This window comes from Vicugna pacos, chromosome 25 (assembly GCF_048564905.1).
Source record: "Vicugna pacos chromosome 25, VicPac4, whole genome shotgun sequence".
Lineage (NCBI taxonomy): Eukaryota > Metazoa > Chordata > Mammalia > Artiodactyla > Camelidae > Vicugna > Vicugna pacos.
Window position 1 is genome coordinate 7,772,362 of NC_133011.1, and position 120,296 is coordinate 7,892,657.

At 38.8% G+C, this 120,296-nt stretch overlaps 1 protein-coding gene across 4 annotated transcripts; it reads left to right on the forward strand.

Annotated features, from left to right (window-relative positions):
- Window positions 1-57,261: 57,261 nt before the first annotated feature.
- Window positions 57,262-107,701, forward strand: MTDH (metadherin). Of its 4 annotated transcripts, XM_031691181.2 has the most exons (13): window positions 57,350-57,963; window positions 69,219-69,320; window positions 81,786-81,870; window positions 82,618-82,794; window positions 84,177-84,242; window positions 85,566-85,802; window positions 88,309-88,398; window positions 90,606-90,704; window positions 96,583-96,707; window positions 102,165-102,272; window positions 103,059-103,199; window positions 105,178-105,334; window positions 105,967-106,195. In XM_031691181.2, the coding sequence occupies exons 1-13, from the start codon at window positions 57,583-57,585 to the stop codon at window positions 106,035-106,037; spliced, it is 1,839 nt and encodes a 612-aa protein (XP_031547041.1). In that variant the 5' UTR covers window positions 57,350-57,582; the 3' UTR covers window positions 106,038-106,195. The 4 variants fall into 4 exon arrangements, with proteins under 4 accessions (XP_006198101.1, XP_031547041.1, XP_031547043.1 ...); XM_006198039.3 differs by lacking the exon at window positions 88,309-88,398 and having other exon boundaries at window positions 57,262-57,963; window positions 105,967-107,701; XM_031691183.2 differs by lacking the exon at window positions 88,309-88,398 and having other exon boundaries at window positions 85,566-85,652.
- Window positions 107,702-120,296: the final 12,595 nt, after the last annotated feature.

Sequence of the window (120,296 nt, forward strand, 5' to 3'; positions counted from 1 at the left end):
TTACTGACTCAAGCCCCTGAGAAGAACAGCAAAATGGCTGTGTATAAATTAGCACTTGGTTCAGCTGCATATAACAGAAGACCCCATCTTAAGCTTAAACAAAATAAAGGTTTCATTTCTCCTACAGGAAAGAAAAGTCGAGAGGTTGGCAGTCCAAGGTTGGTTTGGCGGCTCCATGATCACCAGGGACTTAGTTTCCTCTATCTTTCTACATCCCATCATCCTTAGCATCCTTTTCTTCCTCCAGGTTGTCTCATGGCCCAGCATGGCTGCTGGAGCTCCAGTAATTATATATGTGTTCCAGACAAACAAAGAAAGGGTAGGGCAAAAGCATCTAAGTTCCACCTGAGTCAACTCCCTGTAAGAAAATGACCTGGAATCCCCACTCTACACTTCCATTTCCAACTCACTGGGCACTCCAAGCTATAAGGAAGATGGCACTGTGATCTGCCACAGCATCTGGCTCATGAACCTCAATTTTTTTCCACTGAATCATAAAAGAGTGTATAGATATTAACATGTGCATAGCTAGGATACTCACATAAGAAATAGGTAAATCCCCTCCCCTATCTTGCTATTAATGTATTTGTTCATTTCTCAAATATTTATTGAGCCAGACACTCTTTTTGCCACTAAAACATTCAGTTTTTCTTCCGTTCTTTCTTCCTTCCTTTCTTTTTCTTTCATATGTCATCGTTCTTTTTTGTTGTTGTTGTTATTTCAGAAAATGACAGGATAGAAGAAAATTTTAAGGTACCATCTAAACCAATGAGTTGTTCCATGATTGATAGATGTGAGTTTCTTTTCCTTTATATGGTATATATGTGTAATTGTTACCAAGTGGTATGTGTCTTTAGACAATATGTCCTAACTGCATGGGTTAAGCTGGTTTGTATTATGGTTAATGTAAAAGGACTTGTCTTACAAAAGCACTCATCCACTGTGACTATTTCCAGAAGTTTCTCTCTCCCCACTAGACTGTCTACTCTTTAAGAACTTCTTTGTGTTTGCTAACTGCAGGTGCTTAATTAATAAATGTTTGAAGAGGGAATGAAAGAAAGATCTTCCAACCTTCTGGCTGAGGATTCTCTGCCTTTATAACAGAGCTCAATGACCATTTCCTGTTCTCTCAAGACAGATGACAGAGATGCAGATAAGACTTATATACGTGGAGAACTTTACAATTTTCCAAGTATTCTCCCGTACCTTAAAATATAATTTTAAAATTAATCCAAAAAATACACCTTGCCCACAGGAGCACTAGGAAGTTCACCTTTTACACTGACTGAGGTTAGGAGAAGCTGTCTCCTTCCTTCCAATTGGTCCACCAAATTGGGTCTTTAAATGCAGAATTTGAAAGTGTGCATTTCGGGTGCAAGGAGAAGCATCACTAACTGAAATATCAAGTAAAGAACTTAAACAGTGAAGAGGAATGTGTGTAGGTACATGTATGACTGATACATTATGCTGTGCAACAGAAATGGATGCAACATTGTAAACTGAGTATACTTCATAGAATTTAAGCAGCATCAAAGGTAATCCAGGTTGAGACGTAGTAAAATTTTGTTGAACATAAAATGTGTGAAGCAGTAGAATGCTTTCCTAAAAGAGGTACAGAAACGCCAGAAAAATGGTGGTTCCTAAATTACTCCACCCATACTGGGTTTTGTTTTGTTTTGTTTTCCTGTGGGAAAACCTGCAGGAAAATATTTGGCCACCAGAGGGTGGTCTACCAAAATCCAAAGGACCTCCCTCAGTGAGGTCCCTATAAAACGCTCAGATATTGAAGACCTACCAGGGGGCAGTCTCAAGGCTTTCATGGCTGTTTTGTCCAACCAATTCTCCATAAACTGCGCTCCATGGAAAAGCACTGTGTCTTCAGCTCTGGATTTTCAGATCAGGACACCATTTCTTAGAGGCAGAGGGTCACACGGGCTCAGCACTGCCCTAGGCTGGAGGGAGTTCTGTGTCAGTGACCCTTTTCCACTCGTGGGACCTGTCCTATTCTTGCATCTGCTCATGAATATAGAAACTTACATGTGGTTAGTTTATGTTTTCCACTTCTCTTCTGTACAGTGATGATGAGTAAATCAGAACAATATGAGAACATATGAGGTTGGCACATTTAATTTAGCAATTAATAATTAAGAGAACTGTTTGTCATTTAGAAACACCAGGATTAATCCTTTTAATTACCATCTGGATTTCTTGTAAATTATTTGATTTGTTTAATTCTTGTTTACCTTCACTTAGAAGCCTTCAAATTTCACTAATTTGGCACACCAGATAGTCAGCTAATTGCTTTAGAAAACAAAACAAAAGATAAAGGAACTTATACTGGGACCACTTTGACGGTGGGAAAACCTGAGGGGTGGGAGAGACCCACCTTCCAGTCCCCATTAGCCATCAGTTACCTGTGGGATCCTGGGCAAGTCACTTCCTGTCCCTGAACCTCATCCTCTTCCCTCGTAAAATGAGAAAGGGCTGGGCTGGAGCAGAGGATTTTACTTTTAAGGGAACCCGTTCTTCTATAATAGAAGGGGAATATTCTATCAATGTCCTGGCTCTAGGGAGATAGCAGATACGTTCCACTTGGATTCACCCCAGTACAGGAGGTTTTCCCTTCCACACTGCACCCTCTCTCCAGGTCTCCAGAACCACATCCTCCTTCAGTCATGGGGGTGAGGCTTATGCATGTGGGACAGGTGTTCCCACTGGAGTTGTCCGCATGAAGAGTCATGGGGCGCAAGAGTGCTCAGTTACGTGTTTCAGAAGCTAAGTAGCAGATTAAGGGAAGGGTTTATTTCTCTCACATAACAAGGAAACCAAGTGGCAGGGAGCCAGCCCTCATGTGGTCACTCCAGGACCAGGCTCCTACGTCTCTGCTCAGCCATCCTCAGCAAGTGGTCACAAGGTGTGGGCAGCATCTCTGGACATCCTGTCTCCATTTCAGGCAGGAACAGAAGGGCCAGAAGGAACAGAATAGGGCCAGGAGCCCACACGAGCTGAGTCTGTCCATTCTTCTTAGGAAAGCAGTAACTTTCCTAGAATCCTCATCCAGTGGAAGATGGGAGACTTTCATTCACATCTCATTGGCCACAACCATCTGCATGACCTTGAGGGAAGCCTAGGAATTTCTTGATGGGCATGTTGCCCTCTGAACCAAACTGGAGAGATAGAGGCAAGAGGTGAGTGGAGCGTGACAGGGCTGCTAGCTGCATATGCCACAGGAATGAGAAGGTAATGGGACACAGATGGAGGCCCTCACGCTAGTCATCGGATGACATGCAGATGTCTGTCTAAAAGGGAGTTCTTGCCAAACACCAAGAAATCCATTACCAGAGCTCCTCCTTGTAGTGGACGCAGTGCTCACTCCAACAAGGAGACTTGGTTCCTTTGACACTCAACACAGGTGAGCCATTTCTCAATGGCTTATGCGCCAGGGAGGCCTGGCGGTCGCTAGGTGCTAACTCTGCCCCTATCAGAGTCTGGTCCCTCCCCTCGGCCCCACAGACCTCCCCACTATGCACGTGCCCCGTCTTCCCCTCCCTCCCAGTAAAGTCCTTCCTAAGGCAGGAGTCTTTGCCCTTCCTCAGTTCCCAAGTCTCCGTTCCACACACAGGAATCTGCCCTTTCGGAAGTCCGGCTTTTGAAATTTACAACCCAAGAATGCTTTCCTTCCTTCGTCCCTCTGTTTCCTCTGAGTTACCTTCTCCTAAGACAGTGAGCACAGAGAGCCATGCTCATGGAATGGGTCAGAGACCCTGGGGGGGTGAGGAAACACCGGGAACAAACAAACAAAAAATTTGGACTTTAAAATATCATCCCTCTGGGTGAAATCTTACCCACAAACCCAAAATGGAAGACATGAAGACCAAGCAATACAGGGCCCTCCCCATGAGGTCTGAGAGAAGTCAGCCAAGGAAAGTCGGAGAATTCACCAAACTGGACAGTCTGTACAGTGTCTTCCCGCCTGAAAGCTCTATGGTTCAACATGAAAGAGCCGACTTTTAGTCTATTTTCTCTAAACTTGGAAATAGCCCCACATGACCGATGAAAGTAAGGATGACTGATGTGGGCATGTTCCCAGCCTTTCCTTAATCCTGACCCTACTCTTTGGCCCGTTTCAGGTTTTTCCGCTCCCCCACACTCGGCGTAGGCTTTTGTACTGAGGGATCAGCGTGGAAAATGAGAAAACAAGAAGAAACACCAGGTCAAAAAGTTAAACATATAAATAATACATGACACAGCAACGCCACTCCCAGGTCCGTACCCAAAAGATGTGCAAACAGACACTCAGAGGAACCTTGTCCATCGGTCTTCATAGCAGCACTAACCCCAATAGCCCAAGGTTAAAAACAGCCTGAATGTCCATCAGCAGCTGAATGGATTGAATACACTGGGGTACCAACTTGCAAGGGAGTGTTATTCAGCCATCAGAAAGATCCGGTACTGGAGGTGCTGGGTGAACCTCAGAAGCAGCACGCTAGCTGAAAGAAATCAGACACAAACGGTCACCTTATAAGATTCCGTGTGTGTGGAACACCTAGAACAGGTGAGTCTAAGGAGACAGAAAGCAGGCTGGTGAGGGCCAGGCTGGAGGAGGCGTGATCGGGGAGTGGCTGCCTCCCGGGGACCGGGTTTTTGGAGGAGAAACGTTTCAGAACTAGACAGAAGTAGTGGTGACACCGTATTACGAATTTATTAAATGCCACTGAATCCACTTTAAAATTAATTTTATGTTTTGTGAAATTCATCTCAATTTAAAATAAAAAAACAGTTGAAGAGTAAGAAAAGAAGAGGCACCATCAGGGGACGTTTGCAGGGAGAGTGTCTGAGGGCAGCAGCCGAGGAGGGAACATCCGTGGGTCTGAGGGAAGAGGACAGCAGAGGGCGCTGCTGGCGGTTCTATGTCCCTTCCCCATCCCCCAAGTCCAGGTAAAGGACTCCAGCACTGTCACAGTTACGAGCACGCGCTTTGGACCCAGGCTGCTGGGTTCTGTATCCCAGTCTTGTTACTTAACCTCTCTGCACCTCAGTTTCCTCATCTGTAACACAGAGACAATGACGATACCTAACTCAGAGGAGTTGTTAACAGGGTAGATGAATTAATCCACATAAAGCACTTAGAGGAGTGTGGGCCATCACAAGCCTTCCGTGATGTCACCTTGTGTTCCTTATCATTTTATCTCACAGATCTTCTCTTTGACCAACCCTTTCTAGAAATGAGCTGTCAGTTGTGCTTCATAAATCTTGTATCAGTGTTTACCTATTCTGATTTTTTAATGCAAACTTTGAGACAATTACAAATAACATCACCTCCAATAAAAAAAAAAAGCTGTTCAGCTTCCTAGGGCTAATGTAACAAGGTACCGCCATGTGGGTGGCTCAGAACAACAGAAACGTATCCTCTCACAATTCTGGAGGCTAGACATCTGAAATCAAAGTGTCAGCAGGACCACATTCCCTCCAAATCCTCCAGGGAAGGAGCCTTTCCGGCTTCCTGCACAATGTGGTAGCCCGAGACATTCCCTGGCCATGGCTGCATCACTCCAATCTCTGCCTTCATCTTCACATGGCGTCTTCCCAAGTGTCTTCATGTCACCTTCCCTCTCTGCATGTCTATATCTAAATTTTCCTCTTCTTATGAGGACACCAGTCATGTTGGATTAGGGGCCAGCCTCCTGTGGATGACCTCATCTCAATGTAAGTAATTACACCTGCAGTGACCTTATTTCCAAATGTCATTCCGAAGTTCTAGAGTGTTAGAGCTTCAACATACATTAAAAATTCATTATGTTCCTGTGTTACTTTTCTGGGATTTGTTATGGGCATTTGTGGTTTCTATTTGTGGAAGGATATTACCGGTCACCACGGCGAAGGGAGATTCGAAGCAGTATTAAGGGATGATCCTATAAAATGTCGGTAGGCTTCCTGAAACATGTCGCTAGTTAAGCAACACACTTACTGATTCATTCAAGGTGCTCTTCCAAGCAGTAGGGATAGAGTAATAAACAAAATTCATTAAATGTCTTGTCATCTTGGAGTTTGTATGCTAGTGGGGAGAAAGAATGAAGAAGAAATTCACATAATAAGATGGATGGTGATGAGCGCTGGGGAGAAAAGTACACGGGGATAGAAAGAGGAATTTCTAGATGGGGGCGGGGGAGGGACCTGTAATTTAAAATAGGACGGTCAAGATGGTCTCAGTAAAGACCTTAAGGACGCGAGAAAGCAAAGAATATGGACATTTGGGAACGGGCACTCTGGGAAGAGGAAATATCAGGGGCAACGTCCCGGGGCCAGGCGTGCCTGGCGCATTGGAGGACCGGTAAGAAAGTCCATGGGGGAGGTGGGAGGAGGGAGGCAATACAGTGGGGAGTGGAGGGAGTGGGAGGACAGATCAGGTAGGGATCTGGGTAAAGGGCTGGTATGATCCACCGATGTCTTACCAGGATCACCCTGGCTGCTAGACTGAGATCAGCCTGGAGGAGCGTCAGGGCCAGAGTAGGAGGAGGAGTTAAGAGCTGTTGCCCCACTGAACGGAAACCACCCTTCCCAACAGCCTGCCCCCCCCCCCGCCCCGCAAAGGTCCGGCCACTGGAAAGTGTGCCCAGCAGTCATCCTGCCATCGTCAGATGTTGTCCCTGCTCTGTAAGCAAATCAGAAAAGATAAAAGAGAAAATGGGGCTGGACATGAGGCTTACAGTTTCCCAGGAAATAAGAAACAAGAGAAAAAATTGCAACTCGCTTTTTTGACAGTCAGGGAAATTGAGTGGACTCAAGTCTCCTTAGGAAGAAAAAAAAAGCTAATGTTAGTACGTTAAAAATAACAACGCAATACAGAGTGTGCAGAACAATTAGCCTGGAAAAGGGGTTGCCCCAGTGATCTCATTGCCTTTCCTCAGATGACTTTCCCAAACAGTGGCAGGTGAGTAATGGGAGACCACTGGACGGCTAGGCACAATGGTCTAGTTTTAAAAACCTGTAATTTAATGTTGAAATAAATGGCGGTGCCCCAAACAATCAAGATCAATTAGATGATAGTTAAAGAAAATGACATGCTCTGGTGTCCTATAAATAGCTCTCTTGGGGTGTACTATGACCTGTCCTCCACGACAAGTCAAGACCGTGAGCTGCTGGTACCCTTGGACCCCTGCCAACTGCATGTCGGCAGAGGCTCCTGCACATTTAAATTGTGCAGCACGCATCCAGCTTAGATGCCGGAGGTTTGTAGAGCTGTTTCCTGCACTGCACTCGGGAAAACCAAGACCCACTGCTTGGAAGGCTAATGGTCTGCTGCAGGTCAGCCCTTTTTTTCACCCTGCCTGCTGACTTGTGTGAACTGAAACAAAAACCAATTACTCTCCAAGATCAAAATCTTCAGACGCCTCAAGAGCAGTTTTAATTTCATTTTAGAATCATGGGCTAGCTTTCTCCCTCACCTCTTGGTGTCGGATATAGCCAAATTAAAAACATTGCCAAGTAATGGAAAGTTACTTAAATCTTTCTCGTATGACTGTTTACAACATTACGATCATTTTCTGGCTGGCCACAGACACATTTCGTTTAAAATGGAATGCCCTTTGGCTTATTTTGAGCTATTTTTCTCACCCCCTCTTTTGACCTCTATCCCTTTATCTCATTCCCTTGGAAGCCTGAACCTCAATTCTATAAATACATTAAAAATAAAAACTGATCCCATTTGGAATGACGTCATATGGTTGAATTTATTCTCAGATCACATCATGATTAAAGACAATTCTTGTTTGCTGTATAATATGCTTAGAATCCAAGTGTGACCAGGTTCAACCTCTCGACATCCATGGTGGTCAAAGGGGAGCACTCAAGTCCTGCTATTCCTTCCCCACCCCAACTGATCCCCGCTTTGGCCCTGGCTGTGCCCCAGGACTGACTGTCTTGCCATCTCTGGGACACCCAGTGGGTGCTGAGTTCCACCCACTTAGTGGCTACAAGCAGTCACCAAATAGGACACTAATGTCCCCTGCCTGTAGCTTTAACTCAGCATCTCAGAAACCAATCCCTGCAGAGTGGTGGTCTCCAACCTCAACCAACACCTCAATATAATCACCTTGTAAGAGGGAGGCAGGAGGATCAGAGAGAGAGAATGGAAGATGCTACACTGCTCGCTTTGAAGGAGGAAGTTGGAATCAAGCCAAAGACTAGAGATGGCCCCTGGAAGTTAGAAAAGGCAAAGAAATGGAGTCTCACCTGGAGCCTCCAGAAAGAACGCAGCTCTACCAACATCTTGATTTGGGGACATCCTGACCTCCAGAGAATAGATATGTGTTGTTTAGGCTGCTGAAGTTGGTGGTCATTTGTTAACAGCAGCAGCAGGAAACTAACACGAGCAGTGTAAACAAGAAGAGCGTGAGAGACGAGGTCCCAGAGTTTGTTAACGGCTAGACTATGCTGGCCCTTGAGGCCACGATAGACGTCAGGTTTATTCTGGCGGCCGTGTGAAGCCATGGGGTGTATTAAATGGAGGAGTGGTATTTTCTAACTTACATTTCAAAAAAATTACTCTGGCTGCTGTGTAGAGAGAATGGAGACCAGAAAAGGAGTTGGAAGTCTGCTGCAATAGTCTAGGTGACTTGAACTAGGGTTACAACATTGGAAAGAGTGAAAAGTGGGCAGATTTAGGACCTATTTTAGAGGCAAAGATCAGAGTACTGAAGGATGGTTAGAAAACAGAATTAAGGACTCCAGAGTTTTTAGCCAGAGCTACCAGACTAAAAATGGTGGCTGGTAGTTTTAACTCAAATGAGGAAGGCTCTGTGGAGGGAGAGCACGGGTAGGCAGCAAGGCAGAGATCAGTAGTTCTATAGTTGTCATGCTTCTAGGTAGCCTAGTGGAGAAATTAATTCAAAATGTGGATATAGAAGTTTGGAGATGAAGGGAGAGGGTTAGGCTGGCTATCACAACTTGAATGCCATGAACAGAGAGATGGTACATAAAGCCATGAGCTGGAGGACCCCAGCCAGCAGGAGGTGCAGATGGACCAGAGGAATGAGGATTGACCCCAGGAAGCTCTCACCTTTAAACGTCAGCTGGAGGAGGAGGCGTCAGCAAAAGAAACGAAGACCTACTGACCAGTGAAGAAGGAAGGACATCAGGACAGTGGGTGTGTCGGACACCTAGAGAATAAAGTATTCCCGGGTGGAAATAGTCTATCAAGGAATTCTATATAACAAAGAACTCCTTTTCAGCCCCTGTCTCAGATTCATCATGTCTGTTGCGTGAAAGAGGTCTGAGAGCTACCCAGTCTCACAAACTTAAAAAAAGGGAAAGGTACACAATTCTCCGTAACCGATCTTGGCCACTTTGAGGATTTAGTTCCGACAGTGTTGAGTATGAATAAACGGTTTAGCTTTTTTACGGTCACTTGATTATGCAGCAAATTACATTAATACATGTCATGAAATGTACATTTACATTTATTGGGGAAATGCTGGCTCCCTCCTGTCAGGACTCGTTTTGATTTCTTACAAGTGAAAGCAATACTTTCGTCATTTGTCTCACTTTTGAAGAAAATAAATATCTGAACAGTTCTTTCATGAATGAGTTTTGGACTCAGCAAGTTTTCTAAAACAACAGTCTTCACAGGTAGTTATAATGGATATTTGGAACCTGATCCTTTCAAACCTTCTATAAGATTAGGTTCTAGAGTTGGAATGCTTTAATACATCAAAAGAATTCAGTGACAAAAACAAATTTCCCAAGGTGCGTATGAGATAGAAATAGAGAAAGATCGAGAGAGAGAGAGAATGTCAGTGTCTCGGATGCTTTCTGGTGATGAAATCTGGGTTTGACACCGTTTGGCAGGAATGTCACAGACGTGATGCCGAGTTGTTGTCACTGCAGCCCATCAGGACCTATCGCTGGTGATAACCGCCTTTCATCACTACGTTAAGGTGGTGTCTGCCAGGCTCGTCCACTGCAAGGCTACGCCCTTCCCCTTTGTAATGACTGCCTGTTTTGTAACACCTTGAGACTACGTAGAGATCTTGTTCCTCATTAATATTTCAATTTATTCACTTATTTATATGATATTGATTCATGGTTTTATTTTATTCAGTGGACCTTAATCCATTATTATCAGGCTGGCGTTGAATTCTTTGGCACAAGAAGGTATTTGGGGCTCATCTTGTATTTTTCCTGCCTCTGCTCTGGAATCAGCCTTTTCTCCAAGTTGTCTTGGATCCTTTTAGTGGAGATTACACTAAATATAATCAGTGTACTACACTCAGGCCCTCTCAGGTGACAGGGCCAGGGGATTATGTATGTACAAACACACACACACATGCACACACACATGCACATATACATACACGTACACACACACATACACACACATATACATACACACACATGCACACGCATATATACATACACATACACTTACACATGCACATAGACATACACACACGTACACACACGCACACACATACACACATGTACACACACAAATACACACATACACTCACACCTATATTTATTTCTATCCATCTATGTTTTTTTCCTTTTGTCAATGAAGTGTAGTCAGTTTAAAATGTTGTGCCGATGTCTGGTGTACATACAGCACAATATGTCAGCCATACGGGAACACACATATATTCATTTTCCTATTCTTTTCCACCATAGGTTACTACAAGATGTTGAATATAGTTCCCTGTGCTAGACAGTATGAACTTGTTGTTTATCGGATTTTGTGAGAATCGTCCTGTATTTTGAAACGAGAGACACTTTGCCAGCGTTCAGTATGTGTTCTGTGTGGTTCAGTGGGTTTGTAGACGTAATTCTTGGTGTATTTGTGGGAGAGGGTGAGCTGTGGGTCTCTCTACTCCGCCATCTTGGCTCTGCCCCCCAGAAATGCTCTATCCATCTGTGTGTAATGAACACTATGAACTCACAGTGATATCTCTAATTCCAAACTAACAACAGAAGCTCAGCCGTTTTCTCCCTTTCCGTATTTGTAACCCCCTTCTCTGACAATGAGAAATTTTGCTCTCATGATCCTCAATGTATTTACTTTTTAGAATACTCCCTATGTGTAATACCCCATCACCAACATCCCCTGCCTGCACAGACAGCCTTCTCCCCCTCTCAGGCCCTGGCTCCCCCACCAGGTCACCTCCCATGTGAATATCCCTCTTACCCAACTGGGAACCAGCACGCAGTGCCAGGGTGGGCCCTCCTCACACAGAGGCCCAGCTCATCTCACGCGGACTCTGATAGCAAGTACTGGGCTCCATGGCCCCATTACACAGGATGTGTCCCACTTAGCTTGGGATCTTACACCCCGTGTGGCCCCGCCCCCCATGTATGCCCGCCTCCTTCTGCTTGGGCTCCGACACCTCAGACTGGCCTGCCTCCCTGCATGCACATCCACCTGGACTTGCTCAGGTACTGAGGTCCTTCCAATGATTCTCCGCCCAGGACTCAGGGTCCCCTCGCCTTTTGCTGTGGCAGGCCCCAGGGCAACTCTCCTGGCTCTCGATTCAGCAGAAATGGGAAGATGGGGCCACCAGGGAAACAGGGGTGGCTTGTACTAGACCCTCAGCTTAAGGGATATGGCTCTTAGCCAGCAGTTCTTTCAAACTTGGCTGGTAGTTTTGTGATGGTAATTTACTACTTAATAAAGCCCAATGTTCCCTTTTAGCCCAAAATGTGTTCATCTCCTTTTCTGAGTGGCGTGGAGTTAGATATCCCCAGGTTTACTTACCAGGTCAGAGATATAATATTCATGAAATTTTTGGCTTATTAGACCTGAAGAGATTTATATGGTTCAAAGTGATACTTTAGCCCTGACTTCTATCTGAGGAGTGTCCCAGGTGCTATTTACACACAGAATACAGACACAGAAGTGAGGATCACCGTGGGACCTCTGGGGACAAAGCCTTGAAGGGGTGGCAACAGTAAAAACAACCAGATAAGCCCTCTGAGCCCACTTGGACTGTCCTCCCCAGCACTGGTTTTATGAGTCGTGGGTTGTGGCACCCACTTCACCTCCTTCTCCACTTTCTCTGGCCTAGATCACATTCTTCCAGGCTTTTCAGCCCTCGAGGCATCCTTCATCCCCCACCTGGCCATTTTATGATTATTCTGAGCACCCTGTCCTGGGGTGCTTACGGCAGATTTGTAGTCTATAAAGTCTACATTCCTGTCGGCATTCACTCCCGAGCTAGCCTCAAAACAGCACATGTCCACAGCCACGGTTCCCAGGGATGTCAAGTGCTCGGTCACGTGACCGGGGATCTGCAGGACAAACTTCTGTCTGACCTCAGTCCTTTTCCTGATGCCCTGGGAGACTGTGGTTATACCACGGGGAGAGGGACCCCAGCAGAGGACCAAGCTAACAATGGAGCAAAGGGCTGCCCCAACTTATGTCTTTCACCAGCAAATCCAACCTTTGGGCTACAGGGAGTGAAGATCGATTCAGGGTTTGAATTATATGGGTGAGTGTGAGGGAAGGCTCAGGGTGCAAAGGAATTGGTAGAGAATCATCATAAAATGGCCAGATGGGGGATGAAGGACGACTCAAGGACCGAAAAGACAGAAGAACGTGATCCAGGCCAGAGAAAGTGGAGAAGGTGGTGAAGTGTGAATGAGGCCATGGGAATGATGGCTGGGGTGACAGATGGTTGGGTGAAAGAACAGGAAAGAAGGTGAAACTTTAGTGGTTGTTCCCAATGATAGCACAATTGAAGATGCGGTCCAGGAAGCACGGGGTTGTAAAGAATTACAAGTGAAATGTCAGAGGACGTTCAAGAGCAGCAAGGCCAAGTTCTGGGCTGGGAGCTTCACAAGATACCAAAACACCTAGAGTGTGGCAGGCTTCTTCAGTGGGAAGAGGACCTCGATCTCAGGGTCTTCAGTGAACGAGGGGCATGAGCCTCAGTGGCCAGTGGGGACTCGGAGAAGGAGTGGGAGGTCCACCTAGACACCTGATCCTCAAAGGAAGATGTTCTTTTACATGAAACTAGAGAATCACAACCAAGTCGTGGCTGCGGGGAGCCAGGAGGAAGCGGACGTCTCTACCTTCCCCTCCTCCACCGACAGTCCGTGGGTGGGAGACGAATTGCAGAAGAAGTGTCTTTGAGGATTTAGCGAGACTTTCAGTTTGGGTCAGGAGGGGAAGAAACGAGTCTGAAAATACGGATGTCGTCCTGGTGTTTGCTGACAAGGGAAGCAATGCTGCAACGTGTGCACTGTGCAGAGGACAAAAGTAGGAGGACCCAGGATGAGAAAATACAGAACAGGAAGACAGGAGAGGTGCAGAGAGCTCAGGAGAGTAGAGACGAGGGGCGAGGGGAGAAGGTGGCCTTCGCTTTTTGGTGATAAAGGACCGCAGAGAGGAGAGACCCAGGTGGAACTGACTGACAGGGCTGGGATGAGGATGAAGCAAGTGAAGCTCTTGCCCGAGGCACAAAGTTAAAGGCGATGCCCCCCAAAGCTCATTATAAATCAAAATAAATAACATTTTAATGCAAAATTTTAAAGACCAAAATTAATGCCCAAAACGCCATGGTGAGCAAAATAGCAAAAATGTTAGTAAAGACAGGCTGTTTGCTTTATGACTCTGTATCACTGTGCAATGCGAACAGTCATTCCCCATCTTCCCAGGTCCCTCCTGTAGTGGCCCCTACCAGGTGGGTTTATGGCAGTTGACAACGGCACACCCACAGATGGAGCAACTTGTATGTGTATGTATCTCGTCATGTCTGGGGACTATTCCAAATATGGGAGGACACTTTGATAAGTGTATGTAGGAACCCACATTTCTCCTTTGCCTCGGGCCCCAGTACAGCTCAGCAGGGCACTGGTGACTGACCTCAGATGCAATGGCTCTAGCCCAAGTTGCTCTGTGCCGGAGTGATGGAGGGTACAGTCAGGTGGGGAGGATTTCCAAGACTGTAGGAGTCACAAAGTCCAGAGCCATGGCAGAGCCATGGTTGGTGCCCGGGGTCCTTCATACCTGGGGGGCAGATGTGAGGTGTCCACAGGTCCTGGAGAAGGGATCCTGAGCAGCTACATTCAAGACAAGGTATGAGAAACACAGGAAACATCAAAACCCAGCAGATCAATGTGTCAGGAGCAGAGACAGCCATGAAGGAGGTGGGTAGTTGACAAAAAATGGACCCAACTGCTAAAACTCAGGGTCCCAAGACTGGGTTACCTAGGACCAAAACCTGCCCTCAAATACAGGGCTACCAGAGTCAGGGCAGGGCCACCAGGGTCAGGGCAGAGCCACCAGCAGATGACTTGATGCCGAGGCCAAGAACTCAGGGCTCAAGAGTGCCCGTCCTGCTCCCCATAGTGAGAACTGGACTCACGCTTGGCAGAGAGGCCGAGACTCTGGGCACCAAGTGAGAACAGGTAAGAACCTACAGCAGGAGGAGAAGATGTGTGGGTCACACCTAATCTCAGGACGGTAGACCACCAAGTGCTTTGTAAGCCTTGTTTCAAGCGGGGTTGGAATTTCAGAATCCAAGTGTTGGTGTCCCGTTTGCATAAAGCAGCTTCATGGTGGTGGCAGGGCCTCACATTAGGATTCGGGAGACTCGCTACTTTCTCAGAGGACGACCTGGAGCGAGTGATCGGGTTTCAACTGCCCCTGCTGTAAAATGGGGTTCATGATGTCCGCTGGGCCGCTCACTAAACAGGTGTCAGGATCACGGGCGTAAGTCAGTGAAAGCACTTGGTAAAAAAGCAACTTGTTCTTAAAATGTACAGTGTAGTCAGGGAACTATATTCAATATCTTATGATAACCTATAATGGAAAAGAATCTGAAAAAGAATATATATATGTATGTGTGTAACTGAATCACTTTGCTGTATGCCAGAAACTAAAATAACACTGTAAATTAACTATACTTCTATTTTTTTTTAATTTTTAAGACTTAAAATAATGTCATTATTTTTCTCTAACACAGATTTGTGTCTGTTCCTGCCTAAGTCAGCCCTTAGCCCTCCTCCACCCCGTTCATTCATCCAGGAAGTAACTAAGAGCTGACCATAGGCAGAAAGGACTACGCCAGGTGCTTTGATATTTGTCGGCTGATCTTTTGGCTTGCAGAAGTAGGAAATGAGAACCCTTACAGCCCTGGGCCTCTGGTAACCTCAGTAGCTCTGTGAACAGAGCTCTGCTGTGATCACATTCGGCTGGACACAACTATGTCTTTCAAAGATGGTGATCAGTCAATCATCATACACTCTACTTAAACAAACATTTATAAAATCCAGCTCCTCTTTGCCAAAGAAATCAATAGATAACTCCCTACACTCTCAAATCCAGACGTCTGAACCCTTGGAAATAATACAGGTAAGGAGTTCTAAGCAGAACAGATAAAAGGGAGAACCTTACGGCATGAATTCTCTTTTAACTGAAAATATAAATTGCATGTGCTGCTTATGGTTTTGTTTTAAATCTCATGAAAGTAGAACATGTCCCTATGATATTTTCCAGCGTCCTTCCACACCTCCCGTCTACTTGAACCGCAATAAAAATGTCAGTTCTCCTTTCAGAAGCTCCTCCTACTTTAGCTTATTGACTCCAGCAACTGACAAGAGGCAAGAAATTACTGTTCAGCTGATAAAATTCCAACCAAGTGATTATAATTCGGAAATACAGTTGCCCTTTAGGCATCAAATAAAATTTATGCCCAGAGATTGCTAAGGTGCAATGATGCTGCTCAGTGGCCAGCGTTTACTGAGCACTCACTATGTCCCAGGCACTGTGCTAAGTGCTCTGCGTGCTTTACTGCCTTTATTCAGCACAGCACCCCATTATAGGCACTGTAACCGACATTTTACAGATGAGGATAAGAGACGTGGGAACATCCAGTAACTTGTCACGGTCGTCCAAGGAGTCAGCCCCAAGCTTATGAGGGTGATGAGAGCTTCGGGTTTCTCTGCCTTCCCCCACTGGGCTGCAAGCTGCTCAGAGGCAGGAACTGGGCTCCTTTCACTGTGGCCTCCCTGAGCTTTAACCCTTGCCTGACGTAACGCAGACTCCCATCAAGTAACTCTCTCCATCCTTTCTTCCTCTTTCACATCCCATATCGCAGCCATTAGCAAATCCCATTAGCTCTACCTTTAAATAGATGCAGAATCTGACCACCTCTTGTCCCTTCCTCCATCACGATCCTCATCTGAGCCACCATCACCTCTCCTGAATTATTGCAACAGCCTTCTCCTGGTCTCTGCACTTACAGGCCTTGTCCCTCTACTGACCCTGCAAACACTTAAAGCAGATATCGTCATTTGCGGCACCAGGAGGCCCTCCAGGAATGTGCCATCTTACTCAAAGTAAAGCCCAATGCCCTAAAAGCCCTTCAGGAACTGACCCCTGTAACCAGTCTGTTATCCCTGACCTATCTCTACCTCACTCCTCTGTTCCAGCCACTGGCCTCCTTGGTGTTGCCTACATGCCAGGTCTGCTCCTGCCTCAGGGCTTTTGCACTGCTCCCTTTGCCTGGAATATCTGGCCTCAGATGTCTGCCCTGCTCACTCTCTCAACTTCACTCTAGTCTTTAATCAAACGTCACCTTCTCCATGAGGCCCTCCCTGGCCACCCTAGCCATTATTACAACCCACTCCCAACAGCTCTCCATGTACCCCTTTCCTACTTCATTTGTTCCCCAAATTCACCATCACCATATGTTACATAATGTACTCTTTTATTTTGGTTGCTGTCTATTCTTTCCCTCCTCTCTACTAGAACGTAAGCTTCATGAGAGCAAAACCTTCTGTCTTTTTTTTTTCCCTAAAGCATCCTGGCACATACATAAGCACTCAGGAAATATTTACTAAATGACTGAACAAATGATTGAACAAAGGACTGAACCGAATAGCTTCCCAGCTCTACCAAATGTCTGATACCACTGGGTGAATGATTCACACTCACCCGCTAACAGGGTCCACCCTGGGAGCGGCCCAGGGAAGAGACGGCTACTGGAGTCTGGCTCCCTGGCCTGATTCTGGCACAGAGGTGAAGCGGTGGGCCCTTCCTGACAGCGGCATTCACAGGAGGCTTTCAGGGAGGGCTCCTGCCTGTACCAGGTGACCCTGAGCCTCCAAGGTCTTCCCGTTAATGATGTGCTGAAGGCAGTGCCAGTCCCTGCTGCGTATCCTACAGTACCGACAAAAGCTCTTTAAGTGGTGATCCGCAAAGGTAGGGGGAGCAGAGAAACGCCATAACCCCCATTCATTAACTGAACGTTTGACTGGTTTAGAATCATATACTCATAGGCTGTTAAGAGTGGAAAGACCCTACAGACCAGGAATTTTTAACCCTTTTTGTGCCCCAGAGCCCTTTAGAAGCCTGGTGAAGCTAATACACTTAATATACCCCTTCTGAGATGAATGCCTGTCAGTGTATAAACAAATGGAATCACAAGGAAACCTATTACATTAAATGATAGCTATCAAAATATTTTTAAAACCTGGTGATAGTTGTACAACAATGTGGATGCAATCAATGCTGTTGAAGTGTACATTTTTAAATGGCAGATTATATGTGTTTTATGACAGTAACAAAATATTTAAAATGTGTGCTATAAAAATATATATTAAAAACAGGATCCAGCCACGAGTCTTGTCACGACTGTAAATCTAAAGCAGGGAGAGAATAAATTTTAGAGATTCATACAACAATCAGAGCATGAGATGAAAAATACCTGTGATCTGTAGTGATGAGCAAGTCTCAGATACTGCTAATAAACTGTGGTTTGTTGCCTGGATTTGTGACTGAAGGAAATGCTAGATTTCAGCTAGAAGAGATGTGGTCATGCTATCCCATTACAGACCATCTTGTTGCACCAGTTCCTTTTACAGATGGGACGTCTTGGATGGCGCAGTCTGAGAAGTCTAAGACGAGAGGTCTAGGAAGCGTGGCCCCCAGGCCCCTGACTCCCAGGCAGGGGTCATAAGGGCAGAGGAAACCCAACGGCCAGGATAGGACTTCGAAGGCTCAAATAAGTCATTTTGTTTATGGCTAGGAATGAATCAGGTAAATGGAATTCAGCTGTTTCTGTGTTCCCTTTAAGGGCCGCTTTCAAAAAACTCTCTGCATATTGATTCTACCATTGAGAAATAATACATAGCTTTAATCTCTGTATTTGAGTTTCCTCATCTGTAAAAGGAGACCAGGAACTACGTACCACCCTGAGTGTAAGGATTATATGAAATAATACATTTACAGCTCTTATCACAGCACCTGGCATGTTGTTTAAGATAAACAAATAATACTTATTAAGTTACCTCGTGGAACCTTACCCCTCAGTTCTTCCTCATGCCCACAGATAATGTGAGAGCTGAATGTCTGGGATTCCGTTAAAGATGACTGACTACATTTAGAGATCATGTTTTATGTCTTTCCAGGCCTCCTTTCACTTCCAGATTGCTGCCCCCAGCCACCACGGCCTCACTCCCTCTGCAGAGCCAGTTGCCACTAACTCTTGGAAGGATGCCTTTGGATACTCTCCAGCTTTCCTGTGTCTGGAAGACAAAAGAACACCTGAGCAGGTAGGAGAGGCCACGCGGCCCCCAGCCGAGGCCCACACACTTGATTTTTTTTGACTTCCCGATTCTTCAGGCCTGCTCATCAGTGTCGGGCAAGGTAGACATAAGCCTATAAGTCAAAATATTTAGTGTATTAAGGTGAAAGTTTGCTGAATTCACAAGGGAAAAAAACCTGCCTACTCTCAATGAAGGCTCCCTGACAATAATTTTCTGTGAAGGGGAGAACGGCGTTACTGGGAGGTATGGGCAATCGGGGGCCCTGGGGGACATGAAGGAGGCCAGTAGGGACCCCAGGATTCAGGTGATGGGTGGAGCATTTGGAGGGAGACGTCAGGGACTCAACACCTGGGTGGCAGCCACTAGGTAGGAGGTACCACGCCCCTTCCTTCTCGCATTCTGCCCTTCCTCCCTTCAATGCCATGTCCGTCTTGTCTTCTGTCTCCCCACCTCCATCCTGTTCCCTGCCCCAGTCCACCTATATAATTTGTGGAACCCATGGCAAAATGAAAATGTGAAGTCCCTTGCTCAACAATTATTAAAAATTTTCAAGATGACCAAAGCAGAACTTAAGTTAAACCAATGATGGCGGGGGCCTGTGCCACAGCGGGGGTCACACCCATGCCGCCAGCCCTGCCCCTCCCTTGCCCTGCTGGTGCCTCATTCCTCACCCATCTGTCTCTGTGTTCAAGACAACACTCATCCCCTGCTCCCCCACACAGACATTAGGATCAGAGACTCCCACACTCTTCAGGCTGCAAAGGATCCCAGAGGCCACCGTTTTCCTTTCACACCCCAGGAAGCCAAGGGGTTGGTTAAAGGACAACCACGAGGACATACTGGTTGAACCCCCAGCCCCGGGCTCTCCCCACTGAGTCACCTTGCTGCCCTCTTCTCTCTCACAGCACGTTTTCTAATTACACTCATCTGGGAGTTCCTTTTGGTCTCTCACGCCACCTGACTACAGAAAGCAGTAAGGGAAAAGGAGGAGGAGGGAGAGCAGAGAAAAGGATAGCCTAAAATAATCAGCAAACGAAAATATTCAAACTATTTCCCCTTAAGGTGGGATCAAGAGTTGCATAACCTGGAAGACATAACCTCATAAAAATGGGGAGGGAAAAAGCGGAAAGAAAAAGACACACACTAATTACAGCTCTTGCAAAACTTTCTTGGTCAACCAGTATGTTCCGAGCACTGCTGTAGGTGTTAATAACACAATAAATAAGGCAAAGTTCTTGCTCTTAAGGGCCCCAAGAGGAAGACAGATCAGTAAGATATAACCCCCCCCCAAAAAATAACCTTAAAAAAAAGGCAGGCTATTAAAGTGTATATACCTATAATACTAATTTTGTTTTTAAAAATATTAAAATAAAATTTACCTGAATGCTCCCTAAAAAGTGGTTTTGCTAGCTGATGAAATGACAGCTTGTTTTATTTTTTTCTTATAATTTAATGTAATTTTCATTATTTATTATATTTATAATACATGTTATTTATAAGACCAAAAATTAATGTTTATACCTTTTGACAATGTGTAGAATTTCTATGACTCTATTCCCTAAGGAAGTGATTTTAAACATGAGTAAATTTAGTCATTACCGTATTCTTTAAACTAGTGAAAAACTGAGGACATTTTTCCCAACGGCCTTCCCTGAAGCTTTCTTGAATGATCTCAGGCTGATGCCGCTGCAACTTAGAGATACTGCCACTGGGTGGCAACAGGGAGTCTCTGACATGCGAGTCCAGCTTCAGGGTTCCCATGCAAAGCCTTCAGAACTCAAAGCTGGTGGAATGTTCATTGAAATTCTTTCTCAAAATGAATTCACAATGTTACCAAAACAAAATTAACCTAGAATACCACTTTTAGGACTAAATTACTAAAATAATAGAATAAATGAACAAAGATGTATCTATACAGTAGCAAAAAATGTAAAACCACCAAAACTGTCCATCAGTGAAGGATTGAGTACATACATTATAGTACCTTACTAGTGATGAAGTTCTGTATTGACATGGAAGGATATCCAGTTTATGTTATTTTTCAGTGAAAACAAAGCAGATTACCCAATACTGTTATGGAAGATAATTTATTATAATTAAAAGCCTCTGGAGTCAGATAGATGGTCAGTGGTCAAATACCAACGATTAACTGTGTGACTTTAAGCAAGTTTCTTAACCTCTCTGGGCATCATTTACAAAATAGGAATGATATTACTAACCTCATCAGGATTGGGGAAGGTAATAAGGATTAAATGCAGTATTACCGGGGAAAGCACTGCCAACAGTGCTTAGCATATACTAAGTTCTCAGCAGGTATTAGCTACCATTATTACATACAATGTGATACCATTTTTTTTAATATCCAATATATCTGTATGTGGACATATGCATTTTTCAGAACAAAGCATATCAAAATGTATCAATGAGTCTAATGTTGGGGTGATGATATTGCAGACAATATTTTAATTAAAGCTCTTAGTAATTTCAGGAAAAAATTCTGACAATGGCTCTACATGCTCAAATACATGGAGATCTGTAACTCTAACCTTCCAAACCACATTTCTAGGAAAAAAATAATAATTTTTTCAATTTTTATTTCATAACAAAAATATTGCTTTTTTAAAATACAGTCTATAATGTATCTCTCTAATAACTTTCCTTTTTTTAAAGGAACTTGAGTCCATCTCTCACCTCACCAGTTCTTGTTTTGAACACTTCTTCATATCCACCCTTCCTTTTTTTTTTTTTTCCCAAAGAGAGGTACCTAGGACCTCATGCATGCTAAGCAGGCACTCCACCACTGAGCTATAACCACCTTCTGAACCTGCCCTTAATTCTTGATTATTGCCAGGCTCCCCCCAAGCACAGGCTGGTCCAGAGCGGCAGCCAGCACTGCTTCCTGCTCTGGCCGGGCTGCGCTGCTTGCCCCAAGCCGGCCTCCACCACCTCCACCCCCACCCACCGCCCCCACCAGCCCTCCAGGACTAAGAAGGCTTCCTCCAGTTCTGTGCCTGCTTCCTCTTCCTGCAAAGCCCAAGCACTCCTTCTTCACAAAACTAAGGTTCCCTCCAGTCACAGTGTGACTGGCATAATGTGAGCGTTAAGCCACTCTCTGTGTTTTGTTGGTTGGTTGGTTGGTTGGTTCGTTTTAGGGTTTTGGGTTTTTTTAATACCACCCTTTCCCTTTTCGTTCCTTTTAGAGAAAAGAGCTCCTCTCCTGTTCCACCCACCCACCTAACCCTAAGACCCCACTCCTTTTTCTTTGCTCTGTACCCCGCGTCCCAGCAATGAAACATTCCTCAGGCACCTCCCCTCGGATTTTTTCTTTACGGCTCTGCCAGCTCCTTCAGAAACCAAGATTAAAGTGTCAAAAATCCTGACATTCACCAGAACGTTTTGTAGAGAGAATTAACAGCAAATTAAACTGCTTTCATTACTGTTACTCACGGCATTAGCTTTAACTGCACCTCAATTACAACATAAACTCACTACTGCTTATGACGTTATCTCAGTTAGCTTTTTCACTTCTGTCCTCATCCTTGATGCTAAGAACAAATAAATGGCCTTCCGATGGTAGCCTGTACATTTGTAGCTTTGGAAGGAGAAGGCAGCCAATTGTCCGCAGAGAGAAATCAAAACTGAAGTTGGCTCCCTCTGCTGATTCAAAAAGGTCCAAGCATTGCTGACGCTGAGAGGATGACAGGCAGACTCTGATTTCCACATGAGGCAATTTTTTGCATTGGCTCAGTGATTAAAGTGATTGGAAGCAGCTGTTACTACAATGTCTTTCGTGAAGCAAGCAGCAGCTACCAAATTTAACTAACATAAATGTATATTGCAGGTAAGATAATGGTACAACCATGTAAGGAGAAGACACTGTAAATGAAAATAATGTCTGCTCACACAAAGAACTCACAACCTGACCCAACTTTTATAAATATGTTAAATAATTGTTCGTAAGTTCATTGGCAACAATCTCAGAATGTAGATCATTAAAAATAAATAACAGTAATAATAATAATTTCTGATTTTATTCTAAATCAACTTTAGAAATTTAGGTTGGCTTAAAAATACTTTTTAAGTTGGTTTTATAGTACTTTTATGTTTAAGTCAAAAGATTTCTCTCTTTAATCGAAAACACAGCTCACTTTGAGGATTTATTCATTCACCAAACATTAGCTCAGAAGTGATGACCAGCACAGGGGGAAGAAGGGAGGGGAGAGGTGAGCTCCAAACAGAAGACACAGTTTTCACCTTCAAGGATTCTGTAATCTACTTAGAGATAAAAACATACACATAAAATAACTCAAGGAAAATTCTGAAAGCAAGCAAATTTTGAAAGCAATAATCAAGTGTAACAATGTTTGGAGATTATTTTTCAAGACCTTTACACTTGAGTTGCCAGATAAAATTGCAAGACCCCCTCCCTGAGTTACAATTTTAATTTTATAAATAACAAATCATTTTTCATATAAGCATGTCCCATGCTAAAAAGAGGAGGGAAAAGTATTCATTATTTATCTGAAATTCAAGTTAACTGGGCATCCTGTGTTATTATTTTCTAAATCTAGCAATCTTAAATATAAGGCATGTGGGGTATAGAAAGGATGCTAATAGTTGGTCAGATAAGCTCCCTGGAGAACGTGAGCACTAAGCCAGCTGCTGACGACAGCAGTGGATGGAAACAGAAGACATTCCAAATGCGGGAAGCGAGTGTCCGCAGCCCTGAAACTGAGACGAGCAAGTAATTCCTAGTGAGGCTGGCAAGCGGGCTGGCTCAGCCCGAGGGAGTTCCCAAGAGGGCTCAGCGCTGAGACCTGCTGATGTGGGTGGTCGCTCTCAACTGGCTTTCTTTCTATGGAGTTTGTTTAAAGGACCGTATTCTTACTTCCCAATCAACTAGACTTTTTCACAAATAATTTTCTCTCTGTATAAGCCAAGGCCGCAGATGTCAATGGGCTGAACACAGAAGATTTAAACGGGAGAGGGGTTTATCTCTCTCCACCTGGTATTTACATGAGTCTTACAATTTGAGTTTTGCTGTTGTACATCTTAAAGATCAAAAATGTGTTTGAAATATATGATATATCCTGTTGAAATATATATTTTTTGTTTGTTTACTTATTGATTGATTGATTTTCCCAGTGGCTTCCAACGGTAGTGTCCTGATACCCTAGTCTTTGCTGAGTTGGGGGGTTGAGGGGGTCAGGAGTGTTAGAGAGAGGAGGCGGTGACCCCTAGAGAGCTCTGTATGATAAAAAGAGCACGTGTAGAGGGGGGAGCCTGGAGCCTGTTGGTGTAGAGAAAGGTACCGGAGAGAAGAGAAATAATGAAGGGGATAATGAAATGAAACCTCTTGTCTTCTGGGCTTATCAATCTATATTTCCTATATCTAGCAGCCCTATTTCTAGAAATCTGTCATAAGCTCTGGGATATATATATTTAGGCTTACATGAGAATCCAGTATAAAAATATATTTGCTTACATTTTTAAAATACATGTGATTATAGTTTAAAACAACAAAAGGATAACCATAAAATAAAAATAATAATACCTACCTATGAGAGAGGGAGAAGATGAGGTAGAGAAGAAATGAACACAAACTAGGCTTCTTTAGATGTGCCTGGTTTGGTAGATTTCACTTTGGGGTCCTATAAGTATTTAAATAATTTATACTTAAATTAAGAAAAAGCAATCCTTAAAAAAATGAAAGGAAACAGATGAACCTAAATGTATGTCCAGATGGTGGCATAACCACCAGAGAGGAACAATTCTAACTGACTTGAAACACAGTAGTTTGACTGACATCCCATGTGGGACACAGCCTAGGGGTAGAAGGAACTGTTAAAAATGAAAACTAATAAGAAAATCTCTGAAGTCTCGGGGTATGAACTCTCAGTATCTGAGGTCGTTGTGTGTATAACTTGGGGTTAAGCAAATGGGTTAATATGTGATGTTCAAATTCTCTTATATCCAGCCTTGTTCAGAACTGGAATTCTTGGCATGGACAGAAAGAAGGAAATAAATAAATTAGATAGACGAGATTAAATAAAAATCCTATAGTCATGAAGTTGAATATAAAGTATCAATATGAACAAAGAATTAGTCCTTAGAAAGGATCTTAGAAAGGACTAATTCTAGGGCCAGAGAAATAAAAGAGGAGCTTGGAACATCTTGTCATATCAGACAACAGAGAAGTCGTCAAAGACTAGAGTCATGTCAGTGGGGCTCAGGCCTCAACTTGACCAAAGTTGGAACCACTGAGCATCAATACGAATCATAATGGCAAAGGATTTAAATACATCAGATATGTTACTTTATGAGTCTGTAAAGATAGTAAAGCAAAATAAAATGTGTTGGTCGCTGTTGGAAGGTACTGGTGAACTGGCTCATTATTTTGAATCCTGATAAAGAGAGAGAATCGACATTTGTCCTGACCTTCCTGTGTAAGCTGTACCACTGTGTGACCAAATAGTATTCCAACTAAGAAATGAAGAATGAATGACAGAAATAGAACATCACCATTCTGCACCTCCAAGTGAACTAAGGGACCTAGGGACTCACCGTCAGTATCACCCCAAAGAGAGGCAACAAGACATCTGTACTTCCGGATGGAGGGGCCGTAAGACCTGTGAAGTGGTCCTGCTGAAAACTCTAACCTAAACCTGACAAAGCCTCAAAATCTAACTACCACTGTGGCCCCCAAGGCTGCACAGATAGCCACACAGGGACCTGGGCCTGCCTTCCAGCAGGTCGGCACCAGCCCCAAGCCCTCCCAGGGCCGCACAGACAGCTGCCCAGGACCCTGTCCTGCCCACCAACAGGCCGGCAGCAGCCCCATGCCCCACCCCAGAGCCAGGGCTGTGCTGCCAAACATGCAGGAAGACTACCCTGCTCTCCAGTGGGCCCGCAGCCACCCGACAGGGCACAGCCTCACAGCCGGCTGGGCTGGGGCTGGCCCTGCCTGCCAGTGCGCCCACAGTAGTTGGTCCCACCACAACAGAAGGGTGCATGTAGCTCACACAGAGGGCACCCCGCGGGCATACAGCTCTGGTGATGGGAGGGGAACCTGCTGCTGGGCCCCACAGGACTTCTCGTACATAAGGCCGCTTCTCCAAGATTGGGAAATGTGGCCAAATGTAACACGCACAAATAAACACAGATAATTGGGCAAAATGAGGAGACAATGAGGGCAAAATGGAATTTGTTCCAAACAAAAAAAACAAGACAATACTCCAGAAGGATTAAGTGAAGTGGAGATAAGCAATACCCAATAAAGAGTTCAAGGGATGGCCATAAAGATGCTTACTGAACTCGGGAGAACAGATGGACATGGTGAGAATTTCAACAAGTTAGAAAATAAACAAAAAGAAGCAGATAGAGCTGAAGAATACAATAAACTGAAATTAAAGATACCCTAGAAGGAATCAACAGTAGATCCTGTGATACAGAGGAAAGGAGCAGCAATCGAAGAAGTAATAGCTAAAACTTCCCCAGCCTGGGGAAGGAAGCAGACAGCAGGCCCAGGAAGCACAGAGGGTCCCAAACAAGATGAACCCAAAGAGAGCCATACTAAGATACACTGTAATTTAAATGTCAAAAATTAAAGATAAAGAGAGAATCTTAATAGCAGAAACAGAAAAGCAACTAGTTCTGTACAAGGGAACCCCCAATAGACTCTCAGCTGACTTTTGTCTGACTTTTTAGCTGAAAATTTGCAGGCCAGAAGGGCGTGGCATAATATATCTAAAATGATGAAAGGTAAAAACCTACGACCAAGGATACTCTACCTAGCAAGTTCATCATTCAGATTTGAAGAAGAGATAGAGAGTTTTACAGACAAGCAAAAGCTAAGAGTTCGGCACCACTAAACTGGCTTTACAAGAAATGTTAAAGAGGCTTCTCTAAGCAGCAGAGAAAAGGCCACAACTAGAAATACGAAAATTATGAAAGGAAAAGTCTCACCAGTAAAAGCAAACATACAGTGAAGGCAGATCAACCACTTATAAAGCTGGAAGGAGGCTTAAAAGACAAAAGTAGTAAAATTATCAACATCCACAACAAGCAGTTAAGGGATACACAAAACAGAAAGATGTGAAATATGATGTTAGAACGAGTAAACATGGGGTGGGGGTAGTAAAAATGCAGGACAGCTAGAATGCATTTACATTTAAGAGATCAACTTAAAATAATCATATATATGTATATATACACATATGTAGTTTTATATAACTCTCATAGTAGCCACCAACCAAAACCATATAAACACACAAAAAAGAGAAAGCAATCCAATTATAACACTTAAGATAGTCATCAAATCATAAGAGGAGAGAGGAAAAGAAGAAGAAAAGAAAAAAAAGAACTATAAAAACAATTAATAAAATGACAATTAGTACTTACCTATAAATAATCACTTTAACTGTAACTGGACTAAATGCTTCAATCAAAAGACACTGAGTGGCCGAATGGATTTTAAAAAATTAAAGGTGCATCTGTATGCTGCCTACAGTAGATTCACTTCAGATCTAAAGACACACACAGAACTGACAGTGAGGAGATGGGGAAAGATAGTCCATATGAATGGAAGCAAAAAGAAAGCTGAGGTAGAAACGTTTATATAAAAGTAGACTTTAAAACAAAGACTATCATAAGAGGCCAAAAAAGTCACTACTTAATCATAAAGGGATTAAATCAAAAAGGTAAAAACAATTGTTAATACATGTGCACCCAACATAGGAGCACCTAAATACACGAAGTAAATATTAACAAACAGAAAGGAAGAAGCTGATAATAATACAATAATTCTAGGAGGGAGTTAAAACCCCACTTACATCAATGGACAGACCATCCAGACAGAAAATCAATAAGAAAATACTGGCCTTTAACAACACATTAGAACAGGTGGACTTAATATATAAAAAAATCCCATTCCAGAACAGCAGAATACAGGTTCTTTTCAAGTGCACATGGAACATTCTCCAGGACAGATTACATGCTGACAAAACAAGTCTCAATAAATTTAAGAAGACTGAAGTCAGATCAAGCCTATTTTCCAACCACAATGGTTAGAAAAAGTATGACATGAAACTAGAAGTGTATGGTATGAAACTACACATCAACTACAAGGAAAAAAATGTAAAAAACACAAACGTGGAGTCTAAACAATATCTTATCAAAAACCACTGGGTGACTGAAGAAATCAAGAGAAAATCAAAAAGTACCTGCAGACAATCTGTGCGATGCAGCAAAAGCACTTCTAAGAGGGAAGTTGACAGCAACACAAGTCTACCTCAAGAAAGAAGGAAAATCCCAAACAATCTAAACTTACACCTGAAGAAACTAGAAAAAGAAGAACAAACAAAATGCAGGTAGTAGAAAGAAAGAAGTCATAAAGATAAGAATAGAAATACATGAAATAAAGATTTTTTAAATCCCTGAAAAGATCAATGAAACTAAGCTGGTTCTTTGAAAAGATAAACAAAGTTGATAAACCTTTAGCCATACTCATCAAGTAGAAAAGAAAGAGGGCACATATAAATCAAATCAGAAATGAAAGAGAAGTTACAACCAACACCACAGAAATATAAAGTGTCCTAAGAGATTATTATGAAATAGCAAATGCCAATAAGATGGACAACTCAGAAGAAATGGGTAAATTTCTAGAAGCATACAATCTTCCAAGACTGAATCAGAAAGAAATAGAAAACATGAATAGGCCAATTATCAGTAATGAAACTGAATCAGTAATTTTAAAAAAAAAATCCAAAAAACAAAATCAATGACCAGACAGCTTCACAGGTGAATTCTACAAAACATTTAAGAGGAGTTAACATTTATTCTTCTCAATCTATTCTAAAAAATTAAAGAGGAAGGAACCCTTCTAAATGTATTATCCAAAGCCAGCATCTCCCTGATACCGAAACCAAAGACACCATACACACACACACACACACACACACACACACACACAATACACGTTATACACTATGGGTGAGCAGTTAGCAAAACTTGGAAGACCAGTTTCTTCAACAATTAAATTGCAAGGGGAAAAACAAAGAGAGGGTGAGGAAAACCAGGGACTAAAAGGACTGAGGAGACACACCAACAATAACAATGTGTAGACTTTAATTGGATCCAGATTCAAACAAGTAAACAGATTTTTTCAAAAATTATGACTTCAAATTAGAAATATGAACAGTGGATTAATCGATGGTGACATTAAAATTTTTATAAATTTAATGAAATTTTAAAATTTATAAATTTTGACCAATATTAATAATGGTATTGTGGTTTTTATTTTAAACAGAAAATAGATTTTCTATTTCATCCATTTTTTTTCTGCTGAAGAGAACATGTCAATATTTTGCATGCAGAGAAAAAATAGGTGTTGAACTGCTAAAAGAAAAGAATGACAGCTGGCAATCAAGCTCCCCATCACCTTATGAGAGCACCGATAATATTTTAAAACTTGAGGCTTTTCTTTATCTTTTAGAAACATATACTAAAATATTTAGAGGTAAAAAGGAATGATATCTGAGATCTGCTTCAGATGAATACTGGGGAAAGGAATGGGAAATAAGATGAAATCAGATTGGCCACAAGGTAAACATCACCAAACCTAGGAAATAAGTATAAGAGGGTACATTGTACTTTTCTCTCTACTTTTATACGTTTCAAATTTTCTTTAATAAAAAATTTCTAAACTTTATACTGCCCACTAATAGACACCCACAATTTATTAAACACTTGACATGAATTTTTTAATTTGATGTTGACAACAACACTGTGAGCTAGGTACTATTGCCATCACCTCCACTTTTGCGGTAAGGAGACTGGGAGGGTAATTAACATACTAAAGGTCCCACAACCAGAACAAAGATTGAGTTCACTTTATTAACCACCATTCCATCGTGGATTTTCTAAAGACTGTATAATGGTGCTGAGTCCTGTGTCTAGGTTTGCATGAAGTGAGAACAGAAGCAGTCCCTGGGGACAGTTGGCATCTGGGTTTCAGTCATTTAAAAACCTTGAAATCTCCAAAATACATAACAAAAAACAACCGGGAAAACAATAGCATGTCCAAGCCATGCCAAGGGAAATGTATCACTACTTCTCTTCACAGTAAAAAGCCTATTTAAGCCAACACACTATCCCCTCAAAAGTATTGCCCAGCCTTTCAGGGAATGAAAAAGCAGGCATAATGCTTGTAGACAGGCAAAAGGACATATGGTCCTTAAGGGAATATGAATTTGAATAGAAAAACTTGAACAATGGAGAACAGTCTGCTTCTTAGATCTCCTGATGTATGATGAAGTTTGGTCCACTTCCAACAGCAATCAGGGGATGCTGGCAGTGGTCCAGCTGGCCCGCCTGTGAGACCATCTGGAAGAAAGAGAAGTGTCGGCCACACACTGGTCAGGCTGACACCAGCACTGGATTGTTTGTCCATCTTTATAGTACCTGGGGAACAACTAGTGAGGTTAACATGGGGCGACATCAACTCCAAATCACCCACAGCTTCAAAGGAATTAAAGTGTCTTGTTGGATAGTAAAGAGGGTTTTCAGAAACAGAATGAATCAAGCTTAGAATGACTTATTACCAAGTTTTTAAAAATTGGTCTGGAATTTATCCTTGGTCTAATTTAAAGTCAATATTATCTTTTCCCCTGAATGTAACTCAGGAAAGTTATCTTTATGATTCTCCTTGTATCTAACAACCCAGACATTAAGTCTCTGACTTGAACATACAGCTTTGAGGATGAAAACTGTTATCTCTCCTAAACATTCTGTTCTGGGTGGAAATCGCTTTTTATACAGCAAGAAACCAGCCTAATTCTCTACTCATTTCAAAGAAACAAAGATACAGTATTCACAAGGATTCCTCGGACACCAGAGATAAAATACTTGATTATTTAAAAAGGTAATTTTTAAATCTTGTTAGATTCATGGAGAAATCCTTTGCAGTATAGATTTTCAATAGCCCTTTCTCCATCATGAAAGACAACAACCGCAATCCCTATCCAATTACCCAGGACATATTTCACAGAACTAGAACAAATCATAATAAAATTTATATGGAACCATCAAAGACCTAGAATTGCTAAAGCATTACTGAAGAGAAAGAAAGAGGCTGGAGGAATAACTCTCCCAGACTTCAGACAATACTATAGAGCTACAGTCATCAAGACAGCATGGTATTGGTACCAAAACAGACAGATAGACCAATGGAACAGAATAGAGAGCCCAGAAATGAACCCACAAACTTTTGGTCAACTCATCTTCGACAAGGGAGGCAAGAATATACAATGGAATAAAGACAGTCTCTTCAGCAAATGGTGTTGGGAAAACTGGACAGCAGCATGTAAAGCAATGAAGCTAGAACACACCCTTACACCATATACAAAATCAACTCAAAATGGATTAAAGACTTAAACATAAGACAAGATACAATAAACCTCCTAGAGGAAAACATAGGCAAAACATTATCTGACATACATTTCAAAAATTTTCTCCTAGAAGAAATAAAAGCAAGAATAAACAAATGGGACCTAATGAAACTTACAAGCTTCTGCAGAGCAAAGGAAACCAGAAATAAAACAAGAAGAAAACCTACGGAATGTGAGAAAATTTTTGCAAGTGAAACCGACAAAGGCTTGATCTCCAAAGTATATAAGCAGCTCATACAACTCAATAAGAAAAAAATAAACAACCCAATCCAAAATTGGGCAGAAGACCTAAACAAGCAATTCGCCAAGGAAGACATACAAATGATCAAAAAGCACATGAAAAAAAATGCTCAATATCACTAATTATCAGAGAAATGCAAATCAAAACTACAATGAGGTATCACCTCACACCAGTCAGAATGGCCATCATTCAAAAATCCACAAATGACAAATGCTGGAGAGGCTGTGGAGAAAGGGGAACCCTCCTACACTGCTGGTGGGAATGCAGTTTGGTGCAGCCACTATGGAAAACAGTGTGGAGATTCCTCAAAAGACTAGGAATAGACTTACCATATGACCCAGGAATCCCACTCCTGGGCTTGTACCCAGAAGGAAATCTACTTCAGGATGACACCTGCACCCCAATGTTCATAGCAGCACTATTTACAATAGCCAAAACATGGAAACAGCCTAAATGTCCATCAACAGGTGACTGGATAAAGAAGAGGTGGTATATTTATACAATGGAATACTACTCAGCCATAAAAACTGACAACATAATGCCATTTGCAGCAACATGGATGCTCCTAGAGAATGTCATTCTAAGTGAAGTAAGCCAGAAAGAGAAAGAAAAATACCATATGAGATCGCTCATATGTGGAATCTAAAAAACAAAAACAAACAAACAAACAAAAACAAAGCATAAATACAGGACAGAAATAGATTCATGGACAGAGAATACAGACTTGTGGTTACCGGGGGGGGGGGGTGGGTAGAGGGTGGGAAGGGATAGACTGGGATTTCAAATTGTAGAATAGATAAACAAGATTACACTGTATAGCATAGGGAAATATACACAAAATGTTATGATAAATCACAGAGAAAAAAATGTGACAATGAGTGTGTATATGTCCATGAATGACTGAAAAATTGTGCTGAACACTGGAATTTGACACAACACTGTAAAATGATAGTGAATCAATAAAAAAATGTAAAAAAAAAAAAAAAGAAAGACAACAACCAAAGTTGTTTTATCACAGTTTTACTGAATTCCAAACCTATTACATGGTAATAAAGGTAAAAAAAATTAAAAGAGTAGAGAAAATTCAGAATCAATCACTGTTTAATTCAAATACTCTTTGTAAAAAATAAAAATCTTGAGACGAAAAAACCCCACATAGATTCTCTAATAATACCCAAAGGGGTTAAAAAAAATAAAAGAAAGAATAATGAAAACTGAGAAAATATATATAGTAACATAAATGTAGGTAAATTAGGACATCTAAAATTGTTATTGTAGATTTTCTGTTTTATCAATGTTTTCCACCAAGGAGAATATGTCACTGTTTTGTATGCAGTCAGAGGAATATTAAACATCAAATTGTTAACAGAAAAGCAAACAACAAATCAAGCAAATCAAGTCCACCATCACTCCATGGGATTACTGATAATGTGGATGCTGTCATACTTATTTGCAATTTTTAAAAGCACGTACTCATCACTCTCTTACATAACTCTCTTCCCTACTATAGGAAATGTAGATTATGTATATTTCCTTTAGTAAGGTAGATTATGTATTTACTCATTCATGTAACAAATACAGCAGTAAATTTGACAAACTACCATATTATATGCCATGCACTGTGTTAGGCACAGGGAATACAACCATGAATAAAGCAGGTGGTACCTGCCGACATGAAGACAAGTAACTAAACATACAATTTGACCATAATAAGAAAGTAGGAACTAATGTAACTACAATTCTGAAGACTCCTAGAAAGGAAACTATAGGGTGCTATGAGAGAATATAAAAGCGGAACCTAAATTTGAATATTTATTTTACCAGGAAACTCCCTGAGATATCTAGTATTGATAGAATATCCATGTTGTCTCCCAGATTTTCCAACCTACCTTACAATTACACAGGGTCATGTGATTGGTTCTGGCCAATGGGCTGGGAAGAGAAAAGTGTCACTTCCAGGAGGAAGCATGTAAGAGACAGTGCCACCATCCACCTCTTTCCTTCCCTGCCTTGAAGGTCACGGAAGTCACGTGTTGAGAAGATGGTTCACAAGGTAGGGGCAGCCTGGAGTGGTAGGTCATGACAAGGAGGACAGGTACCCTGGAAAGTCACCCAACTTTCATCAAACTGCCTGTGAGCAAGAGGTTGACCTCATTGTGCTAAGCCACTGAGATTCAGAGGTTCATTCAACACTTCAGCAAGCCTAGTCTTCCTCTGCCACCTCCTCACAGAAATTATGCTTAATCTCATGACCTCTTTCCACTTCATCAATGGAGAAATGAAGATATGGAACAGTTAGTGAGTTGTCTAAAATTAGTCATGAAACAGGACATCCTGCCTTCTGGGTGAGAGCTATCTTCAAAGACAGGTGTTTTTTCAAAAACAGGCTGAGACCCACTAATTCCAAAATCAATCTGTTGGGGCACAACTAGAAATTTTCAAAAAATAAAATAGAACAGACTACTCCAGAGTAGAAAATATCAGAGTGCATTCCATGTATTAAGTATTAGGAAACGTTTATTTAAATACACATACATAAAATAGATTAAAAAAACAAATACTTCAATTGTTTCAAAGTTTACAAAATAAATACACATACACAAATATATTGCATTATGCATACAAATACAAATGTGTACATATGCATTAGAGAGTTGCCATCTAAATTCATTTCTTACCGTGTCTTACAGACAAAATGTTTGCATTATGCTGCCTTACACTGCACAATGAGTTATTTACAGAGTCATTTAGATAAAACAATATGAAAATACTAATGAAGTGGATGCATTAAATAATTGATTTTTTACCATTTATTTTTAATTTGTACTTTCTTTTTTTTTTTCAATTTTTTTAATAGAAGTACTGGGGATTGAACCTAGGACCCCATGTATGCTAAGAACATGTTCTACCACTGAGCTATACCTACCTCCCTCCTAAATGATACCATTTAATCAGACTTCGTTATCAGAAAAAAAAACAGTATTAGCAGCATCATGGATTAATTTTTAGATGCCAAAAGAGTTGCAAAAACTGCCATGAAAATAATGCTAAATGTAAGAAAATATATAATGGACTCTCGGGCAGCAGGAAAATGAAAGTTAGGATTTGGATTCACTGATTCATCCATCCATTCATTCAGGAAATATTTGTTGAGTATCTACCACACGCCAGACACTGGGCTAGGCTCTGAGAAAACAGCTATGGATAAGCTAGAGGTGTTCTTGCCTTTATGTAGTTTTATAGTTTGATCAGGGAAGATGGACATTAGATTTTAAAAGTACATCTTTCGTTCTTGAGCTATGACTGCAAAGCTATTTGTGTATATATGGGCACAAACATTTGTTATAAATTACTGACATGAGGATGTGTAACACAATTTACAAATAATAATAAATACACAATATTCTCTACTGAAAATTCAATAAATTTGAATTTATTCAAATAAATTACAATAAATAAATTACAATATTACTTATTAAAAACTCCATGTGGGCAACTGATTCCTACAGAATGTTTTTGCTGGCATTTTGGTGAACTCGTATCTGGGACCCAGGTACGGTTGCAACGGAGGAAAGACTGTACTTCCAGTATGAATGTTGGCGGATATTTTCATTTATGAAGCATGAAAGTGAAACAACGAAGACATGTCAGGATTTGATCCACTCATCAATGACGTCAATCAGTCCTTTGCTAAATAAGATCATAGTTTTTGAATACTAGAAAAACAGTTCCTCCATTTTTTGTGCTAGTCACAATGTAACCATCACAGTCCCAACAATTTTAAGTTTGATCTGCGTTATTAATCATTTCTCCATCCCTGGAAGTCAAAACAATCAACAAAACAATCAGTCAGGCCCTAATTGGTAGCATTTGCAGATTTTGCAGTCTAAATTTCCATGGGAGCACCATGGCCAGTTTCAAGCTACCAGTGTGACCTCCTGGTACACGGAGAATAGAGCTGAGTTGGAAAGAGACACGCAGTAGTAGTGCCATTTCTTTATCCGTAAACTGAAGATCATAACAGCAGCTACCGTATAGTTCTTGGGTGTTCAAAATGAGACAATGCACATGAAGTGCTCACCACAGTGACTAGCACGCAATAGGTGCCCAAGATATATTAGCTACTGTCATCATCTTGATTGATCTTCCCTTCCAGGGTCACCCTTCAGGGTTTCCATAGATCAGCAGGACACCACCTTTGCCGTCTGCACAGCCCCACAGTTGTTACAGGCAACCCCACCCTACCTCACTTACTGTACAAATATTTGCCTAAGCATTAGCAGACCCAAACCCTGTTATGTTTTTGTTACTCCAGAACCAAGAGATATTAAATCTTAGTCTCATTTCAGTGGATGAGAAGACTTAGACTCCAGGGGGTTAAATAACTTGCCTGAGGCCACACAGCCAGGATTCTTCCAGCTGACGCTGAAGCCGCTCTGCCCTGTACCATGTTATTAACATCCATCCCAGTGGCCAAACGACAGGCTAAAGCCCCAGCAGAATGCACTAGCTGCCACAACGTGTGAGCAGAAAATGTGTTAGACAATTAACGGTACATTTAGCCTGCATGTAACAGGAACGCAAATACAGCATCTTAAAGAAGGATTCTTTTTCTCGTGTAACAAGTCCAAAAGGAGGTAGACCAGGCCTCATGCATTTATTCGCAGATGCCATCAAGGCCTCAGCGTCCTTTAGCCTCCTGCTCAGTCTTCAGCATGTGGTTCTCTTCTTTCTTCGTGGTCATAGAGGGTTACCCCATCTCCAGGTATTACATCTACATTCCAGATAGGGAGAAGTCAAAACACACATATTTTCCAAGTGTGCTCTTCTTATACATATATATAAAATATTTTTATATATTTATATCTTATATAATGTATATTATATAATATACTTTTATATTATAATATGTATTATATATTATATTATATTTATATATATATAAACATATTTATATATAAGTATGAGAAATACTCACTTTCCCAGAACCCCCACCTCTGGACTTCTGCTTATACCTCTTGGCCAGAATCAGGCACAAGGCCATCCCTCGTGACCAAAAGATCCTGGGTATTGTGTCTTTTTAACTGGACACAGGACACTAACACAATTGGGTTTCTGTGACAAAGAGAAAAGAAGAGACTGAGTAATCAGGAAAGCAAACAGACAGCTTGATCTCGAGTGATCCTCAGAGCAGCCTGCAGGTTTTCAGGGTTGAGAGGAGAAAGAGCAGCAGCGTAGACTCTCTGAATGAAAAGAGAACTTTGAGCTCAGCGGGCTTGTCCAATCCCCTGTCTAATGAGGGAGTTACTTCTACAGTTTCTCGAACAAATGATCGTCCAGCTTCTGCTGATTACAGACAGCACAGTGGTGCTTGGAGGCTTGACTGCTATAGCAACAGAATAGGACTTCAGGCCCTAGCAGTAAATTGACTACAGAATTATGGTCAAGAGCTGGAAAAGAAAAATGTGAAAACAAGGCACAGTCCAACTAGACGGCAGAGCGAAGCGTTACAACCTAGATAAGAGACTGCAGGGTCCAGTGAATCCTAATCATGCAGTCAAAAGAGTCCCATCCTCCTAAACCAATTGATGAAAAGTTGAAAAAAAAATTAAGTAAGGATGAAAATTAAAAGACGTGGAGGGGACGCATGATGAAAGGCATGGACTGGCCCCTGTTGGCACAGCCTAGAAGTCGGCTGTAAGAGGAAGCTCGGCGTGTTAACCTGGGGCCTGGGTAGAATTATCCCTGCACGTAGCACCCAGCTCCTGGCCTGACCATTTAACTCATTATTCTCTGACTCAGTGGTTCTCAAAGTGTGGTCCAGGGGTGTCTGAGACCCTTTCAGGGGGGTTTATGACGTCAAAACTTTTTATAATAAAACTAGTACATTCTTGCCTTTTTCTTTCTCAATCTCTCACTAGAATACAGTGAAATATTCCAGAGGCTACATGACCTGGGATATCGCTGTTGAAGCAGGTATGAGAATCCAATTTTCATTATTAAAGCAGACATTTAAAAGATTTACAAAAATGTAAAACAATGCCACTTTTCACACTAGTTTTTTAAAGAAATTTTTTTATGATTTGGAGAAAATAGTTTATCCATAAAAATGTATGATTTATGTTAATATGTAATGGGTTTATGACTATTATTTTTAAATTAATTAGTAACACTTTAAAAATTTTCTCACATTTAATTTCTGTTACAGTGAATATTAATTGTTATAGACACATAAACAAAATCTCTTTGGGGTTCTCAATAATTTTTAAGAGTATAAAAGCGTCTTGACACCAAAAAGTTTAAGACCCACTGATCTAATTTACAATCCAGTGGAGGGGTGTCTAGGAACTAGTGACCCCAGCCCAAATGAGATGGTAAGTATGCTCATTGGATAAGTGATTCAGTAACACTAAGAAGGCATTGAAATAAGAATAATGATGATGAAGTAACCAAACCCATTATTAATTCTTTTGTGTTAAGTTTAGGAATAAGTTTTATAACTATCAAGAAAATCTTGGTCCATTTGCAACCTTAGGTGTTCGAAATGTTTAAGAGAATCTGACATATTACAGAAACTGACCCATGAGCCCTATGAGTTACTGAAATTTTCCATCTCATTTTTTACTTATTTTAAAAAGTATAACTGAATTTGTCTACATTTATAAACAGTATTTAAACACTTGAGACAGAATACATTTAGAAATCTGTACTGTCTTAGTCTGTTCACGCTACTATAACAAAAATACCATTCTGGGTGGCTTATATACAACAGACACAGTTCTCACAGCTCTGCAGGTTGGAAAGCCCAAGACCAAGGTGCCAGCAAATTTACTGTCTGGTAAAAGACCACTTGCTGGTTCACAGATGACCGTCTTTTTGCTGAGTCCTCACAGGGGGAAGGGATAAGGGAATGCTCAGGCTTCCGTTACGTGGGCACTAATCCTATTCATAAGGGCTCAGCCTTCATGACCTCATCACCTCCTAAAAGCCCACCGCTTAATACCATCACCTTGGGAGTTAGGATTCCAACATCTGAATAATAAGGAGGCGATAACAAATATTCAGGCCATAGCATGTATATTAATCTAATGTATTTAGACTTACAAGAGTGGCTTAAATGCTTAAAAGGATTTTGTCTGGTTCAAACCTAACACACAAAATGCCCTGCATTTGCACTATTTAAGATATTCAGATATACAATAGTTTTTCAAGTCCAAGATGCATTTTTCTTCTCATTTTAACAAATCTGCCACCTGAGCGTGACTTACGATCAATGTGGTCAGATAGCATTGGCAGTATTTTTCCTTTCATGACACTACATGAAATAATGGTGCATCTTACAATCGATGGTATCTTAGATGTGATGCTATGGTATTAAACTTGTAATAGCACTTTGAAATGTTTCAGGAAACTCAATAAACTAGTTTTACCTAGGGGAATTTAATCTGTTGAATTTGTAAGTTAATGGAACATTGATTTAAAAAGCAAGTGAAAGCAATTTTTCTTAACTTTTACAAAAATTCACAAGACTTACTAACAAAATAACAAATTGGACTTAAGAGCTTAAGAAAAATAAATTTTCCCCATTTACAATTATAATAAATTGGACATTAATTAAATACAAGCAAATGTGGATAGTACTGTCTATGCACATTATCACCCTCAGATATGAACTGAAAGGATGTCATTGCATGGCATGCAGAATGGGGGAATTTTTTCCATTGAGATTTCTTCTCAGGATCCTAACAGTTAAAAAAAAAAATCCCTCATTGCCTATATATGCCTGAAATATTGTAGTAGGAAGCAGTTTACCTTTCTCAGGGCTGAACTTTGAAGTTAATCAGTAGGTTACTGGTGATAAGCTTTACACAAATTCATGAACTTTTTTTCCGTAACAAAATTGTTATATACAAGAAGCCCATCTGCGCTAGATAATTTGTCATGGTGCTTTCATCCTAAAAGACTTGTCACTGTAAGCACTGCTAAGACAGAGGAAATTCATCTCATTAGAGGAAACGCTCCGATTATAATGGTATTACCTGCAAAAGCAGTAAGTATGCAAGTGAGAATACATCGTGTTTAAAGCCCTCAATGTGCCCATGGTTAGTATTATCTGCCATTCAAGCGGTCAAGCTAGATTCCTTCTCTGTTCCCATATCCATTTAGGAAACAAACTTTGGTTCTTCCTTTGATATAAAATACGCCTTTCACACGGTATGAGCCTTTGGTTCTTCCTTTCACATGTTATTACTGTATGATGAAGGCAGTGAGAGTGGGGTGGGGCTCAAACCTACCCCGCCTTTCTCACAGCCACCACTACAGCCCCAGCCTTCCCTCATTCCCATCAATGCCTTCTAAATATGGAAACATTCAGCAGCAACATGGATAGACCTGGAGATCATCATACTAAGTGAAGTAAGCCAGAAAGAAAGACAAATACCATATGATATCACCCATATGTGGAATCTAGAAAAAAAAAAGACACAAAAGAACTTATTTACAGAACAGAAACAGACTCACAGACATAGAAAATAAATTTATGGTTGCCAAGGGGGATAGTGGGTGGGAAGGGATAAACTAGGAGTTTGGGATTAACGGATACACACTACTACATATAAAATAAACAAGTTTCTACTGTATAGTGCAGAGAACTATATTCAATATCTTGTAGTAACCTATAACAAAAAGGAATATATGTATGTATATGTATGACTGAAACATTATGCTGTACGCCAGAAATTGACACATTGTAAGCACTATACTTCAATTAAAAATAAATTAAATGAATGAACTTAGGAAAAAATACGGAAATATTTAGAAGTTCAAAACCTAAGTATGGGAGGCCTCTCTCTCGATTACTGCAGGATTTAATTTCAATAAAAGGCTAGTTTTGCTTTTCAAAAGTAGTATCTTCGACAGATTGCTGTGGAGCTACTACATTGCCTGTATGTGGAAATTCTAACTTGAGAATTCTGCAGTTCTTTTTCAGCGCCTAATCGCTGGTCTCCTGCTGGAGTACCAGTCTTTCCAGGGTCCATCAGACGTCCCTCCTAAATCTGTCAGAGTAGACCGTGGGGCTGCCCATGCCGTTTTCCTTACAGTGACCAGCTCAGCCTTTAAGGCCAGCGCCAGAACCTTCCACGGGGGCCTTCACAGCCAATCAGCTGTTTCTTCTGGCTCTGTTTCAGTCTCAATCCGAACTCTATTTAAAGGACTGAAAGTTAAAACTAAGCCAAAGAAATAGCTAGGAGGTGACAGCAGCTAAGCCCCCACGGCTTTAAACAGAGTGAGGCACCGCATAAGGAGATGTTTCCCTGGAGTGTTCCTACGTGCTGGAAGGGACCTTTCACCAAAGTCACTCCTGTGTATCACTCGCGATTGCACTGGAGTCCAAGGTGTGGTCGCAGCCCAGTTAAGGAAAAAGTGGGACAGCAGTGTCTCCATTTGCCAGGAGACAGATTTCTGTCATTATAAAGTAGGGAAAATACCGTTTGTTATGCCAGAGGAAAATATGTTTACAAAGCAATTGAGAGGAATGTCTCTATTGGTCAATTATTATTTCATCTTACTCTAGGAATTACTGAACTTCAGATAAATGATTCTTCACCAAGAGTCCTCCAACAGGAGTCTCCAGGCAGGCCCCTAAACGTGTAAAAGAAGAAGATGGAAAATAAGGGTTAACTGGCAAGTTTACCGCCTCCTAAAGATACTCAGATTTTAAAATATTTAAAAACATTGAACTGGCCTTAAAAAGCCAAAATATAGCCACAGGTGACTATGTCACACATATACAGGCTTGTCTCACTGGCCCTCAGGTTAAGCAAAGAGATTATAAAAATCACCAAAGGTTTAGAAACACTTTTTTTTTTAACTACAAGGTTAAATTTTAGATAGTATGAATTGACTCTCTGCTGTTAAAGATGAAGTGATACACTCTTGTTATTTCTCCTGCTTACACTTTCCCTCGTTCCCTTTTTCAATGGTTATATTACATTTTACTTTGCCAGGTTATAAACCATCATGTTGTATTCTGTAAGAGTGTTTGTCCTAGTAATTTAGTTTCTGTTCTTTTTTAAAATGGATCCAGTGCTCGTTTCCGGTTCTTTTACCAATTTTAAATTCTTGATCTCTTTTCATCTCTTTGGCTGAATTTTAATGTCAAGTGTCTCTTTTTTTTTCCCCAAGAAGGGCTCCCAAGTTTTATAACTTACACAGTAGATTCTCAACGCTATTTTCCCTGTGTTTTTCATGTTTGAGAAAATCTACGTACTGACTTTATAAGCAAACAATTACATGGCAGGGTCACACTTGCTTTTCCTTGGAAGTTTATAAATATTTCTCAGTTGCATTCTGGTCTTGGATATGGTAATCTAAGGCAAACCTAATTTTCCCTATAGGTGACTTACTTTTTCTTCTTGAACAGCTAAAAATTTTTCTTATCTTTGAATGTCAATAGCTTAATTAAAGTATGCCTTGATGTTTATGGTGCTGACCAATTTTTTCTAGCATCAATGTGTTGTGCCCTCATAGCTAAGGATTCAGGTTGTGAATTTCAGAGAAAGTTCATTTTATTATGCATCTAGTTACTTTTCCTCTTCCATTGTTGTCTATCTTGGATGGTTTCTGTCCCCCCTGTTGTTGTCTTCTACATATTTTAATCTCTGTCCTTTTTCTCTGCACTCACTGATTATTGCAAGCATTTCCTCCATGTCATTGATTTTCTTTTCCACCATTATCCATTCTGTTCCTTGCTCTTCCTAAATTATTTATTAACTGTATAATGGTGCTCTTTGGGGTCTCAGTTTCCTTAGCTTAGAAATTTCTGTGTTCATTTCATTCTGTTGTTTTAAAAAATAATAGTATCATAAAATTATTCTATACCTTAAAGCACTCACAGGAAATCTTTTTTGTAAGGAGAGGGTATATTTTCCTTATTTTAAAACCCATTCCCCATCACCCTTAAAACATGTTTTTTTTATACCATCTTCTGTTCTTTTTCTTCTTCTCATTCTTCTCTTCCTTCTTTTTCTTGCTCTAATGTGTTTGCTTATTGGCCATATCATTTCTTTTCATTTTTCATTGGCTCTGTCCTGACTTCCTATTTGGTCTGTTCTAATGCTTCCATTATATCAGCCTGCCCCATTTGGGGTTAATGTAATGTGCTTTCAATCCACTTACTTTGGTCTGAGGACATGGTGGGAGGTATGTGAGGGGAGACGCACACTGGGTCACGGGAGCCTGATTTCCCCTGTGAAGCCCAGTGAAACATCCTGCAGCAGCGCCCACCCCACCCAGCTGGGGGTACATTTCCCTCACTCATCCAGCTCTCCACAGGGACCTGGAAGTGCGGAAGCCTGCGGAGGCCCTTCCTGCCTCTGTCAAGGCCCCCCGAGGAGTAAGTAGGGTTGGCTACCCTTGAGGCATTTTCCTTTACTTTTCCCAGGGCTACCTACGCACTCCCTCACACTGCTTGTGTCCAAAGCCAAGCAGAAGGCGTTAAGAAAAATCATCAGAGCTCTCAATACTATTCCTGGGGGTGGGCGTGAGACAGGAGCTACCCCAGAACATCTCTCACTCTCCTTGGCCATCACTTTCTGAAGCTTGTGATGTAAAATTGTTCGCCTTCATTTGGATGCTGCTCATGCATTGTTGCCTTTTTTTTTTCACTACTTCTGTTCATTTCACTCGATTTAGAGGAAGATTGTTTAATCTGGATCTACTTTGCCATTGTATTCAGAGGTCAATTTACCCTTTCTGTTTTCAAATCTTAAAAACTTATAATAATATATGGAGAGAAAATATCTAGAAAAATATTGCTGTTAAAATACTTTGCTAAAAAGTAAAACTTCTTGCAGGGAGGGTACAGCTCAGTGTATGAAGTCCTGGGTTCAATCCCCAGTACCTCCATTAAATAAACAAACAAACAAACAAACCTAATTATCTTCCCCACTCCCCCCCTCAAAAAAGTAAAAATTTTTGGTCATACCATTTGAGTGCTCTTGGGTAGTTAAACATTCCTTAGAACTGCTACTGTATGATAGTTAACAGGCATAGATTCCAGTCCCCAAACTCTGGAGTCCCACAAAACTGTGTTCAAATCTCTACTCTACCGCTCACTAGCTGTAGGACACTGAGCAAGTTATGCAACACCTGTAAGGTTTCAGTTTCTTTATCTGTAAAAGGGGGATGACAATAATACCTACTTCATAAATTGCAAGGATTAAATAAAATAATGCACATTAAGCCCTTGCCACAGTGCCTGGCACTGAACAATCTACTGCCTAAGTTCTACGTGGGGCTTCTCCATTCCATGATGCAGAACATACAATAGGAGTTTTAAGAATTGAAAGGAACCTTATAGGTTATCTTAGCTAGACCTCTAATGTTACAAAAACTGAGTTAAGATCATGAGAAATTACATTAGAAATAGTATCATACTTATTCCCAAATACCCTGATTAGACTCTTGGTCAACAGATCTGAATGTCCTGAAGGTGCATTTCTCATTGTAAATTATTAACTAGGTATACTATTGATTAACAAACACAACGAGCACAAAGAAATCATTTCACCAAGACCTTTGACAACAACTGGGAACTCTGAAGCTAGGTCCAGGGAGCTTTCCCTTGATTGACAGCTTCTCTCACATTATTAAACTATCTTTCATCCTGTGAAGGCTTATAAAAGTATTTATACATAAATAAATGTAGTTGGGGTTTTTAAACTTGTTTAGTTTGGATAAAGAGACATATTAAAGATCTGTACTATTCATAAGATACAGGTCTCTCATACAGACACACTAAACTCATCAAAGGCTTGCTCTTGTCCACTGTAAAAGTTTTACCCAAATTCATATCTTTTATATTAAAAAAAGATCTTAAAGATCATGGTACTGAAAATGCAGTGATGTCACTAGCTAAAAGAAATTATGAATCCTTAGAGAAAAAAATTTTTAGTATATTAAGCCACAGTGACTCAGACTATCATGATAATGTATGCTGCTTCCAGCCCAGACATTCTAAGCCTAGAAGAAGTCCGAGCAGGAGCAGCCATGGAGAATCTGTTTCACTGGACAAAACCTGCTTCTCTGGTGCACAGTCACCAGGTACTCACCTTTATGCTCTACCCTCATTAGCTTAACATCCTCAAGAGAGCCCTGGTCATTCAGACTGTAGAGCTGCTGACATATTTATTCAAACTTCTCTTACTCCCGATGTAGCAAGCAGTTAATGAGATTAACAGGTCAGTTATAAATGGTTATGAGCTAAAGAAGACCAGAGATACAACATCCCACTTCCTTGCCGCACCAGAGAACATAAGAGACTGTGGCTTTCAGAGACCACATCCTCAGCTCTATTGCTTAACCTAAAGGAATGCCTTCAGTGATAGAAAATTCATGGAGCCAGAAGGAATCTATGGCATCTCGGATTTCTCAGAGGTTCATAAGGGCTGTGGTAGACTAAGTGAAATTGTCTGAGGAAGACTTGGAGGACTCCGCAAAGAAGCCCAAGCGTATGGCTACTTAGTTCCGGTCTGGCCATCGTGACTTGATGTTCCTGGAGATGGCCAGCCCTGGTCATCCTCTCACCACCTGCTGAGCTTTTGATGCTCCCAAATGGACCAGAGCAAAGAGCTATCGTGTGACTCTTCTCCTTATTGAGGTGGGACCACTGACCTTTGCAATCATCTTTTCCTCTGGTCTACTTGGACCTAGGCTGCGGCAGTAGCCCCATGTTTCCTGGCGTTTCACTTGCTCTGAGGCTGTCTGCTTCCCCTTCCCAGGCAGACTCACAGGACCACGGCAGAGCACTGGCCAGTCTTCCCTGTGCACAGTCAAGGCACTTTCTCAGGTTCAGTAGAGAAGCCTCAGCTAGTAAAACCCACAACACTATATTCTTTAACTAAAACTTAGCTACCCAAAGCATTTGGCTTCCTCAGTAAGACAAATTCTACCACATTTCAGAACAAAGGACAAGCCAGAAATTTCCATACAGATGGGTTACTCATTGTTTTCATACAAAATATGTTACTCTTAAGTAAATTCGAAGGCCAAATCTTTGAAAGCCAAACAATAGGCTTGCAAGTTAGGACAGGTTCTATTGCTGAGACTCATAAAATATATAAAATAGCTAAATAAACTTCCTTTTCTAGACTTGATTTTTGACAACATATTTTCAATATTTTGCTTATCATGTATGATTTTGCCTTTCCTTTTTTCCCTCATAGTTGAATCTGCAGTCAACCAGCTTAGTCCAGTGAGCATTCACTTGAGACTGAAGTGTCACAACTTTTGGCACGCCAGCTTCATCTTCTCATATTCCCTCAAGAAGTAAAACCCTGGAGAGGAAAGGGTATAGCTCAGTGGTAGAGTGCATGCTTAGCTTGCTTGAGGTCCTGGAAGACCTCAGGAAGAACATTACCACCATCTGTTAGGGGAAGTTCAATCCCCAGTACCACCATTTTTTAAAAATTTTTTAATAAATAAACCTAATCCCCATCCCTCAAAAAAAGAAGTAAAACCCTGAGTTTTAGCTCGTAAAACTTGTAGCTAAGTGTGGCCATATGACTAAGTTCTGGCCAACAGAATGTGAACAGAAGTGACATATGCAGTTTCTGGGTTGTGCCCCTTAAATGAAAGATGTGTCTTTTTATTCTACTCCTTCTTCTCGCATCTTAGTGCCTAGAAGTTAGACATGGTGACAAGCCATCTGGGACTAAGCAGATGAGGCGAATATTTTAGGGCCACTGGTAGAGCTGCAGGATGGAAGGAGCCAACATGTCAATATTCTGTATGAAATTAGAAATCAGACTGTTAAACTCTATATTGTTCTATGTTGTTTAAAACCCTGCAAGTCTTTGTTAAAGCCCCTTACTCTGTATCCTAAGTGAAATCTGTTACAATTTCAATTGTATTACATTTAGAATTTATACTTTTGGCTCCTAATTGCTATTTCATTTTATCTAGCTGTTGCAGAGTATTTAAATCCAGGAGCAATAAAACACTGAAAGAATTATACACATGTATGTACAAAGAGGGATGGAAAATCAACTATACTTCAGTAAAAATTAATTATTTAAAAAGAGGGATGGTGACTTTGCTAAAGATGGTGGATGTTAACATCATGCAATAGTTCAAAATGCTCATTTTATCAGCTAATTATAAAAATCCAAATTTAGTGAACAAATCCTGTTCTCAAGGTGATGCACAGCGTGGCCTACCCATAAAGAACGCTGACATCGTCTGATAGGGAAAGTGCGCCTGGATATTGAGCCTGGTTCTTTTTGGAGCAACTTCTACTACAAGCTAGAGGAAAGTATTCCATTCACTCAAGATAAATGATTTCCTGTTGCTACATCCATCTTAGCAGGTATAAACAAATTACTCTAAATCTATATTTAACAACCTTTTAAGTTTCAGTTTTAAAGTTGTCCAAGAATAGTTTGTTCAGAAGAGATGACGGCCATGTTCAAAAAGTTTCAGATATAAACTCAGATTGTTGTAACTACAAGCAAATTTCAGAAAGTAGGTTGCTATTAGATGCAAATTTGCACTCATAAATAACTCAGAGAACTAAGTGAGAAAGAAAGTTTTGAGAATTACAAAGACAAGGAAGCAGTCAGGAAGAGAAACAATTTTGAAATAAAGAGCACTTGTGCTAGAAGTTTTATTTCACTGTGATGCCCAATATGACCATTATTTATGTTTCTGCTATGGCTACCACAAATAAAAGACAGGAAAGATAGAAGAAATATTAGGAGAGAAGAAATGTGTGTTTCTAGTCTTCCTAATTCTCCTTGGGCTACCAAAATTAGGTGAGAGATTAAGTCAGAGAATAGAAGCCCTAACTGTTGATGGGTAAGAAAGAAATCACATGCCTTCAGAGAAGCCTTTTGGAGTGTCTGGGAAAAGCTATGAGGACTTTCAGTTTTACAAGCTATGAATAAGTCTTAAGAGATATCTCATCTCAAAATGAGGATTTGTGGTAATAAGTTAACGTCTCTCAAATTCTCCATTTTCACGAATGGAATAGTGACCACCATGCTATTCAAAACCAGAACATCAGTCATCCATGATTCTTCCTCCCCCTTATCCCATCCTCTTATTTTCACTGCTCTTGTCACTCATTGTCACACTATCACCCTCCATTTCCACCACCACTGTGTTTAGGCACTTGGTACCTCACATCTCAGACCTCTGAAACAGCCTCCAGGCCACCCCACTCTTCAATCACCATATTTGTTATTCATTAGTTGAACAAATATTGATATTAAAAGGCACTGCAGTAAGTGCCAGGGTTACCACAATACACAAATCAGACACTCTTCCTGCCCCCATGGAGCTTATGTTCCATCAAGAATACAGAACGAGCCCAGATCTTATCCTGTGGTATGGACTAAACTGTGTCCCCTCTAAAACTCAGATGTTGAACCCCTAACCCCCCCCCCCAGTGTGATTGCATTTGGAGATATGGCCTTTAAGGAGGTAATTGGGGTCAAATAAGGTCATAGGGGTGGAGCCCTAATCCAATAGGACTGGTATCTTTATAAGAAGAGGAAGAAATGCCAGAGATTTTTCTCTCCCCTACACACCCAGGCAAAAGACCATGTGAAGACACAGCGAGATGGCAGCTGTCTACAAGCCAAGGAGGGAGGCACCAACTCTGCTGGCACCTTGATCTTAGACTTTCAGTCACAAGATCTAGGAGAAAATACATTTCTGTTGTTTAAGCCACCCAGTCTGTGGTTTTCTCTTACAGAGCAGCGCAAGCTGACTAAGACATCCTGTTACTCTTATTCCCACCAGACAGGCACTATTCTCAGCTCCCATGAAGGACAGTTCTCTAAAGACACACATCGTCTTGTCTATTTTAAACCTTTCCCCATGTAACTCCTCCTCATCAATATTCCTGACTATTTTAATAAAGAACTCCATTATTTCTTAAAGCATAACTATAGACAAAGTTTATTCATCTCTCTTTAGATCCTCCTACCTATGATGGAAATCTATCTGGAAGAGGAGGCTACACCTAAGGCACTAGTGGGGCTTTTCTTCCTTTGACAGCAGACAAAGTACACACTGGGAACTAAGCAGCCTCGTAAGAACAGGGATCATAAATATGAAGTGATTGCCTGCTTCCTAAGTGAGCATCTGCCTAGCACTTTCACATGCCTAGACTTCATCTGACGCTCACAGGAGAGTACAAAGCTGACAATTATCTTGACCAGAAACTCATCAAATTTAGGATTTATTAGATGCAGCAAAGCCACACTGGAGCAATAAACTTAGTATCTGCCAAGTTCCCCTTTTAGATTACAGCATCAGTTCTCCAGTCAGCTTTTCAGTATCTGAGGCTACTGATTTACATAGCACTTTGGTCTTTCCCAGCAAGGACACCTGTGTCTTTCCTTTCTGCTCAGTCACCAGACTAGCTACTCATTTTTACAGACATTAGGTCTTAAATGAGTTTTGAGGTATTTTTTTTTTCCTCTCATCCAGCAGAGGCGACTTATCACCTTCTAAAGAAGTTCTCCTTTTACTAATAAAGGTTTCACAGGTTCAGAAATGCATCTTAAAATATAACTGAAACCTTAGAAGCCACTGGCTATGACACAGATTGGCATATCTTAAAATTTAGTGGTGGCATTATCCAGCAAAATGGGCCTCAGCGAAACAGAACACTTAAAGAAATATTACAGCCCTTAGAAAGCATTTCCCAGGGAGGCATTCAAATTTAAATTCTACTAATTAAAATATATTACTACAAAAATGATTATCCTCCTAGGAGAAAATTTTTTATGGGTCAATAATAATCTACTTTCCAATTTTTGAAAGAGGAATAAAAATTTCTTTTAGGAAGAAGGAAGCTGTCTGGACAAATTCCTTCAATAACCCTGCTCACATGTGAAGCCCATACGTATACCACACAAAATACTTCCCACTGCTTCAGATTTACCTGGTACAGAGACAATTAATGACATTGTATGCTTCAGAGTTTATATCCCACTTGCACCATTAGTCACTGTTCAGAATTAAAATGTCACCAAAACTCAGTAGCTTCTCTGGACACATGAACACAGCTGTGCCATTCTGTTTCTTTGATTTTTGAGGTTGTTTATATGATGTGCTACACAATCACCCTGTAGGTAAAGTTTCATCAAAGTAAACAAAAATGAAATGAAAACAAAAGCTTTATTTTATTCTGATTAAAAGAATAATATATATTCATATAAAATATTCAAGCAATTCAAAAGATTATATAGAAAAAAAGTTAAAAAAAACAAAAACAAAAACAAAATCCCAAAATCTGGAGAAAACTCTAATTCAAAAAGATACATGCATCCCAATGTTCATAGCAGCACTCTTTACAATAATCAAGACATGGAAGCATCCTAAATGTCCATCGACAGATGACTGGATAAAGAACTTGTGGTATATATCCAATGGACTAGTACTCAGCCGTAAAAAATAATGTTATTTGCAGCAACATGGATGGACCTAAAGATCATCATAAGTGAAATAAGGCAGACAAAGACAAATATTATATGATATCACTTACGTTTGGAATCTAAACAAAAATTATACAAATGAATTTATTTACAAACCAGAAATAGACTCACAGACATAGAAAACAAACTATGGTTACCAAATAGGAAGGTAGTGGGTGATAAATTAGGAGTCTGGGATTAACAGATACATAGTACTATATGTAAAATAGTGAAACTATAAACAACAAAGACCTACTGTATAGCACAGGGAACAATCTTCAATATCTTGTGATAACCTAGAATGGAAAAGTATCTGAAAAAGAATATATATATATATATATGTGTATGTATACACACACACACATATATATATAAATAACTGAATCACTTTGCTGTACACCTGAAATTACACAACATTGTAAATCAACTATACTTCAATTTTAAAATGCAGATTTTTTAAAAAAGAATAATATATATTCATATAAAACATTCAAGCAATTCAGAAGAGTATATAGAAAAAAATTAAAAAATAAAAACACCTCAAAATCCTAGTTCCCATTTGTGGCTATTACAAACTATTGTAGAGATTTGGGGGAATATCTTTCCAGATTCTTATCTCTGTATACACATACACATATTCTAAAATTTTAGTGATCTAATACTCAGCATATTATTTTGTAACCTGGTTTTTTCCCTTCACAGTGTGGCTTTAGGAATAACTGAAATACGTAGATATATGCCACATTTTTAATGACTTCATAATATTCCTATCCTTGTATATGTCATAATGTATTCAAACGATCACCTAATTAGGTTGTTTCCAATTTTTTGAGATTGTAAACTACAATGTAATGACTATGTGATTTCACTTTTGCGCATTTGTCCAATTATTTCCTTTGGACAATTTCTTAGCTGTGAACTTGGCAGGTTCAAATAATTATTAGCCTTTTGAGCTTTTGATTTAAAAAAAAAATCTATATTGCCAAACTGCCTACGGAATGTTATGTGCCTATTTATTCTCATCAACACTGTATGAGAATGTCTGTTCCCCCACAGACTTGCAAACCATATTTTGCCCAACTTTCCCAACTTTGATGATATTATAAATGTATTAGTTCTATTGCTATATAACAAACTACCATAAACTTAGCAGCTTAAAATACATGTGTTATCTCAGTTTCTGGGTCAGGAATATGGACACAGCTTAACTAGTTGCTCTCTTTCAGGGTCTTTCAGAAGGTGTTGGCCAGAATTGGGGTCTTGTTTAATGCTCAACCAGGGAAAGATCTGTTTCCAAACTCTTGTGGCTGTTGGCAGGATTCAGTTCTGTCTGGGTTGTCAGACTGAGGGTCTCGCTTTCTTGTGGCTGCTGGTGGCAAGCCACCCTCAGTTCCTCGCCACATGGGCCTCTCCTTAGGGAAGCTTACTTTGCCAAAATCGGCAAAGGAAAGAGAAAATATTGTCTACTAGCAAAATGGAAGCTACAAACTTATGTAACGTAATCATGGAAGGGACATCCCATGACACTGTGCCAGAGTCTATTGGTTAGAAGCAAGTCACAGGTCTCTCAGGAGGCAGGATAATCTGGTGGAGTAGGAGGTGGCAGGAACATCTTAGAGTCTCTCCCCCACAAAATACTGATGCCTTCATCCTATCTGATGATCCCATTTTAGGGATACATCTCTGTTGTCACCATGTGTAAGTAGCTATTGGGATTTTTTTAATTCACATTAATATCAAATATTCTTTTAAACATGCTCTGAGCATCTACCATGTACTAGGCATTATGCTAGGTGCAATGATGAGCAAAAGTAGACACAGTTCCTGTTCTCATGGAAATTGTCATCAGAGTGAGAAAGAAAACAATTACATGAATAAATGTGAAATAACAATTTTGACAAATACTATGAAAATTTGTAGTGCCATAAAAATACGTAACACAAAGAAGTGACCTGATCTAGTGGAAAGCACAGCCTCTGGGAGAAAATGACATTTCATTTGAGATGTGAAGAATGAGCAGGAATTAACTAGGAAAAGCAAGCAAATGAATTCCATGCACTGGGAAGAGCCAGTGAAAGGAGCTTGTGAGAGTAGAAAGTAGAAAATGACAGAGAACTAAAAGTGTGATCAGAGCAAGGAAACCAAGGGGTACCAGCAACTCTCATCTCTCCTCTGGAGTCCACATCCATGTATACCTGCCTATCTGATATCTTCATTTGGATAGTTTGAACTCCTCAAAACCAATGTGTGTAAAACCAAGCTACTAATCCTGACTTGCCAAACTTAGTGCTTTCCCAATATTCCCCATTTCAATGAATAGCACCACCATCTGTCCAATTGGAAGTGAGAAACCAAGGAGTCACTGTTGACAATTCTCTCATCTTCAATTACCAAAATCTTAAGGACTTTATCACTAGTTACAGAACAGTGCTCACCATAATCCAAACATATGTTCTCTCATGTCACAAAACCTTCACTTTTGCTGGTCCCCATGCTTGAAAATTCCTCTCTCCCTTCTCTTCTTAGCAACATCTTACTCATCCTTCCAAACTTAATCTAAATATACGTATTTGAAGTATTCCACTGCCCCTGTGCAGAAATAACCTTTCCCTATTTGGTGATGTCAAAAACTTTGTAATTCCTCATCATCCATGCTACAGATTGGGTCCTCTGGGAAGCAGACTTTGAGATAGATCAGCATATGAGGAAGTGCTCTTGGAACCAATGCCAGTAGGAGGAAAAAGAAGTGGGACTGAGCAGAGGGAGACCTGGACTGAGATACAGCACCAACAGTCCTCAGCCAAACAGTATTCTGGAGCTGGGATGGTCTTTCAAAATCATCCCAAATTGGGGCAAGAAGGCCAGGAATTTGTAACCCCAGGCTGAGTCACTGGACATAGTGGGGAAAATACTCTCTTGTACTAAGGCTATTTAAGAAAGCGTCCATTGTCCTTACTAATTGAGGATTTTTGAGGACAGATAGCATGCATTTAAATCAAAGAGTTGGGATTTAATAAAAGTCCAGGGAAGAAATGACTGAATAAATAACCCAAGGAAATATTAATCGAAAACACAGGAGGCTAACTGATGAAACAGAGTGCCAATTTCTTCCTTTGTACCAGCGTTTCTCAACCATTTTTCATTATCACCCCTTTAAGGGCCTTTTTAGGTATTTTTTTCCTATGAAATTTTAATGCCATAGAACATTATATATCTGTAAATGTAGTGTATTATATCTGTACTTCATACATTAAAAAGGGGGCTTTGCATCCAAAACCAGTAATTTTCACCCTCATGGGAGCAATATTGCCCAACTGAGTGCATGATTTATAATAATAAATATAACTGCTAAGAAGGTCAGATTACTTAAGTCAGCTTTTCAACCCATTCTATCTTACGTAGAGAAGTCTACAGGAGATGCTCATCACAAGGTGGGTATGGTGTGCTGAGCATGAAATCAGAGCAGAGGGGGTTAAATGACCTTAAGGGATATCTTACTGTTATGGTCCAATATATTTTTCCCCACCATAAGACCATAACAACCTCAGAATTGTATAGTCAGGGGAGCCTCCATTATTTGGCCTAGCTTCAGTGAAAACTATTGCTTTAGTCATTTAATTTTTGTCACTTAAATTTAATTACAAAGTAATTCAGGCATAGAAAAACCAGAAAGAAATAATATAAGGAGTACTCTTGTACCCATAACCTAGTCTAATAGATAAAAAGTGTGGATACAGTTGTAGCCCCCTCTATACTTTGCCCTAATCCCCTCTCTCCCTCCCCTGCAAATAAGCACTGTCCTGAACTTGGTGTTCATTATTCTCATGCATGTTTTTACATTTTTATCTATAAACTAATTTTTTAAACTTTATATGCATGGTATGGGAATGAGTATCCTTGACACATCCATACACGTTCCATACAGGTTCTTAGCATATCTTCCTTTTCAAGAGGCACAGAAGTATCCTGGCCCTTTCAACAACACATTTATAAACTACCTTTCAGCTTAGGATACGTCTGCAGAGAATTTTATTTACTAATTCTGACTAGATTTATTCTGAGGATAACTCTTTCTTTTCCATATCTCCAAATTCTAAGCACACTCAACTGTAGTTCATTGCTTTACTGTGAAATCATCCTTCTAGGTGTATAATCCTGTAATCCAGGAGTTTATGTCAATAGTCTACATTTTGAAGACCAAAGTCAACATTTTTCTTTCATCAGCCCTCAAAGATAAGCTATTTGAGTGGAAGCTTCCTGCACTGTTATGGACTGACTGTGTTCCTCCTCCAAATCCATATGCTGAAGCCCAGACCCCACTATGACTGTATTTGGAGACAGGGCCTTCAAGGAAGTAATTAAGGTTAAATGAGGTCATAGGGGTGGGACTCTGATCTGAAGGATTAATATCCTTTTAAGAGATGCCAGACAGCTCACTGGCTTGCACTCCACCATGTGAGGCCACGGCAAGAAAGTGGCCATCTGCAAGCCAGGAAGAGAGCCCTTACCAGAACCCAACCATGCTTGTCCCCTGATCTTGGACTTCCAGCGTTCAGAATTAGAAAATAACTTTCAGTTGTTTAAGCTACTCACTCTGTGGAATTTTGTTATGGCAATCTGAGTGAATAAATGCACACAGTAATCCCAAGAATTGATTACAGAGCACACTGAAAAAGAGGAGGAACCAAGGGATCCAGAGCAGAGAAGATTGGGTTCTATTATGAGCTCAGCTGCTCTAACCCTTTGAAGCTTCTTTTCTCTTCTATGACATGAGGGGCTTTAGGTAGAACTTCTTCGGGTCCCTTGACACTTCCAAACTAAAAGCATTCTATCACATACTGGGGGCTATGGCTCGGGTAAAAACAGAGACAGGATTCTATCCTCAAGAAGTTATTGGGGATATTCACAAAGCTACATAGTTACAAGTATGTTCATGATAGAATTGCATTTAACGGCAAAAAGCAAAGTAACCTGTAAATAACCTGACTATCCAACAATAAACTATGTTAAAGTACAGTAGAGCCAGACAAGAGGTGAATATTTGCAAACCTGTAAATTAAAAAAAATTGATAAATAACATCAAGGATATAGTGTTGAGAAACTTTGTTTTTTAAAATCATAGATTGGCAAAAACTTTGTTAGAAATCCCATCAATGAGAATGGAGCATGCCACTTCTATAAACATCTGAGCCACGTGGGTCACTTTTTAAAAAACTCCTGTGAACTGTTTTATTGAGGTATATTTAACAAACAACAAGCATACAATTTGGCAAGTTTTGACATACATATAGACTCATAAAACCATAACAATGAAGATAACATATCTATCGTTCCCAAAGTTTCCTGGTGTCCCTTTGTAATTCCTTGCTCCCACCTCTCCTTGCTCCCCCGCCAACCGCCCCCCATAACCACTGATTTGCTGTCACCACAGGCTAGCTGGCATTTTCTACTTTTATACAAAGGGAATCATACAGTACATACTCTTTTTTGTCTGGCTTCTTTCAGTGTAATTGAGAGTCATCTATGTTGTTGCGTATGTATTTATAGTCTTCCTTTTTATTTCCAAGTGGTATCTCATCATATGGGTCACTTTGACTCTCAGAGTAAGTAGTATTCATTTTCAACCCAGTTGCTTCAAGGAAAGAGGTTTCAGAAACGACATTTCACATTTCTCTTAACGTTGCCATTTCCAAGGAATTAAGATTCTGAGTCCACTTACGCCAGATCTAATATTAACTCTTTTAGACACAGTGTTCTTTGAGCTTTTCAAAGCATTGCTTCATTTAAATTTCACCTAAACTTCATTCTGCTGCAAGTTAATGAACCCAACTTCGTGAGCTACAGGGATGTTCCTGGTGAGCTTTATCAATTGACACGAATGTTCATGATCGCATTAAATGCAAAACAGTAAACAGTGCATGACTCCATTTTTGTTTTTAAAATAAAAATACTTGAAAAGATGACTACAAAGTTACATACGAAAAATGATTTTATCTGTATTACCAAATACAGTAAACATTTTTTTAAGCTTAAAGAAGAGGCACAGAAAAAAAAAAGAAGGTAATAGGATTTTACATAATCAATACTTGCTAGGCTGCAAAACAGGCAAACCCAGCTACTATTACTACATGTGTAATATAGCTTAATTCATAAATCCATAGGTATTAACCTAGAATAGGCAGTGGAATTTCTTAGGAAAAATCATCACCCTTCATGTCTCTGGAACCAAAACATAAATGTAGAATTATAAATCTACTTTGATAAATATAAGTGGAATTTGGAACCTTTTAGAGATGAAGTAGTTCCAATGACATCTTCTAAATTTTTGGCCTTGTAATTTACAGTGTCTTTAACTACAAGTCTGTATAAAGCTTAGCAAGAGTAGCAGTTTATTATTATTTACAAAACTCCCTTCCACCCATTAATCACAACATGCTTTACAACGCAGTTGCAAAGTAGGTCAAAATACTCCTAAATACATTTTTGACATTCGGTACTTATTAACGTTACCCCCTTTCTATTCTTTTGAGAAAGCCTGTATTTAGTTCACTTAAGACACTTGCTTACCTATTAATTATCATTTAATAATAAAACAATTTCCTTATAGGGAAATACAACTTCAAAACCCTCAGGCAGCCTCCAAATATCATCTTTGTAACTAAAATCTAAAAATTCATTTCTTCCTAACGCTACCCAGATACGGTCAACACAGGATATAAAAATAGAATCTTTGGAAAGTCCTTGTGGTCTTGCATAAAAGCTTAAAATAAAACGCAACGACGAAACTACCTCCACGTGTAAAACACAACCTAATGTGCCTCTCTTCTCATTTCTCATTAAAGCTACAAATGAGTAGGAGAATAATGCTGCCCACGGGCTTTCCAACTTTTGAATTCTGGGAAGGTGCGAAACCACGCGAAAGCGCCCCAGCCAGGCGGGCAAACAAACGGTCGGTGCGCAACGGGTAACCGGCCCTGAACAGAGACCCAGTTTGTGAGCTAAACTAGGCCCTGGACGAAGAGTGCCAGCTTTGACTTAGCTGAGTCCACTCTGGAAGCATCTAGCCGACCCAGGGAGAAAAAGCCGCTTCCACCCCAACACCACTCCCAGAAAAAAAAAAAAAAAGAAGAAGAAAACAGACACCTACTAGGGCGACTCTGACCTAGACCCCAAGACTCGGTTCCCCACTCTTTGCCCTCTTCCACACCCCCTCCCAGCTCCCAGGCTTCCTCGAGAGCCCCTCCCCAGGACTCATTGAAAGTGCCACGTCTCCTAGCTCCGGGCCACCAGCCACCCGGCAAAGGTTTCCTCCAGTTAACCCCTCCCAGCTTCCCGTCCACAGTCACCGGCCCTCAAGCCTCAGCGCCTCCAGCGGGCCCAAGAGGGTCACCGCCAACCGCCACCGCCGCGCTCTCGCCCTAACGGCTCCCGCCCAACGGCTCCCGCCCCGCCCGGCTTCACCCGCGCCCACGTGACCCTAGCCCCGCCCACTGGCGCACACGTGACCCGCGGCCCAGTCGTCGTCTGCGCGCGCGGCGTGGATCGCGGCCGGAGCCGCCATTGTTCCGCCGAGGGAGGACAGCGGGGCCTGGCTCTGGCGCCGAGACGCCGCTTAGCGGCCGCCACTGGAGACACTCCCTCCCGCCGCCCCCCCCTCCTGGCGGCGGCGGAGTGAGGCTGACAAGGGGGAACTGAGAGCCCCCTATCCTGGCGGCGGCAGCGGCCGATCCCCGGCTCCGGCGCGAGGGGCGGCCGCGATGCGCTCGGCCTGAGGCGGTCCGGCCGGCCCTCCCTTGCTTCCCTTGACTCTTCCACGGCGTCTCTGCGCCCCAGCGTCATCCTGCGAGTCCCCCTGACGGGAGGGAAGATGGCTGCACCGAGCTGGCTGGACAAGCTGGCCCAGCAGGCCGAGGAGGGCTCGGCCCGGCTGCAGGAAATGCTCTCGGTCGGCCTAGGCTTCTTGCGCACCGAGCTGGGCCTCGACCTGGGGCTGGAGCCTAAGCGGTACCCGGGCTGGGTGATCTTGGTGGGCACGGGCGCGCTCGGGCTGCTGCTGATCTTCCTGCTCGGCTACAGCTGGGCCGCGGCTTGCGCCGGCGCCCGCAAGAAGCGGAGGAACCCGCCCCGCAAACGGGAGGAGGCGGCGGCCGCGTCGGCCCCGGCCGCTGACGACTTAGCTCTGCTGAAGAATCTCAGGAGCGAGGAGCAGAAGAAGAAGAGCCGGAAGAAATTGCCCGAGAAGCCCAAAGTGAGTAGGGGTTGGAGCGGCGGGATGTATGGGCGAGGGGCCGGCGTGGAGTCCCCCGAGCGAGCGGGCGGCCGAGCCCCAGCTGCCCCAGGCGCCCCAGCCGCGCATGGAAAAGGAAAAGAGCGAGGTTAGTCGAGAGCCGGAACGCAGTTCTCCCCAGGGGAAGGAGGTGATCGGGGGACACGTTACTTGAAGAATGGTGGAAAGTCAGGAAATGTAAGACGGGTGGGGGGAGATCAGTTTCGAGGAAGGAAATTAGAAGGTATGGGGCATGTTTAAATAAAAGCGCTCAGAGGTCAAGCCGTTTTCGGGAACCTTGACCCCAGAATGACATGCCAACCCTCCTTGAGGCCTACGGGGTAGGCTGCGATGTGTGGAGGGTAATGGGACCTTAATGTGGTGGTGGGAAGTTGTGGCAAGACCGCGGCTGGAAGACAGCCTCCTAGTTCAGTCCCATTGAAGTGGCAGGTAGTGAAGGCGATATACGGTGACCTAGAAACTCTGGGACTTACTTAAAGATTAAAGGTACCCAGGTCTAGACGTGCTTCCATTTTAGCTGGGACTGTTGAAGGGAAATGGTTGCCCACTCTCATTCTTATGAACGTGGCCAATGGAGGCCGGAAGAGGAGAAAGGCAAGAGGGAGTCTTTTTTTTTTTTGATACGCTTTGGGGTACTTGGCCCTCTGAGAGAGCGCTAAAGCAAGTTTAGCGAAGTGGTGCGGGAGGTTTTGAAATCGAGTAAAGGGATGACAGAGCAGAATGGTGCAGGCTGAGAACGGGATTCGGGCACGCTTTACCGGACCACGTGTGGAAATGCAGAGAGCATCACATCCGTTTTATCACGCCTTTATGTTTTATTTCTGCATTGTTTATTGCTGTTTCCCCCTGGTTCTTCCATTATAGCTTTCGTAGTTTCTATCTTTTAAAAATACTTTACAGTTGAGCAGAGTATAGAGGGCGTGCAGAATTAGAAACCGCTCCTCACCTATTTTTATATCCAGTGAATTAAGCTCTTCACCTTTCTAGTAGGATAAAGTACTATGTGAAATGCCCTCTGGTGTTTGCTGGGCAGTGGGAGATACACACATAGGAGTTAGTCGTGGAAACTAATGTAGGAGACAGATTCATAAATAATTCTATTTTATAGACTTGTAGTTGCTATAGAGGTGTGAGCAGTGTAATGAGGTCTGGAGAGTGGAGACTAGTTCTGTTGGAGGGATTTAGGAAAGTTATTGGAGAAAGTGGGATTTTGAGAGTATTGTTGGTAGTAGTAGAAAGAATAAGGCTATATTAGAGACGTGACAGGTTACAATTACTGCATTGTTAGGCCTAGGTTAGACTCGCTGATTAAGAAGATGTGAGATACAAGGCCTAGAAAAGGATACAGTTTTGTCTGTATGAATACTACCTTAAGTTAGGAGAAGAGAAGATAGAACTGATATGGGACATGCGTAATTACGTTTAAATTTGTAGAGAGCATCAAGGATTACCAGAAAATAATGTTATGGTGGAAATAAAGAACCTGGCTCCAAGACAGGAAAAAAAAAGTGGTCTTAAAAACTACGTAAGTTAATAAGCGTAGGCTCTTTGTGGATGAAGCAGGTTGTGAAAATTTCAAAGCCCTGTTTGGGATGTCTGGAAGTTCAGATAGACTTGAGTCAAGAGGCAGGTGCTCCAAGAGCCTATCTGAAGTGCATCGCAACACTTACATGACCCATCTGACTTGTACTGTGAAAAATGCTCATCAAACTTAGGACTTACGCCTTCTCCATTTCATTTGAGTTAAGGACCAGGGAAATAAATAAATAGATCTAGTATCTAGTGGAGAATGGGAAGACTGATGGAGTGGTTGAATGTTAATTGTGTGAAAGAAAGTATTTGTCTGCCTAAAGGTAAAGATATGTTGGAGAAGTTTATCAACATTTGCAAAATTGTGGCTTTCAAACGTTTTTGACTGCACCCTAGAGTAAAAAGTACATTTTCCATTACAATACTCCCACACACACTTATCAAACTATTCTGTTTGTTTTTCTTTAACAGTACTTATGACTCACTAAATTGGTTTCACATTTCATTGCAAAGAGTGACCAGCACTTAGAAAAACATTGTTTTCTAGGGCTAAGAAGTATAAACTGCCATTTATTTGGGACTCATATGCTTTGCACTGTGCTAAGTATTTACTTGGAGAAAAGCAGGATACTGCTTGCAAATTGAAGGCAGTAAAAAGGAATACCATATTCATATGTCTCACAGTGAAAGGAATAAAAAACTAAAAGCTCACTTTCTCCCCAGGGAGTTCTTTATTCCAGTTGTGGAAAGACGTATCAAAAAATTAACAGTGCAATCCTAGTGTGGGCCCAGGTGACTGTAAAAGACCTTATCACAGGATTCAGCTATGAAAGTGGGTAGGAGTAGGATAGTGGGAGAGGCTGAAGAAAGCAAAGGCGCTGAATATGATTGGCAGGGGGGAGCCTTAACTCCCATCAGCCTGGCAGGAATTGGGAACTCTAAACTTGAGTAAAGCATTTAACCTTGCTCCACTTAGCTTATCTTGTTTATAAATTGAGTATCTTAGTTGGGTTAAAACACTGCGGGATTTGTCAGTGTTAACCCTATTTACAGTAGTCACTTTGAATGTGTGTTAAAATGTGAATTCCTGAGTCCCACTGCACATCTTACAAATTCAGAATCTTTGGAACTGAGTCCAGGGAAATCTGCATTTTTAACAAGCTCCTGTAGTAAATCCTTGCTTATCTGTTTGAAAAATCACTCACTGCAGTAGGGCCGTAAGATCCATTGTATAAGAGATTTCGAACTGGGATTGTGTTCAATCTATAATCCATCTCTACATTATCCTGATAAACATTTTGAGATATACTTAATTCTGATGCACGTGAGTTAAGTGATGTAAACTACTGTAGTTTTTTTGAAACTATATTTGCTTAAATACTTTATTTTCATCCTTTTAGTCCATTCTTTTTAGTTTTCTCTTAAATCATTGCCAATTTCACAAGTTGAATTTTCAAAATTTGTTTCTAGTTTCTTGTATTTATTTGTAGAGTAGGTGCTATTTAGCTTTTTAAAATCTGTTCATAAGCATGTTTTAAAACTTCTTTTGTCAGTTTGGTTTTTATCCCCTAATATCTTGGCCATAGGTATTTAAGGGCACAAATTGCAGTTCGCTCCCCTGTTAAAAGTGAAAGGGGTGGCACTTCTCACTGGGCTTAGTTACTAGCCTTTTTGGAAATCATTATTCTCTTATATGTATTTCTTAAGACACCTAGTTCATTGTGAGTATTAAATAGGCACTCGGTAAATATTTTTCACTTCATCTGTGCAATGATTTAGATGGATGTGAGATGTCAGATAACTGGTCTTCAGCAATTGTTGCTTTCAGTTTCAGCTGGAAGCACATAACCAAGATCATTGTCAAAGAAAATTCATTTTAGTGAACAGGTGGTTTTTATATTAGTGTAAGAATTTTTCTTAAAGATTTCGCCGTAGTGCAATTCTTAATGTCTATAATCTCAGTAGATAAAAGAGTAGTGTCTTGTCTTGTTTGCTGGTGTATAACCTTGCACAGTACTTGGCACTCAATAATTATGGAATGCGTAATATAGTAAGAAGTTCCACTGAAGTATTTATGCAACTCATTTTTATTTTTCATGCCTAGTTGACAGCCATATGAGCCACCTTTTTATTTTTACAGTGGAAAATGGCTGTTTGCCTCATCTGGCTAAAATTTTGTAAGGTCCATCTTTCTACAGCCAACAAACCATTCTACTAGTACACAGTGTCTTCTGTATTCATTACTACTTTTCCAGTTTCACTGCCACTGCCCTACTTTTGGACTTTATTACCTTTTGCTTAGGCTGTTCTAACAGCATCCTAACTGGTTTTCCTGCTTCCCAGTCCCTTTGTTGCCAATCCTTTCGACCCAGTCATGCCAGTTAAATCTTTTAAAGCCCAACTCTGATCGTGTGACTTTCATGTTCACATCTTTTCAGTAGTTTCCCCATCACCTATTGAATAAAATTCAGGCTGTGACATGACACTCAAGGCTTTTCATGATCTAACCCCATCTTAGATTTATCTCTTATCATTACTCCTAAGATGTTACCATTAGCTAGACTTCTGTGTCTCTTTATTCATATTGTTTTCTTCTATTCATGTTCTTTCTTCTAAAAAGCCGTTCTTTCTGTATTTCTACCAGTATCTACTTATCCTTCAACACCCAGCTACCTAAGTTGCTACCTTCACTGTAAATCCTTCTCTAGCTTCCTAGCTGGAGTTAGTCTCTCATTTTATTTCATTTCATTTCATTTCATTTCATTTCATTTCATTTCATTTCATTTCATTTTTTAATGGAGGTACTGGAGATGGAACCCAGGACCTTGTTCATATTAAGCATGCACTCCATCACTGTGCTGTACCCTCCCACCTAGTCTCTATTTTTCATATGTTTATTTTATATTTTTTATGAGAGCTAAAACAAGAAAGCAGAACATGGCCTGGAAATGCGCCTTTAGGATGACTCAGATTTTTTCACAGCTCTGTGCATGTCCGAGAATGACAAGTATTGATTTTGGCGTTAGAAATAAATTTTAGTGAGTAAGTGAATTGGCTGATGTGGAATTCCCCAAATAATGGGAATAACTTTATATTAGCCTGTGGTAACTAGCCCATTCCTCTCATCTCCAAAACCTCATGTCTAGGCGTATACTTGACTTTTACAGTTGGAAATCTGATGTTTGTCTCAAAAACTGTAATATCTTTAGCGCACCATTTGTAATTCCCTGCCCTCTCCCAGTCTTCCCCATTTCTGTAAGTGGTAAAATGACCCTGCCATTCTTTCAGTTATTCAAGCCAGACATCTAAGAATCATTCTTGGTTTTTCCCTTTTCCTTACCTCCTCTTCTTCTTCATCTCACATTTAAGCTATCAGCAAGTACCATCGATTTTTATCTCCAGAATATATATTCAGTCCAGCCACTCTCATTCTGCTGTCACCTTAACTCACTTGTACAGCAGTAGCTTCTGTTGACGGCCTCCAGTCCTTTCTCAACATCCTAAGGCTAAGTCTTTTTATGAACAAATCACCATCTTGTCTAAAACCAACACTTCAGTAGCTTTTCCACTTAAAATCTAAACTTCTTTCCTTATATGGCCCAGCACCTGCTTTTCTTTCTCAGCGATTTTGAGTTAGTTTCCTCTCATTTGTTACCTCCAGCTACAGTGATCGTTTTTTCAGTTCTTCAAACTCTTTCACAACCCAGTAGCTTTATATGGGCTGTTATTAACACTTCTGGCACATTCTTGTCCCCACTGTTTTAATTAGCCTTTAGATCTCACTTTAAAACTTACCTTCCCAGAAAATGTTTTCCTGATCACCCTATTGGAAATGGGCATCCTCTTCTATTTTCTCTCTCAACTTCTTGTGTGTGTGTTTCCTTTATTATCGTTATCATTGTTTGTAAATTTTGTATTTACTTTTGGGGGCAGGGGGTCTTCTCCCTCCACTATACTGTAAGCCTTGATGTACACCGGTTAACAGTGACTGGTGTATAAGCGCCTTTGATAATTATTTGTTAAACTAAATGCTGAATGAAGTGACTAAAATGACATCTCACAGTTTAATTGGATAATATTATTGAGTTAAATAAATCTGTATTTTAAAATAATCTCAATAGAATTACCTTTTATTCGTAGGTAGTGGTTTTGCCATATTATCCCAGGTACTACTAAAGATAAATTGTATCATACGCCACCTACACGATTTTCTTTTTCCCTTTAAGTCACTAGTTTTAAGTTCTAAAAGGATACTCATTTGATTAAAAAATCCTGAGCAATAGGTAAAACAAGTATTGCTGATTTTACAGAAAAGGAATCTTGAGATTAAGTGATTTATTCAAGGTCATAGATTAAAGTCATTTCAAAGGTAAAACAATATCCTGATTTCTACCCTAAGAATTCACTGTTATTTCCACTGTACCTCTCTGGCTTTGATAGAACATTTCAGGATATTACATTGCATTCAGAGAACAAATCCAATTTTCTCAGTGAGTTACAGCTTTATTGCTTTTAAAATGTACTTTTAAGAAGCAGAATCAGAGGTTTCTGCTGAAAATTATAATTACTTTTACAAAAGCTCCAGAATTTTGACTCCATTTGTTTGGTTATATGACAGGACTTTTTCATCCTGTCATTTTTTTCTGCCAGAGGCCTAGCAGAGACCTTTGTTAGTTCCGACAGAAGAGGTCTCTAATAGTTGTGTTCATCTTAGGTACCAGTAGCGGCAGTAAACCCTCTGAATGCTTGTTTTTGTTGCACTTCCGGCATTATTGAGTCCTGTATTACTTGTCAAGGTTGTGAAAGCCTTGAAAGTATTTTTAAATTATTATAATTATTATTCAAACAAAATCAAGAGATCTAAGTGAGGAATTGGTGTTATTTGTCCAGTTTTTAAATTTGCTGTTTTCTCTCCAACTACACTAGCAGTTTTAAAGTGTTCCACAGAACGTCATGTTCCAGAAGGCATCCATGAGGATCCGAGAAAGAAGTACATGGATATGTGTCTGCTGTATCACCTGTAATCCTTTTTTCAAAACCCAACAGATATGAAACCTTGAAAACTAATGCTGTATTTAGTTTTTCAAAAGTCGTCTTTAGCATAATTTGGCCATGTGATAGGTATTGAGTGTCATCTCTCTATCCTATGAAAGTAGCCCTGACCATCCTTGATGCAGTCAACAAAAAAATATTTTGGAATCCCTGAAGAGGGGTTAATTTTGTCTAGCTATTTAGAAGGCACAAGGATCTTTACCCTAAAGGAAATATCTCAGGATATATAGCAAGATTTTGCAAATGTGATTTATAGGCCATGTTTGTAAGATTATTCTCTTTAGTTATTAAGAGTTGAAAATTGAGGTTGAATTTTAAATAAGTTGGTAAATTACTATGACTGAAGCTATAGTTTATGTGTATGTTTAGTTTATGTAATTGATATGTGCAGAACACTTGGCAGAGAAAAAATGCATAGTTTGCGTTTTCAGGTAGATGACAGGAAATTATTCTGTCTTGAATTTGTATCAGCACTCTTCAAAACTAAAACTAAGAAACTGACCAAGACTGTAAATCTGATCCATTAAATGAGATAATGCGTGTGCTTGGCACATGGCAAATACTTGGACGTTATTCGTTATTGTCAGACTGTCTTATAGTCTAATCTGTCATCTAAAGATAATAGCTCTTGAATTTCCATGATGCCTTGTCTTGCCTTTTATCTTTTTTTATCATGGATGGTGAAACTATAAGCAGTTTTTTAAAAAGAAAGATTGCTTTAGATTGCTGTCTGTAGAGCAAGCCTGAACTATTTCTAGCCTCTGAGAGGATGTATTTACTCATAATTAGTATTCTGTTAAAAACACTTCCCAAAAGAATTTGTGTCTGGAGCATTGGACTGGGCAGATACATGTACAGTTTGTTGGCCTTCTTGACCACCAGGACTTAACATTTACTTTGAGCTTGCTAGTATGAAAAATGACTGAGTGCTGGAACATGGGGATGAGGATATGGGCCATCACAGCTTTGGAGAGGAAAAAATATTGAAAGGAAGAAACAGTTTCTTGAGCAAGTAAAGTATGCTTTCATATGTTTTCTCATTTACTGTCATTTTGACAAGAAACGTTTTAATACAGGTTACATATTTTCTTCATATTTACAATTGATGAAATTGAGGGTTAAGTCAAGGAAAATGCTTAAAATCACAGTGATTAAATATAGAAGTTGGGCCTTAATCCCAGGTTTGTCCAACTCCAAAGCCCATAGTCTTTTCATATTTCACTTTTTTGGTAGGTAGAGTGGACTGTCCTTCTAGTTTCTAAACTTAAGGTGTTTCCAGGTAATTTGAAGTCATGGTTTTTACATTTTCTGATTGAAAATAAAATTTGCATAGCTAAGTCAGAATAGGATTTTAAATGGTTTCATTTTAGAAGTCAAATGTTAAACCTTATATATGGTTACCTTAGATATAGGTAATTTTGCAATTTTGAATCAGTTTAACAAATGTATAAAAGCTGCTTAAATAGAGTAGAAATCTACTTTCTTATTCTGAACTTTAAAACTACCGGAGGGCAGATTCCTTTCATGTGTCCTTTTTCCTGAGGTCCCTAGCCCTGTGCCTTGTACTTAAGTACTTAGTACACGTTTATGGAATTGTATGGAATTAATATTTGAGGATTGACTAACATGAAGAATTTTATTTCCTTGAAATCAGTATGAGTTACTGTGGCCTCCTCCTCCATTTTATTTTCCTAGTTCTCAGCTAGGTATCTTTATTCTGCCTTATCACCGCTCTTCCCAACACACAAACACACACAGTTCTTTTGTGAATGCATTTTAAAAAAGGATCTGGGATAGGAGTTGGGGATGTATAATAAGACAGACATGGCATTGTCTACAAGTTTATCCATAATAAGTAATTTTATCATTCTTCCATTACTCATTGATTTTCACCAAATTTGAAGGACATTTTGGGGTGGTCTAATTTAAAATATAGATTGCAAGCTATATTCATAATTAACTTAATTTGGCCCTGGAGGGGAACACCTCAAAATTTTCCAGAGAATTTTAAACTGGGGCACAATGAGAGGCCCATGTATTTCTAATCTGTGAAAACAACACAGGTATATTAAGGCTCTGTATTGTAATAAGAGAAAATACTTTCATGTGAAGCCCAGCTTGGAAGTCACATAGAATTTAAAATGTTGGTTTGCAGTTATTTCTTTTTATATGAGCAGATCGACATAATATGCTCGAATTTGGAGATTCGCTGATTTAAATATGGTTAATGCTTAGTCCAGGGCAAGGTCTTCTTGACCAGCTAGTAGCAGAATAAAAGGGCAGTTAAGTGCTGTTGATGGGTAGGAGAGGCACAGCCACTATAGTATGTTCTTTTTTTCCTGCTACCAAAGAATTCTGTTGACTTCACCCCTAGGATAGGAGGCTCTTGTTTCATGGTGTCAGGCATTTGTGAAGTGTTATTGATGCCTTATGGAATCCTAATAGTTATGAGACATAAATAAAGCCCAAGAGTTAGTGAAAAATTGGAAGATCTGCATAGATCCGGGGGAACAGCTACAGTTCTAGCCATTACATAAGTAGATGTTGCAAAGAAGGAAGCTGAATTGGCACAGGTTGGAGCATGGGACCCTGTTTGGCTTGCTGATCATTGCAGTCTATGAAATGGAACCTGAGCGTTCCTGTGTTGTTAGTCACTGATTGAGGACTTTAGACTTTGTATTTGATTAGAAGGAAAGATTGTTTCTCTTTCATTTGGTCGGCTCTATCAACAATATTTGCAGTTGTCTTTAAGGAATTGCATTGAACTTTTAGTAGGTTTTAGAGATAGTTTTTAACCACTTAATTTCTTACCTTTTTACAGTTAATATATAAATTTAAATGATTCAGTTTAGTAATTTATATGAGTAAAATGGAGGTGTTATGTAAGTGACTATGATGGAGATTTTCCTGAAGGGATTAGTTAAATGCAGTTTCACAGATGTAAGCCTTGGGAGCTGCCAGTATGGGAAACTGTGTAGACTTGTAGCTGCAAGATCATTCACTTGGAGTAAAGCTTACATAGAAAGGTGAGACTGACCCCAGAAGTCAGAAAAAGTTTGACTAGAGAGAGTTAGTCTGAATTAAGAAATGGCATATAAGAGTTGACAAGTAAAATGGGGGTACTGGAAAGTAGAATTAATCAAAGTTTTATATTCCTGATGTGAACATGGCTCTGAGTCCGAATTCCTTACCTTTCTTTGTGCGCTGCCTCCTCCCTGCACTGCCCCCCCCCCCAGTATCCATAAACACAGCAAGAGATGAAAAGAGGCAGCGTTAAAATGGCAAAATAGCACCAAAGGGAAAAAACCAAACCAAAAGTGAGGAGACCTGCTTTCAGCGTTAGCTGTCTGATTTAAACAAGTTGCTTAAGACCCAGCAGATTAATTTTGGGTTAATTAGGAATTTAATCAGCTAAAAGACAGCTTTTGTTTTGATTTTTCTGCCATAAATCTTTGGGAAGCCTGCAAATTGGGTTTTAAAATATTAATGGTCTCTTTTTCCAGCTTCATATCCACAATAATTTTACACAAATGTAGGTTAAGTCACATTAGGACAACTTTGAACATTAATGTTGTTTTCTTGAGTGTAGCTCTTCTATAATAAGTAATCTGGTAAACTAGAAATAAAACAATTGAAACTAGTGTATTGATTGACTAGCTTACTGTGGTGAGTATGAGGAGAAATGGGCAAGTGAAAAGAAGTAGTATCCAGAAAGAAGAGGTTGCAGTGCAGACACCTGGGGCCCTTTTTTCAAACGCCTAATCCAGATACATCTCTGGTGATGGGGCTCAGAAATGTTTAATTTAAAAAAAAAAAATCCCCAAACTAGTGATTCTGATTAAAGCCAGATTTCAGGTTCACAGACTTAATTCTACTCTTGAACACCTCTAAGTGCTATCATTTTATTCTGGGGAATATTAGGGAAGCTGAGGTAGCCTTTTTAAACTGTGGCAGTGGGTTAGTAAAACTTCTTAATCTCAGAACAGTAGAGCCATAAACTGCAGAATTACAGGAGATATTAGAGATTATCTCCTGCAGAGGCCAACAGGCTGTGGCCCATGGGCTGAATCTGGCCCCACGCCTGCTGTGTTCGGAACACAGGCACACGGCTGCGTTCACATGTCGTCTTGTCGCTGCTGTTGTGCCCCCGCAGCAGAGCTTTGCAGTTGCAGCAGAGGCTGTATGGTTGACAGAGCCTAAAATATTTTCTGTGTGGCCCTTACTGAAAAAGTTTGTGGATTTTTGAATAGATCAGATTCATCATTTTGTAGATGTAGACGTAAGACTCAAAGATAACGAGTGAAATATTCTACGATTACACAGCTAATTGGTGGTCAGGGTGCAAATACAATTAAGTTCTCTTTTTTTCTGCTTCCATTCCACCATTTTTTGTTGGAGGGACTGATGCCTGGGTAAATCAGAAAATAAATTTGTAGTACAGAGATTTGCTTATAAGTTCATTCTTTATTATAAAACATAGTTCCTAGGGACAGTAGTCCATCTAGTCTTAGATAACACTGCTGTGTTGGGTCGGGGGTAGCAATTGATTGTGTGTATTCTGTCTCCTGAGTATAAATTTTTGATTTGATCTGCCAGGCTTTTTGATAACAGAATCCATTTTTGTTGCTGTGTAGCCAAATGGACGGACTGTTGAAGTGGCTGAGGAGGAAGTTGTCCGAACATCTCGAAGTGTAACAGCAAAGCAGCCGTTAGAGACAGACAAGAAAAATGAAAAGGTAAGTTTGTCAGCATAATAAATTATATGCAAGGCTCTTAATAAAGAGAGTGACATAAAATTGTATGTATTATCCCTATTTAAGAAAAACTAAAAATCAGAATTTATCATAGCAGATGGATCAATGGGTGGTGAAGGTTCAGTAAGTTATTTTTGTTTATTTGTTCATTTTTTAAGGAAGGGTGTACCACCAAGTATTTTAAACATTGCTGTGGCATTATAAGTACTCACTTTGCCGAAAACAGTTTATTCATGACTTGAACATCTTTTATATGAGTAAGGTTCCAGATATGTAACATACCTCTTATTTGGAAATAGAATTGTGTTACCTTTGTTAATATGCACTTCTGGCATAAAAAGCTTGGCAAAATTGTCTTGTGGTGTTATGTGTTAAAATAGATTTCTGTTATGATGGAAACATAATCATCTTTTTATTAGATACAGTTTGTTTAACTATAGAAAATGTTCTATATTCAGGTCATTATTAAAAGTTTGGGTGTACACTCTTAAGTTTTCAAATAAAACAATCTGTTATATCCCATAAATGTTGCATTCCTGGGATTTTATTCACTTTCCAGTTGCCAGGGTTAGAACTGACCCATTTTTATTTGACTTAATTTAGTTTGTAAGTATAGCAAAATGTGCAAGAAACTGTAAACGATGGTTTCTCCTGCTGTGGGTGAGAGACTTCATTCTGGTACATTACGAACTACCCCTCCTCCCCTTCTTTAACCCCATGCATGCTTAACTCCTTTTTTAGGGGAAACAGACAAAAAACAACCACAGGTAGGTAAGTGATTTCGAGGAACCAGGGTACCACAGCTCCAGCCCCGCAGAACAGTGGCATGAAATGGTTGGTACAGTTTCTTAGCGCTTATAACTTCAGAATATCTTGGAAGAACTGGTGAGATCAATTCTGCCCCTGTAACCCAGTGAAATTGGTCTAGGACCAAGACAGTTACAGGTAGCATGGCTTAAAATAAAGGATGGTTGTGGAAGAGAATTAAATTTATGTCTTATTTTGCCTATGGCAGAAAAATAAATAGTAAATACTTGTGTTAACAAATAAGCATATAATTTAGGGATTGTGAATTTACATTGTGAATAGTTTTATATGCTTAATATTGATTTCTACTTCTCCCATCTGGTGTTTTTTTTTTTTTCTGGGCTTCCTACTAGTGAGCATTGTATACTTCTGCTTCTACTCCCTGAATTATCCTGAAAAGTTTGTGGTCGGAGTAATTTATTAACTACCATTCATCTCTGATTGATTAATCATGTATAGATTAGATTAATCGTGTATAGATAGGATGTATCAGGATGTAAAACCACAGTTTACAGTTTAAAATCATTCTGAAATTTCTTGTATTAGAAAATGTAGTAGTTGACATTTGTTAAGTATCTACAGTATGGCAGGCTCCGTGCACAGTGAGGTATGTGTATGTATATGAATATATTTGCCTATATAAGAGACAATTTATTGAGCACTCACAGGGTGTACGTTTAAGACTTTACAGAATATTTATACATTACTTTAATTATCCTCACAAGAACGCTAAGGAGGTGGTGTTATACCTGTCTTACAAGTAAACCTGAAGCTTAAGTTATCTAAGCCATTGAAAGTATAGTCAGTTCTAACCCAGACCCATCTGACTTCAAAGTCTGTGCTTTTTACTGTTCCATATTACTTCTGATCCTTTTAAAAACTCTTCCAGGCAAATAGGAATAGCCCCATTTATAGATAAGGGCTCTGAAGCATAGAGGGATTTTGTGATTTCTCTAATTTTATGTATAGTTTCTGAACTAGGGCTTGAACCCAGCTCATTCTGATGCCATGCCAAAACTCATGTACTTTTTAATTTCTTGACAGAATTGCCTCCTTTCAGTTGCTGTTGCTTTTTTAGTACAAGGCTTCTGCCTTTGGTTAATTGCCTACGTGATTTGACTTTCTGCATAATAGTAAATGCTACGACTCATGGCCCGTATTACTTTTTGTCATCCTACATCTTGTATTTATCCTTTTTAACTTGGTTTAGTCCAGGTGACTCATTTTAGTTAATTTTTTATGCTATTGTGCTGTGTGCTTTTGTGTGTTTTAAATATGTGACAGATTGTTAGACTTCTTATTGTCTTTTTTTGTAAATAAACATCTTAGATCTACTTATGCACCTTAGTATGTATTATTTTATATTTGTTTTCCTCTCAGAGCCACATCTTAGGTGCTTTGAGAAATACAATTTGCTGGTAGAGCAGTTGTACTCCATGGAGTGATATTGAATACCTTATTACTTGTGTAAGTCTTACAGATAAAACTTTGTCTAAAAACAATTTATGGTAAGAGCTATGGGTTTGGGCCTGTGAAGCAAGTTAAGCTACCAACCAGGTTTTCATTTGGCTATGAATGTCAATGCTTCATTGATGCTAGTCTCTAGCAGAGTATACATTGGACCCTTAGCCAGGCTGAATGCTTTGTGCTACTAAATGCCAAATGGGATAAAGAGAAATGAAACATGTACTTACCCTCAGAGAGATTACAATCTAGTTAAGGAAAGACCAAGGATAAGAGAAGATACCAGGTAACATAAGGCCTTGATGGCCAGGTATTTGAGGAGTAAGATTATCCTATTTGGGTATCCAGAAAAAAATTGATTTAATTGGACTCATAAGGATAGGGATGATATTTCAGTAAGTAGAAGTGGGGAGGCCAAGTTTAGAAGGAGAGAGAAACAAATGAACTCAGTCCTTATTCAGCTGAAACAAAAACATACTCAGACATACTCAAAGGAAAACCCTAGACAAGTTTGACTGGTCAGGGATGGTTGGGGATATGATAAAAACTTAGATGTGTTCAGCTGGCAGCAACATTTACAAATCAGCATTGTGTCTATGATTGTAAAGGTCTGATTTAAGATAGAAGTGCAATGATTGTTAATAAGAGAAACAAAAAAAGCAAAAAAAGTGTGAAATTTGTTCACCAAGTTGTTAAAGATGAAGTCAGTGGTGTCCTACTAAAATACTCATATCATCACAAATATTAATAAGCTCTTAGATTTTTATGATGCTATACAGTATACAAAATATTTTCATATCTCTTAATCCTACCTAGTATACAACTCTGGAGGAGGGGGCAGATTACAATTTTTTATACAATTTATTAAAAACAGTGTAATGAATTGCCCAGGATCACAAAGCTAGTTAAGTAATGCTCTCAATTTCTCTGAGGCAGCAGTTCTCAAAGTGCGGTCCATGGACCCCTGTGAAGGGGTCCTAGGGACCTTTTGTTAGGTCTCGGAAGACAGAGATATTTTCATTATAATTAAGACATTGCCTTTTTTACTGTGTTGATATTTGCATAATGGTGCAAAAGCAGCAGTGGGTAAAACTGCTGTCTCCTGAGTACAAATTAAGGCAGTGGCATCAAACTACTAGTAGTTGAATTCTTTAATGCAATCTATTCACAGTAAAAAAAACAAAAACAAAAACAAAAACAAAAAAAACCTAGTTCCACTTAAGAGTATCCTTGATGAATCTGTAAAAATGGTAATTATTAATTTTATTAACTCAACCCATGCTTTTTAATTATTCCGTATGATGATATGGGAAGTATGCTGTGTAATGAAGAACAGTGGTGGTTTTGAGGAAAAACACTTGTACGATTGAGTTGTAGACTGGACCAGCCACTTACTTCATGTTACTCCATGTTACTGGAGAGAACAACTGATAGACAGGCCGTGGTTATTTAGACTTGGGTAGTTGCAGGCATTTTCTAAAAAATAATCAAGACAGTTCAAGAAAAACAACTGACAGGATTCATTGCAAATGATAAAATGATTTGTTGCCAAGTGAAAATTAGAAATTTGGAAAATTTGTGTCTACCACCATGAACTGGACAGTGATCCCAGTACTTAAAGAATTTCTGATGAAACCAGTGGTAACATTAACAAACATGATTTTTTCTTAAATGTTGTGTATAATGGAATGTTCTAACATTTTGGAAGATGTGTATAACGAGTAAATCTGTTTTCTAAATGACCAGTGCTTGTGTGTTACAAAATCAGGCAAGTATAAAAGATTCATTTAAAGCGCAGGATAGACCAATGGATTTTAATGTAGTAGAGCATAGAAAGTTCACTCAGGTAGTTTCAGATTCCCCATTGCAGCAATTTTTAAGAAACTACCACCTAACAAGTTTTGGTGTAATATTTTTTCCTTCCTCTACCTATAGTCCTTCGTGGCTTCCTGTTGCTCTTACTCCACAGTCTTGAACAGAATCTAAAGGCACTGTTATTCAAGTCTGCTCTCCTCCCTCTTACCTGCTCTGGGCTCCAGACACATTGATTTTCTTTATTTTTTGTTAACCAGCTTTATGTTGATAATATACCATGGAATTCACTTCCTTGAAATGTACAATTTTAGTGTATTTACAGAGTTGTATAGCTATTACCACGATCTGATTTTTAAACATTTTCCTCTTCCCAAGAAGAAATGTTGTGCCGATTGTTAGTGTCTCTCTGTTTTCCCCTCCCCTCAGCAACCACTAATCTTTAGTGGACCACTAAAGAATATCACAATTACCTGAAAAAACTATAAACTCCTCCCTTTTCCAGTTACATATCTGTGTGTATGTAGCCAGATTTTCTTTATATGCTTCAATCAAATAATGTATCACAGTAAATTAATGCTAAAACAGGTATACAAATCCAGTTGTCTTTTATGAAGCTGGACATGAAGGATATTTGCACCGTGTAAAACATACTCTTCTCACTGAAATGTTTGTTTTGGAAAATACAGTTATTTATATAAATATACTTATACAATATATAATTAGTTTATTATTACTTTCAAATAAATTAATACATATTTAAATAATTTCTTAGTTTAAATTTATAGTATGATAGATATCAGTAGATATAACCCACGTAAACAAAGGCTCTTTGATATCCTCGATACGTTTTAAGAGTATCCTATGACCAAGAAGTTTGAGAACCAGTGCTCTAGGAGTGATCAGTTTTTTAAAGACCAGCGACATAATTATTCTGAGGCAGCATAGATTTTATACAAGCATAAGCTGTAGCAGCTCTTAGTGAAAAGAGAATACCAGCATGTCCAGAAAGTTTACATACATTTGTTTTATCTTCCATAATACAGCTTGAAAACTACAGTTTAAAGCTGGGGATTGGCAAACCATGGCTTGCTGGCCACATCATGTTCTCTGCCTATCTTTGAAAATTTTACTGGAACACAGGCATACTCACTCATTTATTTATTGTCTATGCCTGCTTTTGCAATACAACAGCAAAGTTGAGTGGTTGCAAAAGGGACCTTATAGTTTGCAAAGCCTAAAATATTTACTGTTTGGTCTTTTTTTTTTTTTTTTTTTTTTTTTTTTTTTTTTTTGGCTGAACCCCTGTTTTAGACTCCTAATACAGTCTTCTGAGTTCATTAAAATATTCCATTTTCTGGAGTGCTTTAGTATGGTCTTACTCTCTAGGTCTTGGACTCTTGACTTTCTAGGCTCCCTCGTGCCATAGTCTATGGTTGTGATTTCTTGGCTTCCACCCAGAGAATTAGTTTTCAAGGTCTCCTTTAAGGGAAGCCAAGTAGTTTTTTAATAAAAAAGGGAGTGTCTTACCAGAGGAACTTCATTTCTGCCCCTAGACTTTTCTGTCTAAACTCCTAACAGCGGAACTGAGACCGGAAGCAGTACTTCTGCCCAAGCCCATCGTTTTTACACGATTCTGTGGTTGTATCAGGCAGGAAGTGGCAAGAGGGGGATTGAACACAGTGAAATGGTCAGTTTGTTTTTGAAGATGCTGAGTGAAGTGCGAACGGGATCTCCAAGTGGAATTAGTTTATTAGACTATTGGAAATGTGAGAACCGGATCTCAGAAGGAGTTCAGGGCTAGATAAAAGGCGTTCTTAAGAAAGGTTTCTTGTAAATTTTTTAAGATTATGAGTTGATAGCCGAGCTGTTTATGCGGTATACCATAACTTATGAGCCTACACCAAACATATGTAAATAATTTAATGACTTGGATGATGGATCAAGTATACAAATGTAATAGCTCAGAGGTTTTATTTAGGAAGACAGTGAAAGTTGGGCAGACAGGGCTATGTGTAATGCATTCTAGTTTTAGACTGTTTCATTGATAAACCATATATTAATGGAATACCTTCCATGTGCAAGATACACTATTCTAGGCACTAGGAATATAATGGTTGATAAAAATAGTTGGTAGAGTCACTATTCTTATGAAGTCACTATTCTTATGAAGCAAATATAATCTTTAAAGTCAGGTGGTGATAGGTGCTGTGAAAGAAAATAACTAACAGGGTGAAGAGAAAGAGTGCAAATTGTGGGCACTTCTCTGCACCTGCAACTCTGCTCCTTACTTTTATTCAAAAGAAAAAAAAAGGTATCAGAATAGCAGTGAGTAGAGTAACCCTGAGTCTGGTTTAAATCACAACCTCTCCCCCAAACGGGAAATCAGTTGCAAGCCTCTCTACTTTTAAAAAGGTTTATGACACTTTTCATAATTAATCTCGTCCTGACATTGTGTCACCAAGTTACTAAGATTGAGAACTGATGGTTTATACAAAATAGAGAATTGGAATTAGTATACCCCTTGGACCATTTATCCTTTGCATTTAACTATGCCCAAGTCATCTGTGTGTTTGAGATAAGTGAGAAAAAGAAATAGTGCCAAAATGTGGAGCAGTATAAAATAGAGACCCTGCCTTACTTGTTTAGGCAGAAAGAGGATGAAATTGATCCTAAAACAGTGGTTTTCAGACTTTTCAAGTGGCAGTTGCTAAAACTTTTCAAAATAAATTTCACTGACTACCAACTTTTGATTTTGTCAAGTACATTTTTAAAACCACTGTCACCATTACAAAAAAAGAAAGGAATTTTGACACAGTGGAAATAAAAAGAACAAAAACCTCAGGAAAAAAGAACAGCTTTTGCTGTAAGTTAGTGAAAAACCTTATACACCAGCCACTAGTCCTCAGACCAAATCACTCTAGTATCCATGTCTAATCTTTAGAAAATACTCAGTATTCCCCTTTTTCATGCCTCATTTACTTTATCACTCCTGACATTACCAGCAGAGACTTTAGATGATTATAAGGCTTAATATTAGTGCTGTCATTTCATCATAATTTTAAGGATCAGTACTTTCCAGATCAGAGAATTCATAAATTGAATAAGGATTACATTCAGAACCTGGCGACTTACCATGTGTGTAAATAGCTAATTGCAAAATAAAATATCACTGAAAATTTGTAAAGTATTCTTAATGATAGTTTTGATGCTGTACAAATACTAGATTATACTCCCTAAATTAATCTTTTCAGTGTTAAATTGCGCACTGCTCTGCCTTTCTTTATACTTTGCAATTCTTTAAAGTAGCAAAATCTGTTAAGAGAGCCATTAGCCCTTTGAGTAGTTCTGCTTTTGCTCTCAACGTGTACCTTTTCCACTTTACTAGATAATAGCACTTACTTATTGGGTATGGCTAAAATTAGGAATATTCGTTTATGTTGAGATTAAAGAGCTTCATTTTGGAAATCATTCTTGTGTGTTTTCTTTGATAAGTAGCTCATAATTTTTTTTTTTGTATGTAAGTTCTATGAATTTAAGAGACTCTAGGACTCACAGTCCTAGAACTGCTTTTGCTTGTGCTTTTAAAGACCACAGTCTCCAAAGTGGAGTACACAAGAAGATCCATTGGGATGAAGGAAGGAAATATTAGGCTTTCTACGTTATACTGAGTTTTTTATTTTAAAAAATAAGCTTTACTCATATTTTATATATGGCTGTCATTGGCACCCCCATTTGGGATGGTAGAGGGTATTAAGACACTATATGGGAGGGATCTGGTGAAGAATGGGAAGCTACAGTTGGAAAAAGTACCCTCGTTGGTTCTTTGCTCATAGCATATTCTGACAGGTTTATGTGTGCTCAATTCCATAAGTTAATTAATTGTATTACTCAGTTTAAAGTAAAATAACCTGTTAGTATACTAAGTCTGTTAGTAAACAGACAGCAAAGAAGCTACAGATTGCAGATGATGATAATGCAAGTAAACAACTAGAAAAAGAGACTGGTGGACACTGTTTCTAGTTAGAACTCTGTCAACCGCATCATCATGGGGTTAAGATGATTAAATCAGATCTGACAAGAAATTGGTCCCCCAAAATTGAAATCATCAAGAAAAAAGATTTTTGAAGCAGGAATATATTTCTACTTTAGCTAAGAAACCTTGCCCACTCATGCTGTGTTTTGAGACCTTAGCTAAGAATATTATGAAACTATGTGAAGACTGACTTCCACAGGGTTTTTTTTGAGATATTTATTTATGCAGTACTCAATATGACAGAATTTTACTAAGTATAATTATAAATGCTTAGAAGCGTCTCTTGAAGTTTCTTGTTTAAAAGGAAAGACATACTGTGAGGAAATACTTGTGCTTTCTGCCATGGTAAAATTAGCAAAAGCAATATGACGATCAACCAAAACACATTCCTTTGTCAGCATATACTGTTGGGCACAACATAAAAACATTGCAGATGATTTAAGTAAATTAGTAGCAGAGCAAATTGCAAATTGGGAGAAAGTACAGATGTTTCTAACATTACAACTTGGGGAACTTGCTAGATTCTGCTTCAGTAACGAAGTCCACGAAGAGCTACTTTTGTGAGCAACTAAAGATGAGTACCCATAAAGATATATTCTCAACATTAGACACTTAATTTAAAATTTTGGAGGCAAAAAACTGAATCAGAATCACTGATAGAGGCACCATTTGGACTAGAATAAACCAAAAAAGAAAATTGGAGGGTAGAGAGTTACAGTTATAGAGATAGCACCATGCAAGAAATTCATTCACTACATTATTTCTAGAAAACTACAGTGGCAAAAGAGGTTGAAGCCAGACTGCAGATTGGAAAAATCAACCTTTAAATTATAGTAAGCAAGGTAGTAGTCATCATCTTTTATTCTACAAAGATTTATTGATTATGTTGTGGCAAAATACTTTTATAAACCTGATCAACTTAGAAAGTGAGCCATACATTTTTCTTTTGGTAAAAATCAAGTGTTTTCAAGTATGTTGATCTATTTTGTAATGGCAAGTGGTTGCCTACTTAACAGATACTTTGGGGAAAAGTTTATTATTTCCTCTGTCCCTTCAATGTTGAGGAAAATTCAACAAGATATTAGAAAGTAGCTGATTTTTTTTTTTAATGGCAGTGCTGAGGATTGAACTCGGACGCTGTGCACGCTAGGCGCACACTCTTACCACTGAGCTATACCCTCCCCACAAAAGTAGCTGATTTTTGATTTGTCTGATACTTGTGAAAATCCTCATATCTGCACAGTTTTAACAGCTTGGAAACAGTTTTCTAACAGAAAAAATAGCGTAGCAGCCCAGAATCTGGAGCATGCTTATATGAGATCAAATCCGTGCTCCAACACTTACTAATTATGTGATCTTGGGGTTGGTTAGCTAATCACTCTGCGCCTCCCTTTTCTCATCTGTAAAGTAGAAACGGTAGCATCTGCCTCATAGGGTTAGTTTGAGACTTAAATTGGTTAATCATTAGGTTCTATTTAAGTGATAGCAATACAATCAGTTTATTTTTTTAACTTTCTAAGTGTTTTTAATGAATCCATTTGTTAAAAATAACCCCCAAAATAGAACCTTCAGATTCAGTTGCGGAAACAACTGATGTTAAGGAAGGTTAAATTTTACTAATTAAATTTCCAAAAAACCTTTGCATACTTCGAGGGATGAGATTGAAAAGTTAGGGTCACAGTTTGGTAAGCATGGCTAATGGTGTATGTCCTCCATTTGGATCTCTCTCTGTCAGATGTGTTAGTTTTTAATTCAGTCATGCTTGCTCTTACTAACATAGTTATGTTTTACGAATGTATCAGTAGTAGGATATGTATAATATTTACAAATAAACATTGTGTAGTATGTGCTTCATTTTTTCTCATAGATATGTAAGAACAACAAGCTTAATAATTTAACCTACTTCTTTTAAGAGTGAACAGCAAACTCTCCTACCCGGCATACTTAGGTATTCTGTTTAACTGAGTTATCATATATTCCATACGTGGGTTGCCAGCTGGGTATTGAGACTGCTTATTTACTTATTTGGGTAACTCCTAATGAGATTTTAGAATCCTCTGAACTCATCTCATAGGCCTCACAATTTCCTAAGGAGTTACCAATCTATAGTATTTTGTATATATTCTTTAGCAGTTTTAAAAAGTCGTGATGAGTTTCCTTATCTGTAAGGTGACAGGTAGGTCTGCACTGTCCAGTGTGTTAGCCATTTGCCACATGTGGCTAGTCAGCATTCTTTTTCATACTATCTTTTTAATAGTTTTTTATATTGATTACATTTTGAAGTGATAGTATTTTGGATGTGTTGGGTTAAATATGTTATTTTTTTTAACCTTTTATTTATTAATTATTTTGGCTGGGGGGTAATTAGGTTTATTTATTTTTAGAGGAGGTCCTGGGAATTGAACCCAGGACCTCACATGCTAAGCATGGGCTTTACCACTTGAGCTATATCCTCCTCTAAATACGTTGTTAAAATTAATGTTAACCTGGAGGCTGGGGGTATAGCTTAGTGGTAGAGCATGTGCTTAGCATGCATGGGACCTAGGTTCAATCCCCAGTACCTCCATTTAAAAAAATTTAATGTTAACCTATTTTAACTTTTTAATACCTGCTAGAAAATTATAAATTACATGTGTGGCTTTCATTTGTTTTCTACTGGACAGTGCTGCTCTACATCAGGGGTTGGCAAACTCTGACCCCCCAAATTCATCCAGATGCCTATTTTTATGAATAAAATTTTATTGAACACAGTTACACCTATTTAAATACATACAGTAAATGATTATTTTCATGCTACAGCAGCAGAATTGTTTGGTTGTTACATCTAGAACCATACAGCCTGCAAAACCTAAAATATATACTATTTGATCCTTTATAGAAAAAGTTTGCTGACCCCTGCACTATATTATAATTGATAGATGCTCAATGTGTTATATATATTCACTTAAAGTGGATATGAGGGACAGACAGAAGGTAGATTAGTGGTGGGTACAGTAGGGAAAGGTGGTGGGAGTGACTGCTAATGGGTGCCAGCTTTCTTTCCGGGGATGATGAACATGTTCTGAAGTTAGATGACGATGATAGTTGTTCAACTTCGAAGATACTGAAAACTACTGAATTATGCACTTAAAAAGATAGTATCTCAATTTTTTTCAGTGGATATGAGCCTGTTTTGGTAGATGTAATAAAGCAGTACACTAACCATGATACATGTTAATGATAATGAGAACATGCAAAGAAACAAACATGCAAATCAATTAACGGGAATTTAAGGGAAAACTTTAAAAGTTATTATATATTCCCATTGTCAAAGACAATTTTTAGTCGCCTTTTAAGAGGTCATGCCACTTGAGAATATTTGTAAGTAATTTATTGATAAGAAAAGCAATTAGCTGTCATTTATTGTTTAATCAGACTGTCATTTACTGCTTATCCTATGTCTCTTTAATTGTAAACTTTAAGATGATGCACAGTAATACATAAATAGGCAATCTCAGTAAATAGTTAAATGAGTGAATACAAAGTATAAATAAAATCACCATTTTTGAATATTAGTTCTCTTCTAGAAGCACTTATCTAAATATAGAAATCATGGCTTTATGAAATGTTTAGCAAGCTTTTGAGAAGAAAAAATTTACCAGAAGGGAATTGTAAGGTGATTCCAAAGTGTCCATATTTTATATGTGTAGGTGTTTTTCTTTAATGAATTACTTAACATCTACCATATACAAATCCTAGGTATTTTCACACTGCTTTGAAACTGACAAAATATTATCTCCTTTGTACAGTTGACTCATTCTTTTGTTATACATAGGGTATGCCAACAATCTGCTTTATGAAATCCAAAAGCCAATAATCAGTACATCATTTTCCTTCTGAACCTTCACAGTGGGTTTTTACTTTATTGCTCTGAAAACACCATATTATGGCACCTGATTTGTGATGTAAGTTAGGATAGCGTGATGTCTAAGGGCACAGACTTTGGAGCCAGATAGACCTATTTCCTCCTGATTTACTAACTTAATGTGGCCCAGAACAACCTATGTAATATTTAACATCTCTTAAGTCTTCATTTTCTTATCTCTAAAATGGGAATAATACCTTCTCCAGTGAGTTTTTTAAAGGAATAAAGAATGAGTGTAAAGTACTTAGCATATAGTAACCACTCAATAAATGGTAACTCATACTATTGCCATTTAAAATGTTGTTTTAATCAAAGATTAAATTTTTTTGGTTGTCAGCATTATACATTTCATTATGTATTTTACTGACTCCTATCTTTTCAAAAACGTAATGAAATATTAAGTAACATTCTATTTTACTTTCAGTCAAAGAAAAATAAGAAGAAATCAAAGTCAGATGCTAAAGCAGTGCAAAACAGTTCACGCCATGATGGAAAGGAAGTTGATGAAGGTATTTGAGCAAGTGAAAGGACTATAGAAAAAATTTTAATCCTTTTTTACCAAGGTGCATTATATAAAAGCTGCATTTATTTTGCTTAATCTTGTTTCTAGCTCTTCTTTTTAATAACTAGATTTTAATGGACACATCTGTCACATTGTGAGGAGACGCTTTTTTCCCTTGAATTATTTAAGGATCTAATAGTGCTTTCCTTGAAGGGAACTGCCTTGAAATTTAAGGTCTAGCTTAATATCTTGAGCAGTTGAAAAGCTGTTAATTTTTATCGTTGTTTCCTAGAAGCATGGTTTGGGGTTTTTCTCTATTGTTCTTAAATATACCATCCCTAGAAGTCTGTGTACAAAATTCTTGAGTAAGCCATTTATTATCCTCACCTAATAAACCCATTTGTTAGTAAGTATATGTAACACCCTCCTTTATTAGTAAGTATATATAACACTCTGCTAGTTCTATCCAACAAGATAAAAAGAGACACAAGAAGACATATCAATTTCTTCTAAACCATAGATGACAGATCTGATAAAAATGACCAGAATAAATAATGGTAGTTAGCTGCCTAAAACAACATAATGAGACCAGAATAAATTATTAGGATAAATGAATATAATAAGCACTCTTGGTTTTTAGTTTAATATCTAAATTTATCATGATACTTTGTGTGCCCTGCCCCATTTTCCCCCAAAACTTCAACCTTTTTGTTCCCCTTACTGAATAACATTTTTTTTTCTGGGGCTATGTCAGGAGCCTGGGAAACTAAAATTAGTCACAGAGAGAAACGACAGCAACGTAAACGTGATAAGGTGCAGACTGATTCTGGTTCATTGGATTCAACTATCCCTGGGATAGAAAATACCATCACAGTTACCACCGAGCAAGTTACAACCACATCATTTCCTGTTGGTTCCAAGAAGAATAAAGGTATATTAGTGGAACTTAAGAGTAATACATCAAATCCAACTCCTTTTAATCAGATGTACAAAATATCATTACGTCAAAATCTGACTATTTTGAACTGCTTACATCATTGTGCTGATATACCCTTCTTCGTGAGAGCATTGTGGACCACCTATTGGTTTACCTGATACCAGCAGTGTTACTTGTTACATACTGCCCAATGAATGGCCTATTAAATTAAAATTGCCTTTCTGCCTTGAGTCACATGAGAAAGTGATTGCTGCTTTTTTCTCATGTGTATTGCTTTGCCCCAACTCTCTTACATCTCCATTTCTTATAGTGGACATTTATTAAATGGAATTATTTGTCAGCATTCTGCATGTTGGGTGCTTTCATTCCAAGATGAAACAAGCGTGTTCTGGATAGTGCAGATTCTGCCTGGATCTCTTATCATTGGGTGTTTGATCAAGCTAGACTAGAACTTCAAACATTTTTGGGCTAATGTTCTTCCCAGGTATTTCAGATGTTTAGACTATCCAATACTGATGGCTTCTCAGTGGCTCTTTCCTTTGCCATCATTTTTACCCTGGAGACATCAGTCTGCAGAGTGATGCTGTTCATCTTGCTTCCGGGCATTGACTTTTCTTCCTTCAACTTTTTATAAATTGCCTCCACCTCCCACTTATCTCCAGACCACTGTCTTAGCCTTGGTACCTTTTATTTTCTGTTTGATGATTTGGAATTTATTGCTTTGGTACAGCAATGACTTCTGCTTATCCATTTTCATTGTCGCATAGTAGCCATGCTTTAGTGTTTCTGTTGGTAGCCCTTTTTCACTGTCTTGTGCATGCTTTCCTTGCTAGCACAGTTCTGTGTCATGCTGGCTTTTGATACATTGTGATCATTATGCTTCTTAGTATCAGAGAAATAGTATCTTTGTTATAACATGTGTTCTTGCCTCTTGCCATATTTCCTAAGTCCTGGTACAAATACTGGCAAATTCTTTTAAGTTGATGTGTTTGCTTCCAGGATTGTTGACAAGGCAGCTGGTATTGTTGGGAGGTGGCAAAGTTGAATCCAATTACAGAGCCCAGTTCTCCAGTTCCTACTTTAAAGAATCTTGATAACCATTGTAGAACAGCAGCCTGTAAATACTTGGGCTACTTTCCAGGTCCTTTATTGGCATTTTAGTTGACTAAAAAGATGGTAACTAGAGAACTCAGTTCCTTAAGGACATATGAAATATGTTGTGAGTAAAACTGATTCTCTTCTGGTGTAAGAATTTAGTACTTAAAGGAGCAATTTATTATAAATAATTAGTAAAAATTAATTTGTATGTTACTCCTAATATAATGTGCATAGTGGCCTATTTAGTATTAAATACATTTTATTTCTATTTCAACCAGGTGATTCTCATCTAAATGTTCAAGTTAGCAACTTTAAGTCTGGAAAAGGAGATTCTACACTTCAGGGTGAGAGAAATTACGTGTAACTTAAGTTGAAGGCCCATCAAAATAGAAACATATGTATGTCTCTTTCCTCACGTGAATGACACAGAAAGGGAAAAAAAGACTTAGAAATGATTTTTAATTACCGAAGTAACATAATCACGGTCCAGAGATTTTGGAAAATAAGTAAAAAGAAAAATCACTCCTACTTGTAATAGTCTTTGGTATATTCTAGTTGTTACTCCCTCTCTCCCATATGTAAAAACATTCTTTTAGTAATAGTTTATATGCAGTTTTTATTCTTACTTGCATTGTTTAAGCCAGTAGAGAATAGAAGGAATTTTTCTTTGGACTTGGGTTTAATAATAGGCATAAATGGGATTTTTAAAAACCTTTACCCCTATTTATTAAATAAAAAGCCTTAATACCCATACTCTTTTACTTACTTGTTTATGATAAAGATTGGTTCAAGTAGAGTGGTATACCTAACCTAAAAGCTAGTGTTTGTAGTAAAACATAAATACAGAAATGAAAAAGCACTTTCTTGTTTCAAGCTTGTTCTTAATACTGTCAGCTTCCTTCATTCCCATGGGTCTCAGTCCTGACTACATGTTAGTATTTTCTAGGCTTCCTAGATACTCCATCTAGGAAGCTTAGAAAAATGACACACATGCATATAAAAAGAAACATGTACTTATATACACACACCTATGTATATATTTGTGTGTGTGTACACGGAGATACATGCATACACATATGTACATATACCTGCATATGAGTATATGTACATGTATACACACGTACATACTGATGCCTCGGCCCTACCCTTAGAGATTCTGATTTGATTGGTCTGGGCTGAGGCTCCAGTGTCCACTTCTAAGAAATTTTTCATTTGATTTTAATGTGCAGCCAAATTTTAGAATCACTGCCTTACACATTATACACGTATGTGCATATATGTGTAAATATTTAAGGAAAGAGCATGTAACTAAGGAGAAGTCTTTATGCTCTTAGTGGGTGAGTGTACTGAGTATACCAGAACATGTGATTTCCTGTTTGCTCTGTTGTACTTCTCTTGAGCAAGTTTTTCTGCTTTTGAAAACATTATTAGTAATATAAAATTCAAACCAGAACTTGTAATTTTTAAATTAAAAGTCAACCATGGTGGTCATGTCACTTTTTAAATTCTTTATTTTCATTTTATCTTTAAAGCTCAAGCCATTTAGAGGACAGTAGAGGGGGGAAATAAGTGATAATTATAAATCAAGCAATTATAGAAACTTGAAAATATCCCAGTTTTAACAGAGTCATGTATCAGTTTTTAATCTTTGTTTTCTCTTCTTTAAGTTTCTTCAGGATTGAATGAAAACCTCACTGTAAATGGAGGAGGCTGGAATGAAAAGTCTATAAAACTCTCCTCACAGATCAGTGCAGGTGAGGAGAAGTGGAACTCTATTTCATCTGCTTCTGCAGGCAAGAGGAAAACTGAGCCGTCTGCTTGGGGTCAAGACACTGGAGATGCCAACGCAAATGGAAAAGACTGGGGGAGGAGTTGGAATGACCGTTCAATATTTTCTGGCATTGGTAAGAACTGTTAGAAAATTTTAAGTTTGTTTAAAATGCTTATCCTGGTACATTTAAATTTTCCAAGAAAGGAAAGCAGATCCATGAGTAGAAAAATTGGTGATGCTGTACAGAAATGATACATTTAACTCATCTCAGATCCTTTGCATGGAGCAAAGTGGAACTAAATAAGTGAACAATAGCACTTATTATGTACTCTTAATGCTTTCACATACTTTTATCACATTTGATTATCAGTATAACTCATTGTTAACAATTGTGTATTTTTAGTGATGTAATGTGTAATGTGTGAGTAGACTTTTTGATTAATTTCAACAGTTCTATTGAATTTAAATAAAAAGAGTAAATGAAAGTATAGTTTATAGCATCAATTTATCTACTATTTTACAGTCTACAAGATACCTGTTTATAATTAATTTTACCCCTGGATTCTAAAAATAAAGACCAGTAGTTGAGAAACGTATTTCTGTTGAGAGCTATTGAGTTGAAAGTAATTTAATTTCAGGGGTGTGTGTGTTATAGAAGAGAAATCCATATTTAATATGGAAAACTGGAAAAAGAGAAGGAAAAACACACTTACCACATCACTCAATGACAACCACTGTTTTTTACATTTCCTTATGGTCTTTTTTTTTTTCCTGTGTACAATTTTATTTCTTTTGTTTTGTTTTTTTACATAGTCCAAATTATATGTATATTTTCTTATTCCCCTTCCCTCACTTAATATTGTAACGTAAATGTTTACTTTCTATAATTATTTTTATTTAATGGCTCTATAATATATTGTGTAAACATAGCGTAAATTATTTAACTATTCCCATATTTTCAGAGAAATAATTTTTCTCTTTTTAACTTGTAAAATGACATTGCATTGAATATATTTATTTTGGGATTATTTCTTTAGGATAGATTTTTAGGAGTGATATTATTGGGTTAAAGGGAATGTGAACATTTCCGCTCTATGACATGTTGTTAGACAATTTTCTAAGAGAGTTGTTCTGTATTAGTCAGCATTAGTATAAGTGCCATTTATCATATGCCTACCAAGGTTGGATATTCTTGTTTTTTTTTAATCTTTCTAATTTGATAAACAAAAAGTACGCAAATTGTTTTGGTTAACTTTTTTAAAAATCACTAATGAGACTGAATATTTTTCACAACTTTCTTGATCATTTCTATTTCTTTTACAAATTGTCTATTCATGTTCTTCGCCCATTTGTCTAATGGCCTCTGCTGGTTTTTGTGCCTTTTTTAAGTTGTAATTCCTTGAGCATTAAATATATAATCTTTTCTATTGTGATTGTTGTGGATATGTTTTGTTAGTTTAGTTTGGGGGAGCAATAGTCTTCAAATTCTTAGCGTTTAAATAGAAAAAAACTGTTTTTTCCTATGTTACCTGATTTTCCCATCACCTTAAGCTTAGAAAGGCTCATGTTAACTAACATCCCCAAGAAAGAAACTCATTTACTAATATTGTTCGTAAACTTGTTCTCTCCTCTTCCCCTGCAGTGTCCAAAAATTGTGTAGAAATACAAAAATTTGGAAGAAGAGGCAATCCCTAAATTCCCAGCCTTGTTTCAGCAGTGATGAAAGCATAAATTTCTGTGCTGTAGACCATCCTTTGACATCTAATAAAAGAAATGGTCAAGTTTTATCAGATAATCTTAAGAATTGTGACCTTTTGAGATACTTGCAGTTTACTTATGAAAACTATGTAGCATTTTCATAATTAGGACATAAATTAGATGGTAGTACTTGCCTTAATGTTGCTATAGATAAAATTAAGCAGCAGATTAGAGTTCCTGCCCAGATGGATTGGGACCTTTGTTGAAATTGAAAGGAAACTACATTAATTGAGATTTGCAGTGAGTCACTGAGAAGAGACAGGTGTGACTGGTCTCACAGATGTATGTGGATATAAATACTCATATGTAAGTAAGAAATGCTTGAAAATGTTGAGATGATATTATGGCATAGAAGAATGAGCATGTTCATAGTGCAGACAGGCCTGTTTGGTATGAATCCCTTTTCTTCCACATATTAGCTTTTATGGATATTAGGCTAGTTATTTAACCTGTGTAAACCTCATATTTAAGTAGTTGTAAGGATTGACTATAATGAATGTCAGGTACCAAGTTTAGAGCTTGCCACAAAGCAGTAGCTTAATTATGGTAGATGATATGGTAGCTTGATATAGTAGAGAAAGAACATGGGTTTTGGAAATAGGCTTAAGTTCCAGTCATGGCTTAGCTATTTTCTAACCATCAGCAAGTCACGTCACTGCTCTGAAACTCTGCCTAGCAGGGTTGCCCTAAGGGTTAGAAGTGGTTGGCATAAAGAGCCCACTACATAATAGACATTCAATAAATAGTAGCAATTGCTGTGTTATGTGGTTCTGATTTCTAAGGTTGTCTTTAAATATTGTTATCATAGTTTTAAGTCTTTACATATCTTTCAAGTTGCATTGCAAATTGAAGGTTCCAAGTGACGTTCTTTATTTTAACAGCTGCTTGGTCTAGTGTGGATAGGGGAATGAATACCTCTGAACAGAATTCTGCTTCTTTTGCATCTCTCACACTTAACTCTGCTGTTTCTGGTATGTGAAAACAGTCTTTCATTTAGTTAACAAAAAATTTCTGTTTAAATTAATGTTAGCACTTGCTATTTGAAAAAATAATCAGTCAAATACTGCTATCAACAAAAATAATAGATATACAGTATGAAGTAGCAGAGGCCTTAATAAAAGGGGAAGAAAGAGCGAGCTAATTTCTTATCTGCAAGTGGCTTATTTCATTTCTGTTGTGGAGGTGGGAAGATTCTGTGGCCTTAACGACATAACTGAAAGTGTTGGCATACAGACAAATGCAAATCGAAGGCCTTCCCTTCAAGGTCATGACACTCTTTTGTAACTGATGTACTCCTGCCATACTTCTACTTGCAGTTCGGTGTTTTATTTCTGTTTGCCTGTATTCATCATGAGTTTATAGCTAAGCCTTTCAGGTTAGGTGGACCCTCACATCGTAACTCTGCTTGGACGATCTGTTGAGTTCGAAAATTCATTATTACTAACAAACTACTTTCAATTTACATTACTTATATGAATATGCCTTTTATTAATTATATGGAAGCTATATGTTCTTAACAAACACCACATAAACACGGGCCACATTTAGTTTTGTGATGCTTAGTTCACGCTGGGATTCATGGACCCAGTGTACTCTTTATGTGATTCCAGAGTCTGGAGTCACTAGTTTACAGGTCAGCAAAGTTTTTGTGTTAAGGGCCCAATAATAAATATTTTAGGCTTTTGGGGTGATACTGTGTCACTGTTACTTAATTCTGTCATTGTAGCAGGAAAGCAGCCAGAGGCAGTACATAAACCAGATGAGTGTATCTGGATTTGAAATACTGTCCTTTTGATTTTTTTTTCAACTATTTAAAAATATAAAAACTGTTTTTGACTTGTGAGCTATACAAAAAGGGGGTGGCTGGATATGGCCTGTGAGCTAGTTTGCCAGCCCCTGGTCTCACAGACTACGGTTCAGTTCCAGAGGTACAGATGAATTTCTTCCTTCATTTGGTGACATCATACAACACAGGTGCTGTTCCCTTCATATATTCAGAGAAGGCAGCATGGACTGCTAAAGAAATAGCAACAGTGTTACCATAGTACTTCTAAGCAGCTACTGTGTTACTTATATATGAATTTTACAGGGTTAAATTTTATATTAAAAATTTATAACTATTTCTAGTGTATATTAAGCATATTAGTGGAAGGCTAGTAAGATCATCTGTAACCAAGTGAAAACGTATAAGCTAGTAAGAACTTTAAATGAAAGGAAGTGATTATATGTAAGTCTTTTATGCTATCCAATATTCTTAATCATTTCCTTACATCACTGGCTCTGAATCCAAAGTGAATATCAGAGTCACCTAAGGACTCCAAAACGTATGCAAATTCTTATTCAGAAGGTCTGGGGTTACAAAGCCCTGGTGAAGAGCCACTGCTTTATAGTTACATCCTAAAATGAATTTATGGCTGTAGAGCCAATGATTTTTGACATGGCATCCTTGAATTTATATGCCCCCAAAACTATATGCAAAGTTTTATGTAAGTTCTAGACATTAGTTCACCATAGCTTTTCATCAGAATTGCTAAAGGACTTTGTGACCCCTAGTTACCCCACCTATTCCCCACATCCCCGAAAAATAAAAACAGAAAAAACTTAGAAGATAATATTCTCTTCTCTTTAAGTGTACTTGAACTTAACTTGGTCTCTAAACCACCAGTGAAACTGTCTTATCTCTTTGGCTTCTTTCTGCCTCTCCTTTGTAGAGAATCATCTATTTGTTTTATTTTTCCTTAGGCAGAAGTTTCTAGCAAACTCAGACATTTTCTAGTTCTCTCCTTCTGAGGGTATAGGCATACCCTGAAACATCCAGGATTTCTTTTGTTCTTTATTATTTTTCATTAAGAAAAATGAAAAACTTTTTTTGACTAATTGAAATTTGTAGATAACCAGTGTGAAGTATATAGTATAAAAGACGAAATCTAATAGATTGGTACTAGGGAAAAAATACATTTCTGATCAGTGAATTCAATCAAGTGATTATCATGCTTAATCTAAAATTACCCTCAATTCTACTTTTACTTTATCTTAACTTTTTTCCTAATGCCTGAATTTTTCCTTTTAGGAGAAATAAAAAATAATTAAGTCTTCGTGTGCAAAGTATAGAACTATTGTTATGAAACATCATTAGAAAATTCCATTTTTAATTTTATTGCATTCGTTTTCATTTAAGGGTCTACTGCTGAGCCAGTTTCTCAGTCTACCACTTCTGATTATCAGTGGGATGTTAGCCGTAATCAACCCTATATCGATGATGAATGGTCTGGGTTAAGTATGTCCTTTTAAAAATTATCAGTTTGTTTTTGTTTTTGTTTTCAGAACTTTGTTTCTAGCACCCTGAATTCATGCTTATGTTTTAATTTTAATCCTGCTTTTTCACCTTTTAGGTCATAGTAATATAGTTTAATACCAAATGTGTACTACTTATAAACTGAGCATTGGAATACTTGTAGAAGTAAAACTAAATTAACTTTTCATGATTGAGGCAGTATTTAAACCTGAAATTTTCTTTTGGTTGCTCTGTAGTTTCTCTAGTTTTTAAATTTTTCATTTTAAATGAATGTTCTGTTTCTCTTCCTGGTTTTAGTATAGTAGTATAATAATAGTATAATAAAAGTAAATAGAATATACAGAAATGACTTTGAATCTGTGAGGTGTGCCAGTTTTTGTATTGCTAGAAATTGTTTTCTTAGCCTAATTTCCAGTAGATGGGTAGGAAAGTTAAAGTTAAGAGTCACAAAAAAGGAGAAAGAGAAAAAGCATATGCATTTTATGTTCAGAAAGCTCATACTATCTTCATTTTAAAAAAAATCAGATTTTTTTTTTCCTCCCACATTAAACCTTAGAATTTAAAACCTGAAGATGGGGGCTTTCCTGTATCCTTTGCACCTAGTATAGTGCTTTATACACAGGTTTCCAGTAGTAATAATGATAATAAAAGCAAACATCTGACTGTACTAGGCACTGGTCTGAATGGTTCAAGTCTTATGCATATTGTTAGCTTGTTTGATACAATTCTATGAGGCAGGTTTTTTTTTTTTAACACATGAAGAGACTGATGCAAAGAAAAGTTATCAAATTTTTCCCAGCCACACAGCTAGTTAAATGGAGGAACTGGTATCAAACTTTGATAGTCTGACTCCAGTGTTAATTCTCTTAACCATTACATGATACAGCCATGGTGATGGTTGTGATCATGAAGGTAAGCTTGCAACACAATCCAAAGATTAGTCTTAGACTAATCAGTTTCTTAGATTAGTTGAAGCACAATTCTTCGAGATTGACGGAGATGAGATTGGAAAGATAGATGAGGAAGGACCATATTGTGAAAAGCTTTGAACTGCTGGCTAAAGATTCGGGACGTAATGGTTGGAATACTGGTTTAGAAGGTAGAACCTAGTTCTAGCCTTGATTTTAAAATGTAATACCTCATATGAGTTGAACTTTGTCACTTCTCTGGGAATCCAGATGAATTGAGCTATAAAATAGAGCAAATTACCTCCCCTACTTCCATAGGTTGTTGTGAGGTTCTAATGGGATCTTGAATAAACATGAAAGTTCTTGGTAAATTATAAAGTACAAGATAAATCCAGGGTATTACAAGGATAGGGCAGCACTGTTTGGGGAGAAAAAGTCTGTTTGTGCTTTGGGAAGAATGATCAGCTATGTGCAAAATAGAATTGAGGAGTGATTATAGGACTGAAAGGAGTAATTGTAAGAAAATAGCAGTGAAGTGTCTTGTGCAGCTGTGGGTTGAAGCTGAGGGAAACTGAGCAAATGGGGCTCTAGGCTTCCCTGCTTGGACAGAATAGCTCCACTTTTGTCTAAAAATTCTTGTGATGCGAAAAACATGATTTGCTGTTAAATGAAAGACTGAAATAAACATGTACTCACAGGACTCTATACTTAAAGTAAAAAGTATCAGGAGCACCTTCTTTCTCAAATTTGTTACGGCTTTATTGGCAGTCTTCTAAGTCCAGTTTCTCTTTAACCTCATTTTTTCCATGAATTTTATTTTTTCTGTTATCTTCTTTAATGTTGCTAATTTTGATATTCAGTAAATTTAGTTATTCCTTCTAAATTTGTAAAATGCATGATGTGTTTGAGATTACTCATCTACAGAGTGTGTATATATATATATATATACACACACACACACACACACACACACACACACATTTAGCAATGTGATATGATTAATAAATTGACCCTCTGGTTTGAGGCATGGACATTGTTACCCGGCAGAAAGGCATTGAATTTACCCCAAACACTTGAATATGAAGTTAAGATGCTGAAGTACAAAGGTAACGTTTTTTGAAGGCATATGTTAATCTGTCAATTATCTTGACCATAAAGGAACAAGAGCAGATAATCTCTAAAAAAGAGTCAGATTTTGAATAGAACTTTGTTTTTGTTGGCACACGAAAGTGAATAAACTAACCATAGCATAGTGAAGGAGTTAAGAGCATGAATTTTGAGGACAGACTACCTGGGTTTGAATCTTAGCTTCCCTGTTTTCTATGCCTCAGTTTCATCATCTGTAAATAGAATATTTCTTATCTCACAGTTGTTGAGAAGATTAAATGACAAATGCATATAAAGCACTTAGAACACTGCATCCTACATGGTAAATATTCAGTAAGTGCTGTAGTACTGTTGATGATACTCTTCTAGGGGCAAAATGAGTCTACTCAGGTTAATTTGTATCGTCTGTTTCAACACTGGGGAATGTCTTTTTAACATAATTATTTTGTTTTATTAAAGTTAATTCTGAATTAACTTCTGACCAGAAACAGCGACAGCCATTTTGTTACTGAGATAAAATAGAGAAGAGCTCTGAAATGCTTAAACCTAAAACATTATTTCACCAGCAAATTAGTGGAGAGGCAAATTCCTTACCATTTTGAAAGGACAGCTAATATGACTCTTTGAAAAGACTTTGGTAAACTAATGGGACAATTTTAAGAAATGAGAAATTATTTATAAATGGAGAAAACTATACTAGGAATGAAGCTATACTACATAGTTTCAAGGAAACTGTCTAATAAATTTATTAGTATTAAAAATTTTTAATAAAATAAATACTAAAGAAAAAAAGGTTTAATAGGGGGAGGGTTATAGCTCAATGGTAGAATGCATGCCTAGCATGCACCAGGTCCTCCATCAAAAGAATAAGAAGTAAACCTAATTACTTCCCCCCAACAAAAAAAAAAATTTTATAAGAAAAAAAAATTTATTAGTACATTAGGTCCATGAACCTTAGAATTATGCACTGAGAAGTCTCCTGGTGAGAGTTTTTAGGCTTAGGTGATTGATCTGTTGTTTTAAAGTAATTTTATTTAATACCAATTAATTTAAAAATATGTGAAAACCAACCAAAACCAAAAGTAATTTTATTTAATACCAGTTAATTTAAAAATATATGAAATCAATAAACATGGAAAAATCACCTTAAAGCTTTATAAAGCCAATAGAGATTTATGCTTCTGTTAATGTTCTGATAGAAGGCTACATTTATTCTGATAGAAGGCTACAACTATTCTTCAAATTTTTTTACCATCTGAGCCTTTATTAAGAAATAATTTTAATAAGATCTTTACTAAATTTTTATCCCTCACTCCCCCACTACCATATTTATTAAGAAAATAGTTTATATATTTATTGCACCTATTCACTTGGCAAAATTTTTTTCTTCTTGATAAAATAAAGTTTCTTTCCCAACAAGAGGCCTTAAGAGACCTGGGTTATAGACAGCAATTTTCCAAATCTGGGTTTCTTATTTGTGAGGTTTTAGCAAAACCATTGACAACGTCGGCATTCGAATCTCCTGAGAATATTGTTAATGAATGCTTGGCGTAAGGTTAACAATTGGTTGCAGACATCTATTAGATCCATTTTTACTTATAAAAATGACTTCTACATTTAGACATAACCAAGTGTATCTTATTGAGAAGGAATTTTTGTTTTGTTTTGTTTTTTGGTGGAGGGAGGTAATTTGGTTTATTTATTCTTGGAGGAGGTACTGGGGATTGAACCAGGACCTCGTGCATGCTAACCATGCACTCTACCACTTGAGCTATACCCTCCCTCCCTTACTGAGAGATTTATCAGGATTGTGAGAAATAAATTCTTAATTGTGTATGCTTGATAGCTTAGAAACTGACTTTATTGTTAGTGTCATCAGTCACTTTAAAAACAGTGGGTACCATTTACTGAGCACTTACTGCATTGCTCTGAACTCCTTTTCATGTATCTCATACAATCCTCTCAGCAATTCTGTGAAGTTGGTATATAGCCCATTAAGGTTAAGAAATTTGACCAAAATCACAGTTATTAAGTAGTAGAGCAATATTCAGATGAGGTCTGTTTGACTTGAAGGTCCATGCTTTTAACCTCTATGCTAATACTATGTAGTACTGGCTCCGGGTCCTTGCTCATAGTAGTACATTTAGAAATACAGGAAGAGACTTCGTTTTTTGTAAGACTTCACACTTGTTCCATGTTTTTCCTCTACTAGACCATCAGTTCTTATGTTTTCAGTCTCTCTCGATCCTCTACTGGTTTAGCCTCTCTTCTCCCTTTCCACACTTCCCATGACAGAATCTGTTGCTCTGTTCTTAATTGTCTGTTGTACTTACTTATCTTCATCCCTGAATAGACAGACTGTGAGCTCCATGTGGGGAAGGATTGTATCACACTTGTTTTTGTAATTCTGGTACCTAACTCAAGTTCCAGTACTTAGTGCTTAATGAGATAAGTTCCTATAACTCCATTGTTAAGATATATCTATTATTAATGTATTATTTTCTTTTATCTCTTCATAAGAATTTGGGATCATGTTGCACGGACAGTTTTGTCTGTCATTTTTTTTTCTATGAGCATTTTCCCAGATCATTACATATTTTCCAAAATATAGGTTTTAAAGGCTCATGGGGATGTATCATAATACCTACTCTCTAGACAAAATTAATAGAATTCATGTGGAAAAATAAGCATAGTGAAGAAAATAAGAGGAATGTAGGCAGATTTATTGTTCTAGATATTAAAATGTATTACAAAGTTATATTAATAAATATGGCATTATCCCAAGAATAGATCAGTGGAATAGAACAGAAATTCCGGAAACAAGCCTCAAATATATATGAAACAAATTAATATTTGATAAAAGTATCATTTGGCATTAACGGGAAATGTTGGATTTTTTTTTATTTTAATAAAGCAATGTTAGAATGACTTGTTAACCATTTAGAAATAAAGCCTAACCCTGTTATCTTGGCTATAAGTAGTCATCACAGGAGTGTATATGGACATGTGAATGATGTCCAGGAAGAGGAGAAAAGAATTCATTCGGGAACTACTTATTTAACCAGGGTAAAGACAAAGATTATTTTTCTCTTTTAGAATAAGCCAGTGATAGCTTCCCAAAGGAGGTAAAAATTCAGTGACTGCTAGAGAGAAAGAATTTTAAAGTATGGAGTAAAAATCTATTCTTAAGATTAAGGTGCTAGAAACCCTGAAAGGGACTCACATATTTTAGAAAGATAAAAGTATCATTCAATAATCTGAAAAAATGTAAGAAGGTACAAGTTAAGTACTTAGAAAAGAGGAGAAAAAGAAGAGGTTGAATATTTTCAGTGACTGGGTGGATTTGAAGAAGAACCTAATCTTGAAAAGCTCATAAGGAGGGGAGGAGCATAATTCTGGCACTACTGTTAAGATCGACTCATTCTGTAGCCTAGGGGAATAATCAATTACCAAAATGTTACAATAATCAGGACAGAAAAAATGACCAAGGTCATAGATGAAGTTAGACATAAACAGTGGAAAGAGAGCAGATTAGGAGACAAATTTCCTTTGATAACAAAATCCTTTGATAACAAAGGAAGTAGGGAGAATGGAATAAATGATTAATTTATAAGTTTTCTAGAGTTCCTTAGACCTTCCATTTAATTCATCTTATGATGTGCCCAGCAGAAGTTGGGTAAAGGTTTTTATCATCATGTTATGGTTTTTTTCCGGACTCTTAAAAGGTGCTTGGGAGAAAGAAGAGCAATAGTTTAAAATTACAGCTTAGTTCAGTGTAAGGAATTTGGGGTTTTGCATTTTAGTTTTGGCAGAAACGATACCTAATTAACATTGTTAAATTTTAGATGGTCTGTCTTCTGCTGATCCCAGCTCTGATTGGAATGCGCCAGCAGAAGAGTGGGGGAATTGGGTAGACGAAGAAAGAGCTTCACTTCTAAAGTCCCAAGAACCAATTCCTGATGATCAGAAAGTGAGTAAAGGGATGGGTATGTTTATTTCTCTGTGCACCCAACTATATTAAAATTATTAAGGGTTACATTCCTTTTCTAAATATATCCGAGGGGTAGAATTGCTTCAGAGAGGCATTCTAATCATATTTGCTTCAATTATCATATGTCCACATGTCTTCTCCATATCACTGTTTGCACAAATTATTGAGGATTCTACTATGTGGAGGCACAATTAGACACTGATCAGAAAACAAAATGCACAATTTCCTGTCCTCTAATCGGCCTACCAATTTAGTGTATTTAGAGAAGTGTAGATTGGTTCTCAGTAAAAGATTAAGGAAAGCTTCATTGCAGCAGAGAAGGCTGAGACCATCATGAAAGAGGGACCAAGGTAGGAAAGTAAGTAACACCTGTGGTGGAGAGGTGTAACACACGTGTGCAATCGGAGGGAGGGTCGATTGTATCTGTGTCAATCTTCCCCTCCCAAGTTGTGTTCCTTAAAGAAAGGGACCATGAAGTTTTTATTTTTGTAGCTCTAGCAACATGCTTAATATTCAGTAAATGAATAAATAGATGAAATGAATGATACTTGCCTTGCCACATTTTTTATGAAATTCTGTAAGTAATGAGAACCTGTTGACAACTTTTTTAAACTAGTGATAACCTCGTAATTTTTAGGGTTAGAAAAATTAGGCTGGATAAAGCAGAAAGATGAAAAGACAGGTTTGGGAGACTGTTTTGTACCATTTTGAGTAAGTGTTAAATAGGCCATTACAGGAGTCAAGAGAGGAAATGATGAACTAAGCTGATAGCTTTGAAAAATAAACGGAATTGATATTTACAAGAGACATGAAACTACTGACTGAACTTTTCTACTGGTTGGTTGTAGAAATCAGGGAGAAAAGTCAAAAAGGCTCTGAATATAATAGGGCTATTAACAGTCAACAGACATTAATTGAGCACCTGCCATGGATCAGGTATTGTGCTAGTGGAGAAACAAGATAAACAAGACACAATTCTGCCTTCAAGGAGCCTGCAGTCTAGTTAGGGAGGAAGGGAAGGAGAAAGGCACATTGGAGATTAAAATAATGTTACAGTGTGTTAGGCATTATGGAAGTATTTAAGAGTTTTTTTGCAAAGGCACCCCAGAAGTAAAAGCAGAATGTGAAGCAAAGAGTGGTCAGAAATGAGACTGGAGAAGGAAGCAGGAACCAGATTCTAGAGGTCCTTGAATGTCATGTTTAAAACCTTGGATTTTATCCTGTAAATAATGGAAAGATTTTAAGCTGAAGTGGAGGTTTCCTTTTGGCTACTCTGGCAACCCATGTAGAAAAGGGAGTGGAGGAGTATATGAATTGAGGCAGTATGTGAATTGTAAAATGAACCCCATTAAGAGGTTGTTTAGTAATCGAGTACAGTAGTGGTGAGAATAATATGCAGAGTAGAGGACAGATTGGAGAAATCAATTGAAGTAAAATCAACAGAACATGGTTAGAGTTGACTGGAAAAAGAACCATCAAAAATGACTCCCAGGATTGTAGCTTAGGTAACTGAGAAAAGGTGGAAATGGTGCTCCCAACAGAGAATCTAGGAGCAAAAGCTAGTTAAGTGAGGGGAAATGGTTGGTTCAATTTGATTAAGTTAAAATGCAGGATGTTTTGTAGATATGTCTAAGAAAAGTTGGTTGTACTAGGTTACAGCTTAGGGAAAAGATCTGTGTTTAGAAGTTACTAGTAAATGGTTGTTAAAACTTCAAGGGTAAGTGAAATACGTGGGAAAATCTATGGAGTCAAAAAGAGAAGTGTAATGAGCATAGAAATCTGGGGAACTCCCAACTAAGGAGAAACAAAAGCCCATGAAAGAGACCGGAGAGTTCTGGGTCACAGAAGCTGAGGCATTTGCTCTGTGGTAATACAGAGCAGTTTCGTCAGAAATTTTGGAATGGTAGCCATATTGGAGTAAGTTGAGTAAATGATGGTTAAAAAATAGTAATAAGAAGTGTAAGTTTTTTTTCATAAGTAAGTTTGGGTAGGGATGGAGGAAAGGTAGTGGATAACAGCAAACTGTAGTATCAGGAAGGGTTTTGTTGGGGTTGTTTGTATTTTAATGATAGGAGAGATTTTAGTGCAGGGGTCAGCAAACTTTATTAAAGGGCTGTGTAGTAGTGCAAAAACAGCCATAGCCAACATGGAGATGAACTTCTATCTACAAAAACTGGCATTGGGTGAGATTTGTAGTTTGTCAACCCCTGCTTTAACAAAGAGAGAAAGGATCTAGAATAAAGTAAAAATTAAGCACTTGAGAGAGATTTGGCTAGGAGAGTAAGATCCTGGCAGTAGGGGTGGGGGAACCGTAGGTACAAGTAGATTGTGGGTTGACCTCTCATAGGATATAGTACCTTTTATCTTTAGAGACCAAAGAAAGAGAGGTACTAATGGGATTCGTTACTAAGGGTGTAAATAAATAGAGAGGAACGGCTAACAGGTTATATGAAAGTCATAGGGGAAAATGAGCTTTGGATTTGACCTACAAAAGCTTCCTAGAGTTGGCAGGGGCTGTGGAGGAGGGAGGGATGAACGGTCAGAGCGCAGAGGGGTTCTAAGGCAATGAAACCGCTCTGTACAATACTGTACTGGTGGAAACACGTCATTATACATTTGTTCAGACCCAAAGAATATACAACACCAAGAGTGAACTCGAAACTGTGGGCTTTGAGTGAGAATAATGTGTCAGTGTAGCAGTGTATGCTCATCACTTGTAACAAATGCACCACAGTGGTGGAGCTGCTGATGATGGGGGAGGCTACGTGTGGGGGGGGGGGCAGGGAGTACGTGGAAATCTGTGCCTTCTGCTCAATTTTGCTGTAACCTAAAACTATTCTAAAAAGAAAAGTATTAAAAAGAAAAGCTTCCCAGAACACGACCTTAACACATAGTAATCATTCTGATATTTATTGAATGTTGAATGGATGTACAATTGAAAATCTATTTTTCTAACTGAAACTTCCCTGTTGCCTGATCATCAGAATTAAACAGTAGAACCACTGAATGGAGTAAAGACTACCACATATCGTAGTTCTTTTTCTGGGTATATTCAGAGATCACTTTACGTTTCTAAGCAGAAATGGGGCCCCATTTAATGCCCATCATTTGGAGAACAGAGATATAAAGTGTGATTTGTTTACAGTGGCAAATTAGACAGATGTTAAAAATAAAAGAAATACAGCTACATTAATATCAGCCTAAATAGAATCTCAAAAACTTACTGAATGATGAAGAGCAGGTTAGAAAAAGACAGTATGATACAATTTATATAAATTTGTGTATGAATACACATAAATTTACAGAAAAATTGATTGGATGGGCACAAAAGAAAATCATCACAAGGGTTTACTCCTAGGGAGGTAGTGTAGGAATAGGATAGGGAGGAGAGGGGAGTATAAAGGAATTTTTAAGTTTAAAAAATCCAAAATAAATTTGTCAGAATATCACTTCTTTTATACAAGTTAAAAGATTTGGATTTCAGCCTTTTTCTTCCATGAATAAAAATAGTGTTTTGCCATGATGAACCACATTTCTCTTATGGTTGGATTATAAATTGGCTGTGAAGCCGACTGACCAGAGTCCCCGTGACCTAAAAATCCTTCATAGTATGCATCTTTTCATACGGTATTTTAATCATTGTGAGCCTATGGTGAAATTTTCTGTGGAAGTTTTCCAAAACTTGCAACCCACTTGGACTGAAAATCTCTTAGCTAAGTTTGTGCATGATTTAGTTTTTGTTTTTTCTTTTTTCCATCTGCTAGTAATTTCTGAAAACTATTTGGTAGTTCTTGAGACCTCCAAAGTCATCCTAATGAATATAGTGCTGAGCAGAGAAACAGCAGTTACTCATATCATCTCACCCTTTAAATAGAGTCTAGGAATCTTGGCTGTCATCTGTACATAAACAAAAAGACTAAACAAAAAGCACTTTTCCCTGGAAAACTCGACTTTATGGTATGTGTGAAGAAATATGAATACTAATTTAACAATCCTAATTCACTATTTTTGTCATGCAGAATATTTTCAGTGACATTCCTTCTCAAATTCAATTTTTTAATTAAGCCCTTTATTTTGAGATGATTACAGAGTCATATGTACTTGTAAGAAATAATAGAGAGACCCTGTGTGCCTTTTACCCAGTGTCCCCCAAAAGTAGCATCTTAGAAAACTGTGGTGCAGTATCACAGCCAGCATGCTGACATTGAGACAGTCAGGATACAGAATGCTTCCATCATTGCAAGGATCCCTCATGTCACATTTTTTATAGCCGTACTTGCTACCCTCTGGTCTCCTCCCACTTCTTAACTCCTGGCCACCAGTAATGTGTTCTCCATCTCTATGATTTTGTCATTTCAAGAGTGTTCTATGAATAGAATTATATAGCATGTAGCCTTTTGGTACTGTTTTTTTCAGTTAGCCTAATTCTCTAGAGGTTCATCCAGACTGTTGTGTGTATCACTAGTTGGTCCTTTTTTTTACTTCTGAGTAGTAGCCCATGGCCTGGGTACACCTCAGTTTACTTAACCATTCTCCTGTTGAAGAACATCTGGGTTGTTTTCAGTTTGGGGCCGTTATGAATAAAGCTGCTATGCATATTATATACAGGTTTTTGTGTGAACATAAATTTTCATTTCTCTGGAAATAATGCCCAGGAGTACAATCCCTGGGTTGTACAGTAGTTGCATGTTTAAACTTTAAGAAGCTACCAAACTATTTTCCAGAGTGGCTATACATTTTACATTTTCACTGGCAATGTATGAGTGATCTAATTTCTCTGCATCCTTGTCAGCACTTGCTGTTGTCACTATTTTTTATTTTAGCCATTTTGGTAGGTGTATGATGATTAGTCACTATGGTTTTAATTTGCATTCTGATAGCTAGTGATGTTGAACATCTTTTCATGTGCTTCTTTGCCATTTGTCTGTTTTCTTTCTTGAAATCTCTGTTCATATCTTTTTCACATTTTCTAATTGTTCAGTTTGTTTACCGTTGAATTTTGAGTATTCTTTATATAATCTAGATACAAGTCCTTCGTTGGTTATATGCTTTGCAAATATTTTCTCCTACTCTGTAGCTTGACATTCTCTTAATAGAGTCAAATTCAATTTTAATGCAAATAATTCTGCATTTAAACTCTAAAATAAAACAATTTCCTATGAAATGAGTTTAAATTTAAAATCCAAAGTTTGCATAGCTCTCTAATCGCATAGTGAATGATGAAAGATGTAAGAAAAGGGGGTCTATCATAGACAATAGGAAAATTAAGTTCCATTTTTAAATATGTGATTTCAGATCAGTTTTATTGTTACTAATTCTTATTTAGAATTTGAGAGAAAAAGACAACCAAATGAATGAAATTATTTCATAATAATTTTCTGAATAATGAAAACTTAACCAGTCGGTTCACTTCAATACTTTTGCTTTTAACATCAGGTTTCAGATGATGATAAAGAAAAGGGAGAGGGAGCTCTTCCAACCGGGAAATCTAAAAAGAAAAAAAAGAAAAAGAAGAAGCAAGGTGAAGATAACTCTCCTGCACAGGTAGAATATCAAAACAACAAACATCATTCATCAAGCACAGCCTGCTGAATTGTGGAAAGATAATATACAGATAACCAAGAAAATGTAGAGATAAAGACAATATGAAACATTAGATTTACTTGAAAAGTATTTGAAAAGTTATAGAATGTTTTAAAGATTGTATATATCATACTGTAATAAAAGAATTATTGCTCTAAAATTGATATCAAAGATGTAAACCCAAAAGTAAATAACTAAAATTGTAAATAAGATGCATTTTGGTTTGTATTATGGTGAAATGGAAAGGAAGTATAGTATTTCACACATACAGAAATTCTTTGAGTAATGGAATTTAGAAAATTGGAAATTTTGCAAAATTACAAAAACCCATGTGCCTAACAGGTGGAGTGTTCCCCGTGACTCTTGAGTTTGCTGGCTGTTCCACTTCATTGTCTTTACTGCTCTTTCAGCTTCTAACAGGAATTTTCTATTTATATCACTCCTACATTCACTTTTTTTTCCTTTGGCTTTTCCTATCTGGGAAAATATCTTTAGATCTTATTATAGATGAAAACAAGATATTTTCATTTCAAACATACTAGATTACTAGAAATATGAGTGGACTTTTGAAAGTGCTATCACCATTACATGACAACTTAGGAAAATCTTAGCTCCTTACTTATGATCACGTGGCTCGCTGTTTTCTTTCCTTTCAGTGTAGTAGGTAGCCAAAATTTCTGGAGGGTAGGCTACTTAATTAGTAAAAATGAGTGATTTATATCATCTAACACACTACTTTCCTCTTAGGACACAGAAGAATTAGAAAAAGAGATTAGAGAAGAGCCTCCAGTGAATACCTCTAAAGTCCGTCCAAAACAGGAAAAAGCTTTTCCTCTGAAGACCATAAGCACTAGTGATGCAGCTGAAGCACTTATCAAAAATAGCCAGGTAACTTTGTGATATTTAAGAAATAAAATTTCGATAACTTGAGATTGTATTATTGCTAATATTTTATTGAAGCATCATGCTAAACATTTTAAATACACCAAATTGGCCTCAAAGCAACCCCACAGGAAAAGTGAGACCCATCATATAAATGAGGATAGAGAAGTTAATAACTTGGCCCAAGTCGTGTAACTATCAGGCAAAACCAGAGCCACTAGACTGCATTTTTTCTTGTTGAATATCTAGGCAGACAAGGGATAGATGGCTTGCAGAAGATGTGACTGGTTGCATTTTCCCAAAAGCGTGCACATAATAGGACTGTGATCCTACCTTTTGAAATGTAGCATTTGTTTAAAATTTGGCAACAGTATGAAATATGTGCCATCTGTGGAAAATTTTGATATGTCAGAAGGGACCATTTTATAAAAGGTCTAGGCCAGTGACACAAAGACCTCTTTAAAATCTGATTTCTGATTAGGTAAAGTGTATCATATGAAAATATATGAAATATGAGTAACCGTGAAATTCTGCATGATTCATGTATGTAATCATTCCAAAAACATGTGTTGAGAACCTAGCACCTGCCCCACACTAAGGCCCTGGGGATACACCAGAGAGCAAAGCAAACAAGGTCTCTGCCTTTGGCAGCTCACATGTTGAATAAAACAGCTTCACACAGGAACCCGAGTCACTGCTCAGAGAAAGGATCCTAAAACTCGGAGCCATACTTCCTGTTTGGATTTAATGCTTTTAATTCCCTGAGAGTGTTTTGAGATAAAAGGATATAGTCTCGGTACATACATAGGTCTAGTAGTAAGACTATGAAGGGTCCTTTGACATTTTGATATTTCACTTAATAAGTCTTTTTCAGAAGCCATCCTATAAAGGGTATTTGAGTCCTTCTGTGATTTAATATAGATAAGTGAGAGAAGGTGGGGGAAGGAGATTTAAAATGAGTACTAAAATTTGGGGGTATGAAATAAATATAGGGAACATTAAGAAAGCTGAACTGAGCAACATAAATGCAGCTTCCGTGACCTGAAGTAGGAGGAAGGAGCCCTAGCAGTTCCCTAACTACACACATCGGCCTCTTGTTCCCTTCCTGTTGTGCTCTCTTGAAGCCTGGAAGAACAAGGGGCGAGAGAAGCGTTACTTGCCCTTATTTCAATACTCAAAATAATCACCACAGCTAAAGCTCACGTGCTCGTCTGTTACAGCCTCACGGCACTCCAGGTACCAGAGTCTGTGTCACCACCTGTCCTGGACGTTCGGTACAGCTAGGCCTCAGTCCAGCAAGTCTCTGCCCTCAGGTTAAAGAGGAGAAGCCAGGCTAGGGGTCTAGGCTCTGGGCATCATGAGCTCACTGTCAGACTGGATAAAACTCTGAAGATTTGGACCTGAGTTTTACTAGTTGGCTTTAATCGCTAGAACTAGTCACCTAGCCTGCTTTTTCTGAGACCGTCTTTTTCCTTGAAGAGGAAACTGAAGCTATTGCTGCTGCTATTTGAAATATCCTTAACTCTGGAGAAGGGGAAAGGCAGGTAGCACCTGCTGGTAGTTCAGAGATTAGCTGTTTTCTTTTTGCCTTTCACATGAGAAGGTTCTGCGTTGAGAGTTTGTGGCAAGTGGACAGAACCATTGAACCAATAACACATATAAAATCCTGCTATTTGCAGTGACAAGGGAAAATGTAAAAGTTAATGAAAATGGAATTACTCACTCCTATTTGAGATTCAGCAAACATCTTTAATTTTGTGTGTTCATTTTTATCTCAGCCTGTGTTTGTGGGTATTATAGGTAAAGGTTTATTTGGTTACACGTCACTAGAGGGCGGGCATGAGTTGTGGTGCTTCTGCTGGTAAATTACTTAGAAACCATCTTTGTATTTACTTGCTGTTAAGCAGCTTCTTGGTGTCACCATGATACTTAGTTTTATTTGAAATTTTTTGTGAAAATCTAAGGCAATTTTATTTCAAAATAGCCTATCAAGACTCTTGCACCTGCTCTTTCTACCGAGCCATCTGTTATTTTATCAAAAAGTGATTCTGACAAGAGCTCTTCCCAAGTGCCACCGATGCTACAAGAAACAGATAAATCCAAGTCAAATACTAAGCAAAATAGTGTGCCTCCTTCACAGAGTAAGTAATCCTCATTTCGGGAGCTTTTGTGTGTTCTCTGCAGTGTTTATAAGTGTTGACATCTGAGAAGTCTGATGGATTAGTAGGGCAGCCCTTCAAAGCCTAGACTCCTGGAACCTTGTGGACCTCAGTTGTGAGGGCCAAGGGGCTCAGGAGGCCAAGGCAAGGGTAGGTGACCACGGACATACACAGCAGGGGCCTTGGTACCTGCCCTTGTTTGCCTCGGCCCTCCTTTTTTCTGTGCACATGTCCTTGAGACTACAAATTGTTCTGTGCCCTTTTTCCCCCCTTTTCTCCCTTCAGCTACCTGTACTGTTCATTTTACCTCTTTTCACTTTTATTACTTAGATTGAGTCATATTAAATGATAGTTTTTCTAGATCAAAACTGATGAAATATGTGTATGGTTAAACCAAGTAATTGGGATTGAAAAAGAAAGAGGAAGGCAGCCAGAGGATAACCTAAAAACATGTAACTAGAACTTGAAAACATAATCATAAATTTGAGGCGTTACTGGTGGATTTCGAGGCATATTTTTTAGTTGATACTACTTTTATATTTTTGAAACAGCAATATTTACTATCCTCCTAACTTTTTTCTCTTTTTTTCTTTTTTCTTTTTTCTTCTTTTTAGCCAAGTCTGAAACTAGTTGGGAATCTCCCAAACAAATAAAAAAGAAGAAAAAAGCCAGACGGGAAACGTGAATTTTTTTTTTTTCTGAATTGGACATGTGTTTGCAAACACTGTCTTGAAATTATGCTGTTTATGCAATAATTTGTGAACATGTACAGAGTTTTATATAAATTTAAACCAATTTTTAAAACAAAACTGTGAACACAACCACCATAAAAATGGAATCAAAGGAAAGTTAATTTATGAAATTAAGAGGTCAGCAGAATATACTACAGTGCTGGAAGACACTTGGGGAAAGTCTTTTCAATTTAACAAGAACGATCTCAATTTAAGAATATTATCCTGGTTTTACAGCAGTGCCCTGTTTACAACAGATTGTGCCCTGTCTCATCTGCAGCTGAGGAATAAAGGATTCTGATGAGAGAGGGGCGCCTACAAAACAGTGGGCAGCTTCTTGGATCTTATGCACGGAACTCTAACCATTTGAATCTGTTTTATGCTTAAATCAAAGTGCTTTGATCAAATGCATAATCTGCCATATCTTTACATATTTGTTGGTAGCAATTTGTATTAAAGGAATCACAAGTGCAAATAAAAAGTCATTTATCATTTGTTTAACTAAACTGTCATGGTTTAGTTTACAGTTTTTTAAGAGTTCTTAAAACATTCAAAATGCAGTTGACACTTGTATGGCTTATGAAGTTATTTTTGATAGTCTTACTTTACTTGAATTGTTCAAAGTACAGTATATTTTAAGTTAAGAAAGATAAACTATATGTATTTGTTTTATACTTTTAAAGCTCAGACTCACAAATAATGCTTTCGTTTATGATTTGAAAACTTTGAGGCAAAATCCAACTTACATTTTTCCTTTCCCTAGCAATTACTTTTTTCCAGCGTCAACTCTTCTTCATTACTAATACTTTTTTGGCTTCAAAAATGAAATCTTTCACAAACTAGTTATACAGAACTTTGAGTATATGATGAAGAATGAAAAACTAGAGTCAGACAGCTTTAATTGACATTGTCAAGACCTCCAGTTATCAGGAATACATTTTTTTACTGCCTTAACCTGTAGTGCGTAGAATATGCATCAATTTCTTGAAGAGGATTCGTGTTTTTATAAGAATTTTCATGTAATTATTTCAATTGTGGTCAAATAAGGAACGTTTTCTGCTTGAAACCGTATTGATTTAAATGATGTGTGAGATGTTTCACCATTTTCAGGCACTGTGTAATTCTATTGTAATAAACTGGCAGGTATCTTTGTAACTATAAATAGTGCATGCTCAGCCATGTACACTGTAAATAGCCTCTACCAAACGTGTTTGACAAGGACCATAATTAACATCACTTAGTGAATTGTGATAAAGAAAAAAAGCCATGATTTATTTGATGTGATTGGCTTAATTGTTCTTCTGTGGCGCCAAGAAGGCAACTGTTTAACAGCTGTAACCAATGGTACTGATCTACCCATCCAATCCTGTCTTCATTATATTTGATTGTGGTTTGATAGTATTGCATTGTCACGCTAGGAAAGCTCAAGAAACAAAATGGTTTTAGTTTTGCTGAAGACTGGCCTTATTAATGGACAGCTTCCCTAACAAGCGATATTAACTTTTATCAGGTGTTAACATCTGTTTCAGGAACATGGCAGTATGTTTACATGTCAGAAGTTTTGTTTAATTCTATGATATTTCTAAATTGATTTGTTTAAATAAATTCAGCAAATGGATAGCATTGTTTTTATTGCTTCAATATTGGGGTAAGTAAGCTGAAGTGCCAGGAGTGAACTTCTTCAAATGACTGTACTGTTAGCTTTATACAGATGCTTCCTAAAGAGAGCCAAGGATTCCTACGTTGCAGCACTTTGGAAAGGCATCACAAAGGAGGATTGAATAGTCATTTTAGAATGTGCCAAAAGACCGACGCTCAGAAAATTTAATTGAACTCTCTCAACTCTACCTCACCATTTCTTTCTCTTAGAATTGTGTTGGCTCTGTCAAATGTCAGACTTTCTTTCTCCAGTCTAGTATCTCTCATTCAGCCACCAGCGCCAGGTGTTAGAGACACCACGCCGTCTTCTGACGGGAGATTTGGTGTGAAGGTGGAGAAGTGCACTGCTAAATTGGGTGGATCCAGGATGGAGATACCTGTCCCTTCTCTCTGGCTCTAGAGCCAGGGCATGGATTTTATGTTTTAAGAGATGGCAGCTACGAGTGATAAAATTAAGAAATTCATTCTCTTACACATGCATGAGGTGCAGACTCTTGCACAATTAAAGTATCATTGTTCATTGCTCTTCACTTGTTCCATAAGTGTTTCATGTGACATGAAAGCAGTTTCTAGCATCTGAACAGGAGAACTGTTTTCCAACATCAACTCAGAAGGTACTAAAATCAAGATAGTGATTCGGGAGGGGAGGACCTGTGGTCCTGCAGAGGCTTGGATTAGATGCTCCCCAAACCCCCAGTAGGGAGATGAGTGATCCCTTCAGGCTTTGTCAGGCCTGGAGAGGGCCCTTGTTCTGATTAGCAAACAAGGCCTCCTGGAGAAACTGCTTTAAACTCTCCCTCATCCTGACCTGTCTCCACACGACTTACTGAAAATCCTTCCCTGTTCTGGTGCAGGGAGTAGTGGGTTAGGATTTCCCCGGACTGGAATCCTACCTCTCTGTATTCTGAATTGAACAAAACAACAGTTGAGAGAGTCCAAAAACAAGTATTGAAATAAACTGTCATTATTGTGATTGACCGTGCTTACTTTATGCATGCGTTTTACTGGGTGGGTGGTGGGAGTAACTCATCTGAATCTAATGGTATTATTTCATAGGCTAATCCAGTTTGTACTTGGGTTAAAGATATTGAAGGGCAATATTTAACTACAGAGTTTAGTTTTTCTTAATTAAAAACAGTCCTCTATTAATATAGTATGAAGTATCTTTCAAAATTTAGAATTTAGATTTAAGATGTCTAATAGATGTCTTAAGATTTTCCTGTAAACTCATTGCACAAACTGGAATTACTTTCCAAAAGACTTAGGGAATGCAAATATGTTATTTGTAAAATGCATTGAGTATTGTAAATAAAACAAACCATTTTCGTTTTGTTTAAATTGCTCGTGATAGTTCTCTTATGGGAGGGGACTTCACAGTCATTTTGCATCCTAAGCTAGTCTAAAGGCAGTTTCTTTTTGATGTTCTTGATGTTTCTAAACCATAGGTTCTAGATGTTTCAATTGTTCTTGATGCTCTGAAACCATAGGCACTTGTAGGCTTTGCCACTGGGAAGTCAGATTTTTAGAATGAAGCATCTCTTGAAATGTCCCAGTTTGTGACACTGTTCTCTCTGGGAAACAGCTTCCATCTGACATCATCTTAGCATCAGTAGGTGTAACTGCCACCAGGTGCAGTATATCACTTGTATCGACCTTTTAAGTTAAGGAAATTAAACTCAAGCTTAGCATTATGTATTAGTATGGCTGTGTCCCTAAACAGTAATGACTTAAAATAGAAGTTTATTTGTCTCGCGTGGAAAAGCCTGGGAAGGCAGCACAGGGCTACTCTGACACTCTGCAGGGCCAGGCGTCAGGGTCCTTCCATGTTGCACTTCCCCATTCTCAGCACGCGGCATTCATGGCATGGCTGCAGACAGCTGCGCCAGTGGAAACCTCCCACCGGCATTTCTGCCCTCTTCATTTGAGAACACTTGTTACAAGTGATCCATACCACACAAGCTTATCAACCAAAACTTAATCACTTATTCTGGGCTGTCATGGGGCAAATTAACATTTCAGGATTCATCGCTGAGAAAGCAGCCGAGAATTGGGTATCAGGAACAGCCAGCAATCTCTGTCGCAGGGTTGACATACATTGTGTATGTGCCACACCCATGCAGCATCACTTTTAGGGTCAGGTTTTAGCTTTTCCAGTTGAGCAGAAAATTTGAAATCTCGGGTACTGCTAAGAGTAGCAGCTAATAATGTTTCAACTTATATATAACATTCTGGAAGAAATTTCTGCCGCTCAATGACTGCATTAAATTCTAGAGACCTGGAGGCTTAAAGAAATTTAGTAGCCCTGCTATCACACCTGCACAGCACGTATAGATTCTAACAAGTTTCAATAGCGTTACCCTGGTGTATAATCTTTTTAAAAAGTTAAAAGATGCTACTAATATTCTAAATACCTAAAAAGAAAGCTTTCTAACCCTAGCATCAAGACAGGTATATGAGCTACACTGTAAGATGTTTGCTACCAACCTAGTAATAATGAACATTATTGAGCTTTCTGAATAGGCTAGTTTGAAGAGAACTTTAAGGATTCAAGTTCATCCCCATGATAATGGCATTCTTACTTGTATGTGTGCTTTCCTTTTTTATTGTATCAAAGCATTAAAAATGAATGAATATATGTAACATGTACGTAAATTATAGAGCATAATAAAATGAACACCTCTGAAACCACCGTTCTGCTTAAGAAATAGAACATTACCAATAGGGGATTGGGGGCAAGCTTGACCTTTGTTGTTGTTCCGTAACAGGATCAAGGGGGATGGGGGGTGGGGGCGTGGATGAAAATGGCAACTCTCATGTGCCCCAACTTGGCGCCGGTCCTTTGTGGTGCCAGCGCTGGATAGGGGACCGGGGAACAGAGCCTAGTCTTGCTTGGAGAGGTGTCACGGCAGCCTCACTGGTGCTGCTTCCTCGAGTCAGTCCACTGCTACCTGGTGGGAGGTTGTAATAAATGCGTACAGGCACAGTGAGTCTGAACGTGAACGGTGGCCCCAGGATTACGCAGTGCACACTTTACATGGCAGCCTTTCCACAAGGAAGGAGGACAGCAAAGCTCTTTTCTCGACAGGAGCTTCCGCCAGGATTCAGAAGAGCAACATGTGTTTTGCTTAGGATGAGGGTTCCTTGTGAAGATAGACATGTATACTGTATAGTTTTTTTAACTTTTTAAATGCTTTATTTCAAAATAGTTAACAGATTCAAAGTTGCAAAAATGGAAGTCCTCACTCTGCCTCCCAACTGTAACCTCTTACACAGCTACAGTACAGTATCCAAACCAGAAAACAGATCCTATTGGTATAAACAGATTTTATTCAGCTTTCACCAGTTTTTACTTAAGTATATAAGTAAAGAACAGACATCTCAAGTTAATAATTTTAGTGCTTTTCTATGTATGGGAATCTGAAGTCCTTGAAATTTTTCCCCGCATCTTACCTAGGGGCCATATATCTGAAGCACAGAATGTTTCCTGTTTTCCTTCATCCCCTCAGGTGCATTGTCGGCAATGGCTAATGGTTTGATCCCTGTAGAGTTGAAATAGCAGGCAACGCTTTTTTTTTTTTTTTTTAACAGTGCCCCCTGTTGGTCATAAATTCAACCAAGGTTTGGGAGACATTTCAGGACCAATTTGTCCCATGGCCCTAGGAACACTTAGTCCTAGGTCAGGCAAGGATCTCAGTGACAGGCCATTCCTGTGCTACATCTGCATTAGACCTTGCTAATAACCCAAAATTCTCTGCATCATCTCTCTGACAAGTCTGTTATGATCCAGGAAGTGTCTTCCCCTTGTTCCTTCTTCCCATATCTAGAGAGTTACACTCTTACAATTAATTTCAGAGATATATATATATATATATATATATATATATATATATATATAACCAATTACCTCAAGACGTTTAGCCCATCATTAATTCTCTTGGAGGTCTGGTTACATATCAGATCATGCAAAAGACAACAATCTTCTAGAACAGACAGGATACAAGTCACATGGCTGTAACAACAGGGTCAGTACAGCAGAGAGAGACAAACAGTTTGAAAATAACAGAGGACACATTAAAACTATTAGTATAACGTAATCTGGATCACACAGAAGGTTTCCTGTTTTCCTCCATCCTGAATTCCCCTCAGGTGCACTGTCAGTGGGCAGCTGCAGTGGCTAATGTCTCGATCCTTGGACAACTGGAATGGCAGGAAACATTTTTTTCTTTACACTATCCAAGTATTAAAGAGAACATGGATGAATTCCTATCTAATGTGGATGAGAAAAGCCTTCTAACCATGACTTAAAATCCAGTTGCAACGAAAAAAGATTGATAAAGCTCGACTATATGAAAATAAAGACAACTTACGTGGCAAAAACAAAAGCCAGTATAAACAATGTAGAAAGACAACCAACAAATTCAGTGCTGATCAAAGATGGAAAATGAGGGGTGGGGGTAGCTCAGTGGTAGAGCGCATGCTTAGTCTGCACGAGGTCCTGGGTTCAATCCACAGTACTTCCATTTTTAAAAATTAATTAAATTAGTAAACCTAATTTCCCGCCTCCCCCCAAAAAGAGGCCATTACCTAAAATACAAAATGTCCTAGACAGTAGGCATTCCTCGTCAAATGAAAGACTGGGAACAGCCCAGATATCCATCGAGAGGTGCTGGTTGAATAATTTACGTGACATTTGAGGATGGGGTTCTATGCGGCTGCAGAGAAGGAAGATCTCTATGTCCACATCACCGGCATAGACGGCTAAATGAACCAAGGAAGGTGCTGTTCCTCCTACTCCCGAACCTTCCACTCAGGCCCTCCACAATCCGCTTCCCAGAGTCCAGTCTACCTTTCACCTCCACCTCCCCTGCACACAGCCCGTCCTGACTGCTCTTTGCCTGCTCCGCCTGGAGTACCCTTCCCCGTCCACACACAGTCAAATTCCAGGCAAGCACAGCCCTACAGAACTTTCTCAGTGGAAGAAATGTCCTATATCGGTGCTGCCAAATACGGCAGCCACTAGCCACATGAGACTCTTGAGCCCTTAAAATGTGGCAAGTGCAACTGAGGGACCGAATTTATTATTCAATTTATTGTCTAATTTTAAAAAACCATACAGGCAATTGCTTCAAGATCAGTTTAAATCGCTGGGAATCCTTTCCTGATCTCCTCAGTCCTCATCCCTAATTCTTTCATACACACACACACGCGTGCGCACGCACACACACAGACTGTCCCTTCGCCCTCTGCGCCGCTCTGACCTACATCTGTACCTGTCGTGCACCTGTGTCCATCTCACTCCATATCACCGCTGCCCTGTCTTCCCCAGGGGACTCCTATACATCCTTTGAGACCTTCTCTATCACCCTTCTGCACCCCCACAGTGACATCCACACAGTAGAAATAGCAGAGCCGTTTGCTGGATAGATGTTGTTTAAGTGTGACAAGAAAAACTGTTAATGTCTAAAAACAGAAATTTGCTGATGTCTGCAGTCTGGACGTGTGTGAAGTCCAGAGCTCAATACTGAGCTCAAAGCATAAGAAAGGTCATTAAAAGCTCATTTTTAGCAATTATTGAGAATTTATCTAGATTGCTTTCATTACAGGCTGCTCTTATCCTTGCACTGACTTCCCGAGGACACTGATGCCCAACCGCTTGCTCAAGAACAGAAGTGATTTATAACTTTCCTGAGGCCTTCAGTTCTCTTTGGCATCGTCTGCCGTTCCTCAGTAGGAACTGATGAAAGCTTTCTTTCCTTTGTAATAGTTTATTGAATCAGAAGAATTGCTTGCCCTGCGATACATTTAACTCTATAAGCAAAGCCTTTTTTTTTTCTCCAGTTAAATGCTTTTTGTTTTGAGAGAATTGTAGATGCATATGCAGTTGTAAGAAGTAATCCAGACCCCTTCACCAGTTTCCCACAAAGGCACTCTCTTTGCAAAACTCTGGTACAGCAGCGCAAGTGGGAGATGGACTTGGTTGGTAGGATCCACCATCTTATTCAGATTTCGTCCGTTTTAGGGGCTCTTGTGTGTGTGTTTCCTACCATACAATTTAATCACGTGTAGATTCATGTAATCAGCACCAGTGAAGATGCACAACAGCCCCCTCACAATCACACACACTTTTCCCAGCCCCTCTCCGTCCCTAACCCACAGCAACATGTAATCTGTTCTTCATCTTTATGATTTTGTCATTTCAAGAATGTTATGTAAATGGAATCATACGGTGTGCACGTCTGGGGATTCGCTTTTTTCACTCAGCATAATTCCACAGATCCGTCCAAACTACTGTATCAACAGTTTATTCCAGATAGAAATTATCTCAAGCATCTTTACTGACCACAATGCCATGAAACTGGAAATCAACAACAGAGAAACAAAGGAGAAAAAAAGAAAAGCATGGAGATTAAACAATATGTTATTGAAAAAACAATGGATCAATGAGGAAATCAAAGCTGAAATTAAAAAATACCTTGAGACAAATGATAATGAAAGCACAACCACTCAAAACCTATGGGACACAGCAAAGGCAGTGCTAAGAGGGAAGTTTATAGCGATACAGGCCTTTCTCAAAAAAGAAGAACAATCTCAAATAAACAAGTTAACCCACCACCTAAATCAATTAGAAAAAGAAGAACAAAAAGCCCCAAAAAGCAGCAGAAGGAAGGAAATAATAAAGATCAGAGAGGAATTAAATACAATAGAGATTAACAAGACCATAGAAAAAATCAACCACACCAAAAGTTGGTTTTTTGAAAAAGTAAATAAAATCGACAAACCTCTGGCCAAACTCACAAAAAAGAAAAAAGAGAGAGCACAAATTAGCAAAATAAGAAAGGAAAATGGAGAAATTACAACAAACAAAATAGAAATACAGAATATCATACGAGAATATTTTGAAAAACTATATGGAACCAAACTGGATAACCTAGAGGAGATGGACAAGTTTCTGGAAACATACTGTCCACCAAAACTGAATCAAGAAGAAACGGAACACTTGAACAACCCGATCACTAGAAAGGAAATAGAAATAGTAATTAAAAACCTCCCTACAAATAAAAGTCCAGGACCGGACGGCTTCACCGGGGAATTCTACCAAACATACAAAGAAGAACTCATACCAGTCCTTCTCAAACTCTTCCAGACGATTGAAAAGGAGGGAATACTCCCAAACTCTTTCTATGAAGCCACCATCACCCTGATACCAAAACCAGGCAAAGACACTACAAAAAAAGAGAATTATAGGCCAATATCACTGATGAACATAGACGCCAAAATCCTCACCAAAATTTTAGCAAATAGAATCCAACAACACATAAAAAAGATTATACATCATGACCAAGTGGGGTTCATCCCAGGGACACAAGGCTGGTTCAACATACGCAAATCAATCAATGTAATACATCACATCAACAAGAGAAAGGACAAAAACCACATGATCATCTCAATCGATGCAGAAAAAGCATTTGATAAAATTCAACACCCATTTATGATAAAAACTCTCGCCAAAGTGGGTATAGAGGGAACATATCTCAACATAATAAAAGCTATATATGACAAACCTATAGCCAGCATAGTTCTCAACGGTGAAAAACTCAAAAGCTTCCCACTAAAATCTGGGACAAGACAAGGATGCCCACTATCACCACTCCTATTCAATATAGTCCTGGAAGTCCTAGCCACAGCAATCAGGCAAGAGAAAGAAATAAAAGGGATCCAAATTGGAAAAGAAGAGGTAAAAGTGTCATTATATGCTGATGACATGTTACTATATATAGAAAACCCTAAAAGGTCCACAAAAAAGCTACTAGAGCTGATCGAAGAATTCAGCAAGGTAGCAGGTTACAAAATTAATGTTCAAAAATCAGTTGCCTTTCTTTACACTAACGATAAATCAACAGAAAAAGAAAGTAAAGAAACAATCCCCTTTAAAATAGCACCCAAAGTAATAAAATATCTGGGAATAAATCTAACCAAGGAGGTGAAAGAATTATACACAGAAAACTATAAACCATTGATGAAGGAAATTAAAGAAGACTTTAAAAAATGGAAAGATATTCCATGCTCTTGGATTGGAAGAATCAATATTGTTAAAATGGTCACACTGCCCAAGGCAATCTACAGATTTAATGCAATCCCTATCCAATTACCCAGGACATATTTCACAGAACTAGAACAAATCATAATAAAATTTATATGGAACCATCAAAGACCTAGAATTGCTAAAGCATTACTGAAGAGAAAGAATGAGGCTGGAGGAATAACTCTCCCAGACTTCAGACAATACTATAGAGCTACAGTCATCAAGACAGCATGGTATTGGTACCAAAACAGACATATAGACCAATGGAACAGAATAGAGAGCCCAGAAATGAACCCACAAACTTTTGGTCAACTCATCTTCGACAAAGGAGGCAAGAATATACAATGGAATAAAGACAGTCTCTTCAGCAAATGGTGTTGGGAAAACTGGACAGCAGCATGTAAAACAATGAAGCTAGAACACACCCTTACACCATATACAAAAATCAACTCAAAATGGATTAAAGACTTAAACATAAGACAAGATACAATAAACCTCCTAGAGGAAAACATAGGCAAAACATTATCTGACATACATTTCAAAAATTTTCTCCTAGAAGAAATAAAAGCAAGAATAAACAAATGGGACCTAATGAAACTTACAAGCTTCTGCAGAGCAAAGGAAACCAGAGATAAAACAAGAAGAAAACCTACGGAATGGGAGAAAATTTTTGCAAGTGAAACTGACAAAGGCTTGATCTCCAAAATATATAAGCAGCTCATACGACTCAATAAGAAAAAAATAAACAACCCAATCCAAAAATGGGCAGAAGACCTAAACAAGCAATTCGCCAAGGAAGACATACAAATGATCAAAAAACACATGAAAAATTGTTCAATATCACTAATTATCAGAGAAATGCAAATCAAAACTACAATGAGGTATCACCTCACACCAGTCAGAATGGCCGTCATTCAAAAATCCACAAATGACAAATGCTGGAGAGGCTGTGGAGAAAGGGGAACCCTCCTACACTGCTGGTGGGAATGCAGTTTGGTGCAGCCACTATGGAAAACAGTGTGGAGATTCCTCAAAAGACTAGGAATAGACTTACCATATGACCCAAGAATCCTACTCCTGGGCTTGTACCCAGAAGGAAATCTACTTCAGGACGACACCTGCACCCCAATGTTCATAGCAGCACTATTTACAATAGCCAAAACATGGAAACAACCTAAATGTCCATCAACAGGTGACTGGATAAAGAAGAGGTGGTATATTTATACAATGGAATACTACTCAGCCATAAAAACCGACAACATAATGCCATTTGCAGCAACATGGATGCTCCTAGAGAATGTCATTCTAAGTGAAGTAAGCCAGAAAGAGAAAGAAAAATACCATATGAGATCGCTCATATGTGGAATCTAAAAAACAAAAACAAACAAACAAACAAAAACAAAGCATAAATACAGGACAGAAATGGACTCATGGACAGAGACTACAGACTTGTGGTTACCGGGGGGGGGGGGGGGGTAGAGGGTGGGAAGGGATAGACTGGGATTTCAAAATTGTAGAACAGATAAACAAGATTACACTGTATAGCACAGGGAAATATACACAAAATGTTATGATAAATCACAGAGAAAAAAATGTGAAAATAAATAAATAAATAAATAAAAACAAAAAAACAAACAAAAAAAATAGTTTATTCCTGTTGTGGTTGTACTGTAGCATTCTGTGGCAGGTACGTACGCAGTTTATTTAACAATTCGTCCATCCGTGGAGGGCATTTGGATTGTTTCCAGATTTGCACTGTTACGAATAAAGCTGTGGTGAATCTTCCTGTACGTATTTTGTGTGAACACAAGTTTTCATTCATCTGTGATAAATGCTCAGGAGTGAAATTGCTGCATTGTATGATGATTGCTTGTTTCACTTGGTAAGAAACTGCTAAACTGTTTTCCAGAGTGTCTATATACCAATTCCCCCACAGCAAAATTTTTAAAATAAGGGCTGATGTGCAAATAAGTTCAAATCCTATTGAAAATCAGGTGCTTTCATAAAACTAAATTTGCTTTAGACCCAGGTAAGCTCTGGCCTCCCCATTAGAATTTGCTGCTGCACAACAGACCAGAAAATCCACCTGCGGGTGGTGGATTTGCTTTGTTATCACCTAGAGCTTGATTACGTCAGAAATAACTGAAGTGAACACAAAATTCTGGATAGCCATCTCCTCAGGCACCCTAGAGGTAGCTGCTAAAAACTGCGGTGAAGCCAGTGAGCTCTGGAGTGACCGTGGTCATTAGGGTATTAGAAAAAGTAACAAAGATACTTTTTCATGGTGAAATGTTAAGCACTGTTGAATCAAAAAAAAAAAAGATAAACCTGTCACAGAAGGACAAATACTGCATGATTCCGCTCCCATGAGAAATCTAAAATAAATGCATAGAAACTGAGAGCAGAATGGTGGGTGTCAGGGGCTGAGGGAGGAGGAGATGGGGAGCAGCTGTTCAGCAGGACGAAGTTTCAGCCACACAAGATGAGTAAGAGCTGGAGATGCTCTGTACGCAGCAGTGTGCCCAAGTCAGCCATCCCTGTGTTGTGCACCTAAAATTTTGTGAACAGGGCAGATTTCATGTTGGGTTCTTAGCACAGTAATAAATAAATAAAGCCAAATTCTTTGAAAGAGGCTTGATTAAAATCAAGAACACAAGATTCTTTGTTTTTCTTTTTTCTGGCGAAAGAACAAGATTTTAACAGCCACATCCTTGAGAGATGGAGAATCCTTGAAAGAGCTCTGATGTTAGACCGTGGGAAGAGAAAGCCGATCCAGGTAAAGCTAAAGGGCTGGAGACCATTACAAGTGAGACACCTTGAATTCATCAACAATATAAGCAGTGGTCAGTTGAGGATAAAAGCCCTTCTTGGAAAGTGTATACATACTCTGTATGTTATCATCGTAAATTTAAATATTTTATTTGCAGGAAGCTTTAAACTCTGACAGTTAAATGTTACATGGCTTTTAACATTGACACCATGTAACGCCGTCAACATTGGCCGTGATGTCGATACAGAGTCCAAAATAAAATATTTCATCACATAAATCACATAAAATATGAGGTGGTGGTGTTTTTGCAAAATAACAAAAAACACTAATTTTTCAGTCAGTCTGTAGTGTCTCTAAGGCATAAAAGGAAAGATAATGAGACTTTGTCATATTTGGGCAAACTCTGGTCTGAGAAGATTTTTGAATGATGATCACAAGGCATTTATTTCTCAACCTCACAGGAAGGAACAAAACGCCCCCACACTGTCCCCTCCCACCACCTGAGAACAGGGGCTGAGCACAGGACAGAAGCAGTCTAATTTTACCTCAGCCGTCTTATTTCAGGGCTTGTCACATCTGGCTTTCCTTGTTTGTTGTAGGAAATTGTGTTTACTCATTGCATGTTTGTGATAGGAAATTGAGTTTTCTGCTATTTAACCTACTCTCTTTGGCTACACCAATCTCCTAAAGTTAACTTGGCCAGTATAAAAACTGTTCACATCTTCTTGGAAATACACCAGATTTCCTCCGCATACGAATTTTGAAACATGGAAAAACTAGTGATTATAGCAGAATGTTTTTTAAACACAGCTCAGAATTTGGACTTACGAGCACATCACACATTTGACTGTTCTCGCTGCAGAAGCACCATCAGTAAAATATGCTTACTGATGGTCAGACGGGTTGTGAGTTGATTCCACGTCCAGGAATCCCAGATCTTATCCCTATTAATAGTGGTCATGTGTGGACCATCTAGTCTAGAGCAAGTGCTTTATGTATGTTATCTCAGGTGCTCTCAAAAGCTCAAGAACTTAATGGTCCCAAATCCCAGAGAGGCTGTGCAGCTGTGAGGGACCAAGGAACAGAACCAGCGTCTCAGCCATCTTGCTAACTCAGTGTTTCCCCAGCAGGTGTTCTGTGAGATGCTAGTTGAGTCTCAAAATTGTGTTCCAGAGTCAAAGTCTAGGAATTTCAGAACACTGTTTCCTCCCTCAGAAGTTTGCCAATCACACGAGCATACTAGAGCTTCAGAGAAACAGTGCAATTAAAAAAAAAGTGTTTACCTCATTTTCACTTAGTTGTCCCCAGACACATCTGGACTTGGAACTCTTTTTTCTTTTTTCGTCACAGAATGCCCGATGCATCCTGGAAACTCACTGTAACTGACTTGAGTTGACTTCCACTGAGGAAGCAACTGCTGAGGCCTCCAGCTGAGGACCAAGGGGCATTAAGTACCACATGTTCTAGAGAGAACTGTCATCACCAGGGCACCGTCCTGGTCCCTACCTTCCATCTCATCAATCCCCGACCCTCACCTAAGAAGACTGGGGAGGGGAGTTGGGAAGAGTCACAAGAGTAGAACACAGCTGGCTCAGAGCAGAGCACTGAGGCTCTCCTGCCCTCTTTGGGAGGCAGACAAAAGAGGTCCTTCACCACCACCCCAGCCAGATGCAGAGGGGCTCCAAGAGAAACTCTTCTGAA

Coding starts and splice junctions, on each gene's coding strand:
- MTDH (XM_031691181.2), top strand. CDS start 57,583: ATGGCTGCACCGAGCTGGCTGGACAAGCTGGCCCAGCAGGCCGAGGAG. Junction 81,871..82,617: donor TGGAAAGGAAGTTGATGAAG/GTATTTGAGCAA, acceptor GGGCTATGTCAG/GAGCCTGGGAAACTAAAATT. Junction 105,335..105,966: donor TAGTGTGCCTCCTTCACAGA/GTAAGTAATCCT, acceptor TCTTCTTTTTAG/CCAAGTCTGAAACTAGTTGG.